General features: G+C 36.0%; 14 protein-coding genes and 1 non-coding gene across 19 annotated transcripts in view; 8 read left to right on the top strand and 7 right to left on the bottom strand.

The window, feature by feature from the left end:
• The window catches only part of LOC132608435 (E3 ubiquitin-protein ligase MIEL1), a 6,939-nt gene extending 6,293 nt beyond the window's left edge, over positions 1 to 646 (top strand). The window contains exon 12 of the mRNA XM_060322415.1: positions 344 to 646. Within this exon, the coding sequence (XP_060178398.1) occupies positions 344 to 469 (126 nt within the window). The 3' untranslated portion in view covers positions 470 to 646. The remainder of the gene's footprint in view (positions 1 to 343) is intronic.
• Positions 647 to 2,933: 2,287 nt separating this feature from the next.
• LOC132608419 (rRNA-processing protein FYV7) lies at positions 2,934 to 4,442 on the top strand. The gene is made up of 3 exons (XM_060322414.1): positions 2,934 to 3,162; positions 3,471 to 3,571; positions 3,899 to 4,442. The coding sequence occupies exons 1-3, from the start codon at positions 3,009 to 3,011 to the stop codon at positions 4,187 to 4,189; spliced, it is 546 nt and encodes a 181-aa protein (XP_060178397.1). The 5' UTR covers positions 2,934 to 3,008; the 3' UTR covers positions 4,190 to 4,442.
• A 2,109-nt stretch (positions 4,443 to 6,551) lies between these two features.
• Positions 6,552 to 10,737, bottom strand: LOC132608403 (protein TRANSPORT INHIBITOR RESPONSE 1-like). The gene is made up of 3 exons (XM_060322413.1): positions 10,029 to 10,737; positions 8,295 to 8,787; positions 6,552 to 7,759 (listed from the first exon to the last, which is right to left on the bottom strand). The coding sequence occupies exons 1-3, from the start codon at positions 10,481 to 10,483 to the stop codon at positions 6,971 to 6,973; spliced, it is 1,737 nt and encodes a 578-aa protein (XP_060178396.1). The 5' UTR covers positions 10,484 to 10,737; the 3' UTR covers positions 6,552 to 6,970.
• A 1,560-nt stretch (positions 10,738 to 12,297) lies between these two features.
• On the top strand, positions 12,298 to 14,377 carry LOC132608379 (protein NETWORKED 3A-like). The gene is made up of 3 exons (XM_060322408.1): positions 12,298 to 12,591; positions 13,002 to 13,123; positions 13,619 to 14,377. Exons 2-3 carry the CDS (start codon positions 13,021 to 13,023, stop codon positions 14,296 to 14,298), a joined length of 783 nt encoding a protein of 260 aa, XP_060178391.1. The 5' UTR covers positions 12,298 to 12,591; positions 13,002 to 13,020; the 3' UTR covers positions 14,299 to 14,377.
• Positions 14,378 to 14,526: 149 nt separating this feature from the next.
• On the bottom strand, positions 14,527 to 15,589 carry LOC132608389 (classical arabinogalactan protein 26-like). The gene has a single exon (XM_060322412.1). The coding sequence runs from the start codon at positions 15,122 to 15,124 to the stop codon at positions 14,741 to 14,743; it is 384 nt and encodes a 127-aa protein (XP_060178395.1). The 5' UTR covers positions 15,125 to 15,589; the 3' UTR covers positions 14,527 to 14,740.
• A 736-nt stretch (positions 15,590 to 16,325) lies between these two features.
• On the bottom strand, positions 16,326 to 30,270 carry LOC132608350 (protease Do-like 2, chloroplastic). 3 transcript variants are annotated; one of them, XM_060322386.1, is made up of 21 exons: positions 29,981 to 30,268; positions 28,494 to 28,667; positions 27,500 to 27,550; positions 26,867 to 26,940; positions 26,640 to 26,703; positions 25,403 to 25,447; positions 25,132 to 25,239; positions 24,288 to 24,365; positions 23,422 to 23,488; positions 23,199 to 23,257; positions 22,534 to 22,633; positions 22,240 to 22,319; positions 20,440 to 20,496; positions 18,807 to 18,910; positions 18,261 to 18,348; positions 18,079 to 18,164; positions 17,938 to 17,959; positions 17,762 to 17,833; positions 17,381 to 17,431; positions 17,116 to 17,176; positions 16,326 to 17,046 (listed from the first exon to the last, which is right to left on the bottom strand). In XM_060322386.1, exons 1-21 carry the CDS (start codon positions 30,173 to 30,175, stop codon positions 16,799 to 16,801), a joined length of 1,884 nt encoding a protein of 627 aa, XP_060178369.1. In that variant the 5' UTR covers positions 30,176 to 30,268; the 3' UTR covers positions 16,326 to 16,798. The 3 variants fall into 3 exon arrangements, with proteins under 3 accessions (XP_060178369.1, XP_060178373.1, XP_060178378.1); XM_060322390.1 differs by lacking the exon at positions 20,440 to 20,496 and having other exon boundaries at positions 29,981 to 30,270; XM_060322395.1 differs by lacking the exon at positions 25,132 to 25,239 and having other exon boundaries at positions 29,981 to 30,269.
• A 1,044-nt stretch (positions 30,271 to 31,314) lies between these two features.
• Positions 31,315 to 34,927, top strand: LOC132608370 (uncharacterized). The gene is made up of 2 exons (XM_060322403.1): positions 31,315 to 31,686; positions 34,455 to 34,927. Exons 1-2 carry the CDS (start codon positions 31,420 to 31,422, stop codon positions 34,713 to 34,715), a joined length of 528 nt encoding a protein of 175 aa, XP_060178386.1. The 5' UTR covers positions 31,315 to 31,419; the 3' UTR covers positions 34,716 to 34,927.
• Positions 34,928 to 48,373: 13,446 nt separating this feature from the next.
• Positions 48,374 to 54,521, top strand: LOC132608334 (bifunctional 3-dehydroquinate dehydratase/shikimate dehydrogenase, chloroplastic-like). Its single transcript, XM_060322371.1, has 10 exons — positions 48,374 to 48,755; positions 50,189 to 50,297; positions 50,405 to 50,623; positions 50,866 to 51,206; positions 51,636 to 51,699; positions 52,780 to 52,888; positions 53,370 to 53,519; positions 53,619 to 53,767; positions 53,870 to 54,032; positions 54,173 to 54,521. The coding sequence occupies exons 1-10, from the start codon at positions 48,556 to 48,558 to the stop codon at positions 54,214 to 54,216; spliced, it is 1,548 nt and encodes a 515-aa protein (XP_060178354.1). The 5' UTR covers positions 48,374 to 48,555; the 3' UTR covers positions 54,217 to 54,521.
• A 15-nt stretch (positions 54,522 to 54,536) lies between these two features.
• LOC132608340 (short-chain dehydrogenase reductase 3c-like) lies at positions 54,537 to 58,522 on the bottom strand. Of its 2 annotated transcripts, none has more exons than XM_060322376.1 (4): positions 58,370 to 58,522; positions 57,902 to 57,970; positions 56,491 to 56,750; positions 54,537 to 55,135 (listed from the first exon to the last, which is right to left on the bottom strand). In XM_060322376.1, the coding sequence occupies exons 1-4, from the start codon at positions 58,387 to 58,389 to the stop codon at positions 54,597 to 54,599; spliced, it is 888 nt and encodes a 295-aa protein (XP_060178359.1). In that variant the 5' UTR covers positions 58,390 to 58,522; the 3' UTR covers positions 54,537 to 54,596. The 2 variants fall into 2 exon arrangements, with proteins under 2 accessions (XP_060178359.1, XP_060178362.1); XM_060322379.1 differs by having other exon boundaries at positions 56,491 to 56,755; positions 58,370 to 58,452.
• A 3,238-nt stretch (positions 58,523 to 61,760) lies between these two features.
• On the top strand, positions 61,761 to 61,832 carry TRNAP-UGG (transfer RNA proline (anticodon UGG)). The gene has a single exon. It is a non-coding gene; the product is annotated as a tRNA-Pro (tRNA).
• Positions 61,833 to 72,755: 10,923 nt separating this feature from the next.
• On the top strand, positions 72,756 to 78,617 carry LOC132608316 (RNA-binding protein BRN1-like). 2 transcript variants are annotated; one of them, XM_060322357.1, is made up of 9 exons: positions 72,756 to 73,108; positions 73,183 to 73,265; positions 74,904 to 74,955; positions 75,173 to 75,298; positions 75,394 to 75,473; positions 76,502 to 76,678; positions 76,860 to 77,178; positions 77,985 to 78,128; positions 78,202 to 78,617. In XM_060322357.1, exons 1-9 carry the CDS (start codon positions 72,940 to 72,942, stop codon positions 78,327 to 78,329), a joined length of 1,278 nt encoding a protein of 425 aa, XP_060178340.1. In that variant the 5' UTR covers positions 72,756 to 72,939; the 3' UTR covers positions 78,330 to 78,617. The 2 variants fall into 2 exon arrangements, with proteins under 2 accessions (XP_060178340.1, XP_060178346.1); XM_060322363.1 differs by lacking the exons at positions 72,756 to 73,108; positions 73,183 to 73,265 and adding exons at positions 73,702 to 73,765; positions 73,909 to 74,363.
• Positions 78,618 to 86,469: 7,852 nt separating this feature from the next.
• LOC132608308 (rho GTPase-activating protein 2-like) lies at positions 86,470 to 93,674 on the bottom strand. Its single transcript, XM_060322352.1, has 5 exons — positions 93,272 to 93,674; positions 88,139 to 88,259; positions 87,688 to 88,038; positions 86,761 to 87,374; positions 86,470 to 86,679 (listed from the first exon to the last, which is right to left on the bottom strand). The coding sequence occupies exons 1-4, from the start codon at positions 93,589 to 93,591 to the stop codon at positions 86,772 to 86,774; spliced, it is 1,395 nt and encodes a 464-aa protein (XP_060178335.1). The 5' UTR covers positions 93,592 to 93,674; the 3' UTR covers positions 86,470 to 86,679; positions 86,761 to 86,771.
• Positions 93,675 to 99,312: 5,638 nt separating this feature from the next.
• On the top strand, positions 99,313 to 103,805 carry LOC132608302 (NPL4-like protein 1). Its single transcript, XM_060322346.1, has 2 exons — positions 99,313 to 100,472; positions 103,140 to 103,805. Exons 1-2 carry the CDS (start codon positions 99,489 to 99,491, stop codon positions 103,392 to 103,394), a joined length of 1,239 nt encoding a protein of 412 aa, XP_060178329.1. The 5' UTR covers positions 99,313 to 99,488; the 3' UTR covers positions 103,395 to 103,805.
• Positions 103,806 to 104,274: 469 nt separating this feature from the next.
• Positions 104,275 to 105,842, bottom strand: LOC132608296 (histone H2AX-like). The gene is made up of 2 exons (XM_060322342.1): positions 105,258 to 105,842; positions 104,275 to 104,712 (listed from the first exon to the last, which is right to left on the bottom strand). The coding sequence occupies exons 1-2, from the start codon at positions 105,453 to 105,455 to the stop codon at positions 104,497 to 104,499; spliced, it is 414 nt and encodes a 137-aa protein (XP_060178325.1). The 5' UTR covers positions 105,456 to 105,842; the 3' UTR covers positions 104,275 to 104,496.
• A 307-nt stretch (positions 105,843 to 106,149) lies between these two features.
• LOC132608289 (histone H2AX-like) lies at positions 106,150 to 106,894 on the bottom strand. Its single transcript, XM_060322335.1, has 2 exons — positions 106,605 to 106,894; positions 106,150 to 106,510 (listed from the first exon to the last, which is right to left on the bottom strand). Exons 1-2 carry the CDS (start codon positions 106,809 to 106,811, stop codon positions 106,289 to 106,291), a joined length of 429 nt encoding a protein of 142 aa, XP_060178318.1. The 5' UTR covers positions 106,812 to 106,894; the 3' UTR covers positions 106,150 to 106,288.
• Positions 106,895 to 142,276: the final 35,382 nt, after the last annotated feature.

Raw genomic sequence — 142,276 nt, 5'->3', positions numbered from 1 at the left:
TCAAATTTTCTTCACTTGCTTATACGGTAGTTGTTTCCCCCTTTTGACTGGCTTGGGGGGATGGTATTTCAATGGAATGGACTAATTAGCAGGAAGGAGGGGTTTGATGGTTTGGCCTGAATCGTTGCTGGTGGATGATGGGAGGGAGTGGAGGGATCTGAGGTACTATTAGAGAGTTAACCTTAGAAATTTGTCCTAAAAGAAATGCTGGTTTTTAACTTACAGATTGACCCCGTCTTGTAACTGTTTATCTCACATTTTCTTTTCTAAAAGGAAATGTTTTGTTGGACTTATATTCTTAAGCAGGAATTGTAGATAATGAGGTTGACCTTTTACTTTGCAGGTTCCAATTCTCTGCAATGACTGCAATCGTACTGGTAAAGCATTTTTTCACATCCTTGGCCACAAATGCAATCATTGTAATTCATATAACACCCGCATGATTGGTACTGGCGAAGATCCCCAATGACATGGCTTGTGCACATTATATGCTCAGCTTTACTTAAGAGGTGTTATTTTCACATTGGATAGGAAACTGTCTCTACCTTATTTTATTTCTTCCTTTTTGATTCATTCTTCTAGCGACCAGTGTTAACTGTATAAAGGAATCTGTTATAGTCATCGGATGAAACCTTTTCATTTTTCCTGTTGCATAGTGAAAACTTTCAGAAAGTACCAGATGCATTAGATTAAAAACCAAAAAGAATTGGTTCCACTCGTCACTTCCTAACGTCGTCTCTCAAGTGACTAAACATTATTAAAATGCAGCACGCATTGCGCCACTGCGTGTGAGACGGTAAGTTCGTTCAGTAACTCCCACAGCTGTGCATAAAAGCAGAGCCACGATCACTAATACAAAAGGGCAAGAGTCAAGCGTTTAAAGTTGGCAGAGTGCCACAGACGACGCTGGGAAAAACTTAACCCCACTTAGTAGTTAAACTTCGACTATATCGATTTACCATGATTAAGTTAGTTGATTAGGTGATGACATACATATAAATATAGCATACAGTAACATACAAGTGGTATGTTGTGTATGTCACGTGTATGTTCTACACTAGTAAAACATTGCCCATGCTTAGCTCGGGTCCAATATATATTTTCTACGTCATTTTCTTAGAGATAAATGTAGAACTCAAAAGAACGAACTGTTATTTCAGGTTATGATCCTCTACGTAATTTTAAAATAAGCAAAAAAGATTTTGGGATGATGACGTTTGTTAGCAATTTTTTGAATTATTTTTAATATGTATATAAAAAGACTAGAAAAAATGTAAAAAAATACAAAATACTTTGCTAATTTGTTTCATGGTCAACTCTGTATCATTGTTTCATTGTTCCTTTGGTGCTTGCAGATTTATTTATTAAATTGTAGATTTTCAAATGTGTGTTAATCCAATTTTAGAACAACTAAAGTATTCAGGAAAACAATATTAAAGGCAAGCGGCTTTTTGTTTTTTCACTGCAAATTGGCCTTAATTTTACTCTATCTATAACTACTTTTTGGTTAATTATTTTTATTCAATAAAAGGTTCAAACCATGTTCTAACCAGAAATAAAAATAAAAAATTTCAGTACCGTGCCAAAAACAAATACCATTAACTTGATCATGATATGCTTTAGAAAAAATCCTGCCCCTTTAGACATATATATTTCATGTATAATTGAACACATATATTTCTCCTGATGAAACTACTTTCAATGTTTGATTTTCTAATAGGGAAAATGACTTAATAATACCACTTAAGACACTATATTACAAAACATAAGGATATTTTTTCTTATTTACAAAACATAACAACTTAATTACAAATCATACAAGATTTGAAAAAATTAAAAGCCAACCTTTCCCTTCCTATTCTCTCAGCCGCCCACCATTCCCTTCCCATTTTCCCAGCTGCCCACCCTTTCTCCCTATTCTACTCAAGCTCTGCTTCAAATCTATTGTGTTGATATCCATTTCATTTACTGAGATAGGCGTACCTATGCGGACTTACTGATTCAAGCGAAATGGATATAGGTTCCATGGGTGTTTTTGGGGCCTGTTTCACGGTGGTTACGTGGATGGAGAAGTAGTGCAAAAACAGAGAAATCGAAGTCAAAGTCAACCATGAGAGATCCCTAACATTGCTGTTCGGTTAAGATTTCAAGTAGTATTAGTTACGTATCACTGTATGGTTGAATTATCACACCATGCGGGTTCAAATCGAAAAAAAAAGTAGGAAAATTAGCGGATCTCATGAAATTTGGTTTCTTTTCAAATTTCGAAGTGAGATTCAAAATTGTATTAAAGTTGTATAATAATTGTATGTTGAGTTTGTATGAAATTCTAAGCCTTGAGTGAGATATACACATTTCACACCAATTTTATACAATTTTCATACATGAAAATTGTGAGAGAAATTCTAAGCCCAAGCGATATATACATTTTTCATACACAAAATTTTGAGCGAAATTTTTAAACCTTGACCAAGATATACATATTTTTTTTCCACCCCACCCACCCCCAAGATATACATATTTCATACAGTTTTCATACATAAATATTTGAGCAAATTTTCCGAGCCTTGAGCGAAAATTTTCGTATATGTTTTATAAGAAATATATTGTTATGGGGAATTCCGAAGACTATGAACTCGTAGAACACCAACGGCTAAAATTTGTGGGAAGAGAAACTATTAAAAAAGAGAAGAAAAATATCTAAAAATAGTAATTTTATAGGATTTATTGGAGGTTGTATATAGTTTGTTAAAACTTTATTGCTATATTTTAAAAGTGGAACAGTATTGTTAGATATCATAAAATATATGAATATAGATTTTTTTTTCCGTATGTCTTGGTAAAACTGGCAAAATAGTTTGGGCTTTGGCCCACTAGGTAGTTAGTGTAGTAGTCCTTTGGGCCTGTATATTTGATTAACAGGGTGAGTTGATGAGCCCATCTTAGAGTGAAATACGAAAACGGAAAACCTCATCAAACTAGGGTTTGAGATTGGGCGTAGTAGCATTATGAAGAAATTTGCAGAGGCGAAAGATGAAGCAAAATGGTTCAAGGATAAGAGGAAGAATATGCAAAGATTAGGAGGTGGAAGAGGTGGCTTATCATTAGAAGCATTTGCAAACGCCAAAACCAAGAGCAGCACTTACAATCCTGCCATCATAAGTAAATCTATAAACCTCCTTTTTTTGCTTTGGTTTGAGACTGCCAAAACACTGGGGGTTGGCCCTGTGTTTTTCTAATCTATTGTCTGAAACAGTTCGTTATATGTTCTGTCTGTATTGTGATATGTATGCTCATCCTTTTGAAGTTTCCCTGATGTGTCCAGACGCAGATCCAAGATTTAATTTTTTTATATCTACTGGTATTTGTTTTAGCAGATTTCTACGCATAGACCATACCTAAAATACTGACTTACCACATCCGCTTCTGCATTGTCGAGATAAGTGTAATATGCTGTTATTTTTGTGCAGAGAAGCAAAGGGAGTTCTATAAGAATGCCAAATATGTGAATAAATATAAGAGGATAGTTAAGCAACAAGGAGAGCCTTCCGAGAGTGCAAGACAACAAGAGGTTTGTCATTATCCATCTCTTGTTTGTTCCTTCTGAGTTTTATGCAAGTCTAATTCCATTTGGTTAAAGCACCAAGACGACACCATATATTTGCGCTTTATGTGGACAACCTAAAGTTCCATTTCAAAATGGTGTAGAATGTAATGTAATTGTGGAATTTAATCATTTGGGTAAAGCTCAAGTTAGCTGATTTACAAGTCCAACGTGCTTTTGCTCTATGGCATCTCTGGGTCCGGGTTCTGTTAGTGCCCTCTACTTTCACTGCATTGTTGGTAATTGGAACTAGAAATGAGAGACCGCTGTTTATTCTAATTCTTGCTATGTCAGGATGAAAAAGAAATTGAAAAAGCTGATAAGGTGGATAACAATAGTAAGAAGGGCCAGAAGAATAATGCTCGAAGCTTGAAAGAACTATATGAGAGGAAACAGGAAGAGGAAGGGAAGGCAAGAACGGAGAGAGAGGCCATTATTTCAGCAAAGAATGAAGAAAGACAGAAAGCTGAATCTAGAAGGAAAGCGCTAAGAGAAAAAATGTTCAAGAAAACTAGGTCCGGCCAACCTGTCATGAAGTATAGAATCGAGCATATTTTGGAAACACTTCAAGGATCAAAAAGTTAAGTGGCCTCTCCCGCTCATTCTTCTGAAGTCACTATTCATAATCATTGTTATCAACTTATTATGAATTTCCGGTTCTGTATGTTTTAACTATATGTGACACTAGTGAACGTAAGCAGAGCTATGAAAGTATACGAGGAAAATATCAAGAACCAGCCTACAATGTAGCAAAAACCAGTAGTTTTGCAAGTGGAAGAGCTTGTATGGATGTAAAAGTTTTGTTTAAGTTTTGAAATCAAAGAGAAACGTCACGTTTTGTTGTCTTGTCCAATTAAATGTTACTCGACCTATTTTCAGCAAGCCTTCAGACATGGATAGATCTACACTTTGTTAGGTATGGATTTGATCATTAATCATGTACAGTGGAGTCATATACAGTCTTTTGGCAGACAAATAGAGCAGACACTTATTCTGTCATTTCCTACTAGGTGCGCTGTGTATATTGCAAATACATACCCGCACCCAAAAATTACATCAACTTAGGGTCAGTTTGGTCATGGATAATTTTCATTTTTTCGCGGAATTTTACTACGGAATATGTTTGAATTTTTGTGAGTGATTTGGAATGAAAAAATGTGAACATATCTTTGGAATTTTTGAAATTTCAGTGTTTTTGAAGTTGTATTCATATTCAAACACAATTCCAAACATCATTTTTCTAACTTTTTCCAAATTCTATCTCTTTCAAATTTCACATTCTTTTATGTTCAAGCGCCCACTTATTTTTACAAAAAAAAACCACAATAAAGACAGCGGCACCATATTTATTTATTTAAAGTTTTGAAATCTCATTGACATGTGAAGGAGGATTCAGAATTTAAATGATTTTTACCAGTGAACTCATCACACTTCAGATTTTGTTAAAATTTAGTAATATCAACACATGCTATAGAAGAACAAAACAACAACAAACCTGTTGGAATTTCCCATTTTCCATCCACATTTCATGTTCTGTTTGCATGGAGGGTTGATTGAAATCATCTCAAATTTATGGCTTACTAGAAAAAAAAAAAACATGGAAGCTAAAGAATTATTGGCTTACGAGAACATGATGGCACAATCTCATCAGAAGAACAAGTCAACATAAAAGGCAAAAGTCATAGATAGCTCCCTAAACTTTGCCACATTTTCCTCATGTTGCCTAAACTTAGACTTGTTCCGATTGAATACCATCAGTGTTCAAAAAGCATACCTATTGAATACTTTTTGTTGACATGGCAAAAAAAGTGTTCTCCAATCTCTTGAAGCGCGTGAAACCAGTCCAAAATATTTTTTTTCCAACTTATATACCTAAATATCTATAATATAAATAATTAAAAAAATTAACTTAAAAAAAAAAAATCTGTACGTTTCCTGCTCATCTTCTCCATCTCATTCTACCAATCTTCCTCTTTATCTTCTCCATCTCATTCTCCTCAATCTCTTTTCCATCTTTATCTCTCTATCAGCCATTCTTCCTCCTCGTCTTCCTCCGCCCATTTTTTTCTTCAACTTGTAGCCGGAAAAAATGGAGATCTAATACCGCCACCTTTGTCACACCACTGCCTTTCTCTCTCCCTCCCTCTCTTCTACCAAAAAAATTATATTCAAAATTTAAAAAATCAGATTTCAAAAAAAAAAAAAAAAAAAAACAGAATCATCTAAAAAAGAAAAGAAATAAATTGGCTTTAGATTTTTATTTTTCCAGAGGGGGTTCGTTTTGGGTTTTGTGGGGTATTTAAAGGTGGTGTTTGGACGGAAAAGCAGGGCGGTGAGGTGATTGGGTGGTTGAGGGGTCTATTTTGTGGAGGAGACGAAGGTGCGATGGGGTGGTGATATAGTGGTGTGAACGTCAGTGGTGTGACGGAGGTAGTAACGAGGTGGTTTAATGGTGGAGAAAAAATGGTGGTTTTATTTTTGTGAAAAGAGGAAGATAAAGATGGAGGTGGTGGTGGAGAAACAATGGGCAATGAGGGGTGGAGGAAAGTAATGGGTGTTTTTTTTTTGGTGGTTGGCGGTAGTCGGACGGAGGTGGTGGCATAAGTTAACAATTTTGCAGTTGGGTTGGTGGGGTGGGGTGGGGGGGGGGGGGGGAGGGGACGAAGGAGATGAAAATTTGGGGGGTGAGGTTGTATAATTTATTTTTTTAATTATTATGATGAACCTCACTTCCACGTGTCACGTTTTCATTTGACAAAATTGTCACGTCATGGAGAGTAATACTCGTAATTTTGCTGATTATTGTGAAAAAAATACCAAATGGGATTGAATTTGAACTGATTTAGGTGCCCAATAGGTACAACTCTCGATTTAGGTACCCCAGAGGAAAATACCCAGAAAAAAATGTGACAAAGTTTAGGGGGCTACCTATGACTTTTGCCCAACATAAAAGATATGGAATTAGCTGCATACAACGCACAAGTCTTCAAATCGCTAGCACGTACATGGTTAAACACGCACCCCATCCCCTAAAACAGAATACTAGCAACTCTTATTCCCAATGATACATAGCAAAATGTAGAGTGGTCGTTGGTACTTGGATTATAATCCCGAGTACCCTTGTTCCAAATTAAACGACTCCGAAAGAGTTTAAACAACTTACAAGTTAATGCTGTAAATTAGCTCAGCCAAGAGGTAAAAGTGGATGGCATGTGAGCTCTTGAACCAAACAATATTTGGCTGCCATGTCACACCTCAACCAGCACTGCTCTACATAATGACTGATTAAACAAACAGGGAGTAATAATAACATAAAGGTGAATGCTTGCCCATCACCCTTGCAGAAGCTAATGTGAATTTCCATTGCTAATGTTTGGCATCTTCATTCAATGTCCAAACAAAACCAGGCATGTCAAACCTTGGTCCAGCCACTGTTCGGTATATGTAAAGTTTATCAACAGGGCTGCTTTCTGGCCGCATGTCTGGAGGACCCATCTCATCTATAACTTCAACATTAAGCTTAGGCAGCTTCTGAGCTAGCAGCTTACAGGCTCCAAAACTTACTGAACAAGAAGACATCCAAAGGGATCTCATTGTCTCCAGCTTTGCAGCATTAGCCAAAAGAGCCTCGTCGCCAAAGGGGCAGTCTCTGATCTCTAGTTTTCTGAGGCTCTCACAACCAGAGAGCACATGGTGGAGGCCCATATCACTATCTCCAGCAAAAGCGATGGAAAGCATCTCTAACTTCTTAGCATGGGTCCCAATGTACTCAAAAACACGGTCAGTAAGGAGGCCAGAAAGAGAGAGTCGCCGCAACTCTTTGCATTGTTCCACTATTGCCCCAAAACCAGCATCAAGTGGTTCAAGAGTCAAGTAATCAGGAGCTCGCGGTTCAATAACACACAAGCGAAAACGGATCATGTTAGGTCGGTTTCTAGCAATAGTAACCAAAGCGGCATTTGTCATTTGGCGGCAGAAGTATAAAACTGTTTGGAGCTTAGGGCAGCCTTCTGAGACAGCTACAAGGCCCTGCTCTGTCAGGATAACATTTGGTTCTGGAAGAAAGGGATCAGAAGGAAACACCCTAAGTTCTTCAAGGTTCTTACAGGAAGCAGCAAGCGCCTGGAGACCAGTATCTTCAATGTAGTCTAGTACCTGCAGTCACATCCATTCAAATTTAAGTGTCTTAAACACTAATCAACGATACCAAGCTTGTAGCAAGAAGGATCGAAGAACCACTTTGGCAGGTAATACTTCTAAAGCCCAGGAAAAGAGAACAGATAAAAAAGTCTTGAACATATAAGCAATTAATTCAGATTGATAAATATGTCATATGGCCATTGCGTATAAGAAAGGGCCTGAAATCAAAGACCCAGTCAGAGATAGAGTTGAGAATGACATTAAAATGGAACAACAGTGTAGGAGTACTAGTAAGTTTTGTAAGGGTATAGTTTAGCATAAATTCAACTTTTAAAAAAGGTGAATTGCTTTAGGCAACTTTATGAGTTGCAACAATTTGGAGCCTTGAAACTTTTAAACAGAATTCACAAGACAATTAACAGATAGGATTTTGTGCGCTTCTGTAAGAATCTCTTGCCTTCAAGGCTAATATCATGCTCATAGCTTATTAGAATGTTGTGACTGAGAACACAGGGCAAGTACAAAAGTTAAAAAGCAATCTAGAACTTACCCACAATCTCTGCAAATTGTGACACTGACTTATTAGCTTGTCAAGATCAGGGCTTTGAATAGTAGCATAGCTTAAATTCAGTGAGGTGAGTCTGGAGCAAACTGGATATATAGCTGGAAGGTAAGCTGCTTCGACATCCCAAAATCCAGACAAGCCTTCAAGTCTCTTGCAGCCTGAAAAAGCTTCTTCCAAGTTTGAGAAAATATCAGACCGTACCTCAGAAGAGTAGGCACCTGTACCAAATTCAACCAATTGGGAAGCGTGGCACAGTAGGTCTGGAAGCTTCTCAAGGGGCACAGCTTGACTGAGCCGAAGTGTCTTCAAATTAGGAGAGTGAGCAATCAGACGCTCCAGATCTGAGAAGCTGATCTCAGGACCCAAACAAGAAATGTTGAGTGACACCAGTGAAGTACAACTATCAGGAAAATGACTGAGCCAATCGCTACTTAGGTCCTCCACTTCACTTTCTCCCAAGTCTAGTTCTCTCAGATTCCTGCAGCATAATGTAAGTTGCATGAGAAAATCTGTCCAAAGAATCCGAATAACAATTTCAGGGAAGGGGAATAGAATAAAATCTTAAAGTCAATAGACATAGGAGAATTAAACTTTTGGAACAAGTATATTTCCAGTAATGGAACTTAATCGATCCCCATTTCATAAATTCGCCAATTAAGCATGTTAACACTGAACCACAGTCATGTCCACTCTCCCCCCCCCCCCCCCCCCCCCCTTTTTTTTTTTTTTTGAAGTATAAGCACCACAGACAAACTTTATTACAAGCCCCCACCCCGGATATAACACAATGCCTCCCACCAAAGCACCAGATATAAACTTCGTTACAATTCCATCAAACAGGTTTTAAGAGTTAAGTAAATAGTGAAAGAAGCTAACTAAAAGAGGATATTTTCTCTAAGTCTGAACTGCATACTTAATCAACGTGACCAGAAAAGAACCCACATTATTGAGCAAGTAGTTTTTTTTTTTTTTAAGACTGGAAATGTTGAAAAAAAAACAAATGGATGGACTTGCTTTTACTTTGTATTAGTTGTTGCACACCCCGTGAAAACTACTTGCTCATTATTGAAGAATCAACTAGCTTTCAATTCTATAATAAAGCTTCCCCAAATCTGCTGGTTACTACGATACAAAAAGGAAATATGACAAGAGCAAATGAAAGACCTTTTGGTTCTCTGCTCAACTAAACCCCAGGCACGCAACGCCACAAGCATAGAACCTAACAATTCTAACGAAACAAACAAAAGATATTTAACTTCGTAGTAGAGAAAGTCAGATCCATATTACCCACAGAGCAAGCAAAATTTAACTATGACTCATTACGTAGCAAAATAATAAATTTAAGAAAAGTGTAAATAACGCAAGTCGTCTTAGACAAAATAAAAAATAATAATTCCTCTAAGTATATTCTCCCGTTTCCAGAATCTAACCAAGTAGTAACAACAACATACCCAGTATATAACCAAGTAGTAACTTTAAAAAAAAAAAAAAACTGAGCTTTGTATTTTCTTGTTTGGTAAAGGTTAATTATCAGAAAGTAGTCAGAGAAACCAAACAATAAACAATTGTAACAAACACAAATATCAAGAGCAACACGTTACGGCATTAACAGAAAAAGGTTCAGATTTGAAGTCAATACAACAACTAATACGAGCTACCAGAAACACAAAGATTAAAACTTTCTTCTCCGGGTAACAACTAAAAAAACAGTAATCTGACCTGCAGTTAGCGGCAATGGCAGCAAGTCCATCAGTAGTAAAGCCTTCACAAGACAACAAGACCAACACTTTAAAATTGTCAAAGGAAGTAGAAATCAACTCCAAAGACTCATCACTGACAACCATTCTCTTAAGTCTAATCTCTTCAAGCAAAGGATAAGACCTAGACATTGCAATAATCCAAGGTTCAACATAGGCACCCCAACCCTCAGGAACAAGATTAAAGTCTGCAAAATGTGGCTTCCCTTTCAGGGTTACAGATCTGACTTCAGGGAACCGTTTGATCATAATCTCAGGGCTGACAGAGTAGCAGTTCCCGATGAACACACTCTTCCTACACCGCCTTTCGATCTCGTACCATGATTTACACACTAAGGATACACTGTTCCGTTCCTTGTCTGAGGCTAAGAAGGAAAACAAGTGCTTCAACACTTGTTCTGGGAATGAGTGGGCCATTGCCGTACGGAAAAGGAGGTCAAAGTTGGAATTACAATGCCTGAGTAGCTTAGCTTCCAACTACACTTGTGTTATGTGTGGAGCTTCAGATCTGAATCAACAATTATGACGAAGCACTGTGGAAGAGTGGGAGACATGTGCAGACAAGTTGAGGATTTATTGTGTCATGAATATGATGTTGGAAATGAATAGTTAAGCTAACCGGGGTTAGGAGCTTCACATCTGAGTCAACATTAATCAGGGTTAAATTTAGCTGTCGGTGGTGGACATGTCCACAAGGATACAACTTTTAAATAAAAAATGGCGAAACGCATAGGCAGCCTTAAATTTGTCCTTTTTATTTTTTATTTTGACACTTTAATTAAGTGTTAGTTCCCATTAAATTCTTAAATTTAGATTTTAAGTATGTCAATCAAACACAATTCAATTTACATAACATATATGATGAGTTTTATTTTCTTTAGCCTTGCGCGTGAATGTCAATCGCGTCCTATGTGGAAAATTCAACCAATTAAAACTCTCCACACATTTTAATTATACACATCATTAAAATATGTGTATAACGACTTTTTTTCAAGAATCAAGCAATTTGGTCAACGAGGAGTTGAAGACTAGCCTTTTGAGATTGATTTTGAAGTTTTTTTAGGATTCTGGAATAACATAATAGGATCTGGTGTTGCTTATTATTTTTGGCTTCTTATTTTCCAGTTTTGGTTTCTTATATCCAGTTTTAGTTTCCAATTTTGATTGCTTATTTTCCAGTTTTAGTTTCCAATTTTGATTTCTTATTTTTCGGTTTTGTTATCTGATTGGTTTAAGTGGTGCTTCTTCACTTGTATAACACAGTAGCACACTTCTTCCTATCTGATGTGTATAATTAAAATAGGTGCGATGTTTTAATTATTTGAATTTTTCACGTACGATGCGATTGACATTCACGCGCAAAGCTAAAGAAAATGAAACTTACCATATATGTTATAAGTTAGATTGTGTTGGATAGACATACTTGAGGTTAAGTTCAGGGGTTCGATAGGAACAACACTTGGCTGAGGTGCCAAAATGGAAAAAAAAAGACAAATTTAGGGGGTTGCATATGCATTAAGCCATAAAAAAATTTACCACTCTATAAATCTTTAAACTGTGTAATTACATTCAACTACACTCAATTCTAATTATGTAGGTGGCTATCCAAACAGGCCCTACAGAAAATTAATTTAAATAATAGTCCGTTAAAACAATAGCCCTACGTATATAATATTTCATCCGTCCCAATTTATGTGACACAGTTGAAATTTCGAGAGTACATCAAATTGTCTTTGATCAAAATTTCTTTCTATGCATTTTAAATATTTTAAGCTGTTAATTATTGTAATTTATAATACTTTTTACGTAATTTTTAAATACATAAATTTCACTTCAAAAATTTAAAGCTTCTCTATCTGAATTTATAGTCAAAGTTTAGAAGTCTGAATTCTTATGTTCGGCCTTTACTTTATTATTGTAGATTTCATCAATTTTATACTAGTGAAACACGTAATCTGAAATTAAACGGAGAATGAATATCTTCTGAGTTTCTACCTTTAAGAAATATATAAAAATGTTTAGAATTTCTAACTTGCTATAAAGACCGATTAGGTTGTTGACCATTTTTTTCCCCTACTAAGCTTGTCTTATCGTATTTAATGGGACTTCGAACATCCAACTCAACCATCGCCGCCTGCTGTCAATAAGGCATGACATTGCCATTAAAGTTAGAATTCATATTGGACAAATTTTCTTTCCTTTATTTACTTTCCGGAACATATATGGAAAACACTTTCGGGCGATAATAGACCAATAGGAAATTGGATTACATTTTTGGACCGTTGCTTCATAGTATTTTCTAAATCAGTCGAACACGCTCCCTGTATCCAAGTAGAAAGCAACATATAAGGGTCCACTTTTCCTGAACTGGAGCGGGATTAAACTCCTAGTCCAATTATAAATAAAATCAGTAACACCTTAGTTCCTTTCACTACACAAAACAAAGTGCAAACAATCAAGGCTTGGACTTAGCTTCTTCCGTATTATTGAACCTTTTTCGACTGTGAAAGATTATTAATTTTAAGGTGAGTTTCATGAATCTGAAGCATTCACTTATATTTTCTGAACCTGCCTTGTTGCTGCACTTTATATCCGTCTGTGTTGAAAATAATTCAGACTGATAGGGAACCAAATAGTTTAGAATTTGATATTTGGTATTTAATTCATATCTAAACAGGATTTGTAGTCAAATTCATGTAGGAATAATTTTGTCAATTTCTAGTCAAAGTAGGTTTCGTACTATTATAAATAAAACGGTTGCTACTTATTTTCAAGCAGTAGAAAAATAGAGAGGAGAACTGAAGCACATTCAAAAATTTATGAGATTCTGAATAATTTTTTTTTTCATTAAATCTCTATGCTCATGCTACTCTATCGGGTATCATCCAGCTAAAATTTGAGCTCGTGATCTATCTTTTTGTGTGTGTATTTTTAGTCAGACTGTTTAAAAGAAAATGAGAGTGGCAAGAGATAAGCTATCGTCATACCGGTGGTGGTCTAACAGTGACAAGAATAGCACCCAAAATTGCTCGCCATGGCTTCTATCAACTATAGCTGGTGAGAAACTACTCTTCTCTATTTACAAACTATAACTCAAATGTTGATGAACTTGTTCTGTAAGGTGACCAATTTCAAATTTTATGTTTTTGTTGAATTTTCTTCGTTTCACATGTTCTGCGTGCTTCTTTGATGATTCAATGCTCGTTAAAAGGTAGTGAACTATGAAAAATTGGACCTTTTTTTTTTTATTATTGTCAACTAGGAAGAGCAAAGTACTGATTTTGATCAACTAAAGCACCATCATTGTGGTCCAATTAAATCTGTGATGAAGAACTGATTGCCTAATTATAAGGTGGACCTATTTAAAGTCCTTTTTGCCTAACCTTGTCGCTTTTAGTCTCTACTTTACCTTATCATGGAATTTGAAAATTATTCATTAGTAGTAATTTTCAAGAATGCTTATGCCTTAGTATTATGCCAAAACTTTCTTCTAGCATGCTAGTTTCTGGATTTCTGCATTCACCTATTATAAATTGTACAATATTGTTGCAGAACTAGATGAGAAGACAGAAGCAATGCTCAGGATAATTGAGGAAGATGCAGATACCTTTGCTCAAAGAGCAGAGATGTATTTCAAGAAACGACCAGAGCTAGTCAACATGGTTGAGGAAATTTATCGTGCTCATCGGTTGTTAGCTGAGGGATATGATCAAATCAAATGTGCGTCCAGGATGCACATTTTGGCACCATGGCAGTCTCCATTGCCTTTGACAAAATATTCAGAGGAGAAATTGATCATGAACTCTATGGAGAAATCCTACGATAGCTATTCAGAATCCTTTGACCCCGAGTCTGAGTCTTCTGATCTATCATCAGAGACCGAGGATCCTGATAACGACGAAGAGGAAATCCAAATCCAAGTAGAGAAGGCGAAAATGGAAGCATCAGGTTGCCTTAGCCTTAAAACTGATGAAGTACTAAAGTTGAACGAAGAAATTGAGCTACTGAAGGAAGTGAGCCGAGTCCAACAAGAGTTTATAATGCAGAAAGATGAAGAGAAAAGAGAGGCAATCAGACAACTTTGTATAGCTTTGGATTTGGTGAGGGAGGAAAACAGCAGGCTGAGGATGAGTGTTACTAAGGCCTCTCTAGAAAAGGAAAACTTCATTGAGCTCAAGACATCAAAGAAGGGTTTTTTGAAGAGGCTCTTCAGCAGATCTCCTAAATACTAAAAACAACTAAGCACTAGTAATTTAGCTAGTATACTAGAATGACATACTCAAAGATTATACTACTAATTCATTTGCTAGGGTAGTACTATACCTCAAACTTTATTCTTGATATTCTTTCTAGTATGGGGAAACGGTCACGTATGATAGTGTATGTGATCAGTTTCATTTTGAATATTCTTTTGACAGCTGAATTTATAACCCCTCAAACATAGAATGCAAAAGCTTGAATTTTTCAGACAAAGTGGAGAGTCATTGTTTTATTTCCTTCTTATATTTGATACAAGAATGGTAATACATCTCAATTAACTTAATGATGATATACTCTGATAAGCAAAAATAATATGAACAAAATCTGTAGTACATGATAGACAAAAGAGGTGTCAAATTTTATAAACCAATAAATTAAACCAGAATCCAATTTGTACCAACAATGCAGCAGCCATTACACAGCAAAGACCAGAATTGCACTAAAACATGATGCTAGAGGAATTGCAGAGTAAATTGGGAATGAGCCAGAAGGCTGAAATGGCATGAAAGGTCCAGGAGCAACCATAGCATCTGGATTTGGAGGGCTGAGACTTGAAGGTATAGTAGGCAGTGAAGAATCACTAGGAGCAAGTTCTGAGCCACCAGGTGAAGGAAATAAAGGAGTAATATCTGGAGATAGAGCAGGAAATGGAGGTGAAGATAATGGTGGATTTGGCAGTAATGCAGGTGCAGCTGAAATAGTTGAAGCTGGGATGGTAGCTGGAGAAGAAGAAAAAGTTTGGCAAATCAAGAAAATCATGAGTGGAATCAAGAATGGCTTTTTGGAAGTGGAAGCCATTAATGGATGAAATGAATGGACACCCTTTTGCCAACTCTTGGCAAAGAAATAATAAAGGTATTATCTTTGGTGGAAGGAATGACAGATTGTTTGTATTAAGATTGAAGGGTGGATTATCAAGACTAATGCATTAAGGGAATGATGTTAAGAAGACAGCTTGGAATGTATTGGAATTGGGACAAGATTGATGAATGGTAATTGTTGTGAAATCACATGAGGATGAATAGGAGCTTGTTTGTCCTTTTCTTCAGTGGCATTTTTTGTTGCCATTCATAGTCTATGGAATTTTCTGTGTCTGACAAACCATTTTTAAAATTGCGTCTGGCAACTCCACTCAACTCCACCATCTCCATCTATTTGGATGACTTTTTTCCATCCTTGATAGTTGATTAGTTAGGACTCTACACCTTATAGGGGTTTTGCTGTTCTAGAAGTGAAAACTGTTCTTCAGTCTAATATCTAATCATATCAAATGATAGGTATTTGAATCCTTTTACCTAAAGCTGTCACCTTCCCCATTTGTCTACACTTGAATTAAATGCAATGAAAAAGAGGAACACCTCATTATAATGGGCTTTATTGTGTACTGGTGTCACAGACTTATCTTCACTAAAAGAATCACTGACTTGGTTTAATTTATACCCACTGACAAGGTAAGGTGATATTTAAACAGAGAACCATTTTTTCTGCAGGTGATTGCTAACAGTAAACGTGATTTTTGCATATATACCTACTTGATTCTGTTTTGCTGGCTTATGCTCGTAGAGTTATAAACCGAATATTGTTAAATTTATCCCAACAAATTTTGGAAAGCTAGGATACTTCACTTCCAGATCTCCTTTTTTTCAACCACTAGAATGCTTGGTATATCTGTGTGTACTTTGAAGTCTATAAGTAAGCACGTTTAAGAATTTGGAATCTTATGTATGGTAGGGCCATTCTACAGTTTGCTGCCAGAACAGTCCATTGACATTTTGAGCTCAATGGATTGTGATGTGACCCACATAGGGTTAAGAAAAATGAATCAATACACCATCTAATATACTTTTCTATCTTTTATAAAATACAAACTATAGAGACATTACGTTCATAACAAAACTTGTTACTGCTGCAAATGCTCCTAACCTAACCTTTAATACGTTTCAGGCCAAAGCATACTGTTTTGTGGGGAGAGGCCGGGGAGCTTAAACTGAAAGAAAAGTAAATAGAAATGGAAACTCCTTTCAATTATGTAAATGGCTACAAAAACTTCAAATCACATCAACTCTCAAAATTTCCTAAAAATCAATAATTACATCCTACACCTGTAAATATAAAGCTTAAAAATGCTGCATACTTAATGTGCAGGGCCATGCACTTCCATTACACCTAAAGGCAATAGCCACCAGCATAACGATTTCAACTGGACCTTATCTTTTTCTTTATCCATCAATCGTATTATTTGCTACATAAATGTTATCCACTTTGCTGGCCTATCTTGTTACAGACTGAGGAGGCAGCCAAGTAAGCACTGTTGTGTAGAGTCACCATGCAGATTTTGCTTGGTTATCCGACTTCTTTCCCCCTGTCAACTTCACAAATGTGATAATAGATCTTTTGCTGCCAGAATAACAATTTTAGGCATGAAAAACTTAGAAAAAATGGCTGGCTTCAAGTGAGAATCAAGGTATGCGATCAACCCCAAAGAAGCCCTTCATAGCCAAATTCCGAATTAGAAACTGGACTATCACCAAATGTTTGTTGATTGGTTGCTTCGCCTTGTTCTATGGAATCAACATATGGTCCCTGAAGATCTGATGATCTTTCAGCTGGAATGCCGTAGTCTTTAAGAATACTAGCTGAGGCTGACTGGGCTTCCTCCCTTTCCAGAACGACCAAAATATTGTCTTCAAATTCAAATACTAAATATTTTCCCTTGCAAGCTGCACAAATAGACAATTCTGTAACTGCCCCACTTCAAGAGAAAGACAACTCAAACTATAAACACTTACAATCCACTAGATGAGCCAAATGGTGAATGTTTTTAATTCGGGTGCCATTCAACTTCAAGACCTGCCAGTAAACTAAAAATTGAGACTTCATAGAAGAAGCATGCAACAACTATGCTTCAATTCCAAGCTAGTTGGGGTCGGCATATGAATCCACTTCATTGAAAAAGCATATGTGACAAAAATTTGAAGTTTGATGTTCACACCAATTATTGTTTACCATTTAACTGGTAGAATTACAACATCAAAGTGAATATAAATAACTTGCCTGCTCATTGCTCATATCCTCATACCCGATATTTACTTCATTCGCCAAGACCTACAAGCAAAATAAACCGTTGAAAATAGATTTTTTTTTTACGTAAATTAACTCTTCCGCATCATTCAGAGGCAAAAAATGTGTAAGCAAGTGATAAGGTAGACTAGAACCCCAAGGGTGATAAATGGGCAGGCTAAAACCCAATTTAACCATTCTGCCACCTCTGTGATCACCCTTAGGTTAATGTCCCCCGTTCCTGTTCCTCCCACCATGGCCCAGGGATGGGTATGTCCTACTTTCATGTCCAGTAATGAACAAGAGAAGGGATAGATCTTTCAGTCACTATATCCGAGAATCATTTACAAAGGCCAATAGTTAATCCATACATACCTGGGAAAGTACAACAATCTGCTGCCCTTCGAACTTGGCCGAAGAGTATCGAGCCTTGGTTAATAGTTTTAGCTAAAAAAATTAAAAGCAAACAATCAAGACAAGAAAGCATTTCTAATCATTGACTTATCAAAACAAAACCAAAATAAAAGGTTCTAATCATTGACAAGACTCACCCCAATGCTATCCTCTTCTTCCCTGCCAAATAAAATATGAATGTTTTGTTATCAGAGAGAGAACTCTTATACTAATATGTACTTGAAAACTAGCAAATAGCTACTCCATATAACAATATGAGGAATTCTGGCAAATCTTACTCTATTAGTGGATCGGATAGCGGTGTAAACACCAAGCCTGCAACTATTAAGTATGAAGGCTGACCACCTTCTATGTGATAAGGAACCTTCAGATGAGAGCAAACAGATCTCTATCAATTAAACTGATATTCAAGTGATGGTGTCAACATAAAAACTGAGGTCAGGTAACATTTATTTTATACCAAATGGACACGCGGCTTCAGAACTGCTTGAACTTTCATAAATTCTCCCGCTCTTATAATGCCAAGCTCAACTGAATCACCAGTGAATCTGAAAAGAAAACAACAATTTCGTAAACTATAGAGTAGCAAGAGCATACTTATCGACATGGAAGATGGGGATTGATTGGAGTTTGACATTAAGGATTCAGTGAATTATTAGCATTAACTGATATCCATTTCACGGTCATCAAGGAAATGGATCCACCAGGAGAAAAAACAAAAAAGACTATTCAACCCTCACAGTATACAAAATGATAAGCATTCCCTGCTAGCTTTGGCAAATTTAATTGAAGCAGAAACTTATGTGGAAAAGACAAATGGGGAAGTGCTGTCTTGAAAATTGGTAATCGTTACATCAACTAACAGTCTCAAAGTTTTGCCATTCAAACGGAACATTAAGTGCATAGTGTTTGTCAAATGTAGTGTGTAATAAAGAAAAATGTTTGCCAAACATACTAGCGCCTTTAAAATGCCAAATTAACTTCTTAGCAAGTAATCGAACTTTACTTTTGACTAATGAGATAGCGAAAAGCTATACGTTCACTTGATCGAAACGGAACCGTTCCTTCACACCCAACATGAACACCATCAAAGCTAACAATCACGTCGCCCTGGAAAAATGTACCAAATGTTATTTGACTTAGTGATATTACCAAAATAACATGCATATGAAACAATGATCCAAAGAAATTTCTTTAGTAACTTAACAACATAAGGGAAGCCCGGTGCACAAAGCATCCCGCGTTAGCAGGGTTCGGGGAAGGGCCGCACCCCAATGGGTGTGATGTAGACAACCTACCCTAATGCAAGCACTAGTAGCTGCTTCCATAGCTCGAACCCGTGACCTATAGGTCACATGGAGACAACTTTACCGTTGCTCCAAGGCTCCTCTTCCAACTTAACAACATAAGAATGGAAAAAAATCAAAGAAATAGTTGTACTAATGTAGTAATAGGTCGGACTAACTAAACATGGTCATAAGATTCTGGTATAGTCCTCTTTTCCTGTTCAATAATTTAGTCATAGGACAGTTTCTCTATGTTCTGGCAACATGAATACTAGATACCGACAGAATATCCATGTCATGAACATCTATGGTGCATGTTAATCAATGTTGTAAAAATAGCAATACATGAAAAGAATGTAAAATGTATAACTTGAGTCCCTAGTCCATACTCAATCAATCAATAAAACCTAAATCCCAAACTAGTTGAACTCAGCGACATAAATCTTCCATATTCATTATGCTCTATTTTGGGGCACGTCCTTAGTGGATATTGGTTTCAAAGAAAAGTTACCGGCTACAAGGGAAGTAGGAAGTCAACATAACTATATTAAGCAAACACGCCTAAGTTGCGCGGGACTCTTCATTTTTGCTGCCGCACCCCTCTTGACACGGTGTGGGTGCGGATACGTTTCGGATTCAATCAACCAAGTTTGGATGCTTTGACGGTTTGACCAGAGTCCATGGACAATTCTGGGGGGAAATTGAGATTTTGATTTCTCAAAATGAAAGATAAACATAGTTAAGACATGGGAAATGGCATAACTTCAATATTATAGTCCTTTTGTCTCATATTCGCTGCTTCATCTTTCATACCAAACAGAGAGAAATAAGAATTCAAGGGGTTGTGTTCTGAGTTTTGACTTCTGGAAGACAGTGGCAGCGATCTGTGAGGAGGTGGAAGGCCTTGAATGGCTTTCTTTTTATCTTTTGAGGGGAAGAACCAAGAGAGCTTGAAAGAAGAAGTTGGGGTATTTATAGCTCTATTTTATAATTTTGAATTTTCTTCGCCGAATCTCCGCACCCGTATCCATACCTGGATCCGCACCCCCGAGTATTAATAGCTCTATGTTTATAATTTTGAATTCTCTCAGCCGAATCTCAGCTAATCACTGTTTGTCACTACACGGTCAAATGGTATCTTCTTCTTATGGTCCTTCCATTTGGAGGTTGCAGTTTATGGGTTACATATTTCGAGAACTTTGAACTTGATCAAAATACCATTAAGCTGAGGCTCTCTGGACTAGATTAACTGTCATTACCAGAACGGAGCAACCAACTGCTGACAATGGTGCAAGAAAATCCATGTGTAAAGTAAAATCAGAAATAGCCTACTGAAATAAAGAGTAAAAATACCTCTTTCAAGACATTACTGACGTCAGAAGTGGGCTCAACTTTCCGGACAAGTACACCCTATAAAACCAAAAACCAGCTGTATTCATACTTAAAAGAGGGCGTATAGAAGCACTATACAAGTAGTAAATTTTCCACACAAATAGGTTTGCTTTCATGTAGGACTATTTTTTTTTTCCTGGCGAGGCATAAAGTAGTACTCCCTCCGTTTCAATTTATGTGAACCCATTTGACTGGGCACGGAGTTTAAGAAAGAGAAGACTTTTAAACTTGTGGTGTTAAATGAGGCACATATGGTTTGTGTGGCTATAAATCATTTCATAAAGGTAAATTGTTTCCAATTGTAGAAAGAGGTCATTCTTTTTGGCACAGACTAATAAGGAAATAGGATCACATAAATTGAAAAAGAGGGAGTATTAAGAAAAAGCTAGAGCGATAGGTGCACTTGGTTGACTGGTGGTATAACTTACTTCCATGACATCTAATTTAGAGAACAGAACACTGATGATATTGTAAATGCTGCTTCATTCAGGATGAATTCCTCTTGAAATAAAAATCAGCTAACTATTAAAAAGTTCACCACTGGTGATTCATTATCAAGAAGAGTTAGCTTTACTCAGCTCAAATCTATGCCCCAAATAAATTCAACTTCACATGCCTAAGCCTAAGGATGCCTTCACACGCTTCTTGACTTCTGTATTTTCTTTTTTCAAAACTGCTTTGAATTGATTTCCTTGAGCTGAGGGTGTTTCGGAAACAACCTCTCTATTCACAAGGTAGGGGTAAGGTCTGCGTACACAGTACCCTCCCCAGAGCCCATTTGTGGGATTACACTGGGTTTGTTGTTGTTTCTCCTAATGTGTTCCTATGTTTTCTAACTTATAATAGGTACCCATAACTAAATAAAAGTTATTTTACTCAATGCCCACTTTTCCCTTGTATATATGACCAAAACCAAAGATTCAGTTCTGACATTTGCTGAACTCTAGTCACAGCACCCCCATCTCTTTATAGAACCACACCAGATCATCCTCTCTCTCTTTCACCCAAAGTGCCTGTAGGCTGTAGCTGCTGTACCCCTTCTCCTAGCTTTAATAGAGTGGTCAAGGGCTTCTACCGCGAGACAGAATGGAAATCTTCATATAACCCTCTGATTTGTACTTGGTTCATCACTGTTCAGTAAAATTCACTAGAAACAAAGTAATCTAGGGTCATCAGGAAAATGCAGTTTAAGAAAGAATGGAAAATGACTCCCAGTCAGCAAGATGTATAGCTTAAGCTTTTGTAAAGTCTTGCGATGAAGGAATTTCCACCCAAGCTTCTTTCTGGAGGTCAAAGACTGGGTATATACCTCAATGAATGAATTTTGTGAATTTGTTTCTTCTGGGGTTCAGTTGAGACCAAATTCAGAATTAAGTTGGCTTCAGCCTATTCAAAGTATTGCAATTTATCAGATGACAGAGCTCCAGCAAAAAAATCATAAGCTTTTTTAAGCTAATGAATTAGGATTCCAGTCTGAAAAGGATTCATGAATTAGGGGTGCAGCTGTTCAGTGTGGGATGGGATCAGCTTACAGTACATTTCTCAATAGGATAATGTGCACCCAACCCGTGTGAAGTATCTTCGAATAAGCAATACCATTATTTCTGTGATCAGCCGCCCAAATTTTTGTTGATCAATGAGTTCACCAATTACCCACACAAATAGGAAAAATAAAGGGGGTGGGGTGGGGAACTATACAGAGAAATACTATCACCCTGAAGAGCAGACAGACTTTCATTCTGTATAGGTCCATAAACGGACCTCGTTAGATGGCACTTTTAAGCAGGCACGTAGCGCCGGATTCTCCAATTTTTGCAACAACACCCCAAGGCAGGGAAACCCTGAAAATTTGATATAGTTAGAAGTAGTATATCACATACCAGAGCGAAATGAAGCTAATCTCAGAGATCAATCAGTTGTCATAATCTAATTCAAGAAAACAAATATTCTCGGTTAACAAATGCATAATTGAAAACGAAAGAGACTGTTTGCGAAGCCCTAGCCATTTAGGTGACCTGAACGAACAGATACTTTCACAAAAGGAGAAAGACTCACCACGATACTTCCCACTCCTCTCGTAGTCTTCCAAAAAATGAGACACAACTGTAGTAGGGATTACATAACCAATATTTTCAGCATCATCTGATCTGTAAACCTAAAGGAGTTGTTGTTTAAGCAATACCAATATGAAAACAACTCATATAGTAAGAAAAAACAAATATTAAGGCATGAGATTCTTGAAGAAGATCATAACTTTGTCAAACATAGTGGAGGAACAGTGTGCTAATCATCATGGTTTTTAATGCACTAGAAAACATTTTATACCCTGAGGAGTGACTGAACTCATTCCGTAAATAGATCAAGCATAATAAAAATGAAAAATACAAAAAGTAATTTGAAGAACTATTGATGCAGCACATAGTCAAAAGGATATTACCACCCCGAGTTGCCCCAAGCGATAGTGTTATGGTTTGCCTTGGGGCGAGCTCTTAAGCTGGCTTCAAAATGCCTTTTAAACAGATGAGAATAACGGCAGTGGTAATATAACTACTAGAATTATGTGACTAAATAACCATTTCAAACTTGAAATAAATAGTTGCATCCTGTTGTTACAAAAGTTCCCTAAAGGAGAGAACTCTATCTAAATTAAAGTGGCAAGCCCAAAGAAGCAAGAATCTGGTCACATGAATAACCATTATCCAAATCTGACAAGCAACTACCTGAAATGCCACTCCAATGCAGTCTCCATCATCATTGAATGCAGGACCGCCACTATTACCTAAAATCCTTTCCATTAGTAGCAGCAATTACAGTAAAGCAAGAAAAAAAATACAACTATTGATCCGTGTATGTACACGTGGATAAGTTCTAAAACAAATTCAATAGAGTAAATTTATACAGGCTGATTATAAGAAGAAGCGGTCTTATTTCAACGTCCATTACCAGGATTTATTGCTGCATCTATTTGAATGCCCAGCAACTCAGATGATCCATGAGCATATGATGTAACCTATTGATAAAGACCAATGTATAAGTTAGCACTTGTAATCAATATATCTATGAGAACAAAAATCAGGCTGTATCTATCACTAGTAGCAAAGGGAAGATTGTCTCAATTGTAATAATCAACTCTTCTCCAACCTATAGAACTGACTGTAATTTAAGGGAACAACTATATGCTTGAATACTCTTAACTATAACAACCTTAAAAGTGGGAATAATAAGGGTATAAAAGCGTAAAAAAATTACAAAACAAAGGAAAACAATAATAATAACAAAGAACAATGATCTCTATAAAAGTACCTCACATTTCTTTAAGGTGAATCTACATGCTTAATTGCAGGTCACTGATGGAAGATCACTACGCCCCTTGACTAGGTTATGCAATGGTTATTTTCATTTAGGATCATGAAACCTGACTAATAGTTGATAAACCACCTTTAAGCACAGGTTCCTGTTTTTGGCAATAGAATTTACAAAATTAGACGTTATACTTATATTACTTGTACACAGTGCATTGGCAAATGCTGTGACTATCGTGCATTATCTACACAAGTTTCTTTTCCTAACATTATCCATTTATTAATCTAAATTCTAGCATTCATTTCTTTAAGATTTAATACCATTCATCAGTAAAGAGCACAGCAGGTTATAGTGTACCCAGGAAAAGACAAATGACCCCCATTGGTTACAGAGTGACGAACTAAATTCTTAAGGTACGTAAAAACATCCACAGGTCAGTCACCGTCAGCTCAAGAATAGATTACTAGTCTACTACTACCTTAACTGAGAAGTGAAGGTAAACAAACCTCAATTCTCGACACCACCCCCTTAGTCACAGATATTGTATCTCCTCCAAGTGGATAGCCAACCACAGTTACAGCATCCTGCAAAAGAAAGAGGACCAGCTTAATAAGTAAGCTATATGTGTTGCATCAGATTCGGCAAGAGGTAAGCGTTTTCTAATATGTCAAGATTGATTATACCACGGAAAATAGAAATTACGCCAGCAACACAAAATAAGTAGTAACAAAGGTTCTTTTTTGATGAAGTAATGTATTTCATTAAAAGAGCATCAAGAAGATGTATAGTTACAGAGGTTCTGCAAAAATCAAATGACAAACAAAGAGGCAACAAGAATATGTTATAGTGATTATGAGTCCATAATTGGTTCTTCCCCAAATTTCTTCAAGGTTTTTATAATAAATATTTTCCCTGAGAAAAAATTGTACTATTCTTTCTTTTAAGGTATAATCCCGCCCAAGAAATAACTAAGCATTTTCTATCAACTGTTAAAGCTTACTATCAAATGTGAAGCTGCCTCACAAATATAGAATTCACATAATCATACATATCAGAGACAAATCTCGACTCAAGGATAGGGCATCTACAAACTTAATTTATCCAAGATCAAGTGCAATTGACTAATATAGCAAGCAGGCATCAATTAGAACTTTCTTCAGTATGAACACTTGTGCAGGGTTTTTTGGTGGCTTATTCCATTTTCTTTGACAAGTTTAGACCAACATGAAAATGAGAAAGCACATCTTCAGGGAAAACATACATAAAGTTGCCCATAGGACAGTTTTTTTTTTTTTTTTTTTTTTTTTTTTTTTTTTTTTTTTTTTTATGGAATTGACAAATGAGAAGTACCTGCAAATGAGGCAACCGTCCTAAACTAAGTGGCTCAGCTCCCTTCCAGAAGTCCTTGCTTTCCACGGATAGCAAAGCTATGTCACACTCTACCCCTCTAGCTAGAACCTACATGTCATACATGATAATGATTAAGCACCACATAATTAGGCAGGGTTGGTCTATCTTGTCAACCTACCTCACCCAACTTTCGCCCTTAAAACTACTATTTATAATACTAGAATGATTTCTAAGTGATGTAGGCATTTGAAACTTATCATGAAAAGCATACCTTAGCAACATATTTTGTGTCATCTCCCCTTTTCTTCACTTTGACCTGCCACCAAGAATATTAATTAAGCTAAAAGCCACATTTGATAGGCAGATGGAGTAGAACAATATAATTAACTCATTGGGTGATAGAAGATCACCTAAATAGCGGGGGTTCAACAATAGTGAATACCGATTAAAAAGTTAGCCACTATGCATATACTTGAGACGAGCGTGTCATAAAAGTACGGGTGGTAATATGGGGATAGAGATTATCCCAAAAACACGATGGATTGATTAGTGAATAAAATGGACTTGAATTAGTTAAAATGGACTTCCCGGGATCAATTTTTTATGGGTAGGGTTGGATCGGACCTGAGCTAGATAATCAAAATTAAGTTTCTTTGAGGGAAAAGATGCATTTTCTATCCTTTTTTTCTTATTATTTACAGAATGCCGTCCAAAGTTTGTAGCCTCCGCCTTGCCATCCACTTTTTTCTAGTAATTAGAACTAATAAAAATGAGGGTAAAGGAGCCTCACTTACCTTTCTGTTTCTAGTTTCCTATCGGAGAAGTCATAAAGCCCTGTCACAATAATTTGGAAAGAAGTGGGCACCAACCCTTAGTCTCCCTTCCAACTACGGTTTGATCGGTAAAGTGGTCAGGATGGCAAAGTGCAAAAGATTTCAATAGTTGGACGTGAAGTCCAATCCTATAAGTGTGGATGGAAAAGTTCAAATTTACCTTTTCTCTATATTTGTTCCAAGCTATTAAATCGTTTATGAAATAAAAGAAAAAGAAAAAAATCTGACCTCCTCCACCATTTTTAGAAAATACAAAATAAAGATACTTTTTTCGTAAATGTAGTAATGCATGTTTTCTCGGGCCACTGTGGAAGTCCAGCTTTGGTCGGATGGACCAAGTTTTAGATGACTAAGATACATTGTTCACGCTGGGAGAGAAAGACCAAATTTGTATACCCACACCTGAGGGTTCACAAAATAAACTGAAATTAAACTGATATACTTGTCCTGATAATCGGTTAACATGACAATGTTTTTTTTTTTGTTTAGAGATTCTTTTATTTAATTAAGAGGAGGGATAGGCAGAAACTAAGAAGACACCATTACAAATATCCCGCAAGCACATTTCCAAAACCTCGTACTTTCTTTCTTTTGACGAAGAAACGAAGAGATAGGCAGAAACAGGTATAAATAGTTGTAAGAATTTCTAAGGGATGATTACAACATCAGAGGTACCTGTGTATCATGCTCAACACAATGCGCATTCGTCAAGAGCTTCCCATCACCAATCATGAAAGCACTGTATAAATCAAACTAACGTCAGACTTGTAGGCTATACATAGATCAGCCTACCAGATATAGTAGACAATATCAGAAAATAAACACATTGCAGAACTACTCTTCATAGCAAAATTGCTGTTCTCCACAATTTTCTAAGTAGGGAGAAAGAAGAAGGAGCATGCCTTCCAGTACTTGTAAATTGTCTTTGTTTCTGCCAAGGAAGGGAATAATCTGGAGCAGTATGTGTACAGTAAACCTTGACACAAACAAAATGGAAAAGGGGAAAATTAGTAAACAGAATTAAAATTATCATGCAATCAATATAAAAGACATTCACAAGTGCACTTCCAGGTATGTTGAAAGTAATCATATTGTTGACCGACCTACTGAGGCTAAAGAAGAAACTGAGTAAGATAGACTATCTACGGAGGTGTACACCATTCTAAGTGCTGCATAAGTATATTTCAACTATATCTTTTTGATAAGGATATTTCAAATATGTCTTTTACTATCTTCCAACTGGAAGAACCAAATTAGAGAATAACTTCTGTGGGGCAAGGAACAACATACTTCATACATGCCTAGCGGCGCAACTGTTAATTTAAACTTTAGATATACACTAGGTTATTTCACAAATTTCCGTTTCTAAGCAAGCTAAGGATAAGATGAGTACTGAAGTTGATAGTTTCCAGAGATCCCCTTTTACTAAAATTTCATGATCCAAATGATCTACACCTTCACCTTGAGATTGGAAGATGAGGCACCCAAACAGATTGGCATTATTAGAACATTGCCACGTATTAACACATATTCACCTTCACAACAGCATTAAGAAAAGCTGCATCTTGGATGCTACTGGTATCTACCTGGAAAAGGAAGACAACTTAGATGCAGTGATGTAGAACAATTTAAAGCAACATCTTTTGGACCATAATAAACTTAAAGAACTTGACAGCACTAAATTAATATATTTTTGAGTTCAACCAAGTAGGAAAAAAAAATAGATAGGGGAATGGAAGGATAAAAAGTATATTTAGGAAGAAGACAGAAGTATCAGAGTTTCAGTTACATCCTGTCCAAGAGAATATCCCAATATCTTATTTTAGAGAAAAAAGAATCTCAAGAACATTGTTTCTGTCCCAAAGTGCAGCAAAATAATATTGAAAAGAAGGCCAAAAGAAAAAAGTTTAAGACGTGGAAGAGATGGAGTATTTGGCAGCAGGACATTCTCTTCAACTTGAACAAATATACACAGACACACCGGGCACATATACATGTATACAATATATGCAAGCGAAAACTTATTCAGATATATATAAAGGCACCTACTGCAAGAAAAGAGCGGATGGTGCAGGGGTATGTTTAAAGTTAGAGATCCACCTTGGCATAACACCCATTTATGCAAACTTAACATGTGCACATTATGGCATCATGTGATAAAAACTATTACGGGATTAAAAAAATGTGAAAAAGTGCAAGGCCTTCCCCCCCCCCCCCCCCCCTACACACACACAGAGAGTCGTCTGACTAACACCCATTTAACCTTGTTCTGTATATTTCACAAGAACAACAAAGAAGCCAATCACCTAGACAAGATGGAGGCATCCAAAGGTGTGGCCGAGTGGTCAATGAAAGAACCATGAGGTTTCAAAGGAAAAAAAAAACAGAAGGTGATTACTTGGGACTTCTGCTAGTGGGAAGTAACAAGTACCTGATGTAATAGTCGAGCAAGAGGTGCACACAAGCTGGCCCGAACATCATCGTCATTAAAACAGAAAAAAAGTGGAGAGAAGAAGTTGACTTTCTTACCTGCTGCTCCTTTGAGTCTATCGGAACTCCCTTCCCTTTTCTCTGCAAACCAAATGATTTAGTTGCTGTCGTCGGAGATCGTCCTGTTTTATTTGTACTGCTCCTTCCATCTGCATTTGCAAAAGGCCCTTCATTTTTTGATCTCCGTGGAAACTTCTGTTTACCAGCTTCTTTCTGAATTCATGGCTTTGCTTGTTTAATAAAAGTTTTACTCAAAAACAACAAGGAAATACCTTTTCATTAAATTGGAACAAAGTAATATGACTAGCTCCAATGAGAACACCTAGTGGAGATAACAGTGATTCAAATTGAATCAAACATCAAGAAATAATAAATTTCAAATAAGGACCAAAACAAGAAAAAGAAAAAGTAGTCTCCTTGACAAAATACTTCTTTCAATCTTTCTCATCAAGTAACAACCAGTAAACAATAAAAGTTATGCCTTCAACTTATCTTAATTCCATTTTCAGTTACATTCCTTATCGCTTTTTGATAATTCAAAGTATGCAAGAGAATGAGAGATTCTTTAATCTTTTTTTTTTTTCCTTTCTAGCAATTACCAACAGCTAAAAGACATAGCAATACAAGAAAAAATGTGCAGAATACATTTTTCGACACTGCAAAATTCATGTAACCTTATCTCCATTTATCATTTCTTATCTAGTTTCAGGAAATATAATAAAGAAAGACTCAATACTAAAGTCCCTCCCTTTTTTTTGATAGGAAATTTACCAAAGTCTCTCTCTTTCGCAACGTTTACATATATGTGTTATGTATAATACGCATATACACATATTTGTGCGTGTAATTTCCCCGCACCCACTATGAATGTTTTCTAATTAGTTAGACTACATCTTAATACAAGAGTGAAGGATAGAGAAATTCTTGACAAAGCAACCAATAAAGGAGAACTCAATTACAATATAAACCCAAAAGCAGATTGAAAGCTCAAATAATATCATAAGAGAAGACGATAGCATCAGATGTCACTCCTCTTGCACAGATATGGATCCCTTGGAAGGAGAGGAATAGGAGAGTGGTTAATGGAGCTGAAACTGACTTTGTACATATAAGGATTAGCCTTTTGTTTCTAGTTTCTTTTTGGTGCACCAATGAGGTTCTTGTATGTCCAGAAGATTGGGCGCACTTTGTAGAGAACCATATTGTTGTGTAGGCTCTCTCCTTTTTTAAGATTTTCCCACTTCAATGAAATTGGTTATACCTCATCAAAGAAAATAACTTAACAATTCAAGACCAAGCTTTTATTTAAAAGAAGGGCAAACACAATTTTTTATTTTTATTTAAAAAAAAAAAAAAACTGCAATCTTGGGCCAAGAAGGAAAGGAAGAACAAAAAACTAAGAAAATGCATAAATAGAGCAAGTAAAACAGTACAGTGTCAATCAATGAAGCAGGCATCCATTCAACTACATTCTATTCAAGCCCATTTGATTCAAATACAAATAAAAAAATTATTGTTAAATTTACCTGTGAAGGGGAATGAGAGGATGATTTCTTGAGAAGATTTTTGTCATGGTTTTGATTTTGAGAGGCGGCAGCTTTATGAATGAAGAAAGAAGATGGTCGTCTAAGGGATGTAGAAAAGAAACGGTGAGATGTAAGACAAGTGCCGCCGCTGGAGGTGAGCACAGAGAACCAGCTGTTTGCCGCTGTCACTGCCATTTTTGCCACCTAAAACTCAAGAGAGGAGATGTTGGGGCTGTTTCCCTTATCCTTGCCCCGGCTACTCTAATTTTGTGTTTTAAGTTTTAACCAGTATAGATATTTGTCAGCTCAAACAAACATGTTCAGTAGATTTATTTTATTTTATTTTAAATTTTTGTATGTTTACGTTAAATTCAAATCCATTGTTATAAGTGAGTGTATTATGTTTTTAATCCATCAAGTTAGAATATTAAATTCATCTCAAGAGTTCATTTAGATCAACATCTCATACCGAGCAATGAGCATTCTTTCGAGTAGCTGGTGCCAAACTTCTAACTACGCAAATGTATTAATAAATTATTTCACTATTCTTTTTATCTCAATTTATATAATGCACTTTCTTTTTAAGTTTATTAAGAGCTTGTTTGGATGAGTTTATTTTAAGCAGCTTATAAATTGTTTGCAGCTTATAAGTTAAAAAAAAATAAGTTGAAGTAGCCCAATTTTTATTTTTATTTTGTTATAAGCCGTTTATAAACTGCTTTAGATAAGCTAAGTCAAACGGACCCAATTATTTTTTTGAAATTATTTTAAGCACAAAATGACTTTAAGCTGACCAGTCAAACACTCAAAAAAAACTAAAAACAGCTTATAAGCAACTTATAAGTCAATCCAAACGGGCTCTAAATATGATATTTTTATATTTTAACAAAAGGACTTGTTATCACATTTGCTAATACAGTAATCTTTTCTCTTTTTTCTTTTTCTTTTTCTTTTTTTTTTTGAGATAAAAAACTGAAACACTGGAGTCTTTGTATTTTCAAAGAAAATTACACTATAATGCTATCAAAATTGACCAATCTTTTTAATTCTTAGAAAAAATGACCCAAACTTTTTTCACTCTCACTCTGCCTTTGTATATATGTATGTACATGTTGGTATAAGTCTCTGTATATGTCTGTATATTTTAAACTATTTTTTATAATATAAATTTTGAGTTATTTTTTTACGATATAAGTGATCAAGTTGTATATTTTTGCCTTATATGTTTAGGTTTACAAAGAATAAAATATAAAAAATTATGTTTTTTTGGCCTTTTCCTTTTAACGGAAATAAAAATATTATTATTTGACTTGGTTTTCCTATTTCCCAATTCCCAAACATTACTCTTTTTCAGTCTTGTTTATCCAAAAGCAAAAGCAAAAGCAAAAAGATGGGTGGCGGTTGAAACAAGTATTGTGGTACCTTGTTTGCGTCTCCAAATGGCGTGCCAATTACTCTCAATCTCAAGTTGTTGCCTGTCACAACTTTGTGTTGGTCTCCGAAGAATCAGACCAGTTACACGTCAATATACTTTCAGTTATAGTCAAACCATACACACATCCATTCACCAATGTCTTTTTTCTGGAGATAGAAGAAGAAGATTCTCACTTTTAAATGCTCAAAGCGATGGAGACTACGGCTCCGAGCAGTTAATTGAAGATCTTAGGGTTCCTCAACAATGGCTTGAGCCTTCTAAAGCCTTGGAGGTAACACCTGTCTTTTCTCAATTATTCATTTTACACATAGCAGAATTTAGAGGCAGTGGGTTCACGTACACCTATTTTTATGTACTTATATTTTATATTCATGAGCATGATCGTTATCCACTGTTTATATGCTGCTTCGTCTCTGCTATGCTAGCCTTTTTGGACATCCCATTTTGCTCAAAGTCGAGATTTTTACTTGTAGATATTGGTTACAATTATCTTTTAAATACCCTTTCTTGGCTAATGGCTAAACGAGGCGGATCAAAGATTTGAACTTTATTGGTTCGAGTTAAGGATTCTACCAAAGCCAACTGACTGCTGGGTTCAAAATCTTTTCTTTGTACTTATTTAGTGAACTTTTTTAACATATATACAGGGTCAGTCTGCCCCTGTAGCGACTTATGGCACGGTTAATTGCTGTTGAATTCTTGTTGATCAAGTTGTAGTTTCTGGTTCCTCTGAGAGTGTATCAGAAAATACTTAGTTTAATTGGTAGGAAGAATTTGATGGTTACTGACTTGTCGTTTGTCTGAACCTTATAATTGCAGTTACAAGCTAAGAGAGTGTTCATTGTGAATTACCCATTAAGAGTCAATTATATATCCTACGAGTGTTGAAAGATCTTAACTTTCAAGTGTGGTGGTGCTGATCAAGCAGCCGGCACTGCCAGTCTGATTTTAAGAACATTAGTTTGAAATTAAGATTCTTTTGAATTGATAACAAATTTTGAAATAACAAAAAGATATAGAAGTATAAAAGAATTCTTAATTATTTGAGGTTGTTTCTGATCCTGACATTGCTGCGATCAATGGTCGTTACCTTTTGTAGTCATTCTGTTAAGGGGGTCTGGCTATTAACAATCATATATGGTGCTTAGTTTTCTTGGTAGTCCTCTACGTCGTCGCTCAAACCCCGAATTGCTTGGTATGTTAGAGATCAAAAAGTTAGAGGCTGAGTGATATCCAAGTAACTGTAGTCTTATACTACTAACTAAGGCATTATGAGATTAGAGGATTATGACCTAAGTCATCTTCGATAAATTATCTGTGTAGTCTACTCTGCTGTGACTATGCCCGGTATTTTCTGAAAACTCAATTGTTTATGGCTTCTTGACCGTGTTTAGTAAGTTTTTTTCGGGAACAAGTTTTATATTCTAATTACAATCACTAAAATTGTTTCGTAAAAGTTAATCAATTTAGTGAGATCTCTTCAAGACATTTAGTGAGAGGCAAAGTGCATGAAATGGTAGCTCAGTTACATTCAGCAATACTTGGGCAAGCTCGTTATCATTTTTGTTTTACATCTGATGTAGGATAGTCATTGCTGAGAAGGACAACATGATCTGCAAGTCAACTGTAAAGGTCTTGCACTCTGTCATGAAACAATTAGTGATTGTTTTGATGCTCTCGATTAGCTTTATCCATTACCCGTGGGTGAATTCTCATACTAGATCCTTTGTACATACAAGCTTTGCCATTTAGTTTGAACATATTTCAATTGTAATACTCCCTCCATCCCAATTTATGTGGCACCGTTTGACTAAGCACAAAGTTAAAGAAAGAAAGGAAGACTTTTGAAATTTGTGGTCTTAAACATACCTTAGACATTTGTTTGGCTTTAAATCATTTCATTTAGGGTAAAAGGGAAAGTTTAAAGTTAAGTTGTTTCTAATTATAGAAAGGTGACATTCTTTTTGGAACAGACTAAAAAGGAAAGTGTGTCACATAAATTAGGATGAAGGGAATAGCAATCTAATATGTGGCGTCATTATCGGGTTTAAACTCCTATGTGCTCTGTAGGTAAGGCAATTGTGGGAACCTGTCTCTTCTAACTCACTGCACATTGACTATTTCAAGTGGAGATTTTGCAGTACAACTGTTTGAATAGATGAGAGCCAAGATGAGATTTTGAACAAGATTTGCATAAAATTCCTCTCAAGTTTGATATGTTCTCAGTGAAGGCAGATATTGATACAGTTTGCTTCCTTAACTCAATTAGTAGGACCCTTAGAGTTCACTCCTTCCCCACACTACGAGTGAAAGGAAAAAAGTAAAGACTAACATTAAAGCAGGGCATGTTATCTGTAATTTTTCTGTAATTTTTGTCTTTGATATATATCTTAGCTGATTTTCCCCGAGGACCATTTGCTAAAGGGGTAGGGATTTTCCTTCGCTTCACATGTTTTAAGGTTTCCTTAAATTGAGCTCCATTTTATTCCCTTTGAAAAAATGATTTGACAAGTTTTATTTAGTGTGGAAAATCTGTTTTTTGAATACCTTAAGATGCCATTTTAGTTAGCTTTAGCGCTGAACCTAATGCCATTTTAGTAGCTTTAGCGCTGAACCTAAGTTGTGGATGTTGTCTAATGCTGTATAGCTTGACGTGTAATCCATCTCAGTATGGCTTGCTATTGTCATGGCATTGCATACATCTCGCAAAACCTTGATACATTTGGTTGGGGTGTGATCCTTTCTATTCCCATTGAAGAAAACGGGATAGAATCGTATCTTTCCTATGGTACAAATTTTGCATTGTATTCAGGAGCCTTTCTTCTGCATCTGCACGTGTCGAAGTTCATAATTCTAGATATGAGGTCAACTTTTTTACATCCTTCTTTTGCTTACTATTTTCTGCAATCAGTTAGAAATAATGCAGATGTTTCTGATATGCATAAATTGCACAAAATGTACAATTAGCATATTGTCTCACCCCACCCTCTCTTTTCACTACTGGAATACATGGCTCAAGAACTTGTAGCATTTACACAGGAATCTGAATGGTTGAGAAGTGCTCTTAACAAGTGGTTGGATGATGAATATTGTCCAGAGGAAACAAATATTGAGATTAGCAAAGTTGCTGCAAGTTCATTCTACAGATCATTGTTGGAGAATAAAACTGACATAGGTGAGATACTGTTAAAGATGGCTGGAGATTTGGAATCCATATCCTATCAAGAAAGCTTTCATGGAGCATTCTCATCAGCAAATGCAGCAGTGAGTCTCATAATCCAACGGCTTGAACAAAACTAATAGTTTGGCCTCTTTAAAAAGTTTGGAACTCTAGTCTTCCAACCGAACACGCCTTTTTTTTTTTCTTTGACTGTTTTTAGAATTATCCTTTCTTTAATAGTAGTGCATTAAGATTAAGAGAAACATACTTACACCAATAAGGTTACAAAGGCCATTTATTGGGGAAAAAAAAAGGTTAAAAAGGCCTATGGCTTAATAACTTCAGTTTGTCAGCTTTTCTAGTGGTATCTGGAGTTGCTAGAGAAATATATATTTGCCAGACCCAATGGTCTAAGTATGAAACAATGGTCTGTGTTTAGATGTGTTAGAGCCTGTTTGAATGGGCTTAAAAAAAGCAGCTTATAAGCTGCTTTAGATAAGCTAAGTCAAATAGGCTCAATTATTTTTTTGGGCTTATTTTAAGCACAAAATGGCTTTAAGCCGGCCAGCCAAATACTCAAAAAAGTTGAAAATAACTTCTAAGCCAATCCAAACGGGCTCTTAATCTCAAAAACAAGTTCTTTTTATTTTTCTGAGTATCATCTTGAAAACAGTTTTCCAGTAGAGAGAAGTGAACAAATTGTGGTGCTGATTGAAGGATTAAACTGAGCTCATTCTAGAGAATATTTTCCTCTCATTGGAATAATAAAAGGGAAAATGGTAAAAAAAAAAAAAAAAAAAATGTTGTTTTTGCGATTTTATTAAAGTTTAAAAAATTAACAACCTCAGCAGTCAGCAGTTGTAACGATCAATCACTTCCCATTTTTAAGCATCGTTTGTTTTCATCTACTGTAAAGATGTAGTAAAAGCAATTGGTCCGGGGAACCAAGTTTCGAAAAAATATCGGCTTGGCAACAAACGATATCAATTTGATGCTTTTCATTTGATATGTTACCTTGGACTGATAATTTGCTGGTGTATATTTGAGGTAGCCATAAATTTTCTTGTCTTTATTGGCATGGACAATGGATAGGCCAATGAATGATGATAGAGAAACTTGCTTATGTGAAACATAGTTGTCCGTTTCTGTGTAATTACTACGTTGGTCTTATATGAAATGATCCCAACATGTTCAAAGAAAATTTCAGTGTCTATATTAACTTGTCATTGCAGGTAAATTGTCATGTTTTCAGGTTATTAATTTCATTTTGTATGAATCACTTATCTATAAGTAGCAACGTTATAGTAGTGCAAAAATGCATTTCTTTTCTCTTTCAAAAAATCAGGTGATTCTTGATCCAATTAAAACGTATTATTCTCTATGATTTTACTTGAGTCGTTCGATTGATCGCGCTTAGTTTTTTAAACGAGCAAGAACCAACTGCCCCGCTTCGAAGAGATGGATAGGTTGCAGGTCTACTCCTTCACTCAAATTCAACCCGGGAACATTTTCGCCTCTACTGAGGAAGAATATTTAAAACGATTGGCGATTGCCTCGAAAAGCTTGATGGGTTGAAAGCTCCATACCATATTTCCGGATTCCGTTGAGATTTGCGCCCCACACATACTAATTCGGCACAATGGGACTCTGGAATTTGTTTGTTGAACAAGTGGTGACTGGTGAACAATTTGGCCAACTGCGATTCACTCAATGTGTTGCAACTCGTTTTCCAAAACGTGACACCAGACATACAGAGATTTTTATTTATTTATTGACGTCAAATGATTGAATGGCATGCAAATAATCCCCAAGCATGAATATTGTGGCACGTGGAGTGATATGAGTGGATGCCTACATCTCTAAAAGCAATAATTGATGGAAGGGCTTAGAAGGGTGTGCCCAGAAATAATGGTCGACTGGAGAGAATGAAATGAAACATAATTAAACATACGTCTTGGAAGACCAAGCTGCCGTGTCATTGCAGTTGCATTTAACTGTACCATATCTGCAATTAATACTCTGTAACATGAACATTCACATGGTGGACTTTAACTAATTTGGAGTTGATGCATAATTAGTAATTATAATTATTGTTGTATACGTAGCAAATCAAGAACAACGAATAAATCTGCTACATTCTACCGCGACACGAACACACCACTTCTGATAAAATTGAATGCAAATCGAAAAATGCTGCATGTGCCTGCAAGCCCCTACCACTTGTCTCCATTCTCCGATATTTGATTGAATCGTACTATGAGCATGGACATTAGCCTAGAAGGTTAAATGACATGATAAATTTGGTTTTCATGGTACGCTCTCACGTGTCCCTTTAACTTGGATCTTTAAACATTGTACTACGTACCATGATCAAAAACATACTCATATAACATGTTATTCTTCTGATGACTTCTGGGAGCAACTATTCGAATGAGGGATCATATATTGATGTCACCAGGACTTGCCGTCTAGTTAATTGTGTTAAGCACGTGATTGTCTTTTGCTAAAAAGTGGTAATTCATAACTGAATCTTTTTTGACATGTCAAGTATCAACGTAGTAGAAAATATACTTTTTTCCCCTGCACAGAATCTATTTACATGGAGCGTTTCAATTCAATTGAGTCGGAAGAACAAATCTTCAAGGAATGTGTGGCTTTTAATAATCTTCCCACCTAGAAGCAAGCCTCTTCTTTTTTCCAACGAAAAGACATGATAAATAGAAAAGGGGTAAAAAGACCAAGATAATGATTAGAGGCGGGGTTATGATTTTGAATTTATGAGTTTTAAATTGTATTAAAAGCAGCTTACTAGGTCGGGATAAATTGATTATACTTGAGTGAATTTTTAAAATTCAAATACAGAATCTAGAAAGCTTTTGATTTTTTTGCCGAATCCACATATAGAACTATAGCTCCGCCCAGATGATGACACAACGTTAACACATAGACATCAGTTCTACCTAACATGAAGTGGTTGGCTTACGTGTATTTAACTAGAAGAATATTACTAAGCCATGGTGTAGGGAGCTAAAGGGTAGGTGGCGGCAGCCTCCTCCTACCTAACTCCTTACTTTTTGAAATTCTTGCCTTGTAAAATATACTTTATATCATGCTGTCGTACTTGCTCCTCAAAGTTTCAGAAAATAATTTTACTCCCTCACGAGTATGGCTTTAAATACTAGTTGCAGAAAAATGCGACCCACTTTTGATCGAAGAATTTAATGAAAACACTTTTTTCTTGGGAAAGGATAGAGGCGGATATATAGCGATTTTTGCTGATTTAATTGAATCTGGTACTTTCAATTTGAAATATATGTATATATTACGTATCAAAAAGTTATACAATTTAAAAATATAATAAGATAACACTTATTCAGAACTAACATACTCTAGTACGATCTTAAAGAAGATTATTCTACATGCTTGGAGAGGAGCTATGTATCTTTGTAATATTTTGGGATTGATAGGAAAAGTGTACGTACGTAGGAGTCTAATAACCACAAACTGTTATTCAAGTAGGCTCCAAAATCATCATTCATTCAATCTGACCAAACTAATATTATCGTATTATGAAAGTTGCCAAAGAATATTCAAAAAATATTACTGCTAAGCACGTGGAATGAATGAATCAATCTGCAGAAATTAATATTTCTGGATAGTTAGTTCTGTAGATATAGTAATTTAGCTAGGCTTAGCCACCAACCCCGCTTGTTTGGAAAACTTACTTTAACTGGTGCTATCATCATCGTTTTTTCTTTTTTTTTTTTTTTTTTTTGAAAGAAACTATTCAAGAGCCAACATTGCTGGAGAGTGGATGGTCCAAATTATTGATTGCAGTGTCCCATTTACTGGAAAGATTCTAATGCTAGATTAAGATTCCTTTAATTTAAAAGTTTCCGGTAATTATGATATGACAATAAAACTATGGCCTCTTCAATTTGTCTCCTTCGATAATGTGATTCTTCGTCTTCGAATCATAGATTGTTCATAGTTAGATACCGTTCTTTTATATTCTTGCTGTCTCTTTCCTTTTTGCTTTACACATGCCATAAACTTGGGATATCTTTTCAAAAGAAAAGGCAAGTGGCACAGCTCAGTTGGTCAATTTATAATCTTAGCCTTTTTGTTGATATTTTCTAACGTGAGAGCTAGTTAGCACATTTTTAGCCACGCACCAAAAATCACCATCATTTTATTTGGCCTATTCAAACGCGAATAAAGGAGAAATTTGCGATAGATTGATGACCGCGGCTAAAATAATCTTAACTATGATGGCTCGTCTATATATTGAATGTCAGAATAAAATAGAATACATGTATTCAAAGTGAGTTTAACTGAATCAAACTAGTTTAAAATTGAGGAATAATTAAATTCTTATCAATAATCTCCTTTCAATCCTCCTCTACCCCATTATTAGTTAGTTTGTCCCTTCAGTAAGCTATCCCAGTCGTGTTTTAAAAAAGGAATGTTAATCTGAGAATTTAAAAAATAACAACAACAACAAGTTCAGTATAATCCCACTATGTGGGGTCTGGGGAGGGTAGAGTGTACGCAGACTTAACCCCCACCTTGAAAGGTAGAGCGACTGTTTCCGAAACCTTCGGCTAGAATTTAAAAAATAAGAAAATAAAAAAGTGAGAGGCATGAAAGGCTAGACTACTTTTCGTGTATATATTGAAACTTGAACATCTTAGCGAATTTTCCGATTTTATCACTAACAGTAAAATCTAACAACTTTTTAAACAATTATTTGAGTAAGACCGTGTAAAAATTGAACTCATAATTTTTTTTTTTTCTGATCATCTCATAGCAAGTGTGAAAGATGTTATTGCCTTCTTCATCACATTATTGCTTGATGTGACATGATTTGGGTAAATAGGTAGTGCCAGTAGTTAACCATCACCCATATGAACAACTGGCCACGTTGTAACTTTATAGAGTCCGGAACCAAAATGTCCCAAAAAAAATATTTTGAATCAAAATACCTTAATAACAAAAAAGGTTATAAAAGTACCCAAAATACCCCAACAAAAAAAAGGGTTACAAAAGTACCTTTAGCGCAATATTTTATTACGCTAAAGAAATTTTTCTCTCACCTATAGCGCAGTAAAATACTGTGCTATAGGACCCAACATAAATCTCGTCGGGTTCCACTACTGATCCCTCCAGTGGCAAAAAAAAAAAAATTGACAAACGCCATTGGAGGCGATACCAAGGTGGTCCCCACATCCAAAAACGTCGTTTTCTATTAAATTTCGTCGAGAAAGTTTAGATTCTCGGTATATTCAAGTCAAAGAGCAAGATTTAAGTTCGAATTTTGGGAAAAAGCGGCATACAACTCGATTAAAATAACTCTACAAAAAATCTTCGATTAATGTTTTCTACTATGAACTTTTGTTATTATTTTGTTATATACATTATATTCTAAGCATGTTTAACATTTAATCCTTGCTATTTTTCAAAAAAAAAATTGGTTCTTGTTCGGACTGGGCAGTGGCTTTTGCCACTGTTCCGATTTTATTTTATTTTTGTTTAATTCATTATATGTTTAATGTTTATGAATTGTTAATTTGTTAAATATTTATGAATTGTTAATTTGTTATATGTTTATGAGTTGTTAATTTGTAAATTGTTTATGAATTGTTAATGAATTATTATTTTGTTAATTGATTATTTTTTAAATATTGATTATGAATTAATTAGTTGTTAAATATTGTTTATGAATTGAAAGAAGTTGATTGGTAATGAATTATTATTTTGTTAACACTTTGTTTGGATGATTGTTATGTATTGTTTCATAATGTACCGTATTGTGTTGTATTGCATAGGCCCAAATCAGTGGTTACATAAAATAGGACCTTTCGTCGTTACATAACGATGGATTTAACGATACGATACAATAAAATTAAAGTAACAATCAAAGCAAACATTGTATTTAAATTAACAACATAATATAATACAATACAATAGGTAACAACCATCAAAACAAGTTGTAAATGATTATAAATTGTTAATCTATATTATTTTAAAAGCATGAATATATATGTTAAATAAAAAAAGATTATCTAAAAAAGAATAGTTAAAGTTCTTCTTTTCATAAATACATAAGTTAACGAAAAAAATGTAAAGTTTGTAGGAAAATATGTGGTCGACGAATATACTCTTTTAGTCTAATTTTATCGTAGTTGTGTTGGCTATTTGGTCAACTAAAAATATATCACATATTCAAAATAGAGTTCTAAACAAATATTACTGCTAAATTTCAATTCCCAAACTAATTAATTTAAAAGTCTTTACCATCACATAATTCAAAAGTAATTAACCTAAAAGTCTTTGCCATCACATATGTGTCCTTACTATCACATATTAAATTTACCATGTTAATTATTCACAAGATATAATACTACATAATTCACATATTCCCTACAAATTATTAATTAGTAAATATAATTTATCTTTCATTTCAAGAATAATGATTAATTTAGTTTGTACAGACCGGACTCTTTCATGGATCTGAATGTTCCCCTTGGGCCCGATGATCACCCAGGGCCCGCTGTTCACCCGGGGCCCGCTGATAGATCAGTATTGTCTTTGCAAGGCAATCATAGGTCAGAGTTATTATGGGTCGGTACTATAGGGATATATACTAGGCTCCGTCCCCGTAGGCTGCAGAGATCGTGGACTCTTTTACGCGAGCACCCCCCACACCCTCGCGTCTTGGAGATATTGTTTCGGGGCGGCATCTACCGTTGCGTGTCCGTTGGTCGGGTACAGCATGATTGGGCGCTCATCACGACCATGGCTGAGCAGTGGAGGCCAGAGACACATACCTTCCATCTTCGCACTGGTGAGGCCACGATTACACTTCAGGATGTGGAGGTCCTCTTTGGATTGCGGGTAGATGGACAGCCACTATACACTCGGTACGAGTCTCCTCTATCGGACATGGGCGACAGATTTGGCTAGGCTCACCCGCTCCATACCTGATGCCACGGCCCAAATATCGGGATAGAGTCAGGTTCAGCTTAGTGCACTTTGCACTTATTTGGAGGGTCTGGATCCGGTTGTGGACGGCACCCCGCAGGACAATGTTGATCGTCATGCCTGTTTATACCTGCTTATTATATTCGAGGGCATCTTGTTCCCGAACTCATCGGGTGCCTTTGTCAATTTATGTTATTTGGTTTTCTTGGAGCATCTGGACCGCTTGGGAGACTATAGCTGGGGCGGTGCTGTTTTGGCGTATCTTTACAGATGTTTGTGCCGAGCGTCCATTGGTGTTGTTAGAGATGTGTGTGGATTTTTTGCTCTTTTTCGGGTAATATTTTAAGTGTGCGTTCCTTTAATGTCGACAAACCTCTTGAAACGACGACTTAAAAATCGTATTTTCTAATATCGCTTACAGTTATGGGCGCGGGAGAGGATGCTGCCTTTTTCAGCTTGTACCTAGGCATCACCTCGAGATTGACATGCCTTATGCGAGGAGGTGGATGTTATATCCCGTATTTTTGAACCTCGGAGTATCTGCTGGGGTGGGGCCCACACACCGAGATTTTTTTTTTGGAACATCTGAAAAGTCATATGAATCACATATGTAAAGTTAAACACAACTCATGAAGTACCTTTGGACCAAATCAAAGTGGAAACCCTCCAAACGAATATTTTTAAGAAAACGTTTTCGGGTGACCTGACTTTGGGGGGCAAAAAATGTATTGTAAGTTTGGAATTTCGAAAATACCTTGAAATAGAAGTTGTAGATAATTGAATTAGCTTTCCATCCATAGGTCGTGGGTTCCCAGGTGACGTCGGTACAAGGAGATATGAACGTTTTAAGGTCGAAAGGTCAGTGGGCTAGGCCCAACTCGGGACCAACCGAGTTGGCCCAAAAAAAAAATGAAAAAAAAATTCAGGCCCAAGTGAGGAGCCATTCGGCCATGGTCCATAAAAAGGATCCAAGCCCATGGAATTAAGTCATGTGGTCAATGAATAAAAGACCACTTAATCATCCAAATTCCATAGAACTTTCAAGAGAAAGAATAGGAGGAAAAAACAAGAGAAAAACAAGAACAAAAAGAGGGCATTTCGGGTTTGGCCATAGAAAAATCACCCCTCAAAATCTTGCCTCTAAAATTATTTTCTTGTTGAATTCCTACTAAATTAAGTGTCCTCTACAACTTGGTGTAATTGTTTTGGAAGAAGGAGCACTTATTTCTTCAAGTTGATAACTTGTTCAAGTGAAGAAGTTTGTAGAAAAAGGTAAGAATCAATTCCTTTTTCTTATGTTATGAAGGTTTGTTTATGTTGTGGTATGTGGAAATGAGTAGAAATTATGGAAATAAGGAAGTTTGCAAAGTGGGTATGTATATATATATGTAGCCATGGGTGTATATATGTTGTATACATATATGAGTTGAATTTTATGTTGCATTCTAGTTGTGGTTATGATGGAAATTATATTGGGAATGAAAGTTGAATGAATTTTGGTTGAAGTTGGAATGTAGGTGATTATGTCACTTTAGAATAATTTTGTGATATTATGGAAATGAAGTTGTTAAGATGTGAATTATGATTATGGTTGATGAATTTGGAAGTTGGAAACTTGTTATGAAGTTATATGCCAAAGATTTGATGTTTTGCATAAGTTATGATTTTGGCGGAAGATTGTATATCATGTATATCGAGTGTATATCTTAAGGAAAACGATATGAAATGTTTCTAGAACTATATGGTGATGATCATGATGGTTGTTGAATATGAAATTATTGATCTTAGTTGAAAGTTGGGTTGAATTGAAGATTATGCCAACTTGTGAGAAAAATGACTAGTTGAAGGATATTTGTGTTTTTAATGTTCATTGTTGATATTGTTGTTGTCGTTTGGGTTGTTGTTGATGATTTATAGCCGAGTTGAATTCTCGGGGTGTCATATGTATAGGGGAAGTGCTGCCGAAATTTCGGTAGCCAAATATGCTTAAAGTTGAAATAATGGCATTAATAATTCACAATTGGTAAACTTGACCAATTGCAGTTTTTCGACGAAACGGGAAGTGAGTTTGGAAAGGCTTAAGGAGCGCGAAAGGTATGTAAAGCAACCCCAATTCTTCCCTTGGCATGCCCCTAGTGTGTTAGGGTCGGATCCGGGCCTCGAAGGACCTCTTGGCCCTCGGAATCCGCAAGACAAAATTTCAGTTTTTCCTTCAGTAGAATTGAACCATTTTGATACGCTTTTTCTGAAATTATGCAATTTTGCTCTAAATTATTCAGAAAGTCATAGAATGTTTGTATAACCTTTTTAGGTGATACTATATGCTTAGAGGGCACAATTTGAGCCCGCCGCCTTGTTTGTCCCAAGGCGGGCCCGCTATTTACGGTTTTGCCCCTAATGTGTTAAAGCTTCCTTTTTAAGCGATTTTTGAAAGAAATGTTTTAATTACCCTACTAATCGCTTAACGAATATTATTTTAAATATTCTGTTAAATATTATAAATTATTTTGACACTCGGAATGACTTCGGGAAAGTTATACTTCTGTAATTTATTATGATATCCGAAATACATTTATTATGATTCCGTCCGACCCCATTGGATTTGTTTGTCTTTGATACGCTTCATCGAGTCTTTGAAAACATTTATTATATTTTTAAATTGAATTAGTCTCTCACTACTCCATTCGTGGATGTCCCAATGTTTCCCACACTGAGCCCGGGCCAGGATATGTTGTCAAGCGTAATTCTCTGCATTGTTCGCCGCGCCCCGATGTGAGGGGGCAGGTATACGCGTACATGGGTCTGTGGAGTATGATGTGCCATGTCCGCCTATTCTGATATGATCTGTTATGGCCATTCTGATATGACATTTTATGATACGGGGCCACGCCCCTTTTTCTGATTCCTCTGTATAGTGGCACCAGCGTCGGGAGGGTGGCCACATTCTGTCTGCCGAGTCCCGTGTCAGGGACCGGATATGATATGATATGACATATGTTTCTGTACGCATTCTGTCTGTTTTGGAAATATGCATTTGACACTCTGGATTCTGTACTCATTTTCTGTAACCATTATGATTTGACTTCTGTGATTCCGCTTTACATATTCAGTACATATTTCGTACTGACCCCCTTTCTTCGGGGGCTGCGTTTTCATGCCGCGCAGGTACTGACGACAGGTTCGCTGATCCACACGTTTAGGATCCTATTTCTGCTATTTGGGGCGCTCTCTTCTACAGAGCCCATCTTTTGGTACAGTCTGTCACTGCTATCTGGATATGTACTTTGTTCAGGGTATGACGGGGCCCTGTCCCGTCTTATGATTATGATATGTTCTGTAGAGGTTTGTGGATACATCTGTGTGGGTTCTGTACATATGTTTGGGATATTCTGTTCTGTGATGGCCTTATCGGCCTATGTGTGCCAAGTCTGTTTTTCTGCTAAATTCTATAGCGACCACTAATATTATTATTATTCTGTTAATATGCTAATTTGGGGTATCGGGTACGTATAGGTGCCCAGCTCGGGCACTGGTCGCGGCCCACGGGGTTGGGTCGTGACAAAAGTGGACAGCAGGTTTTGACCGGGATGTGGATACGCACCACAGTATTCTTCCATTCCGGGACCAGCTTGATCATATGACGGACGATGCGGTAAAACTATTTAACTTTACATTATTAATTTAATTAAACGTTTTTTCTACTTGGTGATCACTGATTTGTATTTATATGTTATGCAGCTATTTATATGAACGTCATACGCTGCTATATTAGATGGTTTGCCGGCCTTTTGCAGGGTAGGTCAGGGGGTTTGGAGGTCGCGGTGTCCATTGATATACCTGGACATCGTAAAGGACCACATGCCCGAGTGTGTCTTACGATAGTTTGGGCATACACAGAATATACCCCCCTGACGTCTGTCATGAGCTCCGACACTACCAGCGGGACGATCGGGATGCCGTTGATGATGATTTTCTGGCTTTCATGGATGTCCAGCTTCACCGTTGGGAGAACAGGTTGGGCACTTTAGCGATGGTCGGCCATTTGACTCCCATTGAGGATTACATACGCTGGTATCATCAGATCACACGCCGATTGATCGGTAACCCAGTTTTGCGCCCCCTAGGGATGTAGGATACTCAGCACTCGCGGGGCAGTACGAGGCATTGGTAAGTTTATCGTATTTAGATTTATTTAATTGCATTAATTGTTACGTTTTAAAAAATAACTTTTTTTTTACTGTTGAACACAAATGCAGCTGGTGGCCGTACATCGTTTACGCATCTTGGGGTTAGAGCATATGCCTTAACCTGGGCTTGCGGGGCTTGCGTCGGAGATGGTACGGATATCCGAGGATGGTATCCGGCAGGCAGGAAAGATTAGGCGCATAGAGGAGCCTGTTCCGGAGGCTGAGTATCAGGCAGCGCCAGGAGGAGGACCGGGTGCTCCTAGAGGAGGAGGCTGTGCTGGCAGAGGACGCTGTGCTGCCGGAGGACGTCGTGCTGCTACTAGAGGACCTGGTGGTGGAGGACACCATCTGGTAGATAAGGCCGATCCCATTCCAGAGGGCGTTCCTGGTTTAGTCCATCCGCAGCCGTTCCAGGCCAGTGGCAGCTCACTTGGGGACTCACCTACGTTTACGCCGACGCTCTTACTTGCTGAGATACCTGGGTCTTCATCACAGCCGAGCCAGAATGCATACATGGAGGAGCGTGGTAACGTTGATTGGGCGGCGTTACGCGCTTCATTAGCCGAGGAACGGCCAGTGAGGAATTTAGAGGGAGCCAGGATTCTTGACTTCGATGAGTTTTGATCCCGATTAGTATTTAAAATACTTATTTGTTCATTTAAATTATTTATTTTAAATATATATGTTACTCATTATTTAGTAATATTTTATATTTTAGGATTCGGCGCTAGCGGGTCCACCAGAGCCACCCACTCAGGCATTTTCTCATGGGTCTGCCGAGCCAGCGGTGTCTTCCCATGTGATTGTCGAGCCATAGGTAAGCTTTTTATTAAAATTTGTTTTATTCAATATAAGGTCAATATTTAATATACATATTTGATTATTTAAAGTACTTATTTTAAATATGTATGTTACTCATTATTTCATTTTTTTCATATTTTAGGATTCGGCGCCAGTGGGTCCACAAGAGCAACCCATTCAGGACCATTCTCATCAGCCTGCCGAGGCAGAGGTGTCTTCTCATGAGACTATCGAGGCGCATGTAAGATTTTTACTTAAAATTAATTTTATTCAATATAACGTAAATATTTATTTAATTTTTATAACCTTTACTTGGACTTCGAACAACATCTCGTCCAGGAGACTACCTCATATTCACCACCAGACCCATCTTAGGAGCCTACAGACCTATCTTAGGAGCCAACTTAGGCGCCCGTTGACACACAAGTTTGATTATTCAACAAACGTTAATGTATTCAATATAAATAAGAAATGGTAATAATATTTATATACTTTTCAGGTTCATCCTTCGACGCCTGCGGTGGCGACTCCCGACGAGGAAGAGTCCGAGTTTCCAGACCCAGGTCATGATGAGGTTCTGCCCGTGCTAGCGGGACTAGATCCCAAGAATAAGCGCATTCTAGTCAAGGGCGCACGGGCCAGGGGAAGAGGAGATGATCATGACTTGGAACGCCCGGTTATTAAGAGGAAAAAGGGCGATGGAGACGATGGCGAGGGCTGTGGGGATGGTATGAGCCTTAGGTCTAGGGATAGTCTCCGGCATACTACATGTGGGACCCATCCTCGATAGTGTATATACATTAGTATTGTACAGTTTATCGTAAATATTATATATTTTTTGGATATTTATAAATATTATCTTAGTCTTTATTATTGTTTATAGTTTCACAAAAAAACGTGACACATTTGAAATAAAGTTAAGCATTAATTTAAAAATAAGACGAAACCCTAAAAGATAAATAACGTAAAGCTAATGACTACAAGTCTTCAAACAAAAAAGGAGTTCGAGCACTTTTCAACCACCAAAACGACAATCCAAAGTTTTGTGTATTCTTGATGTATTGAGCCTATCTTATTAATTGTACAAATATAAGTAGGGTTCTATATAAAATATTGAAGTTCCGGAGTCTCAAAGCATGATTAATATACGGCTAAACTACGTAAAAAGGAGTGAAAATGTAATAAGCGGATGTTTTTGGAAAATGGTGGTGTCCGATAGCGCAGTATTTTACTGCGCTATAGGTGAGAGAAAAATTCTTTTAGCGCAATAAAATACTACGCTAAAGCACTTAATGGGACCGTTACGGTTAAGTGCTTTAGCGCAGTATTTTACTGCGCTAAAGGTATTTTGTAACTTTTTTTTTGTTGGGGTCTTTTGATTCAAAATATATTTTTTGGAGTCATTTTGGTTCCGGACTCAACTTTATATGGAAAAGGTTGTAAGTTACATGAATAAGGACAACGACTATTCTCAAAATGTGTATTATATAAAATTAAAAGATTATACTCTGTAATATATTTTACTCTGAAAAGCTAAATAATCTCTAAGAAAGTATATGATGTTTAAGTGCTTGGGACTAAAATATATTCCCTAAGTTTTCATATAGTTTTTTTCCCTATTATTCCAAGTAACACGTAATTTAGGCATATTTCATCCCTTTTTAACTTTTTTCACTCCTCGTGATTTGACATTTTGTGGACAGCTGCATCTGATGGTAGAGGCAGAAAATGAACTTACTATCTCAAGTTACATGAACAATAGTGTAAATTTTTTAAATAACTTGATATGACTCTATATAGGTCCGTTCTATTTATATAAGCGAGCGTTTTGCAGAGTTTGTGCAGCCAAGTATCACAAATTACAAAATTTGATAACCGACCGCACATCTCTGCCCTTTATTTAACACCTCTCTCCTTTCATCCACAAATATTAACCAAAAAACAGGGATCCTTAAAACTTAGAAACAGAGCATTGTAACTAATAGTGCTATAAACATAGCTCAGTGCCATGGGTTTCAAGCACGACCTGTTGGTGTACACAACATTAGAATGTGAAAGCTCTGAGGAAATGGCAGCTTCTATGCACAAAGCTAAACAAGAAGGAGCAGATCTCGTCGAGCTTTGCATTGACTCCTTGACTTTCTCTCACATTTTTGAAGTTGAACTCCTCCTCAAACAAAGAACTTTACCCTCCATCGTTTCTTTCAGGTACTAAAATTTACTCTTTTTTTCAAGTAGAGACATACAGAATTTAGGATTTAGTGAAGTTCAGGTTAAATGCGATTTGTTCCAAACTGTTTGCATATGTGTGTGCGCGTAATTCGACCACGAGTTTTACACAGTAGATCCACCTCTGCTTTCAACTCTTATGCTTTTCTTAAATATTCAAACACTAGCTACTTGATAGTTCAAGCTGCCAAATAATGGAGCTGGTTTCTTCCAAATGATGGCCATGTTTTTCCAGCTTAACTTCACTTTGTGATGGAGGGTATTTTCTACTTTTACTTCTTCTGTTGTGCCGTAAGTGTAAAGAAAGAATGTGATCAAGATTGTTCCAGAAATGGTGGGGGTGCGTTTTGGCTATTTTCAATTAGCTAAGAGGACATGATATGTGTGATTTTGTGAGGAGGAGAGTGTTAGTTGAATCTCCAACACACTTTCTTTTTGTTTGCTTCTCCCTGGATTTTCTTCTTTCTCCCCAACAAAATAGTGTGTTATCAGTTTGTATTTTTTAATTCTACACTGCACGTGAAGATGCAAAAGGAGCGTGAGGTGGGTAGGTGAAGCATATGTGATGACCAACCAATACGGTAATTCTTGTCTGATGTCTTAATGCCTAGAGAACTTGATTTTCTCCTTTTACTGAGATGAGAGTCTATCACACTTCACATCACAAGAATTTTAAGGCATGACTCGTTATTATACAAAATATCTGCAATTAATAAAGGCAAAGCAATTCAAGATACGTGCTACATTAAATGACCTAAGTGAAAGTAGTTTCAAGATACTGTTTCAATTCATATGGCGTAGTTTGAATTTGTACTAAGTTTAAATTTTTTATTTTAAATATGATATTACTATCATTAAAGATAAAACGAGAAGATTCAACTTAATTATTTTCAAAATTAAAAAAGATTCCATTTCTATTAGACAAACTAATAAGAAAAACCTTTGAGCCTGTTATATATATATTTTTATTAAAATGTTTTTTGAGCAGCTACCGTTTACTTTGCATAATTGAATGGTTACCGCAGCCCTGCACAGGGCAGGGCTGCTGAGTGAGTTACCATTTAAAACGTTGCAGCTTTGATTGTGACCATAGGGGTCCAATATGACATCCGAGGCCCGCCCGCGTCTATTCATTCATTCTCATGAATTTTGGAATTATTATTCATTTTAACTCTTTCCGTCGGTAACAGTTTGGGTTAGTTAATTTTTATTCCTTTTGCACTGACAAAGTCATCAACTTTTCCTCAATATTAGAAAATTCACCAAATTACTTTTTGAAATAAAAAAAAAAAGCAGCCAGCTTTGTCTAATTATGTCAACTGTAGTGAACAATGCGCAAAAGCCAAATGGCCTAAAGCTTGAACCTTTGCGAAAAATGTTACTGATTGGGAATTTGGGGTTTGTTATCTCAGGCCAAATTCGCCGAGAAATTCTTGCAAAGAAAACTGGAAGAAAACATGTTTGCAAGTTCTCAAATTAGCTGTTGAATTGGACGTTGAGTTTGTCGAAGTCGATCGCGAGGTCAGTCCATCTGGTTTTCTCAAAATACTCTGTAATTGATGTGGAAGCTAAATTTGTCATCATAATACAGGTTTGCTCTTTTATACTATATGTTTGCAAATTTCTAGGTTGTTAGCGATGAAGTCGTGGCTGAACTGATGAGCAAGAGATCAAATTGCAAGATAATTGCTTCCAGTCAAGTGAGTGGTGGAAATCCAACTAAAGAGAGACTTTGTAATTTGATCATAAACCTGCAGTCTACAGGGGCAGATATCATCAAACTTGTGATTGATGTAGCTTATATTACAGATGTTGCACCAGTTTTCCATATGCTTACACATTGTCAGGTACAACTCTTTATCTTGCTTAAACACTTAGTGTTTCCTTGCACCCGTGTACATATTATTCACCAATGGTATACAGAAATAAATCCATGATTTAACTTTCATGGAATCAGCACTTTTGCAATTATGGGGTCAGAGAAAATCTTTTTTTATAATTTTAGCTTCCTTGTGAGTTGTGACAATTTGTTGAAGTTCTAACGTGGGCACTTTTAAGCTATTTGCCTAATTGCAAGGTCTCTGTGCAGGTGCCTCTAATTGCTAGGGCAGCAGGGGATAGAGGTCTTATAAGCCAACTATTGGGTCCAAAATATGGTGCTTTCTTTGTTTGTGGATCTTTGGGAGGCAAATCCACCCCTGGCTTGCCACCGTTGACCAGCATTAAAGAGGTTTATAAACTGGAATATGTGAATCCAGATACTAGAGTTTTTGGCGTGATATCAAATCCTGTTGGCCATAGCAAAGGCCCTCTTCTGCACAACCCTGCCTTTAGGCATACAGGATACAATGGAATATATGTGCCACTACTAGTTGATAATGTCAAGGAGTTTTTCCGGGTTTTCTCATGCAATGACTATGCTGGTTTCAGGTATGCTCCTTCCGTACAAGGAAAAGTTGTTTGGTTAAGGTTCCTTTAATTTTTGTACCACATACTGATGAATGAGTGCCAGATTCTATTAGGCATGTCTAAAGATTCCTGCTGATCAAGAAATAAACATATGCCTCATTCAGATAATTTCAACGCATGAAGATTAAGTTATGCTTTATTTAGTACAAGATCTGTAGGAATATTAACAAACTTTACTGCTTAATATTAGGTATCAATATATTTGTTACATATGTTTCTTCTAGTTTAACTAATAAATGCCATTAATCTTTACTTATTTGAAAATTTCACTTGCATAAAACATTTGGGACCAGAAGTTATGTAACCCTACTAAGTTTTGTTTTTCTAAAATTGTCTAAATGTAGAAAAGTATCTAATGTATAGTCTTCTTCCTTTTGATGGAACGTGTAGTGTTGGTCTCCCACATAAGGAAGCAGCAGTACGGTGCTGTGATGAAGTTGATCCACTTGCTAAGGTCTGATTAGTTTCAAAGAATGACCATGTCATGTTTGCTTCAATTCTTCTTTCTAATGAGTGCTTAAGTGTCAATCTATGCTCTTTCAAAATAATTTCTATATTTTTCTTATTCTGCGTTTTCGCTTTCTCCTTTAAAATATCAAGCTGTTCAATTCCCCCGCCCCAAAAAAAAAAAAAAAAAACGCCAACCAGCTCAACATGGTTTATAAAGAAGCCTACTGTACATGGTATGGTAAACCAAGTAAATCTTGGGATTTCCAGTGTGTTGTGTAACTTGCCTTGTATTTTGGGGGGTTGAAGAACCAGAAAATGCACAATCTTTTTGGAATGTCCTTGCTGAAGCTAGCTCAGCTTCAGTTATTATATAATGGATACTTCTAAGCACAACTTGTTTATGTATGTTTATAGAGGCGTGCATATATGATATACTCATAGGAAACAAAAGCCTACCTTCTTTATGTGCTTGAATCACCCTATCATATTACACACAATACTATCTGTTTTATTTTCCATAATGGGCTAATGAATAACTTTCTCGGACAGTTTTATCATGTTTTTTGTAGTAGTTTGCCATGGCTTTTTATACTGTTTTGAATAGTTTGTCCTTGTGCCGAGGGTCTACCGGAAACAACCTCTCTACCTCCCTAGATAGGGGGGTAAGTCTGCGTACACTCTACTCTCCCCAGAATCCACTTTGTGGGATTTCATGGAGTATGTTGTTGTTGTTGGGCTCATTAATAACTTAAGCCATAGTCCACTACGGTTCAATGCTGAAGGAAGCCTAAGTAGAGCTATTAATGTGTAGCAGCCCCCACCAGAAAAAGAAAAAGATTGGGTTTCTCATGTATTCTCAACATGAATATTCTTTCTTATGTCATTGCAGTTCACACGACCTAGAATGCTATTATCCTTGCTTGGAAGAACATTTTGTCATATAGATTAGTTCTGTATTTTGAAAGTTTTTCTATGCAATAGCTTTTTGTTTAGCCATTCCAGAATATTTTGTGGCTAAATTATATTACAGTGTTTGTTGTCTTATTAGTAAAACTTTCTAACTGTATCATGCTCCGGAAATCAGTCTATAGGAGCTGTAAACACAATTATAAGGAGACCTTCTGACGGCAAGCTCATTGGTTACAACACAGATTGCGAGGCTTGTGTGACGGCAATTGAAGATGCACTTAGAGGTACGGATTATTCTTCGTTTGGAAGTTAAAAGGTTTGTAATACTGTTACTAGAAAAGGTACAAGTGAAAGCCTTAACAATATAGTTTAGTGGTCTATTCTGTAGTCACTTTTCAAGGCGAAAAAATCCAAAATCCAGATGATCTTCACATCTTCTTATCTTTTCCTTGAGACAATGCTGATTGTTAGGTGGGCCTGGTCCCTCCTCTCAATCTTCCTATCCCACCTGATAAAGCAGAATGTAGTGTGGTCTGCAGGAGAAGGTGGAGAGTGGAGTTAGTCTTGCTTAGGCACTGGCTTCAATTGGATTACATATTTGATAGTGACAATACTACAGTTACTGTTTTCAATATTTTAGCCCTTTCCCCCTCCTTGGTCTGTCTGTACCCCTCCCGTAAGAAAAGGTAGAAACTTCTTGGGAAACCATTTCAAGCACTTCTGAATCCAATTACATAAAGAGTTTCAAATTTTGTGTGTAAACAGAGAGACAAAAGACCAATGGCCATGCATCAAATGTTTCTCCAATTGCTGGAAAATTGTTTGTATTAGTTGGAGCAGGTGGTGCAGGGCGAGCTATTGCCTTTGGTGCCAAAAGCAGAGGGGCAAGGGTTATAATATTCAACCGCAAATACGGTAATACCTCCTATCTCCCTATGGATTATGGATATGTCATCTTTTGCTCTGTATTCATTTATGTCTCCTTTCACTTATTGCAATTTTTTCTTTCAAAAGAGAGAGCAAAATCGCTGGCTGCAGCAGTATCTGGTGAAGCCCTGCCATATGAACGTCTAAACGATTTCTGCCCTGAGAAGGGAATGATTCTTGCAAATGCTTCTGCTGTGGGAATGCAGCCAAAGACTGATCAAACTCCTATATCCAAGGTTGTCTTTCTTGCGGAGTCTTCAACAAAAGAAACATGTTCTCTGTTTGAATGAGAAAATACAAACATTCTGAACTTTTCCACAACTCTGCTGTTGTTTCAGGAGGCGTTGAGATCATACGAGCTAGTATTCGATGCAGTTTACACGCCTAGAAATACACGGTTATTGCAGGAGGCTACAGAGGTTGGAGCTACAGTGGTGAGTGGGGTTGAGATGTTTGTCAGGCAGGCACTTGGGCAGTTCAAATTGTTCACCAATGGATTAGGTAGCTATTCTCTCCTCCCTATACTTTATTTACAGTATATTCAAAGAACCTTCGGTCTGCTTGCCCCTATGTCTTGAAGCAACATGCTATTACGAAGCATAGGTTTCATTCGTTAACTCTTTCAACTTCTGTTTTTGCAGCACCAGTAGACTTTATGCGGAGGATTGTATATGAACAATTTTGATTCTTTTAGAAGAAAGGTACAGTTTTTTTTTTCCTGAAATCAGGCAGTACTAGGCCCAGGATCATGTTTGCCAGCTCAATAGAAGATGTTTCTGAAATTCTCAGCTTCCAAATGCAAATTGATTAACATGAGAAAGAAGGATACATCAAATGCCATGAGATTGGTTTTCTTTTTCTTCCTCAAATCAGATTGTATGTTCGATTACATATTGTAAATAATTTTTTATTGTAATAATAGGAAGTTAATGTCTGGAAAGTTGCGTTTATCCTGGAAAGGTGGTTTATACATACAGTTCCCTTTGTGCACCCTAATGTTATGCATTTGAAAAGTGATTCTAGAAAGAATCAAGTTGCATATTAAATATAAATTTGTACGGAACGTTATTGTACTAGATGGGATAAGTTTAAACTTTTAAACGAGGTGAAACCACCATCTACCACGAGATTTTGGCCACTAATAAACTTGGCATCTTCACTAGCCAAGAAAAGAGCAGCATTGGCTACATCAATGGGCTCACAATATGCTCCTTTGAGCTCACTAGCACCGTGTAAAATTTTAGTAAGATCCTCAGGTTCCAGCCCTGGGAAGTAGCCTTTCATCTCGTCCAACGAAAAGGCTGTTGGAATGGCAAATGGAGATATGCAATTGATTCTTATTCCATTCTTGCACAGCTCCCCTGTAATGGACCTCACAATTCCTATTACGCATGATTTGGTCGTTGAATAAGTAGGCTGTGCTAGCCCTCCCATCACACCGGTCACGCTGCCCGTGCACAAAATGCAACCACTTCCCCGTGGGATCATCACCCGAGCGGCGTGCTTGATCCCCGCCACTACGCCTCGGATATTGATGGCCATGACTTGGTCGAATCGGGCAAGGTCAAGGTCCACTACGCTCAGCGGAGTTCGGCATGCTATCCCTGCATAATCATTCACGAATTCAGATTTAAGGTAGCAAGTGTACTTCTTAATAACGCATGTATAAAATTTCAAAAGAAATTATTCTAATTTATAGGTGTAGGCAATATAAATAATGTCTATACTATCAGTGTGACTTTACTCGTCATAGCAAATTATTTACCATATTTTCAAGTTAAATTAGAAATCTATTTATTGCAGTATGATAATAGCGTAAACAATGAGTTGATTTCTCAGAAGGTCACTCAACCATCCTCATTGTAACACAAAAGTCACTTAACTTTGGTTTATAACTGAAAAGTCGCTCAACTTTTATCTTTGTAACACAAAAGTCACTCAATTTTGTTTTGTAACTGAAAAGTCGCTTAACTTTTATCTTTGTAACACAAAAATCATTCAACTCATTATAGTCAACTTTTACTAACGTGTCATTATTTTTAAAGGCAAATCTTATTTAATATAAACTCACCCATTTTTACCATTTAGTGACTCACCCTACTAACCTGATCCCCCATCTAATGAATTTAGTGTAGGACTTGATGAAGATGTCTGAGAACTGATCAGTAGTGTAAATTTTGTGGAGCAAAGGATTAATATAGTAATTTTGAACAAAATCACTACTTCCTGGCTCCTGCATTAACTAAGTGAATTGAAAGGTTGATTATCGATGTGGCATTTACTTTCCCTGCAATCACTTCCAACTTCTTAGGGTATTCTTTGTAAAATTCAAGCTGCTTGCTCAAGGAATTGTATTCTGAGTACCTCCTAGATGAAAAGAAAAACAAAGGTACAACTAGATTCGGTTGATTTACGTAATATTTTGTGAATAGTATGTATAAATTTCCTTGAAGAACTGTTGCTACTTGCAAATAGCTTAGCAGTAGCGTCATAGTAATCAAATGAAGGCAAAATTTTAAGGCCTGAATAGGGAGGAGAATCTAGCCACGTTACCAGTAAAAAACTACTAGTAAAATTTCAGTCCTTAGTGTTTTGTTATAACAATTTGGATAGCAGGTCCGTTTAGTGGGGCGGATCACCGAATGGTAAAAATTGGTGAGTATATATTAAACAAGGATTTAACTTTTAAAAAAATGTCACGTCAGCAAAAGTTGACTAAAATGAGTTGGGTGATTTTTGTGTTATAAGTGACTTTTTAGTTACAAAATAAAGTTAATTGAATTTTTGTGTTGCAATGACGATAGTTGAGTGACTTTTAAGTTACAAAACAAAGTTAAGTAACTTTTGCGTTACAATGAGGATAGTTGAGTGACCTTATGAGAAATCAAACTCCGTAAACAATTCATTCTTGGAACGGTAAAACTCTTTAACTTTACGTGCATATTAGATTATTCTTTACCTGCATTGTTGTACATTATGTCGAGTTGTCCATGTTTGGAAACGGCAAAATCCACAACGTCGGAAATGTCAGATTCTTTTGTGACGTCGCATGGCACAAACGTGGCGTTTAGTCCGAGCTCACTTGCCGTTTCTTGGCCGAGCCGCCTTTGTATATCAGCTATTATCACCTTGGCACCATGGCTGATGAATTTAGCGGCGGTTTCTTTTCCTATGCCACTTGCAGCACCTGTGATCATTGCTACCTTCCCTTCTAGTTTCCTGGACTTACGTAATTAAGATAAAAATATATATTAATTAATTATAACTCAATTATAAGAGTTCATATCAAGACGTAATCATGTATTAATCATTGAGTTGATATAAACATTAGTGCTGGTAAGTTTCTGTCAGAGTGTCAGTCATTTATCCTTTCTTCGCTTAGACATATATGTATACATGATGAAAACATCTGTCATCTCCCTAAAAATTGACTTCCGGAATGTATACTTTTACGTATTTACTTACAATTTACATACACTAGCGCAAGCTAAACCTTTAGCAAGAAAAGCAAAAAGGGACCACACTAGAAACGTCTATTGAGGAATCAATATCATCCACGTTCATAGTGATCATACTATGTACATTCCCCATGAAGGACTAGTGGCCGGGAGTTACAATTTGAACCACATCATGAATTCAAAAATTTAATAGCCTCTAGGCTACTGTTGTCTAATTGGATCTTGGTCAGTTTTCTTGAGCATATGTGCGAGAGTTTATATTTAGTACAAAAATATTTACACTATCAGATCATTATAAAGTAATTAATTATAAGTAAATTTCTTGGTTACCGTTAATTGATACTTCGAAGAAATAGTAACTACGCTATTATCACTGGTTAAATTTCATAAATAAATCTTTACACTATTAGTATATACGGAGTAACTTAAAATCCTATATGAAAATATATTTTTTAAAAAATCATACAGTATTTATGAGGGATAACGGAATCATGTCAAGTTTTATCTACTAGAATATGGTTTCAAGTGTCTCCTCGCCTTTAATTTATAGCATCATAGTTGAAGAGAATCTATATGGTAAAGTCACAATAAGGTTTGCAGTCACACGTGCACCACGGTAAAGTAATAAAGTTAAATTTGTCTTTTCATCCCATATAGCAGAAAATAGAGATGCAAAACCTAGCTAGTCGTTTGTTTTCTGTATGATATCTATCTGAAGCTTGCTAATTAACTAAATTAAAACAAAACACTCGCATGCAGTCCTCTCCGTTGAATAAAAAGTCTATTACGTATGGATTTCTGCTTCACCTTAACTTAACTCATTGTTTACTTTACGCCCAACATTAACTTAATTAAGTCATTGTTTAATTACATCCTACGTGCTTACTATTAGAGAGAGAGCAATTAACACACCTTTCTGAGTGGGTAGAAAACTTGTTATTGGAGGTTTGACGAAGCAATGATCCAGAAATGAAGATGATCCTGCAGTGGAGTTAAAAATATAGTAGAGTAACAAAATGTAAAAGTTATTCACAAGAAAAAGAACATAAATTGGAAATAAAAACAGAAATTAGTACGTCATCAATTCATGAATATATCTACAGCTTATAGCTAGCTGTCTTTGATATACTACAAAACTTGACCACTTGATCAAATATAATGGCCCCATTTTGTAGAAAACAGAAGAAATTAAGAAAATATAATAATAATAAACTGATGATGAATAGGTTAATTAAATTATTCGAACGGCAGATCTATATCTATCGTTAGTAAATTCTATTTTGCAAGCTTAGTTGAATGAAGATGTTATTCCTATTAATTTCCAATCTATTTTGCTGCAATAAATGAAAAAGAAGTACACGAGAGAATCGTGAGGCTTACCTTGATCTTATCCTCAGCATCTTCTCTCTCTCTCTCTTCTCCTTCGTCTTCAGAGAGATGAGAGAAGTAGTAATAAGACTGAATTATAATTAGTTCAAGAAGTCAACAATACACAGAGGGTACTCATCGCTTAAAATACGGCAGAATCAATGCCTTTGTAATTACTATGATGGGTCTCTCTCTAATACTAGGCACACAGGGCAATACTGTCATTTGGCTTGAGTTATTTTTAAGATGAATTGATAGTATAAATTTTAGAAGATGAGCTCATAATTTGCAAGAAGAATTTACTGCCAACTACGTGGTGTCCAAATACGATTAAAAAAATGGACATTACTAAATCAATTCCAAAAAATAGCTCGTGGGGGCTAGGATTGCTCAAGTCCATATAAAGATGCAAATAATTTTCATCCTTCAACCAATGCGGGACACCTAACACATACACCCTCCTCTCATGCCTAGGTATGCCATCTGGATGAACAATATAACACGAGGGTCAATATTGGAAGAATATTAAGTAAATAAAAATATGCCCCTGATAGGTAAACATTTTAATTAGATGAGATAGTCACGCATTTCAACTTGGTATCGATGCAACAAAGATCGATCCTAAGTTCGATTTTCACGTACTTGACACATGAAAGTAATTGTTCGTGCCTACCCGCACATGTAAATAAAAATGTGTTCCGCTAATAATTTATTAAATTTTCAAATAAAATGATCACACACTTCACCAAATATTAAAATTTACTATAGAAGTGGACTCCCTATAACCGTCCCTCGAGAAATTAAATTCACTCCAAAATATTGAAACTCTCTGTTAAGTCGAACAAAGCAGTATGAGAGCATAGATGTGGACCGCTGTAAGAAGATATGGTCTTAATTTCCAATTAGGTTAATCCATTTATTACATGACATTAAAAGAGAGGTCCAATAGCATTTTAGATTTATATACCAGTTAATTAAAAGTTACCTACATTGTCATCATTGCAGCTAAAGGAATCTTGAAATCTTCAATGTGTGGACAAACTCACTTGACGTAGTGTCTTAAACCATATATGTGCATCTTTTTCCTCCATTAGGAGCTGCGCAAGTTGTTTTTGGTGAAAACGACGTGCCAACTGTGCTCCTTTGCTTTCTAGCTATACATTTTTTTTTTCTGAGTTTTGAAAACTAATATAAGTGCGTACGTATTATCTCTAAGTCCGCGTTTGGCATAGAAATCAAAAACTTTTTCACCTTTTTTTGGAATTTTAGAGTTGGAGTTGTGTTTGGCCATAATTTTTGTAAATAGATTTTTTTGTTGAAATGTACTTGTTTTGGTTGTGAAAAACAAGTTTTTCTTGTTTTTCAAATTCCATTTAGAATTTTCATGGCCAAACACTAATTTTTGAAAAAAGTGAAAAAAAAAATATAAAAAAGTGAATAATTCAAATCATTAATTTACCAGAAATTTACTAAAACTAGTAATTTGCTACAACCAGTAATTTAATAAAATCAGTTTCTATTTTATAAAATCATAAAACGTTAAAGACAGAAATTAGATGAAACGAAAATTTTTTGAGCCCACAAGTTTCTTGTGTGTTCTTAAGAAACCTAATCCCCTCACAGTTGTCAAAGTTAATGGATTAATTTCTCCCAAGATAGAGCGGAAAACTATTCTGCAATAGCGGCAATGCAAATTGCAGAATTTCGGCGAACTCAAAGAGCGACAACGAAATCACACTAGATACTTACGTTTTTGCTTTGGAAAAATATGCAGAATGCATAAGAGAGAGAGGAGTATCAAACGCAATTTTCAGTCGTCGAAAACTGAAGCAAAACCTCGAAATTTATAGTCATATGTTTTGTTCTGAACAGGTGCAGAAGTGCATGTTCGTTAAAGTGTTGTGTGTGTTCAGTGGTTATTACCGTTGGGAATAAAAATAACAATTCCGCGAATTTTATTTAATTAAAATTACACTAAAAATTATTAAGGGAAAATAAATAATAGAATTTTAGAAATAAATTTGGTCCAAAAAGATTATCAATCAATCAGATCATTTGATCAAATCCAAAGCTGAGCGGCGACGACGACGCAGGGGAAGCCCCTCTTCTCAACTCTTTAAGAGCTAGAAGAGGTGATTCTATATATAAGCACACAAGAAGTGCTTGCCCCCATCAATGAGGGATAAAGTGCCTTTGCAAAATGAAATTTATTTGAATTTAATTTTCCTCCATTTTATTCCCGTCATTTTCCAATTCACACAGTACGTACTTATTCCCATCATTTTATTCTCACCTTTAAAGCCCAACAGTACTTACTTAAGCTCCATTACAACCAAACGATAAAATTGAAGTTTCAGCCAGTCATGTACAGTGACGGATTCAGGATTTTTATTCAGGGTGTTCGGAAAAAAAAAAAACCTAAATATGCACTGTAATTTTTTGCCGAGGGTGTTCAAAAATTAATATATGCACATAAACACAGAAAATTTACCCTATATATACACTGTAATTTTTTGCCGAGGGTGTTCAGGTGAACACCCTAGCCCCCAAGTAGATCCGCCCCTGGTCATGTAAGGATAGAGAGAAATATAATGCCGAAAACTATTTGACCAAACAAATCAAGTATTTCCATCAAATATATTTGTCAACTTGGTTGAGGCATCTTGATGTGATAATTCGATTTTCGATAGGAACCTCAGATCATGACCACTTAGCTTGCACTACTCAAAGGTGTGAATCATCCGAATAAAGAATCTAACATACATTTTGATGTCAACCATATGAATCGAACTTGTTCATAGTTTAATGTTCTCAAAACGGGGTACCATAAATTAGAATACCCTTTCATCAAAAAAGATAACGCATTCAAGCTCCTCCATTCCCGTTGTTTAAGGCCAGCTACTTACCCTGGTAGCTAGAGAATTGATTTGATGCTAGCTAGTAGTAATATTCTTGTTCTTTAATCGACCAAGATACATAGGCGGATCTCGGATTTTAATATTATATAGGTTTGGATTTGAAATTTTACTACATGTCATCTAGATTTATTGGATTTGAATTCTCTATGTATACTACTCTATATGATTACTTATTTAGTGATTTTTTCAGCACACACATACAAGTAGTATATTTTAAAGCATGAATTGAAATGATGCCATGACATGTGATATCTATAGTTATTTCTACTACACCCTCAAAATAATTACATTAGGTCAACAAGTTTTAGGGCAAACAGAAGTAATATATTTCTTGTCAAAATATCCAGTGCTTCAGTTGTATCAAGTATCAATTGAAAGCATAGCTGTTTACTCAATAGGAGTAAGTAATTATGATTTATGAAATTCCTTGTTAATGGATTTGAAGTATTGAATGTCAGAAAATTTACATACACTAAAGCCAATGAGGGCGTTTGGTCTAGTGGTATGATTCTCGCTTTGGGTGCGAGAGGTCCCGAGTTCGATTCTCGGAACGCCCCACAACTTCTTTTGATATATTTTCCATACACTTGTAATGTTTTTTCCTGGTTCCGTATATTTAAATCTCATTTAGCTGTTATAAACAAAAATATACAAACAATTAACTTTTTGTACTTTTTATGTTATAAACGAAAACAATATACTTATAAATTTTAAAATCTCAATTGATTTTCATATCTCATAAACTAAAAATTGAAAAGACAAATAACTTCCTACTAAATCCATAACTAGTTGTACTGCACAAATAAAGAATTAAAATCTATGGAACATGTGCATTTTAAATTAATTGAGAATTTAAATATTTCAAGTTTGACGTAAGAACTCTACAATTGTATGTTGTTTCGTAAATTCTAGTCTCTTAGTGATAATATAACGCTTGAACTGACGAAGAATTTTGTTCAAACTTTGAACAAAAGGAAATTCAATAGCTTTCCTTTGAAGGTTGTTTAAGTGCTTAACAGTTGACTCTTCTATCTCCAAGTAGAAGTAGGTTGAGGCTCTTCATCGACACTTTTGTTGTCACATAATATATTTCTTACAAAATATTAGTACACGCTATTTGAGTATGACTGTTATAGAGAGATAATTTTACAAAGAGTGTACCGCTATAATGGATGTCATTGCTGTTATAGGCAGAATGTTGTTATAGAAAAGTAAAATATAACATGAAAAATCGATTTCGGAGAAAATTAGGCCGTTATAGTGAAATGCTGTTATAACGAATGACAATTATAGAGATGTTTGACTGTAGTAGTCTTTCTTGCTTTTTAATTTGAAAGTAATGGAATAAAGGCATACACAACTAGGGGTGTCGGTGTCAATGGTACGGTTCCGGCGGTTATTTTATAAAATTTATACTGGATCAATTTTTCTGTTATTTCATTTTGTAGAACCAAAATTAGATTTTTCGAAATCGTCCCATCATGTCGGTATCAGTATGGTTCGGTTAAGTTTCGATTTTTTTAAAAAAAACATCATGTTATAGTCACTAGTAAAAGTTAAGACACAATATTATACATACTTCTATAGGACTTTGACAAAAACTCTCTAGATATTTCTACTGATTAAAAGGTGATGAATCAAGAAAACATAAAAGATGACAAGAATGGAGATTGATCCCACTATTTTACGGTAGTGTAAAATAATGTTAAGCAAAAACAAAAAAATAAAAATCCAGATTGCACGAGGCGGAAAAATCAATCAAGATGAGACTCAAGAACTGAGACTACTAAGATTAAGTATCCAATAAGAGGATTTAAAATCATACGAGAGGAAAGATATCTAATACTTTGTAGCTTTCTATCCAAGAATGTTGGAATACCTCGTAGTTTACTAGTTACTACTCGAGATGCTAGAACTAATTTAATTTCAATAGGAATAATATAATAGGTTTCAGAGTTGGAACTTTAGAGGTGTGTTCGGTATGGAGGAAAATGTTTTCCAAGGAAAAAGTTTTCCCGGAAAATGTGTTCTTGAAAAAAAAGTGAATTTCTACTTATTTTCTCATGTTCCTTTGGGTAGCAGAAAATAAGTAAATTTCTTACTTATTTTCTCATGTTCATTTGGTTGGTAGAAAATACCCACCCAAATCCCACAACTCCACCCCAACCCCAACCCTACCACCCCATAGCACACCAACCCCCCCTCCTCCACACCCCACCCCCACTCCTAATTTTTTTTTTATGAAGTTTTTAATTTTTTTTCTGAATTTTCTGAACCACCACATCCCCACCCCCCCCCCCCTCGCGTGGACCCATACCACAACCACCCACCCCCCAATTTTTTTTTTATTTGAAGTTTTTAATTTTTCTGGATTTTCTAAACCACCACATCCCCCTCCCCGCATGTGGACCCATACCACACCAACCCCCAATTTTTTTTGAAGTTTTAAATTTTCTTTTCTAGATTTTCTAAACCACCACATCCCTCCCCCCTTCCTCGCGTGGACACCCCTCACCCAAAAATATAATTCTTAAAAAAAGTTTTAAAAGTTACTTTTTTTGGATTTTTACACCACCCACCCCCTCCAATAACCACGCAAACTTTCAATATTTATAATTTTTAATAAAGGTAAAATTAAATAGAAAGTAAAAAATTCAGGGGGGGGGGATAGAGGGTGAGTGCGGGGGTGGGTGTAGAGAATCAAAACAGAAAAAATAAAATAAAAAAGGGGGTATGGGTGGGGTGCGGGGTGGAAGGGGGGGTGGGATGTGGTGGTGTAGAAACACAAAATAATTTTTCTTTAAAAAAAAATGGAGGGGTGGGGTGGTGGGGGGTGGGGTGGGGGTAGGGTGCGGTATGGGCGGAGTGGTGCATGGGTTGTGGGAGTGGTTGGGGGTGGGGTGGTACATGGTTGCGGAAGTGGTTGGGGTTTGGTAGTTGGGGGTGGGGGTGGGAGTGGGTGGTGCGTGGTGCAAAAAACAAAAAAAAAAATTTAAAACTTTTTTTTCAAAACAAAATTAATTTTTTCTAGGGTATTGGGGGGGAGGGGGTGCAGTGGCGTTGGGGTGGGTGGGGTGGTGGGGTGGTGGGAGTGGTTGGGGTTTGGTAATAGGGGTGGGGTGGACGTGGGGGGTGGGCGGTGAAAAAATCCAAAAAAAAAAAATCAGAACTTTTCTTTCAAAACAATTTTTTTTGGGGGTGGGGTGGGTGGGGGTGGGGTGGTGAGAGTGGGTTGGGTTGTTGGTGGAATGCATTGTGGACTTGTTTTTCCTATTTTTATTAGGGAAGTTATTTTCCTATTTTTAAGGAACTTGTTTTCCTAAAGAAAATGTTTTCCAAATTTTTTGACGAAACGAACATAAGAAAATTGAAAAACATTTTCCGGAAAATGTTTTCCTTCATACCGAACACACCCTAGGTGTTAATTATGTTGTCAGCTTGAAGTAATTTTCATCATCCCAAACCCAAGGCGAAAATTTTAAGTTTTTATTATATTTAAATTTAATATATAAAATATATTTTACATATATAAACTTATTCGGTTCGGTATTTTTTCGATTTATGTTTCTAAAATTAAAAACCTACCTAATTATTTGGTACGGTGATAAATTTATATAAAAACTATCGGTTTTATTAAAAGAAACCTAAAATTCAATTCGGTACGGTACGGTACGGTACAATTCGGTCGGTTAAGTCGATTTTTTGAAAACTATTGACACCTCTATACACAACGGAAACAAATAGATAGGATCGAATTTGCATGTAATATAGATAACACATAATTAAAATTTTAATCAAACATAAAATCGATGTTAATCTCTTGAAGCGTGAATGCGACCATGAATCTAGCCTTCAATCATGAGCAAAAGTCGTCCCTCCAGTTCCACGGTCTTCTGATGTGTAACCCCAATAATATCAAGATTTGTGAAATTCACGCGGGCAAATTTCTATGAAAAAAGTGTAGAAACTTTTATTAACAATTGCCTCATTATGGAATAACACTTCTTATATAACTACAGATATTAAGGTTTAAACCCTTTTTCCCTAACCTGCTAGGTCTTTCTTTTCCACCAAGAAATCGGATTCCATTTAATTCTTTTCTTGAAAATTATTTTAAGGAAAAATAACTCGGCTATGATCTAGTGATGATAGAAATTGTTTTCTACGTCTTTTAAGACTATATACTAGTGAAATAATAAATTTATGGGGAAAAGACATAAATTATCCCTTAAACTATACCCCAAAAGTCATTTTCACACTTAACTATCCTGGCGACCTATTACACACCTAATATATTTAAAAGTGATATTTTTTATGTAACACCCCGTACCTTTAACTTGAACTTTGATCATGATCCTAGACTTAGAAAATCAGATAAAGAATGTAAGAGTTAGAATTTCTCTGTTCAGTTGTAAGATGGTGGTTTACGCCCATGAACAGTGACCGTATTTCAGTTTACGCTCATGAACAGTGATCGTAAACTGAAACCAAGAATTTTTGAACATTCTAGAATTTGGCATTTTGATGTCACATGGTTAAATACGGACTGTATTTCGATTTACGGCCCGTATTTCAAAACGTATTTGGAATTTGAGAGAACTTCCTTGATGAAAGTTGTAGAGCTTTGAAATACCTTTCCAACGGTATATTATGGGGGTCAAACGGACATCTGTGCAAAGAGTTATGGTCATTTTACTGAAGAGACGCAGTGCAGTCCGTATTGCAAAATACGGCCAGCACTGTGCTGGACGTAAATTGCAATTTCACAGGACAGTATATATTCGTCCATACCAGTTCAAGTCATTATTTTTCATTCCTTCAAGCCCTAGAACGACTTCCTACCCTCTTCCATGATCAAGAACACCAAGGTAAGCCTACCCTAATTATTCCAACTCAATTCTAATACCTATCCTTGTAATCTAAACAAGAAATTATCATTCTAAAATTAGGGTTTTCAAGAAAACCCATCTCAAGGTTCAAGAATTCAAGATTTTGGAAATCTTCTTCAAAGCTCAAGTCTTTAATCCAAGTTTTGGAGCAATTAAGGCATGTAGAACTTCCATCCACATGTGGGAATCTCTACGTTCTTCCTCATGCTCCGTTTCTTGATATCCATAAAGTTCAAACCCTAGAGCATTAAACCCAACATATTGGTAGCCCGTATTTATGTATTTATGTACATGAATTTTGTATCTATATTCGTTATTGTATTCCTAATCTTCCATTACGGTTATTAGGAACCCTAGCTTAATCCATGAATCATGAATTCTTCCTCATGTGTTCTCATTATGTTTATATGAAACTTTATGATTTTATGTAGCAAGTTACAAGCATGTTTTCAAGTCAATTATGTATATATATATATATATATATATATATATATATATATATAATTATGAACTATTGTTATTACTCATGAATCAAGAACATGTTTGCAAGACTATGACAAGTTATCTCATGAAACCATATTACAAGATATTTCATGAAACCAAGTTACAAGTTATTTCGTGAAATCATGATTACAAGTTATTTCACGAAAATCATGGGCTTCTTAGCCAACTATATTATGTTCATGTTTTGGGAATTGCTTAGTTAACTGAGAAGGCTCAGATAGCCTGAAACTACGTAACCACCGTAGGATAAGGGTTGTCAGCAAAGAGGCAACACCTTCATTATGCATTTTGGATCCTTACATGCTTATTATTACTTAAATCTCATATCCCTGGCAAGGTTGTGAGTGTTCTGCTGGTAGGACGCAAATACCATACCATGTTGTCGGTTATACTATAGCCCCACGTTACAAGTAGTTTTACATACAAGTATTTCTATTGATTACTGTTTTAAGACTTCACTCACGTTTCATGTTCATGTTCAAGTTACATTCAGTTTCAGTTCATATCCTATATCTATGTTGTGCCATGTTCTTCATTTCAGCAGGTTTTACATACTAGTACTATTCACCATGTACTAACGTCCCTTTTGCCCGGGGCCTGCACTTCACGGTGCAGATACCAGTTTTCAGGAGCATACATCTGCGCAGTAGGATCACTTCAGATATCAGCTTATTGGTGAGCCCCACTTCTCTCGGGGTTCAACATGGAGTCTGCATTAGTATTCAGTTTATGGTAGTCCAGGGCCATGTCCTGGTAGTTAGTATTCAAACATGTTTTAGAGGTTTCATAGACATATATTAGTTCACAGAGTCAGTTATGCTTTTATGTTTGCAAACTATTGTGTTTCCATGATATTTCATGCTATGAGATAATTTCAAGACTTTATTCCGCAAATTACATTTTCATGATTTATTTAAATTGCATCATATAGATTATATTGTTTTGATGCCATGTTGACAAGCAAGCCATGAGGTTCGCTCGGACACATGCAAGCAAGGCCCGAGTGCCGTGTTACGCCCAGGACATGGTTCGGGGCTTGACATTTTACCCCTCCAGAGCTGATGTGGCATAAATAAAATTTATATTTAAATAATAAGAGAGTGAGGTCAATTTTTTTTTTTTTTTTAAATTATTATAATTTTTTTTTTTTGCAACTTCTTCTTTTTTATTACCATCCCCCCAACCCCTCCCCCCTTCTCCTCCACATTCCCGCCACCCCCAACCCCACCCAACCCCTTCTCCTCCACCTTCCCACCAACCCCCAAAGGGCAGTTCATGCAATTTCTTCATTGTTGCCAACTGAAGGGTCGTGCGTGCAATTTCTTCACCACCATTTGAAGGGTAGTCCATGCAATTTGAATGGGCAGTTCGTGACTGGAAAATTTCCCATTTGATGCAAATTTCTTCAATATTTCCCATTTTATTTTATAGATAGATTAGATGCAAATTTGGTGACCGGAAATGAAGAAGATCGTAAAAAATGGAAGCTCACCGGAAAATATTGAAGCTCATTATTATTTTATAGGTAGATTAGATGCAAATTTGGTGACCGAAAAATGAAGAAGATCAGAAAAAATGAAAGCTCACTGAAAAATATTGAAGTTCACCAGAAAATATTAAAGCTCATTGGAAACAATGGTGGTTATGCAATAAGAAAGGGAGTAGGGATGAAGAAGAAAGGGAGGGTGGGGGAGCAGGGGGAAGGAAAAAAATATAAAATTAAAAATTAGAGAATTTTTTGACGTGGCACTGACGTAGACTGATGTGGCATTGATGTGGGAAAAGAGTGTGTACACTCTCCCATAGTGCAACTGGTCATATTGTATCAGGGAGTAAAAAATATCATTTTTTCATATATTAGGTGTGTAATGAGTCGCCAAGATAGTTTAAGTATGAAAATGACTTTTGGGGTATAGTTTAGGGGTAAATTTATGTCTTTTGCCTAAATTTATGTGTTGACTTAGGTCTTCCCCCATATCAGATAGATTTATTATGGGTTGTCACTAGGTATAATCAGTAGTTAGTAATAACTTGTATTAACTCTCCATCTGAATTACATGTTGAATTAATGGAACTAGAGATAATGATAACGATATTCATTTGGCTTAAATTAATAGTATACTCTTCATCTGAGTTAACTCTGATACCAATTGATGGAATACTAGCATACATACAGCGGAAGCAAACAACCAAGATCAAACTTACATGTAATCTAGACTTCATAAATCATAAACGAGATACTAACCTTTTGAAGCTTTTACATAAATCATCCACAACAGCACTACACGTCAGTTCCGCAGTCTTCTACGATGTATCCTAAATATTCTATGAACGAGAATATCCGAGTGGCGAGTATTGTGGATAGAAAAATGCATCTGACTTTGGGCAAAAAAGCATGTATACATAGTCACATTTTTTGGTGTCAAAATCCTACAAAACATATGAGCTTTTCCTTGCCCCCAAGAATATTTATTTTCCCAGTTCTAGAATATTCAAGCATGGTAGGGATTACAAATTTAATAACAAGACTTCATATTGTGGTATTAATTCGGAATATTTGAATTAATTCTACTATAATAAATTATGAATTATTCCACTAAAATTTCATAATTGCACTCATCAGTTCAATTTTGAATTCTTTCATTAAAACATATTTAACTCATGTTGAGACTACATATACCAATCAATTAATTAAATTACTGACAATTTAATTCATTAACTAATTAAACCCTTCATACTTTCGCTTAATTTATTTCATGTGACGGATACAAAATCCACCTGCAGGGTTTTCACATGAAAACTTATAAACATCCATAAAGGGGTATCATCAATCTCAAAGTCGAGACACGAATTCTATCAACTAATTATTATTTCACAAATGTTATTTGCTACTATCCAACTTATCAGGAATACAGTGACTCATATTGAGTCGTACAATTTGATAAATCAAAATAATGAATAAATTACATTGATCATAATAATCATATCATGATTAAGAGTATAAGGGGTCGTTTGGTGTGAAAGATAAGCAAAAGTAGTCCCTGGATAAAATTTTAGTACCTCCTTATCCCATGTTTGGTTGGAATAAAAATCCGAGATAACTAATCCCCGGATTAGTTATCCCGGGATTGTAGCCTTATTTTATCCCACCTTGAGGGTGAAATAACTAATTCCGGGATAACTTATCCCAGGATTAATTATCCCCGAATAAGTCATTTCCCAACCAAACGAGCCCTAAGTATTTAACGAGTTAGAGGGGATGTTTTATATGTTCAGATAAAAAACACTTATCTCTTAGTCTATTCAATACATACAAAATGTACTAGCACAAGAAGTTGGAATAAGACCACTCCCATAATCAAGATAAATTATATTTTAATCTTGTGCTACAATCATCAAGATATTTTGTCCAGTTTTATCTTTGATTGTGAACATACCTTTATAACTTATAAGAACCGACAATTTAATCTTTCGCGCATGAGCTAGAACTCCATACACTAAATTGTCTACTATATAAGTAAATGACACACATATGAACAAATAATTTATTTAAAATAAGACTTTATTGAATTGAATTAATAGATAAACAATTATTCCATAAAAAATAAAACATAATATTATAATTAAACCGCATGGATAATAGTATATCCTTATAGAAAGTGCAAGTTCAAATAGTAGCATCTGGACCGTTACTTCTTCTGTTTCTTCAAAGTTTAGGTAATGGATAAATTGGATCATTTGGCATAGTTATTACAAGGATATATCAGATCGCAATTATGAATGAAGGACACACAGTTTCGAGATGGATTATAGGGGTTTAGGGCGGGTGCTCTTCTAGTGGACGAGAAATGGTGATTATGAAAATCGTAAAGGTAAAGGTGTGAGAGAAATGATTTGAATGAGTGATTTTGTGATGGTGATTCGAAAATCAGGTATATGTGCACTTCCGCGTATTGAGAGAAATGATTTGAATGAGTGATTTTGTGATGGTGGTTTGAAAATCAGGTACATGTGCACTTCCGTGTATTGAAAAGCTTCTAATTATTACTATATATAAGGGACAATTAAAAGGTATTTGTAGTCCTCACAAAAAAATTCAATCTAATGTTAAACTTTTTAATCAATTACTTCTAGGTCCCAAATTTATTTTTAAGGTCAAATTATGTTTTAATTTTATTATCTACTTTTCATTACTTTACTTTTTTGTAGTCTTCACGTGAATTTGTTTTTGACTCTTTTTACCCTTAATTAAAATTTTATGGCTTTGTGAATCTACACACATTTTGGTAAATTTTGAAAACTTTGGAGACTTTTTTCATGCCCCTAAAAATGATGATTATGAAAAAAGTTATAGAGGCCCCTCAAAGCAACTCATACATTTTTGAATATTTTATGTAGAAATATTATTAAACTTGTTTCAAATTATGTTTTTCCTTAAGAATTTATTATAGACACATAAAGAGTTATCATGTCATTCAATTCTATCTTAATATAGGCTTAATTATTGAACTAAAATATTATTCTTATAATACTATTTATTATTTATTAATGTTATTTACCATTTATCATTTGCTATTTTTATTTTTATTCATCCATTTAGTAATTTCTTTTTAATTTTCTCCTACAATCTTATGTCATACATGCTGGCGAACATAAGCAATTTATAAGGATTTCACTTAAGTTTGGATTAAGTTTTAAATTAAGAAAATAAATATAAATTACTTATATCATTATTAAATACTTCCAAAATGTAAATTACAGTCCCTCCGTCTCAATCGACAAAATGAATTCCGAAGTACAGTAGTTAATTAATAAATTTTATGTGCGCACACTATTAAAATAAAATTTATTTACTATATTAAAAGAGTAACTATAAAATATTATTTTTATATATTCTGAAAATGTTTAAAAAAATAATGTAGTTAAAGAAAATACAATTTGATTTTCAAACAGTAATAATACTAGACAATTGCAAAAAATATATTTTTTACTTTTTTCTTAAATATTAAAATATTTTGTAAAATATCGGATAATCAATATTTTATATAGTTTAGGATAAAATAGTTACAGTTAACATGAAAATATTATTACAATGTAGATTTCATAAAATGGTTTATGAAATTAAGAAAAGGTAAAAAAATGTTATTTTTTAAGAGCACCTTTTGGAAGCTAAAAGAAAGCTTAAAGTCAGAACAATTAATTCTATTGACTTTTCAGTATTTTTTTTTAATTTAATTTGAAAGAATCTACAAAAAATTCTTGTAATATCAAGACTTTTAATTATTTATATTTATTTGTAAGTTAACTTTATTGATTTCATCGTGCAATAATATTTGCGCATCAAGTATGATTGACATACATTGAATATTGTAATATCTTTGGTAAAAAATAAGTTAGCCAATATGGATTCAATTCAAAGAAACAAATGAAATTAATTTAACATCTGAAACTCAATTTGGATCATCAGAGACTTTAATCTCAAAATATGTAAGTAAAATAGAAATTAGAAGAGCTTTCAAATGTTTGATTTTTTTTTTGAAATCTAATATATAAACTAAGAAAAATACTTTCCTTTATTTTCAGGTACATTTTTGTACTTTAATATTTTAGAAGTCTTTCAAAGTATCAGATTGATGTTACGAAAACAAAGTAATAAAAGCAGAAAATTTTAAAAGATATCTACAAACTAAAATTTTAATGTCAGTTTGGGCCCGAGCTCATACGACACTAGTAGTTATCAATAAGGCCAAATATAATCTATTTTTATAACAACAAACATATATCTGACCCCGATCATAATGAAATTGCACATTTAGATCATTTTGCAATTTTGATTAGCAAATTTGGACTTTTTCCTCGTTATCATATCATGCGTTCACCCACACGCTAAAAAAGAAGCAGGAAAAATCGCGTACTAACCTTAGTTTAGTCAACGCAGGCACATCTACTTTTGCATATCCTTCTTTGATAAGCTCAAATGGAAAGACACGTGAGACTCGGTACAAGACATTTATAGTAGTAAAGGGGCAATTACGTCAATGTACCATGCAAGCTGTTCCAGATCCACACTACATTAATGTCTTTTATTGGTTACAATTGTCACGACCCCTCAACTGTCACACACACATCAAACTACTAAAAAGGGAGTGAAAGTCCATTTTTGCCATCTAAAAAGTCTGCAATTTCCTGAAAACAAAACTCAACACCGAGGACGAAAATAGGCAGACACGAAGACAGAGAGCGCGTGTGATTTCAGTTGTTTGTGGCAGTAATGGCTGAGGAGGAGAGAGCGCGTGAGCACAGCGAAGAGAGCGTGAAGCTGTTTGTAGGTCAAGTACCGAAGCAAATGACGGAAGAACAACTTATGGAGATGTTCAAAGAGTTTGCAGTTATTGAGGAAGTCAACATCATTAAAGACAAGACTACCCGCGCTTCTCGAGGTTAAATTACATGTTTCTGGATCGCAAATTGTTGCGTTGACTGTTCCTTAAAGGATTTGTGCATGTTTTTTCAGGATGTTGTTTTGTGATTTGCCCGTCGAGAGAAGAAGCGGACAAGGCTGTAACTGCTTGTCACAATAAACACACACTTCCTGGGGTCAGTCTTTTTGTATAATGTTGTCAATGTGGACATGCATTATACTTTATTTTATTAATTAAATAAGATAAGTGAAACATTATAATGCAGTGGAATCTGTGTCATTTGTTCAAGTTTTACTAGCAAAGTCTTTTATTTTCTAAAATTTAGTTGCTGGTTTTAGTCTTTCTTGTTAAAATAATCCTCATCTGAGCCATAATAAAGTTCCATGTTGATTTTACCTGAAGTTACTTAATTGACGATCTTCAAGAGAAATGTTTTGGCATTGTCTCATGTTGTAACACCAGAAATATATTAGTATCAGTTTTCAGCATGACAGAGCAGTAAGAACTGAATTGTCAACTAAAAGTTGTGAGTTTAGGAATATAGCCAAAATACTGTACCATGATTTGATGTTTTTCTAACGAACTGTACTATCTTGGTGTAATAATGGAGAATGTGGATGACCTCCTGAACTGGGGACAGCTGAAGCTTTTTTGAGATAAAGGCTGTTCCAGCTGGTGAGTGGTCTTTACCAAGACCTGAATTCTTGATTCAAGCTGCATGTCCCGTCCTCTAATGTTTTTGTATTGTAGTAAATAGAAAATAACAGCAGTGTTCATTGAAGTCTTAACTGACTAGCCAACTTTGTGTGTTTGTACAGACTACAAGTAGAGTGTGCAATGAGAAGAGGTCTTCTATAGGAGAGCCTATAGGTGACTGGGGAAAGAAGAAGTAGCAATAGTAATAGTATCTAGTTTCCCTATGCTGTTACAGGATATGTACAGTATAAGCACAGCCTTGTCCGTGGTACGCTGCACACTTACTGACAGTATATTGCAGCTACAAGAATGTTAAGGAAAATGACGCAGCTGTTTAGAAGAGAATAGCAGCTTGTGAGAAAGTTGGAAAAGAAGAAGGATGCACTATACTATGGATAATAGCTTCACATGCTTTATGGGGGAGAGGGGGGAAGGGCCCACATATGCTCGGGAAAAAGAAAATAAATCTGAGTCGCTCAACATTGCAAACTAGGAGTGGTCAATATTCGGTTCCATGCTTTTCACCACTCCGTGCTAGTCTCTTGTGTTCAGAAGAAACGGAATAAGTATGATGAAGGTCCTTTCACTTACCTATTTATAAAAAAATGTATGATGAAGGTCCTTTCCAGAGTAATTTGGTTTCTTAGTAGATGTCATGGTTGGTTGAATCAATTAGCAGTTGATCTTGGTCAGAGTATCTAATGACCCTTAAAACATACAAGTGGAAAAAGCAGCTAATCTAGAGGTGTTGCTATTATGGATTGGACCAAAATATAGTCATAGTTGATAAATTTGTACAGATTGTTCCACAGTGGTCTGATGAACTGTACTTATGCTTTAGTTTTGCACATTTATTTCCAGACATCGCGTCCAGAGTTTCACATAATGTATTAAAGTGATAGGGTATTGGTGTTGATACACTAGAGCATTTAACGCATCTAAGTCATCATTTTGCTTTCTAACTCTTTATCACAAATAAATAAAGATGGATGCAAGGGAACATCTAACCTGAATACTAAGCTTATTAAGTTTATTTGTGATCTGCTGTTCTTTTATATTGGCATGACATGCTTGTCTTATGATAATAAAGGCGTCCTCTTCTCTGTGTCCAATTCAGGCTTCTAGTCCGTTGCAAGTGAAGTATGCTGATGGCGAGTTGGAAAGGCTAGGTGTACTATAACTTAAATTCTCATCTTATGATATTTGTTCTTACATGGTTATTTGATTCACATGATTCAAGTTTCCCCTTGTTTACTTTTCCTTATTTTCTCCACCTTTTTAACTTTTAAACGAGGGTAACGTTTTGTTTATGTCATGCTGTGCATGGTTGGTAACGTTTTCTCTCATTCTCTTTCTTTTTCTTCTTTCTCTTAACATGAAATACAGAGCACAAGCTTTTTGTGGGTATGTTGCCAAAGAATGTTTCTGACCCCGAAGTCTCCTCCTTATTCTCCCAATATGGGACCATTACAGATTTGCAAATTCTCAGAGGTTCTCAGCAAACTGGTAGAGGTACAGCCGCCACTGTCTAATAATCCTTCACGTAAACTTTCCGTGAGGGAAAAATTAATTAATTCATCACCAAAAAATGTCTTTGTTTCTGGTAGGATATGCTTTCCTGAAGTATGAGAAAAAAGAACAAGCAATTGCAGCAGTAGAGGCCCTTAATGGAAAGCATACCATGGAGGTCTGTTTCTATCTTCATGTTAGCCTGTTAGGTCACTCCTGTGAAACCTTTGAAATTTGATTTTTGTGGGTATTTGAGATTTGCGTTGTGTGTGATCTTTCTTTAACAATTGATCTGGTTATTTTCCTTTCTCCGGAGCTGTAATAATGCTCAATTATTCAGAATTTTTTCCTTTTGGTAAGTTCAAATATTTTGAATATTGAGTTACCTTCGTTTGTTGAGTTAGTTATGTAATCATTACTCCTTTGTAGGAGTAACTCTATACTCTTCATCATGGGATTGCCAATTTTGGCTGTAAGTTGGGGTCAATTAGTGGAGGTGGCTTCTGGTCTATTTATTTGAATGGCTTATATTGTATGTTGGATATCTGCTGGATGTTAGTGTACTTAAAATTTTTACCAAGCGGTTTGATTAATCTCTGGAGATACTGTAGTGTAATTCTTCAGGTTGAGATAGTAATTTCTAGGAAGCAAAATCAAACATTTGTGCTATGAGATATGTATTTGATCGCTTCAGAGCTCATTTGTTCTACAGGAACTTATGAATCCTAAGCAATTGATCGGGAGGTGGATTTTCACTTATACCTACCTAATTAATTTAGAAACTAGAAGCCAACATGGGGAAATTTAGTGCTCAGACTGATGGGTATGTTAAAATTTTAAAACATCCAATTAAATTATTGTTGTTTCGAAATCTAACCCTGTGCGAAGTTTGTATCATTACGATACCTGAGTAGGTGCTGGTTATTGCTTTCCTATTTTCTTTCTATGTAAATTGTCATTTTCCAGATATTTGATTCTGGCAGTAGTGATGATCTGAATGATTAGGCATCTTTTCCTAGTAGTTTTTCTGGGAAAAGGGAACCCTACAGCTGTGTAAGGTTATTTGCTATTCTTTTCACAATGAAGGTTTAAGCACATTGACTAAATCCTTTTATTAATTTTAAATTGTCATGTCAAGTTTTACTCTTCAAAACTTCTGTTTACTGGTCGTTTAGATTATTATTTTCTATTATACTGTCCATCCAGGGTTCAACTGTCCCTTTGGTGGTCAAGTGGGCAGATACAGAAAGGGAAAGGCAAGCTAGGAGGGCTCAGAAAGCTTTCTCTCAGGCATCTAATGCTTCCAACTCTGGACAGCATCCGTCTTTATATGGATCTCTATCCATGGGTTATATGCCACCATATAATGGCTATGGTTATCAGGTTGGTTGAATTGTATTCAGCAGTATCTGTGATCAAGTCAAACTCTTGGTTTCCTTGCTTTATCTCTGGTATTGAATTGGCATGCTTCTTTCGTGATTCTTTTCGTTTTCATTACATTTATGTCATTCCTGCTTCAGTGATCAATTTAAGGGGTAGTTCAAGTTAACATGCTATTTTGCAGACTCCTGGGACATATGGGCTCATGCAGTACCGTCAACCATCAGTACAGAATCAACCTTCATTTCAGAATACGGTTCCATCCATAGACCAACGAGGTACTCTACGTGGAGTTGCACCTGGTCTAACACCTGGAATTATCCCAAGAAATTATGCCATGTCACCTGGAAGCTATCTGGCATCTGCTTACAGGGCTGTACAAGGGCTTCAATATCCCATGCGCTATGCTGGAGGCATTCCTGGTTATCTACCTCCTTATACCGCAAACAGGCACTCTGCAGCATCTTCAGATGTCAGTTCAAATACAGGGGGTCAAGTTGAAGGTTGTCAAAATTTTATTTTAAATTGCTTTAGTAATACTTGTTGACTTGAAGGATCGGTTCCCAGTGCATTTATCTGAACAAGGCTACTTTTTCTTTATTGGTTTATTCTTTTCCCGAGCTTGTGTTTCATATCATTAATGATGACCAGACATCTGAGATGGTGATTTTGCACCTATTCATTTTTACAGGAAGCAACTAATAGAAGAAACAGAAGAAGAAAATCAGAATCATAATATGACTGAGATCTTGTCGCCTGAGAGATGTAGAAAGTAGTTATTCAGACTTACTGATGATATTTAGTTTGGCTTAGTTTTAGATGGGACTCCTGGAGCCAATTAAATTAATGCATTTGTCGTGCGAACTATGAAATTCGTCAATTATATGCCCTTATAAAACAATTATCAAAGAGCGTAGAGAGTTTCGGCCAGTATTGTTATCTTTGGATTATTTAATTAGCTATTTCCTTTCCTTCTTTTTGCCTAGCTTGACTGTCTTCCAACTTCTTGATTGAGATTTCATAGACAAGTTCCAAACTTACTATCATACAAGAAAAGGATAAGATCTGGACTATATAGACACAAATTCAGTGTAAGCAGCACACATATTTAGGTTATTTGCCTGGTTGGACCACTTTATGCAGTGGAATGGTGGAAGTGTCATTTGATCTACCCCCCGCCCCTCTTTTTCTGTTTTTTGATTAGCATGTTAGCTTGAATTGCTTGCACTTAACTTTTCCCAGTGAATAGTTAATTTTCTTATATGAAATTAAGTTGCTTGCTTATGAAAGAGAAATCTCATTGTTACAGGTCCACCTGGTGCTAATTTATTTATTTACCACATTCCTCAAGAATTTGGTGATCAAGAGCTTGCAAACACATTTCAACAATTTGGTACGGTCTTGAGTGCCAAAGTTTTTGTGGACAAAGTTACTGGTGTTAGTAAATGTTTTGGTATGAACCCTTGGACTTTCTAATAATTCAGTCAGAATCAGTATTCCATTTATGATTGAGCTTCTTTCTGCAGGATTTGTAAGTTATGACTCTCCAGATGCTGCACAATCCGCAATCAAAATGATGAATGGTTTCCAACTAGATGGGAAAAAGTTGAAGGTTCAGCTTAAAAGAGAAAATAAACAGAACAAACCTTATTGATATATGTGGGGGGGAAGTGGATTCTGTGCATCAGCGGTCCCACGTAATCCACTGGGGAGTTGCTACATTTGAACAGCCACTGGGAGCTGATTGTAAAATTTTAGCAGTGACATAGCGACTAAATGCTAATTGTAGTTCCCCTATGGATTGAAGGCCCAGAAACTTGTAATTCTTGTTCCACTTTAATCTGTAACTTGTGCAGCATGGATAAACATTCAGACATTTGTAAATTCATTGATTCTTCTAATTGTTATGATTGTCATTAAGTTAGTAATTTGTTGTTATGTATTCCTAAATATTGTCAAATGTAATGTTTTCGCCCTTCCCCTTTCCTCTGTTTCAAAATGCAATTTTTTAAAAAGATATACCCCTGCGCATAGAGGCGCAGAGCATCCTGGAAGCATTCTTTTCCCTTCTGCACCTCTATGCTGACTACTTACAAGTTTGTTCCTTTTTAATAGCCTACGAAATGACATATGAGGTCAGACGACGTTGGGGGCATTTTCCGTTCATGACTTAACTACACCTGTGGAGGGGGGGTTTCTGGCTCTGAGATCAACTTTGATGTTTTTAGTCTTTGGTTGCAATATTGATGCTTATTTGCCAAGAGATTATGATTCTCATTGTTTTCTCTCGTTTTCTAGTTTCAGGATGTTGAATCAGGTCCCTATCGCCTTGGAAGGATAGTGAGAATGTATATTTCCTGTCTAGTTGGTGAGGTGCCGTTTTCCGTGGAGATTTGGAGAAAACATTTGACATATTCTGTAGAGATCTGCATTTCATTCATTAGCATGCTTACTCATCAAATAGTTGGACTTCTTGATGTATTTTGAAATTTTTCCATGGTGATATCATATTGCTAGCTTCAATTGTTATTACCTTTTCTTTTTATATGTAAGTACTACTAGTTATTCCAAAGCAATTAATTCAATAATTGGTGGAGGTTCTCATTCCTGTATGGATGGTTAGGTCTGATGTAGAATTCAATTATCCAAAGTTTATGTTATGTTTCTGCGGTTTCTGCCATTTATTGTTGAACCAGCAATTGTTGCCCCAGTATTTCAATCGTTCGGTTGCCTCTATCACCTCTACTTTATCAGAACCCCTCTTATTCGGTGTTGCATTCTAGTTCAAGTACGATGAAAGTTGTACTAGGGAGTTGTCTAGTTATGCATTGTATTCATCAGGACAGCCTCAAAATTTTGTCCTGACTGTGTTCCGTTAGTCTTACTTGTATTTGCACTAATTGGTTGCACAAATCATAAAATATTACACTATAAAGGAAAGGAGAATCATGGTTGCAGATGTATCATTACTGAAGAAAATTCCATGCACAAATACCTGTCATAAGCATCATATGAACACAAAGCTTCTGGTGGATCTGCAAGAGAGGATTATATACCTACTAAAGAAACACCTTTTGTGTCAGCTTGGTAGTAAGAAAACATGTTTCCTGTGCATTAGGTCCAGTTTCTAGTTATGATAATATGGTATTTTGAAGTTCTTTCTGATTGTTGTGCCTAATTTTTCCTTTGTTTTTCTCGTGGTCTTTGCCGGAGTGTGTCATAGAACATGGCGAGAACTTGATCTAAAGCTTATTGTTTGCATCAACTAGAGGATGTAGAGTGTTAGTACTTGTTATTTTACGGATTAAGTTGAAGTTATTGGGTCAATAATGGTAGTTTAAGATTAAAATTACGGATTAAGTTGAAGTTATTGGGTCAATAATTGTACCTAAAGGGTGTAGCCTAGCGGTCAATAAAGTGGGTGAAAATTTTAGAGATTAGTGTTCAAATCTCAGCAGAGATAGAAAGGTTAGATAAAGTTATTTGGTACCTGTATTGGTGGAAGGTAGCAAGGTACTAGTAGAATAGTGAAGGTGCGTCCACGTTATTTTGAACACCACCATTATAAGAAAAGTGAGATGAGACAAAATGCATTGAGGCGAGCTTTGCTGAGGTATGAAGTGTCCCTTACGCCACGGGCTTGGGGGTTAGCGTGCAAAAATAATCATATTAATTAGGAGTTAAAGGTTAATCCTTAACAAGACGCTTAATCAACTTGTTGAAAAGATCAATATATGAGCATTTTACTGTATTTACATGGGTCTTCGCAACTATGTGGGGAATTATTCTGTTAATCATTTCATTTATTTAGACTATTCAGAGTTGTAGAAGAGTAGGCACGTAAGCCAAAAGACATTCTCTTTTTTCCCCTAAAATGGAGAAATTAAAAAGCTAGGCTAGTATTAGGTAAATGACTTAATTTGAATTTTAAAGGTACGAATCTAGTCAAATTCACTATTGATCCTAATTTGGTACAGACCATTTTCGAGGTCATCAAGATAGTAACATCTTTTTAGACTAATAGGATAGTACTCCAGTATTCAAGGTTTGACACGTTCTTTCAGGTTAGGCAACGCGTGGGACAGCGTAGATATTTTTTCTAGAAGAAATGGTGCTCCTAATGCTTAATGGGATGTAATGTTGATAGCTACAAAGTCTACATTCTATGACTTTTTCATTTGGCTGGTGTAAAACGAGTATAAATGATTCAACATACATTTAAAAAGTAACAAGAAATTGGACGTATTAACACCAAATCTTTACACATCCGGATTAGTTCGAAGTTTCGTACCTAGTCCATGTAACATGTATATGAAAATGGATTGCCTTCTAGAAGGTTGGCACCAACACGTCTTTATTATTGCTATCGTCTCGTTTTTTGCTATTTTAACATGACGTGCTGTTGCTTACCAGCCTGCGTCTTCTTAATTCCCAGTCTCTTAATAGTGTCTGTTTCTTTTCTTCTTTTTCTTCCCTGTGTGTGTTCCGCCTCCTATTTTTCATTATAGAAAGAACTTCTCTACGTTTTAAGTTATCCTGTGCTAGTGTCGCAGTGGAAATTAATGGACGAGGAATACATTAGGAACATTATTCTCGTTGATGTGTCTTCCTTTATGTTCTTAGAGGCTACTGGCGATTCAGAGCTTGATTCTAACAGTTATAGTACTGGTCCCGTGGATTCTCATCATCATATTCGTCTTGTCGATGATGATGCAGAGTCATGCAGTTCCGAATGTGGTTCCTTGTCCCATCAAAATGTTAGGATTAATGGTGAGGATTTGCCAATGGATTTGGATGTTGATGATGGTAGTGGTGATGATGATGGTAATGCTGATAATGATGATGCAACTTCTTTAAGTTGCTGCCTTCACGTTGATAATGAAAATACGAGAGTTTATAACAGTGAGGAAGATGACAAGGATGTAGTTGAACAACGTTGGAATATTGGATATGGCGGAGTCCGCTGTAAGAAATCCAAAGCTAGTAATTGTGTGGATTTGGTTACGGAGAAGCTGAAGAACCAGAAAGACGACGATAGGCTCTTTTGGGAAAGTTGTTTGGCTTCTTAAAATCTCGAAGGTATAATAGTCATGGTATTGTTAATACATAGGATCATACCAAATCGGGTATATAACCAATACATACGTCGAAAAAGTGTACCAAACAAGAGATTAATAATACACAGATAATGCATGTATTATTTTCTCTAATACCTCCTACCAATCGACTGGTGTTTTTCTGTTTGTGGTATTAGCTAGGTACACCAATGCATGCATTATGCCTTTCATTGGTTGTTTTTGCCACATCGTCCTGTGTAAAGTTCACGCATCTTGATCTTTTATGGATTAGTACCAAAGGGTTAAATAGGCACATTTTAGACATACATTAGTCGTTCAATAAGAAACATCCTCAGTTGAGATGTTTAAATGTAAAAATGTGGCAACTTTATAGGGATGCTCATGTATTTCGCCTGAACAAAAATTTGAGTGTACGGAGAACTTATTTCCATTTCTTGAACTCCCTTACTCTGGGTGGCAATTAGTGAACCACTCCTCTTAATTTAAGTTACTTGATTTCAATAAAGCACTCATTGTCACATCAGCAGTCCTAAGAAATAAATTAAAAGAAATTAAATAAAGCACAATCTGGTACAACAACAACAACAACCCAGTGAAATCCCACAACGTGGGGTCTGAGGAGGGTAGAGTGTACGCAGACCTTACTCCTACAAAAGGTAGGACGTCTGTTTTCGAAAGACCATTGGCTCAATAGAAAGCATAAAAAGAGGTCAGATAAGGCCAAGAAATTCAAAGCGATATGGAAATGAAAATAACGAAAGCGACTAAGCCATGATGAAGCAGTTTGCAAAGGGCAGTAGCTATCACAGATAAAATAAGATAATCAAAGTATAGGGAATAACAAATAGTAGTAGAAATCAAAGCACAAGAACTTATATCGCGATAATGCGACTACTAATATGAAAGGATAAACGATACTATCTACTAGCCTTCTACCCTAATATGAGTCCTCCATACCCTCCTATCTAAGGTCATGTCCTCGGTAAGCTGTAATTGCGCCATGTCCTGTCTAATCACCTCTCCCCAATACTTCTTCGGCCTACCCCTATCTCTTCTGAAATCATCCATGGCCAACCTCGCACACCTCCGCACTGGGGCATCTGTGTCTCTCCTCTTCACATGCCCAAACTATCTCAGTCTTGCTTCCCGCATCTTGTCTTCCACCGAGGCCACTCCCGCCTTGTCCCGGATAGCCTCATTCCTAATCCTGTCACTCCTAGTGTGCCCACACATCCATCTCAACATTCTCATCTCGGCAACTTTCATCTTTTGAACGTGAAAGATCTTAACTGGCCAACACTCCGCCCCATACAACATAGTCGGTCTAACCACCACTTTGTAGAACTTACCCTTAAGTTGCGGTGTTACTTTCTTATCACATAGCACTCCGGAAGCGAGCCTCCATTTCATCCACCCTGTCCCAATACGATTTATGACATTATCGTCAATCTCCCCGCTGCCTTATTTAATAGACCCAAGATACTTGAATCTACATTTCTTCTGGATGACCTGGGTACCAAGCCTCACTTCCACGCTAGCCTCCTGAGGTGCTTCACTGAACTTGCACTCCAAGTACTCTATCTTGGTCTTACTCAGCTTGAACCCTTTAGACTCCAGAGTCTGTCTCCAACCCTCCAGCTTAGCGTTAACTCCGCTACGAGTCTCGTCGATCAGGACTATGTTATCCGCGAAAAGCATATACCATGGCACCTCACCTTGAATTTGCCGCGTCAATCCATCCATCACCAAGGCAAATAAAAACGGACTAAGAGTTGATCCTTGATGCAACTCCATCACAACTGGGAAGTGCACTGAGTCTCCTCATACTGTCCTTACTCTGGTCTTGGCTCCCTCATACATGTCCTTGATTACCCTAATGTAAGCCACAGGTAGACCTTTAGCCTCCAAGCATCTCTATAGGGTCTCCCTTGGAACTTTGTCGTAAGCCTTTTCTAGGTCGATGAATACCATGTGTAAGTCCTTCTTCCTCTCCCTATACTGCTCCACCAGTCTCCTTACAAGATCGATGGCTTTTGTAGTTGAGCGTCCCGGCATGAATCCAAACTAGTCTTCTGAAATAGATACGCCTCTTCTCACCCTCATCTCCACCACCCTTTCCCACACTTTCATAGTATGACTTAGCAGCTTGATACCTCTAGCTATAGTTATTGCAACTTTGGATATCGCCCTTGTTCTTGTATAGAGGGATCATATTACACTCGACCTCCATTTTTCGGGCATTATTGTCGTCTTAAAGATGACATTAAACAACCTAGTCAGCCACTCCAAACCTGCCGAGCCCGCAATCTTCCAAAATTCCCCAAGAATCTCGTCAGGTCCGATCGCTCTTCCCTTACGCATCCTATGAACAACCCCTTTAACCTCCTAAACCTTAATACTCCTGCAATACCCAAAATCGCGACGCCTCCCTGTATTTTCTAAATCTCTCAACACAATGTCCCTGTCCCCTTCTTCATTCAAGAGTTTGTGGAAGTATGACTGCCATCTCCGTCTAATGAGAGCCTCCTCTACCAATACTTTGCCATGCTCGTCTTTGATGCACTTCACTTGATCCACATCACATGCCCTCCTCTCCCTCGCCTTGGCTAGCCTGAACAATTTCTTATCCCCGCTTTTTTCCTCTAGTTCAGCATAAAGGCGTTCAAAAGCTGTCATTTTTGCCATCGAAACTGCCAACTTCGCCTCCTTTCTCGCCATCTTATAAAGTTTCCTATTCGTCTACTTCTCCACCTCATCCTTGCTTTCTATCAACTTCGCATACGCCACTTTCTTTGTTTCCACCTTCCTTTACACTTCTCCATTCCATCACCAATCTCCTCGATGCCCACCACAACTACCTGTCGAGACCCCCAACACTTCCTTAGCTACTACCCTAATGCAACTAGTCGTTCTATCTCACATACTGGTCGCATCCCCACTACTATCCCAGGCCCCCACAACCTTCAATTTCTCGCCCATCTCCAAAGCACTAGTCATGGTCAAACTCCCCCATCTGATCCTATTCAATTATGAATTATTTCATTTCAATCCTTTTAAAATATAAACGTTAGTTTCTTCTTTTGGTTCCATCACTTTCAAAACAAATTGAAGAGATGCTATAACTCATCTCTCCAAAGTCAAAAGAGAATGAAGTAAAAACAAAGGGAAAGAGATTCCCAAGAAAATACTTCTGAAAACGAATCTGAAAAATGGTAAATGCCTTTTTATAGTTTTCTATTCTGCTTTATTATGTTTAAATTCCCTTTTCATTTCTTGATCCCTAAATCCATCACCAAGAGCTTATGTCGGGTTGTAAGGTTGTCACTTGGGATGACCTTACAGCCTTTGAACAGACCTTTATCATCCTTCCTAAAGAGTAAAAAGTCTATTTGAGTCTTAGCCACAAAACTACAGAAGGTTACCAAGTGCTCCTCCTTCTTTGGAAAACTCAAATTGGCTATCGCCAACCCAAAAGCTCTTGCGAAATCCAAAAGTGAGACTCTTCCTCCATCATCATAACCCCCCGAAATAGTCCCGATGTGCCCATTGAAATCACCTCCCACGAATAGGTTCTCAGTAGGCGGTATGCCTCCCACTAACTCGTCCAAATCCTCTCAAAAGCGCCTCTTCTCCTCTTCGCCTAAGCCCGCTTGCAGCGCATATGCACTAGTAATGTTCAAAGTGAGCCCTTCAACGACCACCTTAATCGACATCATCCTATCAGTGACCCTCTTAACCTCTATCACCTGATCCCTTAATTCACTATCTACTAAAATGCCTACCCCATTCCTATACTTCGACTTACCAGAGAACCAAAGTTTATACCCGTCTACCTCCTTAGCTTTAGGACCTACCCATTTGGTCTCTTGGACACAAACTATAATTCTTAAGAATCTAAACTAGCTCTATGGACTTCCCCGTTAACGTCCTAATGTTCCAAAAACCTACTCTCAGCCTAGACGTTCCTCTAACCCACTTACCCCTCCTAACCCTCGCCCCCGTCCTCGAACGAGAACATGACCCTAGTCTACCATCAATAACCAAAGCCACGAAAGCGAGTATGAACTAATAAATTATTGGAAGGACTACAGTCAGCAGAATATAACTACAGGTGTATGGACAAAGAATGGATACGAGCAACCGGAGGTACCAACTCCAGTTGAACCGAACCTGTTTCATTGTCGTGGTACTGTTCATTGCAAGAATAATGTTCACAAAGACCTGAAAGGGAGGAGAGGAGAGAAGAGAAGAGAAGAGAGGGAAAAGGAAAAAAAGGAGAGAGAAAGAGGAGAGCGGACTGACCGAAAAAAGTCGCTGGGGTAGGAGCAGCTGTTTTCTGGCCGCCGGTCGGAGCGCCAGTAGCAGATAAAAAAGGGAAAAAAGGAGAAGGAGAAGAAGAGAGAAGAAAAGTAGATCTGGCCAGAAAAGTGGCCGACATTACCTGGTCTTGTGGTGGTCGGAAAAGTGGCCGGCGTTACCTATCTCGTAGATTGTAAACCAGCCCAAATCTCCGACAGATGACCTACCTGATAATCTTATGGAAAAGGGAATATTTATCAGATAGCTATATTTTGCAGGAAGCAAAATGTATTAGAAGCTACTGTACAGTAAAATCTGTGATAGTTAATCAAGCACAATCTGGTAGAGAGAGAAATTTCCCTACTATTCTTTGTCAAACATAATAGTCCAATTAGTAACTGAAATCAAGGTCCATGCTTTTCTAATACAAACAAATCCGCCTTTCTTTTTCAATCTTGATCAACAAACCTTTTTCTTACACCATTGATTGATGGTTGTCAATGTTGGAGATCCTTTTTGCTAGCAAAACAAAGGAATCAATCAAGCACAAGTTCAGCCCATGCTGAACAGTGATTCACAAGTCAATCACAAGCAAACCATTTTGTGTCTATCCCAAGGCCTACAACACTTTACATAAAAAACCATCAGATCACTAACAAAAGACAAATTCAGGACTCCTAAAAATGCAAGATTCAATCAAACACATACATAGAAATAACCTACTGCACAGGAACAGCAGATTCTAACATTTTTAAGTCTACTATATTGACATCCTCCATGCTTCCGCATGCTCCAGTTGATCTCTTCGACTCCACTTTATACCCCAGGGTAACTGAAGTGTCTCTTGAATCTTCACCATCACTAGTGCTCAAGCCAGACGTCTCGATTTTACTGTCAGAAAATAAAACAGAAGAATCTCCGTTATCCGTAGATGTAGCCGTGGAAATAACATGTTCTCTGCACAAAATTCCTTCTAGCTGTTTCCGGAAGTCATTTTTGGCATGCTCATTCTCGTCCAACTGTCGCAAGAAGCTTTCTTCTATCTCACTCAATGACTCGACTTCATCTCTCTCTTCACTGCTGTAGCTGCAGCGATGTTCATCATCGTCTGATGCTGGTCCTGCTGATTCACAGCTAGTGTCCATCTCTTGTTGGGAGTCAAATTCCTCATCAGTTTGTCTACCAGAAGAACGAGATGACATGGGTGAATATTCTCCATCTTCTTCTGCTTCTCCACGCTCCCGTAGTGTTTTCACTATCAGGGTCTTCAGCAAGTTCATCACTTGAACAGCGTGCATGAGAGCTGTCAATGGATCAGACATCTGATCCCAAAAAAACAAAATGAGAAATTGACATAAATAGCCGCCCATCAAAATAATAGCCAGCAAATGTATAATTTTTGTATATTACTAATGTATACAACAACATACCCAGTGTAATCCCGCTAATGTATAATATACATGAAATATACATTTTTGATACATAATAGTGTATATTTGGCTAATGAACGTTGTCATATTTGTCTGACGGGGCAAATGTGTAACTTGTCCCAAAAAATGGAATGCTTCAACTCCTTAGAAAAATGAGAAATGTTATATTTTATATGACCAACTGCTTTAGTATATATTCATTTACCTGAGTCATGTTTGGGGCGAAAACCATTGCAATATTTCTGGCGTTCATTTTGTTGGATTCCTCTTGTTCAACAACATCAGCCATAAGATCAATTGCCCAGTTGAGTAATGCAGTCTCAGTTGGTTTAAGCTGTTTGACGAGCTCAACGAATTCCTCCTCCGTGTTGCATTGCAAAACCTGTTCTGGTGAAAGCCCATCAAGCACGCCTGATGGTAATTCTCGGAACCAGGCTTTGATAAGACCGGCCAAACAATGAACATCAATATCTTCAGGCACAATGCCTCTGTTTAGCTGGTCCCTTACATGCTCCTCCTGGCTATTCTCTGGGTTAATTCGAAAAATTCCTTCAGCCTAAAAGGTTCATCCAAAAATACCTGGTTAGAAAATTATCAACATAACGTAATACAGTAGAAAGTTCTAGCAATCAGAAATGAGACAAAATTTGTCATACCTTAAGACCATCTTGTGAGTATAAATGTTCTTGCATTAACAAGAGAATAGTTGGGACACTATTGCCCCTTGTATCGTAAGAACACTGCATCGACTCTGCAGATACACCAAACACGCTGACGCTGCAAAATAAATGGGTATAAGTTCAGCAGATAAGACTAAATAGAAATAGAAATCAATTTTGCTGTGGATTTCTATTTGACAACTATTGTTTTCTGAAGAATAATCTCATCAGAATAAAAATGTTACAGTTAGAAAAGCATACAACTGCCTAATAAAGTGTTACATCTCGGAAAAATTTTCGTTGATGCACAGTGGATAGAATAACGAAGGGCACGAAGTATACAATGTTTCAATAAGTAAGAAATAGCATTTGATGATCCCAATTGAGATTTCAAAGACATTGAGGTGAGAGAAGAGAGTTGCCACGAAAAGCAAGGTATACGTTATGTGTCGGATAAGATTTACGAGTATCGAATTAATGATGACTTAATGATGTCTTGGAGAAGAATTATAATGTCCCTTAGATTGCTAATGAGGTGTTAAACAAGAGTTAAGAAGGTTCCATAAGGATTGGAGATCAAACGAGTCGACGAGAAAGAGTTCGAAAAAACTGGGCATTATACGGCCCAACATACTGGCCGTATGTTCTGCCCAGAATGGGACTTCCACTGGACCAAATCTACGGCCAGACATACGGCCAGTATAAAAGATACGGACCGTATGTTGGTCCGTAGAACTGAGTCGGGACAGCTTTAAAATTTATATAAGGACTTAAACCTCATTCCATTTATTTCATTTTTCACCCAACACTTCAAGAACTCTCTAGAAAGTTCTCCACACTTCTCCCACTAGAATCCAAGAGAAATTTATGATCAACTTGATCAAACCAAGAAAACCAAGTGTAAGAAACTCATTGGAGTTCATCTAAGTCAAGAAACTCCATTGGAAGTGAACCAGGGTTTTGGCTCAAGTGAAGTATTTCCACTCAAAGCTCATTCCTACACTATCTAAGGTAAGTTTTATGATCATTCCATTTTGTTTAAGATATTGAGAGGTTGAAAGACTTAGATTATGAAAGGAGATAGAAAATGGGTTACAAAGATGAGAATAATGAGATTTTGAGTAGTAGCTTAGGATGAGTCATGATTCTTGATATGTTGTGATTATGATTATGTTATAAATGATATTAAGGACATGGGATAAGCATTAAATGTGAGTAAATGTAATAGTGAACTATGACCATGATTATGGAGGAATTGAAGTGAAATTGTGAAATGTGGATAATGTAGAGTAAACGAAGATTGTTGGTTATGATATTGTGAATGTTATTATAGATGTTTGGGAGTTGATATATGATGTGAGGAAAGTCGTATAAATAAAGGAAATACTGCCCAATTCTCTCTAGCTTTAGTTGAGCATGTTCATGTGATCGATTAGCTAATGTTAATACGAACTCTCTTGAAGGTAGAGACGTGAGCATTGAAGGGGAACGATCAAGCGATAGAATAGCTAAACGAAAAGGTATGTAAGGCTAGCCCTTTCCTTCTAAGGCATGACTCCGATGGCATAAATCTTCCCATTTTTCCATAACTTTCTTACATTCCGGAAAATTATGAGTCTATGTTCATAAAGGGCTTCATATGAGATAAAGGTAAAAGATATGTTACGAGCACGACGACAATAATAGTGATGATGATAATGATGACGACGATAATAGTGATAATGATAATGATGACGATGTTAATAGTGATAATGATAATGATGACGACGATAATAGTGATAACGATAATGACGACGACGATAATAGTGATGATGATAATGATGACGACGATAATAGCGATAATGATAATGATGACGATGTTAATAGTGATAATGATAATGATGACGACGATAATAGTGATAACGATAATGATGACAACGATAATGGTGATGATGATAATGATGACGACGATAATAGTGATAACGATAATGATGACGATAAAGATGATGGTGATTCAATAATAGAAATCGGGAGTTTATAGACTTTGTGTCACCTCGATAGTGTCGAAATGTTTCTCTCGGATACATATGTATGTTATAAAAGTATGAATGCTATGTTGTGACACCAAGCCTATATGGCCGGGTATGATATCTATTACGCGCACACCACTGCAGTTGGGTGCGTATAACACTGAGCCTTGGTAGGGCCAGGTACGTATAACACCAAGCTTTATTATGGCGGGATACGTAAGACACCGAACTTAGATGGTCGGGTATGATACTACTATGTATTCAAATGTATAGAAAGAGGATAAGTAAGTATAACGAGCATCGCTAGAGGTACACCTAGCTCTCTCTCATTTCATAACTCGTCCATACTATGTTATTTCATATGCTTTCATTATGCTATTGATTATGCTTTACATACTCAGTACATTATCCGTACTGACGTCCCTTTGCCTGGGGGCGCTATGTTTCATGTCACACAGCCCCATATTGCTTGGCAGGAAAGTTGTCCAGGAGTTTGACTATAGGATGTTCCAGGCTGTCAGCTGGATTGGTAGACTCCATTCGGTTCGGAGTGATACCGCGTCGGAGTATGTTACTCATGAGCTGAGTCACGCACATTATGGGTATGTTGGGGTCCTGTCCCAACTTAGGTTTTGATATCATATCTTATGTTAGAGACTTTTGCAGACAGAGTCATGTATACAGTACATTAGCCTTGTGAGCAGCTATGCAAGCCGATGTAGCATTATGCATTTCTTTACGGATTCATACTATTACAACTTTTTACTTGAGTTAAGAAAGATGAAAAGAATGTTTTGAAAGGCCTTCATTTTGCACATCATTTCACGATTAAGAGTCCAGTAAGACTATGAGTATAATGAGAACTACCGGGTTCGCTCGGCTCTAAGTGAGGGTCGGGTGCCCATCATGCTCTATCAGAATTAGGGTGTGACATAAAGTATAATCACCCACATGAGGAAACCCACACACAAACAGGAACTGCACAATACCAGAGAATTACTGACTTAAAAGAGATTTAATATATGTGGATTGTGGAATTAGTATCAATTGAGAGAGTTTAAGATAGTTGAACAGGCTTTTAACTTCCAACTTTGTAAATAGGTTTCCGTTCTCTATTATTTTCTTAAGTAGTTTGCTAAAGAAACACAGGTGAAGATCCACCTGCCTCTCTTCATTCTTGTTTTGTCTTCACTATGCACAGCATTTTAATATCTTAATTTTGATGACCAGTTTCCTCAAATTTTTATTTTTAAGCTGCTACTCTGGTTCCTGAACCTGGACTAATTTTGCTTTCGGTAGCTAGTGACTTCATGGTAATCAGTAAGATAAAGTAGGTGTAAGCAAACTTTAGCTTGATTAACTCATTAGTACATCATCAGGCATTACTTATTAGTACTCCACATTGTAATGACATAGACCAAATACCTAATGCAGTGCAGGTCAATGATCCCACCAATGCCTAGTTTGTTTGCCATTAAACTGGAGCCCAGGCATAATTTTGACTTTAAACACAAAACTCAATTTTTATCCAATGTTCTATTTGAGTTGTGAGATTGTGGATGAAAACTTCACTCTTGACATCCTAAAGTCTGCAGTTTCTGTAGAAAAAGCACTTCTAATTTATTAGCATTAAAGAGTTGCCTTGGCTGTACAAATCATTTATTAGTCACTTTAAGGTCCCAACCAACTAATGGTATCATTAAATAGAAAACCAAGAATCAATTAAGGATACTGATATGATCATTAAATAGGAAACCAATAATCAATAAACCTTCATTTTGGTTGGTCAAAAATGAGATAAGACTTGGACCTCATCAAAAGGAAGGGGGACCTCAAATAGGCTCATAACTAAGTGTCATAGCAGAAAGTGACCTAGTTCCAGTCCTCCTGGAAATGGGAAAGATTTTGAAAGTAGATACATGCATTAATGGAAGTATTGACTTGTGAGAGGGATTAGCTTTGTCATCTATTTAATACAAAGTAAAACTTGCAGCTACTGCAAAATTAAAGGCTTCATTATTTCTCAGCCTTTGTATCGTATTGTTAAATTCATCGTTGCGCAACAATGAAAACTACCATTTTACGACCGATTTGGTGTGATCGCCTTATTTAATTTTTCTCATTTTGTCTTTACTTATTGTGTAATAATCATATTTTATCTTTTATCATACTTTTTCCTTCTAACAGAAATGGAAAAGGCGAAAAAGAAGAAGAAAAAGCAAACTCCACAGGTCTCCACAACTGCTCCAAAACGAAACATTTTTCTACTGCCATCTCCTGCTCTTTCACAACCCTCAACAGTCCGATGGGTTATTTAGTTTAGTGGGTCGGGGTCGAGTTAAAAGAGGAAACGGTTAAAATGAGTAATTTTATGTGAAATCAGCTAATTAAGGTCGATTTTGGGGAAATCGTCAAGTCATATTAGGGGTATATTTGTTAATTTTATTAACGCCGGTGAAAATAGCCAGATAAATAAGGATAAAGCTGATCAATAAATGAAGGTAGAGCTTTTTTCAAATTTAGAATCTAACTTCAAGTTGAATTTGGAAATTTATAACCAGATACTGATTTTGGAATAAAATGAAAAATTATTTCTGAAAACGAAAAGTAAATAATTCTTGTGGGTGAACGGGTCCTTAGTAATTTCTCAGCATTTACAGGAACCACTCAAAAACTCCATAGACTGAACAATGCATTGAGAGTGTATGTAGTTTGATTATTACTCTATTTTTCAGATTAGCATATTAAACTTGCGCAGAAGACTTACATGTTTTTGTTATATGGTGCTAAAAACGTATACATTGTGAGCTCACAAAACTTAAAACTCATAAAAATCATATATTTACTACTCGAGACTCGCAGCAAACTCTCTCCTTGAAAGAGCACGGACTTGGTCAAGTAGAAAATAAAGACACTTTTTTAACACGAAAAAGTTGATATATCTATTTTCAGTCCCAAAAGTCTCAGCTTTATACTAAGCATTAGTAATCAGATCTAAACATCAAATAAGACAAGAAAAGAAACAAGGAGCTACACTTTTCTGAGAAATCAAGGTCGACCCAGAACAAGAATATGAAAAATATAACAGAAAAAAACGAAAAAGCTGAGATTTAGAACAAACCTGGCACTAGGTACTCTACATGGGATTTCAACTTCAAACTCAACAGGAAGACCCAGAAACCCATGAAACCGATCGAAAGTGACATGGGTTAGATGTTGTACATTAGTGGGCCACCCTATTTCCATTTGTTGAACAGCTGAAATTACCTCTTCTTCTTCATCTACCCGACAAGACACCATTGATTTCCTTAAAGCTGCTAATATGAAATCCACCAAAGACAACTGCTGTTCATTTTGTATTTCTTGAGCAGTTGCCTTTGATGAGCTGTTCTTCCCATTTCCACACCCACCTCCTCTTGTCACCATTACCAACCCCGTCATTTCACTTTCTCTCTCTATATATGAATGGCTTTGGAGTGAGATTTGAAGAGATAGAGTTGTTGCATTTGAAGACAAGTTTTTGAAGTTGCAAGTTTTATTATGGGGTTCAAACGGCCACTCGTTTCAAATTTCTTTTTGTCGGATCCACGTGGAATGACAAGAAAGCCCTTCCATTACTAAGGAATTTCAATAATGGCACATCTTTTGTACACTTTCTGCTTTTCAGGAAGGTTGTTCGCCAATCAGTGAAAGATTTGTAACAATAAATAAGCTTGTTTTTAGCAATTTAATTAAGCTATGATCTTTAGATTTTGATGATCTTAAGTAATTATCCTATACATTTGTATTAAATTGCATTCGGTTACTACTACTATTGGCTTATCTATGATTAATGATATTTTATGAGTGTCAAATTTCATTATTGACATAATCTAGTTATTATTAATCGTAGATGTATGTATACTTATATCACACCTAAAAGCAAAAAAGTATTTGTTGAGGAGATAACAATTAAATGATCAAAGATGCATAATTTTGCATCAAAATCTTTAGCATGTGAGATTTGATTCTTAGTCCCCCATAATTTTAACTTACCTCGTCGATGGATATGCCACGCACTTATACATTCTAATCAATTTTTTATCTTAACAAATGTTGGGTCTCGTGCCTAACTCAATCATCATATTAAATAGATAGCTATAGGTAACATTTTCAGGATGATATCTGCTTTTTTATTGGTAGTAAAACTATAGCACAATAATGATATTTGTAATATGATGATTCTTCATAAATTGACGAATTTTACGTTGATTGTCAGATCATCATAATCTTTTTTCTTTATTCGGGCTTGAAACAGGTAATATAAATAAGTTCATTGGTAAAATTATAGTGCGGTAAGACATTATTTATGGGGACAACAAATCTTGAACTAGAATTGAAGAGGTTGATTTAGTCTATCAATAGAATAATTGTGGGATAATGAGAATAAAACCAGTAAAAAAGACGAGCAAGAGATTCTAATAGAATACCTCCAGACCGTTGGTGGATTCCCATAATGATTCGAGATCTTTGTCCCTTTCCTTTTTCCCCTTAAAACATGTATGCAATTTAATAATAAAAAATCTCTAAAGCATAGTTATGATGTGTAGCACTATTAAACCACAACAGTAGATATACATGAGTACATTGGCCAATTTACAGTTTCGTTGTTGTGCATAATGTCTTTAATCGTGCAGTAAGCTAACAACCAGCTGACATGATTGTATTTCTAAAAGTAGAGTAAAAAAGGGAGAAAGGAGTAACAACGGCTAGAGGTTTTATCTTGTATTTCGGGCTGGGCTGGGCTGCAGCCACTACCAATGAACAAGGAGAGGACAAGAGAGTAGAATCCAAAGTCTTGGAAATGGACCAAGGGGCCCATAAACGGTCCCCACAGTTTTGGGAGTCATGGACATGATTGATTTGATTTAATCTCTTCCACATACTTAGTAGGCGTTTGGTCATGAGTTTTGAAACTATGATTTTAAATCAGCGTTTGGACATGTATTTTATACATGATTTGAAATTATGGCTTCAAACTTTAAATCATTCAAAAAAATATGGTTTTAATTTTTTTAAATATAAAATTTAACGCATAAGTTTATATTTTGTAAAAAAAAACTCATAAGTTGATAGGTATTTTTAATAATTAACTTCATCAATCATTTGTCAATCTCATTAAATTCCACCAAATTTTATTTATGTCTACCAACCTTTTAATTTTCTAAAAATAGACCCGTAGTTTAATTTTATTTATTGAACTAAAATTTGATCAATTGATGTTGTATTTTTAGAAAGATCTTCTAGTATTAATTTTGAGCCGATTGTTATGAATTAGCGTATTAATTTTGTTATGAACTATGACTTGCTCATTTGATAAGATTGTATAAGAATTGAGAATGTTTTGATAGTTTTCACAACTTGTGGAGTTTTTATGTCTATAAGAGAAAATACTCTTTAAGCTATCCAAATTGCATATCCAAATATGATTTCAAATCATGTTCAAATTGGGCCTTATGGTCAACTTGAGTTGGTACAGGAGTATTCAAATTCAAAATCTTATGCAACTTTCCAATGGACCATAAAGTATTTGATCGTTACTACACTTTTATGTTCTTTTTGGTTTTGGATGCCTCCTTTGCCTTTCCTGTCCCTGATTGTCTCATCAAAACTTTCCTCCTCCTCCTCCCACTAAAAATGCAAAGAAAAAGAACCAACAACAAAGCTAAAATAGGTCCACAAAAAAATTATCTTTCTATGCCTTTTATTTGTCTTCTTGGATTTCCAAGTAAATGTTATGGATTTTAGTCTATTTTTCTGTTTAAACACTAGAATCATGCCTTGACAAGTTCTGAATTAATTTTGGGTCGTATTCATATAGTTATATAACTAAATGGCCCCTTAAAACTGACATGATTTATTAATTAGACATTTTAACTTATCTAGTGATCAGTGAGATACCTCGTTCAATAGAAATGTGTCTCTTAAACATATGAACCCTATAGCATGTGATGCAAAAGATGTTTTTGAGTGCGTGATTGTGCTGACTTGCATAAATTCTTCTCAAGGAATTTTCTGAAGTTGTTGCCTTGTTCATCTTCGTGGGTCTTCCTGGATGAGTCAGCTTGGGTTGAGAACTAGAAGAAGAGGATGCAAAAAAGAACCGGTGCAAATTTTGCTTTTAAAAAGTGTCTCTTATTAAGTTTTGAGTCTTTATATTCATTTCTTTGATTTTGTGGGAGAAAATTGTAGGGAAATCAAACGCTATTAGTGCTTTGATACTTCATTTTCACATGCTTGACATTGCTGACATATGTGTTTAAAAGACATATTTCTACCTGGTCACTAATAAAATTGAAGTGACTTATTGACAAATCATGTCAATTTCAAGGGGTTGTCTAAACATTTAGCCTAATCATTTCTTTGTTGCCTAATCAGTTTCAGTTCCTATTCTCCTTTATGTTGTCAAATCCGCTAGGTGAGGAATTTTGTTGTATACATTTTACAAGGTGGTACAGAACCCAATGTTGGGCCACTTTTAGTCTAAGTTTTGTCAATTTGCATTAATTGTTTTGTTATCTTTTATATTCTGTGTACAAAAGTTGAATGATGGTTATAAAACAAACGAAACATTTAGGGCGCTTTTGGTACGAAGGAAAGTATTTTTTTCAAGGAAAATATATTTATTTTTTTTGAAAAATAAGTGGTGTTAATATTTATTTTCTTGTGTTTGATAATTAAATAGAAAATATTGTTCCCAAAAAATTGTAAATAATCTAATCAAACACTATAAGGGCAGGGGATGGATGGTAGGAGCGTGGGTAGTGGAAATGGGGGTGAGATGTAATGAATGGTGGGGAGAAGACAATAATTATGGAATGTTACTGGTGAAATTTGTTTTTCCTCCCTTCACTAAGGAATTCATTTTACTCACTTTTAAGAAATTAATTTTCTTAAAGAAAATATTTTTTAAAATTTTGGACTAACCAAACATAAAAATTGGAGAAATTGTCTTCCTCCGTACCAAACACACCCATAGTCCCTTTTGGTTTTCCTAGTTTGGTCCACCAACCGAAACATCGCGCCATGATGGCACCATTCAATGGCATGACAATATATTACACGGGTTATCGAAGGTGTGAATAGTATGGCTGGGACAGTTATTTTATAAAATTTACACCATATCAATTTTTCGGTTATTTCATTTTGTAGAACCAAAATTAGACTTTCGAAACCGTCTCATCGTCTCGGTTTTTCTTCGGTATGAGTACGGTTCGGTTAATTTTCGATTTTTTTTTTTTAAAAGAACATCATGCTATATTCACTAGTAAAAGTAATAGACACGATATCATGCATATTTCTATAGGACTTTACAAAAAATCTCTAGACATTTTTACTATTTAAAAGGTGATGAATCAAGAAAATATGGAAGACGACAAGAATAAAGATTGATCACGTTATTTTATGGTAGTGTAAAAAAATATTAAGCAAAAACAAAAAGTATAAATTAGATCGTACGAGGGGACAAAACTCAATCAAGATGAGACTCAAGAACTGAGTCTACTAAAATTAAGTATCCAAAATATGAGAAATTTTAAATCATACGGGAGGAAATATATCTATTACTTTGTAGCTTCCTATCCTAGATCGTTGGAATGCCTTCTAGTCAGAGGCGAATCTAGGATTTCTAGAGTATGGGTTCACCACTAAAAAAAGAAGAAGGAAAAATATATTAAGTGGGTATTGATCTCTAGACCTCTAAGTAAATAACTCAACATTCAACCAAGTGCACCATTTAGCCTTCTTATAGCATGTGTTCCTGCAGTTAATATTATATATATTTTTTAAAAATATATACATAAAATACCTAGTTTTTACGGAGAGACCATGTATTAACGTGACCCAAAATTAGTGCATAAAATCGCCCCTGCTTGTAGTTTACAAGCTAGTTACTACTCGAGATGGTAAAACTAATTTAATTTCAATAGGAGTAGTATAATAGATTTCAGAGTTGAAACTTTAAGTGTTAATTATGTTGTCGGCTTGTAATTGTTTTCATCTCCCGAACCTAAGGCGAAAATTTTATATATAGAATATATTTTACAGATATAAACTTATTCGGTACGATTCGGTATTTTTTCTGTTTATTTTTATAAAATTAAAAACCGATCATAAATTTATATAAAATCCGTCGATTTTATTAAAATAAATCTACAAATCGATTCGGTACAGTACGGTTCGATCAGTTAAGTCGGTTTTTAAAAACCATTCACACTCCCGTTATCCTATGTAGGGAACCTTTTTGCATTATCAGATTAACATTTGAGACCATTCATTTGCAATATATCACTTTATTTATTTTCAATTGGATGGAATTTTTTTTTGTTCTAATTAATTCTAGTTGTGATTATAGCAGCAAATAGACGTATGCAATGATTTTTTGTTCTATGAGTTTCTTTAACACCACTTGATCCTTTTATGCAATTATAGAAATTAATGGAGACATCCTAAGTTTCATATTTATTTTTATAATGTTGGCTTTAAGATTAATTTTTATGAAGAAAGATAATCATTGACAAATTATATTATCGACCTCAATTTATTTAAAAGTGAAGCATAATAATAGCAGTAGTTGTATTGCATCGTCCAACATTCAACACAAAAGTGAAAAGGGTCATTTGCCCGACTATCCTTCAAAGGCACTGCTCTTTAATTTTTGCTCCTCAAATTGGTGGTCTTTAATTTTTATCTTTCACTTAAACTCCGAGGTTCTTGGTTTGAACCTCAGCTCAGTTAAAAAAAAAAAAATCGCAAGGCAGCATTTCATAGCAAAGTTAGGCCTATTCAGGCAAAAGTTAGGCCTTAGGCAGAGTTTTGAATGCAAAACTTTGTCTTGCGATTTTTTTTTTTTTAATTGAGCTGGGGTTCAAACTTAGAACCTCGGAGTATTAAGCGAAGGACAAAAATTAAAAACCACCAATTTGAGGAGCAAAAATTAAAGACGAGTGGCTTTGAAGGACAATCCGCACAAAAAAATGAAGTGAAAACATGTCCAATTGTGAGTCCAGCCCAAAGCAAGTCCAAACCCAAATCTAATCAGGACCGATCTGCAAAGTCCAGCCCAATCCAAAATAGAATAGGAGAGCAGTGTTCCTTTATTATATGCTTTACGTAATTCACGATTGGACCAGTAAATTCCTACTTCTTGGTCGGTTCAAGTTCCAGATTCTGTAAACCTCTCTTGCAGAGCACTTCAATGGTGTTCATCTACATATACACCTCATCAATTCCCTTAAACTCAGCATAGTAATCTCTCAGATTTCTCTATATTCTTGCTGTACAAAGATTAAGTCGCCAAGATGATGATCAGAATCAGAAGCAGAGATGGATTAGAACGAGTCAGAATCGACAATCCCCACGCCACAATTTCCCAACTCAAATCCCAAATCGAATCCCAGCTTCGTGTTCCACTTCAATCCCAAACCCTATCTACAAATCAAAACCTCTTACTCGCCAAAACCCCTGATGATTGGTCTCGTTTCACCGATATGGCTAACCCTAATTCCCCGATTTCAACCCTAAACCTCACCCACGGTTCCATGGTCTATCTCGCTTACGAAGGTGAACGAACCGTTCCCGGTCCAGCTGTCAACCCGGCCGGTTCATTCGGCAAAAAGATGACCATGGATGACCTAATAGCCAAACAAATGCGAGTTACAAGACAAGAAAACCCTCACTGTGAGCTCGTTTCATTCGATCGCGATGCTGCGAACGCGTTTCAGCATTATGTTAATGAGACATTAGCCTTTGCTGTGAAACGGGCCGGGTTTATGTATGGTACGGTTTCACCCGAGGGCAAAGTCGAAGTGGATTTTATTTACGAGCCGCCACAGCAAGGGACTGAGGAAAGCTTGTTGCTTTTTCGCGATCCTGAAGAGGAGAAATGTGTGGATGCAATAGCTATTGGATTAGGGATGAGGAAAGTTGGGTTTATATTTACACAGACAATTAGTCAGGATAAGAAGGATTACACAATGTCGACCGTGGAAGTTCTACAGGCGGCTGAGTTACAGGCGGAGGGCGATTTGAAGGAGTGGGTGACGGCTATAGTTAAGCTTGAAGTGAATGAGGATGGCGCTGCGGATGTACATTTTGAGGCTTTTCAGATGAGTGATATGTGTATTAGATTGTTTAAGGAAGGGTGGTTTGAGACAGAGGTTAATAAGGATGAGGTTGATCCAAAGCTTTCTAAGATGAAGAAAGACGTGGTGTTAGGAGTAAAGGACACCAAAGAAGTTGATAACGACTTTTTCTTGGTTGTTGTCAAGATTGCTGATCACCAGGTGCGTTGGGTTTTTTTGCTTATTTTTTCTTTGTGTTGTGTGCTGCTTATTGTGTTCATTAGTTGCTCGAACTTGATTATGAATTACGCTTGTTTGTTTTCCTTAAATTGCATAAAGTGAGTAACTTTATATCATACTATGAGGAGAAAAATGAAGGCAGTGACAAACAGAACTGAACAGAAGAGAATACTACACTACTGATAAGAATTAGCAGTAGAAACGTCTAATTATGAGGTAAAGGTGTCTTTTTTAATCGGTCTTTCGTTGGAACTACTGAGGATAGTGAAACCTTACTATGCTTTGAAACACATGCTTAATTTAAGTAACTGTATGCTTTAGTTGATTTTTATAGCAGATAGGTTGTTGGTTAAAGCCCCTAAGTAGATATCTGTTGTCATATGCCTTCACCCAACATTTAGAGTCTGTTAGGCTACCTACTAACTTATGGTTTCTTGTGTGGTTTGATAACATCTTAAAAAGTCGGAAGATCTCTGTGATATCAGAAGGGTCGTGAAGCTCGATTGACCTAATCACTCTCCTCATCTTTTAGATCATCTAATCATCCTTTTTTGTGGTTCACTTCCTAAAGCTGCTATGTTTTAAAGATTTTTGGGCAATGTAGTCTGCTTTTCTTTCTTTTTTCTTTCAGTAGGTGATGTAGCATGTTTCATTATATCCGGTTGCGGACCTAGGATATATATCAAGGGGTGTCAAAATAGATATGTTGCTACACAGGTTCGAACACACAACCTTAGGCAACTTTTGCAACCCCTTAACCACTGCGCTAAACCATCAACTCCGCCCCTGATTATATCTTTTGTCTCTTTTTTGCTCTTTCAGCTTGTCATCTTTCTTTTAGCTGTAGTTGTGACACCTGATGAGAGAACTCTGCGTTGTTTTCTTTTTTCCACTTTTTAGGCGTCACATGAAGCATGGTTTGCAGACATGAACACATCTATCTATGCTCATTTTTATAAGGTCAAGAGAACATCGCTAGGGATAGTTTCAAGTGTGGAATTAGGGAAAACTTAGCCTGAGGTCATTGGACTGTCCAATGTTTACGCTTGAGCATGATTGACCTGGAAATATTTAGGCTACAACTTTGACTACATTATAAAATTACCAAACTTGAGAATCAGTCCATCTACACTTCTGTAAAAGTATTACTGTTAGAATCAACTCGTATGTTTCCATTAAGGAGAAAATACTTTTACTTGATTTAAAAAAAAAAAAAAATGTTTGCATTAAGGAGTTCTTCTTCGACTTCATTAGAAAATTTCCACGGAACAATAGCATCGAATCTTTCCATTAAGGAGTTATTCCACATTCTTCTTCATTCAGTTTTTCTTCAATAATTGTAACCCCTCTCGCTTGATGTTGATCATGTGATAAATATGATACAGCAGTGTGTTAGCTGTTGTTGCTATTGATTGTGGTCCTGACAGGTTGGATATATTTTCAAGTGAGAAGTACTTAGTAAAATTACTTTATTTCATCAAAAAGAAGTTGTCTTTCTCAGGAAAAGAAAGAACATATTAATGAAATCTCTGAAGCTTTAAGATTTCAATCATAAAGGCAATGCTCTCAAATCTAGTTTTCTCAATCCTTTGAATTTGATCTATATGTAGGGACCTAAAGTATTTGATTAAGCAAAGTGCACGGCAAACGTTGTTTTCCGAATGCCTGCCTAGGACACCATGGCAAGTGGCTTGACAATAAGGCTTTGGATAGAGAATACACTATATTATAGTATACTTGCTGTGAAGTGTGGTAGTACATTCTCAACATGAAACTTGCAAATTTAGTGTATTTCAAACTGTAATTCAAGATGATCCAAAATCTCCTCCTCTGTTTGTTCAGATGACCTCTTATTAATTGCATTTGAATCATTCGGTTTGGTGGGGTTTGAATGCTTTTTGTTGCGTGATCTTCAGTTGTGATTAGGCTATAGTGAGGAAAATAGTCATGTTGCTTTATCTTCTGATATAGTTGGTGATCTATGATAAAATTTAATAGCTTGTGAAAGCAACAATGTGCACTTAACTTGAGTCAAATATTTAAGAATCATGTGATAGCTGTCTCTGACTAACATCAAATCAAATACTTTCTGATTAGGTAGGATGAAGCAATGGTACTAGGTGGTGTTCCTTTCATTTCTGTTTTCTCTCTTGAAGCCAAAAAATCAAAAGAATCCCTAGGATGTGACATTCATTTTTGATGATTATCAGTTGAATCTCTAAGCCTGCATTTAGTATAGGGCAGCTTTACCACTTTACCAGTTTTTAAAATATAGGATTTGGGGGAAGTTCTCAGTTCTGATGTATATTAAAGTAAAACTAGAGCCTACTATTGGCTATAAATTCTGCCAGTGGCTATAATCAACGAAAATTGAGTCTCCATAGGTGAAAGGGATGCAAAAAGTGATGTCCTTGACAGTACAATGTTGATACCTGTTATTTTATCATTTTTCTTTACCTTTCTTTTTTGATATATATTTTGCACATGCATACTGTCATTGCCAATTGTTGGATGGATGTTTAAGTGGATCCTTTGACCCCCTCTTGACTTTGTCTTAATGTCCTTTTCTTTCATACTAGTGATATATATTTATTTGAAGCGCTTGTTCTTATTTGCTCTCATCTCATGTGAATTTTTATGAATGTGCAGGGTCCACTTTCTACAGCATTTCCCATTGAAAACAGGAATGTTCCAGTGAGCATGAAAGCATTGAAGGATCATTTCAACCGAACAAAGAGTCTTTCTTTTGTGAAGCGAATCTCCGATTTCCATCTGCTACTGCTGGTGGCCAAGTTTCTGGATATTAATGCAGATGTTCCTGCTTTGGCGGGATGCGTGCATACACAGTCAGCTGTCCCAGAAGGTTACCAGCTCCTTATAGAATCCATGGCTAGTGCCTCTTGAGCAGCAGTATCGCAGTTTAATTAGAAGAACAGTCATCAGGTACTGCAACAACAAAGCATCCAGTGACATTCTCTGAGTCCTTATGCTTTCACTCTAGTGTGTGGCAGACATGTTTGCAGTGCAGAAATCCTATTGTTATATTGACCACCAATGTGTTTGGTTACTTTGGTTAAATTATAGTACTTGCTTTAATACAGCTGGTTGGAGTTAAATTCATGGGTTAGGGTTGTTTACCTTGTGACTCTCTTCTCATAGAGCAGTCTTCCTTGAGCATCGAGCCCATTATGTTTATTGCATGTTTTAGTGTCTGCTGGTATAATTCCTCGTTCTTTTATTTCATCTTTTTATCATAAAGGTTCTAAAACTCTGGTTGCGGAAACCATTTATAATTCCATTTAAGGTTATTTATAAGTTGCAGTCTTTTGAAGCTCGCAGTTTGCTCAAGACTGGTCTCTCCTCTACATTATCATTGGCAAAAGATCATTATCCTTCCAAGAAAACATTTGAAATTTAGACTAAGTACTCAACTTGAATGGTAAGTGCACAGATGATTATTCTTTTTTAACACAAACGATCAATGCCTCGAGGATCATTCCCAATCCTCTTTTCTTTTATTAATAATCCATATATTTGTTCTCTTGTATAAAGACATGGAAGTGATAACTAGATGCATCCTGCGATAAATTTCTTTTTCACAAGCTTGATGCTTATTTTTCATTCTTCCCCAAATCCGGTAGGCGAATTATCCTATCTTTCACACGTATGTTGAGGCACAAACATAAATTGGTGTAGTCTGTGAAACACGCTGAAATAGAACGACGGCAGCTAATATTGTGCTTGTCATTATTGGAAAATTCAGAAAGAGATGCCATTTGGTCAGTTAGCCATTCAAAAGAGTGTTGTATTCATGAGTACAAGTGGGTCTTAACATGATAAAAACTTTTTCCAATTGGGAAGAGTACAATTTTGTATACTAGTATCTACTTCTAATTATAATAGGTAACTTGAAAAGAAAGTACATAACCTATTCAGATCAGTCAAAAAAGCTGTCTGTAAATAATTCTGAAACCGTCACTACATAAGTTAAATCTGAAAACAATGACTAAAAGGCTTGTGAAGCAGAGTCATCTCTGCCTTTGCCACTCTTCTTGGGTAACAAAGTCTGGTGAATGTTGGGCAAAACACCACCATCTGCAATGGTCACATCACCTAGAAGCTTGCTCAACTCCTCGTCATTCCTCACTGCAAGTTGGATGTGTCTTGGTACTATCCTATTCTTCTTATTGTCTCTTGCTGCATTCCCTGCAAGCTCCAAAACCTGCACATTACAATCATATAAAAGAAAAGGATTAAGTTTCCATTATCAATGTAATAACATGATCGTTACCCGAGTATCTTTTTCATTTCATTGTTTCCAGGGATTTTGTCTTAATGGGTTATGGAGTTTATGTTTATCATAGAAGAACTATTTTTCTTATAAATCAGATGACTGGATTGTGTAAATAACTTTAGTTCATAGAACTTTGAAGTCGGAGAGAAAAAGATACAACATACCCAGTGAAATCCATCTCGGGAGGGTAAAGTGTACGCAGACCTTACCTCTACCTCAGAAGTCAAAGAGAAAAAGAATGCTTGCGTGCAATGATTAAACACGTTTCGGTTCTCACAGTTTAGGTACAGAACAACAGAATAATTTGTATTTTTGAACAACCTATCAATCAATCCCACTTCCAGTTTGAAATAATTGGATTTGACGAAATGAATCTCATATATCTATTCGTATCCTTTTTAGATGTGAAATATGCGATGTAGAATATATTGTTTTGAGTGAACATTGATCCATATGGATGGGAGATTAGTTACCTCAGCGGCTAAATATTCGAGAACAGCGGCGAGATAGACAGGGGCACCAGCGCCAACACGTTCTGCATATTTGCCCGCTTTCAGAAAACGAGCAATTCTGCCAACGGGGAATTGGAGGCCTGCCTTCTGAGATCTGGATGTCGATTTGGAGGACTTTGGTTTGCCTCTTCCTCCCTTTGTTGAGCCTGCGGAACTCATTGGGTTTGTTTACTGCTTATGGAAATGAGAATTTTGAATTGTATCAAACTGTCAAGCAAGTTTATGAGAACGTGAAAACATGGATCACCACGAGGATTTGCCTTATATACGCTTTCTGAATGGCGGGTTTGTCATAATTTGCTTCTTCTCCTTGGTTGATAGAGGATGATATGGATTTTTAGTGAGGCAGAAGAAAAGAACCCCGTGGCCGAAAAAAGAATGGGAAAAAGAGAGCAAAACACGATGTGTTTGTTAGAAAAATAAGGTGCATTCGACTCGATAAATTAATTGCTGCTACTTGTATTTCAGACGACATTTTTGGATGGTGTAGCCCAAACTGTACTATCCATAGGATAGTCTAGCTAACAATTAGCCTTAGAAATTAACAAATATAAGTGAAAATATGCATATCATTTGTTAAACACCAATGCAATAAGTTTTATCATAGAAAAGCGTATAACTAATTCTGGTCCTCATTTTTCAGTTTACAACCCAGTATTCAACTAAATAAAAAGCAACCCATAAATTCTTAGTTCATTTTATACACAGTGCAGAATTGATGTTCAATTAAACAAAACGTGCTGATCCAATATTGTACATCAACATGAGATCTTTCTTTGGATCAAGTAGCGGATTTTTATTTTTTATTTTTACTCTCCGATCAAATTAAATGTAAATGTGCAGCAAACCAAAATGAAACAAACGATCTTCTCATTCACATATACGGCAATAAACAGAACAAAATGTTATCCCAGAACCAGATACAATTACCAATTCACAAAAACCTACTACAACCTCCTAAGCCGTCGTCTAATTAAATTGAACAGCTAAATCTAGAACTCCTGTGACTGGGATCCAGGTTCTGTTTTCCCCTTTGCATTCTTCTTAGGAAGCAAATTTGAATGAATGTTGGGAAGAACTCCACCATTAGCAATCGTCACCGACCCCAACAACTTGCTAAGTTCTTCATCATTCCTCACAGCAAGTTGTATATGCCTCGGAATAATCCTGTTCTTCTTGTTATCTCTCGCAGCATTCCCAGCAAGCTCTAGCACCTATAAATTTCCACAATCAAAATCACATCAGCCAAACCAAAATAGATAGTAATAATTAACCGAAAAGCAAAATAGAGAAGAAAAAAAAAAGTACCTCAGCAGCAAGATATTCGAGAACTGCAGAGAGATATATAGGTGAACCAGATCCAAGACGTTGAGCATATCGACCCTTTTTCAGATACCTAGCAATACGACCAACAGGGAATTGAAGACCTGCTTTTTGAGATCTGGACACTGATTTTTTTGAACCTTTGGCCTTTCCTCTACCCCCAACTGATTTTGTTTCTGTTGTAGAACTCATGTTGATGAAAGGTTTTTGAAATTTTGATTGGAAGTAAACAAAGACTGATTTCCCGCTATGCTGATCAAGTATAATTTGGTGTACGGTGTTTATATAGAGAGGGGGTGAGTAGAATTACTAGTCCATTTCGGCTTCACGCGGATCGCCAACGTGGACATCTATGACTCTGATTTTAAGGCCACGTGTTGTTATTTCATTGGCTATTTAATTTCACTTGGATCGCCAATCAACTTTGCAGAAATTGGCTCCATTTTAGTTTTGCCGTTTAATTTTTTGTTTTTTCCTTTGATTGCCGCCGAATTATCATTGCTTTAGAATTTGAATTTTGAGCATACATTTTATGACACTAGAAGTAGATTATACGACCAAAAAAATAGAGATTTATTAATATATGTGTACATATATAAACTTCGAGTCGAAAGTAAATAATGAATTAAAAAATACCAGCGAAGGTCACATATGTCATGTTTCTATTCACAAGTTGGCCATGAATAGAAACTACGAATTTTTGTTACTTTTAATGTAGTAGAGCTTGGTTATAGTATGCAACAAAAAGGCATTATGTGTTTTCATTTTTACTAAAAAATATGTGTTTCAGCCTAAAAGTATTTACAAAATCAATACGTGAAGGTTTTATGATAAATTTTACAACAATAAAAATAAAAAAGTCAGTTCAAGTCGTGACAACCACATTGCTACTTTATATAAGCACGGATGAAAACATTTTGTCGTCCTCACATTCATGTCTGTCCTATTGAGCTCTTACACGTGGCACCTGCTGCCCTCATTCCTTTTCCTCAGACAATTTTCACTTTGGCCTTTGTAATGGTGCATTGTTTGACACTAAAGCAATAATTTGTGGATTTCTTCCTATTCCTTACTCCCTCCGATTAATAATAAGTGGTCGCTTTAACTTTTTTGTTTTGGTTCAAAATAAGTGCTTACTTACAGAATTAAGAAGAAATTAATTATTACAAATTTGCCTCTATTTAGATAAGTGAATTTATAATCAAGAAATTATATTAGTCAGGTCTTTAATTAAGAATAGTTTAGTCAAAATATCTAAAAAAATACAAAGAGTTAGTATTTTCTTAAGGAGTGTGCTAACGCTCTTATTGTGAACCGGAGGAAGTATTAAATTACTCTTTTTTTTTTACTTGCCCCTTATATTAAAAAAGTAATAAAAAAAATTCATTTATTTATTTTATCAAATTAAGATAGATTTATTGATTTTTGGTATATTATATACCACTAATTTCTCGATGTGTCTTTATTTTATACATTTTTTTATGAAAAGCAAAACCTACTCTTTTATGGGTTAAAATAAAATAAAAAATTATTGGTCCAAAGTACTCTGATGTAATTGCTTATGTTGTCCTAACTTAATTATCTAAACTACATAAAAGATTTTGTGAATAATTTTGTTGATCGCCTTTGAGATTACTAATTCTAAAAGTAAAAGTAATTAATTGTTATCATATAGCGTTGAAAACGAAGGTAGTATTATCAGTCAAGATGGATTATTATTATTATTATTTGAAAATTTATTGTTTGGTTAACCAAGAATGAATTTAAAGCATATATATATATATATATATATATGAAGAATTAAATTAATTAATATCCAGGTTCATTTTAACAAATTTATTTTCACTTAATTTCGTTTAAAACTAAGCTTAGGTTTTCCAATTTATGATCCTCACTGAGTCGTAATTATTTTACATAGTTTAAATCATAAAGTAATATTGAATTTTGTATTCCTTTGTATTTGCTAATTCTCCTTCTAAACTTTATTCCTCACAAATATTTTTTCTTTAAAGAATATTCAATTATGTGACCAAGAAACTTTAATAATTACAAAGATTTATCAACAAGATATAACTAATGTACCATTATATTTCTTTAATTAAAATTATTATCTTTTTATCATGGAACTAGTTGAAGAGCCTGTTTGGATGGGCTTATGCATATAAGCTGAAAACAGCTTATAAGCCCAAAAAAAAAAAATTGGGGTAGTCTAACTTATTGTTTTTGGCTTATAAGTTGTTTTCAGCTTATAAGCTGCTTTAGATAAGCTAAGTCAAATAGGCCCAATTATTTTTTTGAACTTATTTTAAGCACAAAATGATTTTAAGCTGGCCAGTCAAACACTCAAAAAAACTGAAAACAGCTTATAAGCAACTTATAAGCCAATCCACACGGGCTCGAAGTCTAGAAGGTCGTCTGAGAACGTAAATTGAGGTCTAGGAGATCGAATTTCCTATTGTTCCTTGGTAGCTCAATGCTAGGCGGTCTTTTATTTTCACCTATACAACTTATTTTACATTTCACGACCTTTTAAGTACTAGTACTTCCTCCGTCCCATAATAAGTGTCTCCTTAGTAAAAAACATGCATATTAAGAAATCAATTATGCAACGTAAAATTTATGAAATTACACTATATAATAAAAATAAATTATTTTTTCCTCTTGGTTAGAGCATGTATGACTAGTAATCCTTTTGACATTGGAAATCCAACAATACCAAGTTATTATGTGGGTTTTTTCAATCATCATTTAAATGTTACTTTAACTTGCCAGTTTTTGCCTAAGAGTGGAGTTGAAAAAACTAGTCAATTTATGTCTTGGTTTCTTAAGGTGACACTTATTATGAGACAATTTTTTTTTGCCAAGGCGACACTTGTTATGGGACGGAGAGAGTATTTTTTTTTTTTTTTGGTAACTTTACCTTTCATCTCAGAAATAACCTTACCAATGCAAGCCTATACCAACACATGCAGTTGGGCCGCATAGTTATGTGCTAGTCAAGTATGGTCTCCTATTGCTTGGTGGATTCAATGACTTGAGTTCAGCACAGGATATCCCAGTGTGAAAGCACGGGTGGCAAGTTTTTTGCACTGCTCTTTAATATTTGACCACCATTTAAAATACAATTAAAAAATTACTACTTTTTAAAAACAAAATTAGGAAAAGAATTACCTAGCTAAAATATAAAAAAATTGCAGCATAGGATGATGGAGTTTGAAATTTTTATAAGTGAAACTCCAGCAATCAAATTTATTTTGAATTTCAAACTCCAGGAAAGATTCATCGCGTCCCGAACCTTTATCTGTTCACTTTTATGGAATTTGAACCTTTAATATTTCATTTTTTTTATATAAGTATAGTCCATGAAATTACTCTATTATATTCTTAGGTATCATCCGTGAAATTCGCTGATTATAGTTCTCTATATTTCGGACTAAACTATTTCTAAAGAAATAAGAAGAAATAAATTAAAGGTCATTCTTTTGTCTTTGTTTTCTTCAAAGGGCCATTTTGTTCTCATCGTCCAGTCTACTTAGTATCCAAACGAGCCTCTTTTGATACAACGAATAGCTTGTGGCACTTCGAGGTATTTATGTGAATCCTTGGAACAGAATTATGCGGAAAAAAATTATTGACTTATCAAATTATCTATCAAGCCATTAAAGAGATTCAACAAAGGACATAGACAAACTTGCAATCTAATTTACGTCATGTACAAGCATAAATTGGTTTTAGGAATTACATAGAGTGATCGCATAAACATTCTCAAACTTGCGCACACGTGAGAACTGGATCAACATTGATGAAAAAAGAAAAACTTCCAATACGACCAATCACCCCTGAAAATCTTCGTTAGTTCAAAATGGTGCAATGTATTAACTCAGTAATTTTCAAATTTGTGCATGTGGAACTCCACAAATTAATTCTTAAGTTTGAAATGGTGCAAGTGAAACTCTAAGAAATTTTCTGAATAGTTCAAATTGAACGCCATGAAAGCTCAGTAACGTTGTCCTAGAGTCTAGAATGAGACATGAATTCAAGCTCCATTAAAAAAAATTGATGTTTGAACTGCAGGAGACTTTGTTGGAATTTATTTAGAAGTGATTAAATTTGAAAGCATCATTTTTGAAAGACAAAATATATTATGAAAAAGGCGTTACTCATTCTTTAAAGGATGCATCTATTCATTGTGAAAAGGTGTCATCCAATCTTAAGGGTACATCCATTCATGAAGAGGTGTGATCACTTTCTATAAATACTATTCCATTGCTGCAGAAAATAATTAAATAGGAAATTCGGATCTTTAAGTACTTCGTCCTTTCCTTCTCTTTGAGAGCCTTTTTTCTTCTTATTCCGAAGTCCTACGAAAGCAGTTGAGAGATTAAAAGGGTTCTCCAAACTTCTATTTGAGTGCGCATTAGAAGATTCATGAATGGTCCATTGTATCTTGCGAGTAAAACGTCACTTTGCTATTTGCACCGGGATAGTGACGAAATTCTACTCTGAAGACAGCGTCATCCATAACGTGCCTTGAACCGGGTTTTCCAATTTCAACTCTGTCTTATCTTTATTATTATTACTATGTTTTATTTGTCTCTTATTTCTTCTTCTTAATGTGCTCATCTCTAATATTTTTCCTAACAATTTTAGAGTAGATTTTACCGTGTAGTTAAAAAGAGATGATTCTTAAGAAGATTATTGAATTGTCTGAAAAAAGTGATTCACCTCCCTTATCACTTTTGGCATAACTTGTCCAGAAAAAAGAAACATCAAATTATTTTTTATGGAGAAGATCAGCCCCTGGACTGATGAGGGACATAGTTTAAAGATCATAATTAATCAAAATAGGTTACTGAAATTTCGTTTTTTGCATTTAAATGATGTTTCTTGAAAAAAGTTTTTCCAAGGTTGACAATGAGGAATATCTTTGAAGAGCTTTTGGTACTGGATTGACAGAAAATAAGAAGGAAGTATATATCACTGAACATACTGACTTTCCTGGTATTGAAACAAGATGCTTGAGGGGGTCATATATGTTGGGAATAAAATAGACCCGCAAAAATAATATTCACGCTATTAGTAATAAACGCGAAACACTAAGTTATGGTTAAATCAGCAAGAATAAAATGCAGCAATAATGACACCAAGATTTTACGTGGAAACCCTTCTGAATAAGGGAAAAACCACGGCCAAGAGGAGCAGCTGATATCACTATAGTAAGGAATTTTACACTGTGTAGTCACGAGTATAAATACTCCAAAGACCACTACACACTCAAAAAGAAAAACACTCTTTTGATTTTTCCCACCTCACTACAATATCACTCACACTCTATTTTTCTTCACAGACTATTTTCTTACAGTCTATGGAATACCTCACTTTGCTCTCACTCAGATGTATTGTCTGAGATTTTTGGTGTGTATAGCAAATGATCTTGGTGTATTACAAATGAACCATAAGCTGCCTATTTATAGGAATGAATTTCTTATGATGAGGTAAGCGCTTACGTCACGACTATGATGAAGTAAGCGCTTACATCACAAAAATGTGAACAAAAGAATTGGCTTGTTGGCCAATTCCACAATTGCTACAAATGTGATTTTGTCAAAGGAAGAAAAATCTTCCTTCCTTAAAATATGGGATAGGGGACTGGACCCCACAAATCTCCCCCTCCAGTCCCATTCACCTGAAGGAGGGTACACTGGCTTCTAATTTGAGTGCATGCCGACAAGTTCTTTGCACAATTCGAACTTGTCTCTCGGTACCGCCTTGGTCAGCATATCTGCAGGATTTTCATTCGTGTGAATCTTCTTGACTTGGAACAATTCGCTTTCCAATTGCTCACGAATCCAATGATATCTGACATCGATGTGTTTTGTTCTCGCATGGTACATGGAGTTCTTGCTCAAGTCTATTGCACTCTGACTGTCACAATAAACAACATACTCCATTTGCTGCAATCCAAGTTCTTGAACGAATCTCTTGAGCCATATCATCTCTTTGCCAGCTTCAGTAGCCGCAATATACTCCGCTTCCGTTGTAGATAGTGCGACACACTTCTGCAACTTTGACTGCCATGATATAGCTCCCCCTGAAAAAGTAAACAAATATCCAGTAGTGGATTTTCTGTTATCAAGGTCACCTGCCATATCAGAATCTGTATAGCCCTTCAAAATTGGATTCGATCCTCCAAAACACAAGCATTCATCTGATCTTCCTCTTAGATACGTGAGTATCCACTTCACAGCTTCCCAATGCTCTTTCCCTGGATTTTCGAGAAATCTTCTAACAACACCGACTGCATGAGCAATATCTGGTCGAGTGCATACCATTGCATACATTAAACTTCCGACGGCAGAGGAATAAGGAATCTTGGCCATTCTCTGTTTTTCCTCTGTTGTTGTAGGACACATCTTTTTGCTCAATTTCAGATGACCAGGAAGAGGTGTGCTAACCCACTTAGCACTCTTCATATTGAAGCGCTCTAGTACACGTTCTATGTACTTTTTCTGCGACAAATAAAGCTTCTTTTCATCTCTCGAACGAGTAATTCTCATGCCCAAAATCTGCTTAGCATGACCCAAGTCTTTCATTGCAAAAGACTTACTCAACTGTTTCTTCAACTCGTCAATCCTGGAAGCATTTTTGCCTACAATCAACATATCATCCACATATAGCAGAAGGATGATAAAGTCACCGTCAGAAAATCTTTGTACAAACACACAGTGATTTGAAGAAGTCTTCTTGTAGCCTTGCTCCCCCATAACAGACTCAAACTTTTTGTACCACTGTCTGGGAGCTTGCTTCAATCCATAGAGACTCTTCTTGAGTTTGCATACAAGATTTTCTTTACCTTTTGCCTTGAAGCCTTCAGGTTGTTCCATATAAATCTCCTCTTCTAAGTCACCGTGAAGAAAATCAGTCTTCACATCCATCTGCTCAATCTCCAAATCAAGACTAGCAGTCAAACCAAGAACTGTCCGAATGGAGGACATTTTCACGACAGGAGAAAATATTTCGTCAAAGTCAATACCTTTCCTTTGACCAAATCCCTTAACAACCAATCTAGCTTTGTATCTGGGCTTCAAGCTGTGTTCTTCGGCTTTAACTTTGAACACCCACTTGTTCTTCAAAGCTCTCATGCCCTTAGGCAAGTTCACCAACTCATAAGTATGGTTCTCACGCAGAGATTTCATCTCATCTTGCATGGCTTCAATCCATTGATCCTTGTGCTCATCTTCCATGGCCTTCTCATAACATTCAGGTTCTCCCCCATCAGTGAGTAATACATACTCATTAGGTGAATAACGGGAAGAAGGAACATGCTGTCTAGTAGATCTTCTAAGTGGAATATCTGACTCATCCACGACTTCATGAGTAGGAGCATCTACTTCATCAATAGCAGCATCGTTATCATCATCAACATGCTGATCTGGAACATGATTCTGGGCATCACCATCGTCATCGAGCCCACCAACTTCATCAGCATTTGTATGAGGAACTTGATCAAGATTAACTAAACCTTCAGAACTTGAAGATTTTATCTTTTCCGCTTTGTTAATATCTTCAATGGTTTGATCCTCCATGAAGATAACATCACGGCTTCTCACAACCTTCTTCTCAATTGGATCATATAGCCTGTAACCAAACTCATCAAGGCCATAACCAATGAAGATGCACTGCCTTGTCTTGGCAGTTAATTTCGACCTTTCATCTTTAGGCACATGTACAAAAGCTTTACAACCAAACACTTTCAAGTGGTCATAGGAAACATCCTTTCCATACCAAACTCTGTTTGGAATATCACTTTGAAAAGCAACCGCAGGGGATAGATTAATAACATGTGCAGCGGTCAATAAAGCCTCACCCCAAAAGGAATTCGGCAACTTTGCTTCAGAAAGCAAACATCTGACTCTTTCCATTAAGGTCCTGTTCATCCTCTCTGCTAAACCATTAAGCTGAGGAGTCTTAGGAGGAGTCTTCTGGTGTCTGATACCCTGTTGCTTGCAGTATTCGTCAAACGGTCCACAATATTCACCACCGTTATCAGTACGAATACACTTCAGCTTCTTTCCAGTTTCTCTTTCAACTGAGGCCTGAAACTGCTTAAAGACACCCAACACTTGGTCTTTAGTCTTTAAGACGTAGACCCAAAGTTTACTTGAGCAATCATCAATAAAGGTAGCAAAATAAAGTGCACCACCCAAAGTCCTTGTCTTCATTGGACCACATAAATCTGAATGCACCAACTCAAGCAACTCTGTGTTTCTTGAAGGAGAATGAGACTTGAAAGAAACTCTATTTTGTTTTCCAGCCAAGCAGTGCTCACACTTTTCTAATTTAGCACTTTCGAAATTTGATAATAATTTATTTTTGGCCAGAACATTTAGTCCTTTCTCGCTAATGTGGCTAAGCCTCTTATGTCATAACGTTGAAGAGCTATTGCTCTCAACTGCATTCACCATATCAACACAGGTAGAGGCCGTAGTCCAGTATAGACCACGACGCTTTTCGCCACAAGTCACAATCATGGAACCTTTAATGAGCTTTCACTTTCCAGCACCATTGGTACTGACATATCCCTCATCATCCAAAACACCAACAGAGATCAAGTGCAAACGAACATCAGGTGCATGCTTTACATTGTTTAAAATTAGTTTAGTTCCAGTACTAGTTTTCAAACAAATCGTTCCAACACCAGCCACCCTAGATATAGTCTCATTACCCATACTCAAAGTTCCAAAGTCACCCGGAGTATAGGATGAGAAAAATTCCTTCCTTGATGTCACATGAGATGCGGCACCACTGTCCACAACCCAGCTTGACTCATCACAAGCAATGTTTATCAGATCCGCATCAAGGACAGTAACAAGATCTTCTGTAGTGACAGCGGCAACACGATTGCCATCTTCTTTCTTTTCCTCCTTATCTCTATTTTCCTTTTTCAAAATCCGGCAGAGCTTCTTTGTGTGCCCTTTTTTCCCGCAATGATAGCAATCAATATCTTTAAGTCTGCTTCTGGATTTGCTTCTATGATGTTCTCTATTTTGAGAACCACGATTCTTGCCTCTCCCCCTAGTGTCAGTCACCAAGACATCTGATGAGGAGGAACCTTGAGATTTTCTTCTCATCTCTTCATTTAAAAGACTGCTCTTGGCAAGATCCATAGAGATCACACCATCCGGAGCAGAATTTGATAATGAAGTTCTAATAATTTCCCAAGAATCTGGTAGGGAACCAAGTAGAAACAAGCCTTGAATTTCTTCATCAAAATTAATGACCATAGCAGATAACTGGTTCATGATCCCCTGAAAAATATTCAGATGATCTGTCGTTGCGGAACCATCTTGGTATTTTAAACTCAGCATTTGCTTTATCAGAAACATCTTGTTGTTACCAGTTTTTCGAGCATACAAACTTTCAAGATGCTCCCATAGGGTCCGAGCATGTGTCTCTCCAAAAATATGGTTCAACACATTATCGTCAACCCACTGTCTAATAAAGACGCAATCCTGCCGATGCAACAAATTCCACTCTTCATCTGATTTATTATCAGGCTTTTTATTTCCAAAGACAGGTTGATGAAAATTCTTGACATAGAGCAAATCTTTCATTTTGCCCTTCCAAATGGCATAATTTACGCCACTCAAAGTAACCATTCTACTAGTGTTGGCTTCCATTGTTTATCACAAATACAAATACTATTTTATTCGAAGACCAAAGTAATTCTTTTCTGATGTGGAAGTTCAGACTGTGCTGCAACCACAGAGCATACTCAGACAGAATTTTGGCTCTGATACCACTTGTTGGGAATAAAATAGACGGGCAAAAATAATATTCACGCTATTAGTAATAAACGCGAAACACTAAGTTATGGTTAAATCAGCAAGAATAAAATGCAGCAATAATGACACCAAGATTTTACGTGGAAACCCTTCTGAATAAGGGAAAAACTACGGCCAAGAGGAGCAGCTGATATCACTATAGTAAGGAATTTTACACTGTGTAGTCACGAGTATAAATACTCCAAAGACCACTACACACTCAAAAAGAAAAACACTCTTTTTGATTTTTCCCACCTCACTACAATATCACTCACACTCTATTTTTCTTCACATACTATTTTCTTACAGTCTATGGAATACCTCACTTTGCTCTCACTCAGATGTATTGTCTGAGATTTTTGGTGTGTATAGCAAATGATCTTGGTGTATTACAAATGAACCATAAGCTGCCTATTTATAGGAATGAATTTTCTATGATGAGGTAAGCGCTTACGTCACGACTATGATGAGGTAAGCGCTTACATCACAAAAATGTGAACAAAAGAATTGGCTTGTTGGCCAATTCCACAATTGCTACAAATGTGATTTTGTCAAAGGAAGAAAAATCTTCATTCCTTAAAATATGGGATAGGGGACTGGACCCCACAATATACTGGAGTAGTTGGAAAGCATAGGGGATTAAACGTTCTTTCGATGATTTTCTTTTGATTACCCATGCTTCTCTTTTGTTTATATCGTTATTCCCATAAAAGTTGCACCCCAACTCATTGTGCCAGAATTATTTTTCTTCATTTGTGAATTTGATCCTGTAGGCAAAGCTAAGTGCCCGTTGAAAATTTTCACTCCTGGAGCCCGTTTGACTTGGCTGAATTTAACTTTTCAGTCTTGAAGCCTGTTTAATTAAAAGATTATTCTAAATTCTTCAAAAGGTGCAGCAAGATCATCACGGGAAGTTTATATAAGGCAACAGGTCTTTCGACTTTAATGCGGCAAATGTGGCCAGCAACAAATCAAGAGTAAAACTACTCCATAATGCTTTCTTAACTCTACTAATTATTTATTTATAAATTTCTACCCTTGTGTTTCTCATGAAATTTCTTTTCATAATGTTAGGGTAGATAGGGTAGATGATTCACTTATATGATGATCATAAAATGCTTGTATATTTTATGATGCAAGCCCATTTGCCTCAAGGCCATTCACAAGGAGCCAAGCCCGGGAACTACAACACTTACAAGATCTATTTATGAAGCGGGAGGCTCTTGAGTATAATTTTGATGAGCATCTTGGATCCCAAGTCCATTTGTTGATGAAGATTGCTTCGGTAGAAGAAGAGGAAATGGAAAGTCATCACAATGGCTAAATGATGAAGAGCTGGCTATTCTTGCAAAAGAGATTTCAAGATTTTGAAGAAAGAAGAATAGTCAAACAAGGCCCTTGTCTCATTAAGGGTGTGTTGACACCCAATTTTATCCCTCCTTTATTTTTAATTTACTCAGGGCTTCTAAATTTACTGACAAGCTAAATACTTTATTTTCACTACTATTTTCACAATTCGATCAACTTTCGTCGTCGTTCGGCAAAAGAACAGTAACTACATCAAAGACATTTTATTTTTTCATTTTCGGGTCTGGACTCGTTAAATTAATTACAAGACAACACTTTGCAAAATATTTATTTTACATATTTATTGTCTTTACATAATATATATTATACCAATTATTAAATTTGAAGCCCAAAAAAAAATAATTAAATAGCGGAGGAGGGAACAACAATTTTCAGCCAAATTAATGGATTAAAATACAAATACAATGTTATTCCCTACCCAAATAAACAACCCACATTTTAATACCCAACCCACATTATATCAGCCCACATTTAAATTAATCAACCAAGCCCAAATATTCCCCTACCCAAAATAATTCAGCCCATACCCATTACCCGACTGGCCCAACTCCTTATCTTCTCCTTTACCCTAATCTTTCCCCTTCTCTTTCTTTTCCCTTTCTCTCCTTTTCTCCTTCTCCACCGCACCCCGCTACCCCACTCTCCACTCACCGCCGCATCCACTCACGCTCCTCCCACTCACCACTGTCCCCCACTTCGCTCTGTTCCCCACTCCTTCTCTCATACACTCCTCTCTTTCCTTTCTTAAACCCGAATCGAAACCCTATAAAGAGGAGGTTCTTGAGGCGTTTCAGGGGGGATTCAGTTTTTTGAGGGGAGCCAAAAATGAACTTAACTTTAGAAGAGAGACGAAAAAAAAGATCTGGAATCTACAAAATTCCTTACAAAAACACAAGTTTTTTATCGCCCCAAATTTCCCAGAAAAAAGCAGTCTCCGTCAATTTTTAGAACATTTCGTGAAAATCAGTCGAAAGAGGGGCTGAACACTGATTTGGGGATGATTGGGTATATATGAATATTTTGTTGCGAAAACTTTTTTTTTAATCTGGTCTTGAACCCTTCAGATCGGAAAACCCTCAAAAAACCCCCCTACAAAACCATAATCTTACACCCTGAAGGAGGATACGGATTGGTGATACATGAGCATTTTCTATCAAAATCTTGAGTTTCCTTCCCTTTTTTTTTTTTTTTTTTTTTCTGATCTTGAACCTTTTAAGTCAGAAAATACCTTTTTTTTTTTTGTTGAATTCTTGACGATTCGATTAACTTTCGTCGTTGCTCGATAAGAACTTTAACTACGACAGAGGTGTTTTAATTTTTGACTCGAGTTTCGAATCTGTCAATACGAGAGTAGATTCGAGACCTCGACGCCCCAATTCGCTGCACCAACAGAAGGTAAACAATCCTTCTTCAACTATTTTAATTTCAGTATTTTTAGTCATTTAGTAAGCTTTTATGAGTTCACACATGTTTATGGTTTCAGTCAGTTGAATCTCAATTTAGTGACTTGTAGTATTATGCATGTTCAGGGTTAGTTAGGTTGGTTTTTTTTTTGGTTTTAATGACGTTTGTGTGTTCATAACTTATCTGGTTGAAACGCAGTTAATGTTAACTTTGTTCGTTTACTGCTTTCATCGCTGGTTGTGGTAAGTTGTTTAGTTGAAACATGGCAAGTGTTAATGTTGTTGTTTTCGGCTTATTCGAATAATTATCAGGAATTGTTTAGTTAAATATGATAAAGTGTTAATTTTGTTAGTTTGCTGGTTACACAGTTGTCGTTGTCTGGTTACTACATACACTTATGATGATTTGGGAATCCCACAATATTAACCTAGCTAGGACTAGTTCACAGACTGTTTTAAAAGTTGAACTTATGTTGTGTGATGCCTCCATAAAATTGAATGTGGTACTATGGCTTCCTCCTCACTAAGAGATCACTGTTCAAGTTGTTGCAGATTAGACTGTTTTTTTTATCAGTTAAATCATTAGTGTACTCTGTAGTCATTTTTGTGGGATGTCCTTCAAAGTTTTTATAGCAGTAAGAATTTTGTCGCTTATATCTTGAACTCTTCAGTGTTTAGCTTTTGAAAGCCTTTTAAGCTTAAGCCATAAATTCTTCATTTTTTGTCTATTCAGTTGCCTGACTATCCATCTTCTACCAGTGATATAAAGCTAGCATGATCTGGCCATATGTTTAAAAACTTGAAAAGAAACTTTAGTGGTATAATTGTCCTTCCAAATTTGGCAGTAACATAGGTGTGTATGGTGGGGGGTAATTCCCTTTTGGCCATTATCCTTGTTGCAGACCAATAAACAAGCTTCATCTTATCCTGCATTTGAGATTGATATTTGTTTTCATGCTCCATGGTTCTGTTGTTTTTCCATATATGACAAGTTGGTTTGTAAACTGTTCAATATTTAAAATGATTAATTTAATAGTTGTAGACTTTGGCTTTGCATAGCTGAAATGGTTTCAATTTTAAAACTCATCTTTAGCAATCATATCACGTTTTTTTCACAAATGGATAAGGTAATATCCCTTTTTTTTTCTTTACTATTTTTAATAAAAGAATGAATAAGTTTGACACTATTAATATTCCCAACTTTACCAGAAGTATTTGGTTAGGGAAAGGTTGCTTGAATGTGTTTAAACACTCTTAAATCTGCCTCGATTCTTCTTTGTGTGCTGAAGCTCTAACAAAGAGAACTTACCTGGTTTATTCTAGGCATCAGCTATATTTTGCTAAAATAGGATTGCTCCCCTTTATTTCTGGATTAATTTCCCATAAGCCTAGAATTGGTATGTAATTACTAGTAATATGATAGTTAACAATCAGATCTTATTTAGCCCCCCTTCTAATAGTCTTCCATGCCTAAAGGTTCTAGTAATCTTTTCGATCCTATGCGACACTGGAATAAGTATGGTAGCAACCCCTTTGTTTTGTCCAAATTTGCTTTAAGTTGAAGTTTTAGCCTATTTATGAACTACTGGTTGTTGGGATGTTTCGCTGCTGCTTTCCTTGGCCCAGATTGGTTTTCTTCATTATTGATACAACCGTTTGAATGTTTTCGTAGTGTCTTCGGAATTTATTTCTTTTCATAGGAAATATTTCGAGTTTATCATATGATAATTCCATGCTAATCTTTTTTTTTTTTTTTTACATGTACACTTCGGAGCAAATGGAGTCTTAATTCGGGACTCCAGCAAATTGGAAGTTTCAAGATGAGACTCAACATACCTATCGTATGTCATTTTCTGTGGAATCCACCGCATAGTGAGAAGCAAACAAAACGCTTGGGAGTCACCTAGGGCATCCTTCCCTCTTCATCATTCATTATATTTTTTATTTACGATGATTAGCCCATCTGTGTGATTTGATTTTATCTCGAGCTTGGGATTCATGTTAGATTAGTAACTGAGTTCATTTATTAGGGATCTTTATTCTACCTGGCTAATAGGTTTAATTAATTATTTTTTAGTATTTTAAGGCATTTTAGTCATTTCAATATAAAGCTCGTCTCCTATTACTACAATGTCTATAATGAGCTTAGGTTCAGACTTTAAGAAGGGATTAGGTGAACATTTTACTTGTGATATATTCCCCCAAAAAAAAAAGATTTTTCAAAAGGTCCGTCCATAACCAGACATTTCAATATTTTATAGAGGTTAGCTAACTATCAAGTTTAACTCCCTTTTTTTTTAAAGTCAGTTTTATCAGGTTAGATGATTCATTTTGCCTTAAACTTATGAAATTGTTCCATCGACTGCTAAAACTTTAGTCATAGGGTTTATTTATTTCATTGAACGTTTTACTATTAAAACTTAATTTGAGTACTTCTTTATGAAAGCTACCCTTTAAACATTTTGGCATGAAGTAGTTTAATGATAATTTCATACCATTATTTTCCCCTTAAGTCTTATTTTAGATAGCATCCTTATACATTTATTTATAACTTTAGTAATATTACAAAATATTTTCTTAAATATTATAAAATATTACATTTACATTTTTTAGCCTAATTAAATTTGAGTCCGGTCGGTTACCATTATTAATGGAATTTAGAGGATGCCTAATACCTTCCCTCTAGGTTAGTTGAACCCGTACCTAGAATCTTAAGTTTCGCAGATTTTAAACAGAGTCAACTTTAAATATAACTTTAATAAACTTTAGGTGTCCTAATTCACCGTAAATAATTAGGTGGCGACTCCTTGAAACAAACAAAAACAGGAATCTCCAATATGTCGTACTTCCAATTTAACTCCGGTTAAAATGGGGTGTGACAGCTTGGCGACTCCGCTGGGGAACTTTATCTAGGTTCTAACCATAACGGACTTAGTTTTAAATAGGCTTTGTGTGCTTATTTGAAATCACTTTATTTATTTGTTAACTATTTTTTACATGTTATTAATTGTTTGTTTGATATAAACTGTTTGTTTGATATAAACTGTTTATGTGTTACTGCTTTGATAAACTGTCATTCCGTTCATATTTCCTCCACTTCTGGAAAACTCACACATATTCACACACTTAAAACGGTTTCGCGGTTCGCGCCCGTTCACTACTAAATTACCCCTTTAGTTGGATTGATCTTGTGGATTTAGTCGATCAGCGGTGCAATCGACGGCCACGGACTTTCCACTCCCAAGTTGTCCACTTGGGGGAACCTTGTGTCATAAGAAGCCAACTCTCAGTCAGCCTAAGATAGAGCTAAACCAACACACTTTATTAAGAGCATACATTTCATGACCTAGGAGGTTTAATACCCTTGGTGTATTAAACCCATTAGTTGACTTTACCCAAACGTCCAAGCGGGTTCACGACCCCGAGTGACACCAATCATACTTTATGTGCATGTTTGAAGGATAATTGTGCCTAAATATTGACTATTTGCTTTAACTAATTAAACTTTAGGAGGGAGGGAATAACTAACATTTCTATGACAGGTATGGACTTCACATTAGAGTACGTCCGTGATCAACAAATGACGAAGACCAATGGCATCACCAAATAGAGCTAGATGTCATATTTACTTTACTTGGATTAGGAAACATTTTATATTGTACTCATTTGACATGTAATAAATATTACATTATTTTTTGTACTTTATTTTGGGGAAATAGAATTTGTTTAATTAATCAAAAGCAATGGGATGACGTATTATGGCACACATCACCTTTCAAATAAACGATAGGCCTACCTCTGGCACAAAGAGGTCATATGCATACTAGGACGCGTTATTGTTTGATATACCCATTTACATGACAACTTGTTTGACTTTATTTGATGAATTATTTGTTACATGACTTACTTGACTCTATGTGATCATGACTTTACCTAGATATGTTGTGAGACTGACATCATTTGCACTATTGCGTTTCTTTTATTTTTTATTCCCAAAAAGTTGATCCATGTTGACGCCGAGACACCGACCATCCGGGATGCCGAACCAGGAGAGACATTGAACAATTGGATTCCTACTCCAGGAGTCTTGGTAGTTTGAACATGTAGAAAACTTTAGAAATAGCACGATTTTAAAATTGAGGCTTAAATCGTGCCTCAAAACTTTTGTTTGTTTTGCTTCATCTTTTGGAAGCTTAAATTGCAAAAAACAATGAATGCATTTCTGATTTTCCTTAATCATCCATTATTGTTATTTTCTACTTTATTTATCAAAACTGTCAACTCTATGATTGTGACATAAAATGAACGAATAGACAACATACATCCTGAGAGAGAGTAACAACAAAACTAGGGGACAAGACAAGATTCCACTCGAGAAATTGAAATAGCCGATAGGTGATAACATAAGCCTGAAAGCTAGCAGTCAAGAAGAAATCAAGGACGACATTAGTTTAGACAACCTAGTTTGCAACCTTTCCTTTAACAATCAGTACGAACTAAGCTGACCTGATTCCCATGAGGGATACGTAGGCAGCCCACATAGGGTTCGGTTGCATTTAGAACGAAAAGTCCAAAATATCTTATGCGTACGAACTACGCTGACCTGATTCCCATGGGGGATACGTAGGCAGCCCACATAGGGTTCGGTTGCTTTACAACAAAAAATCCAAAAATTTCTTATGTACCCTACGAACTACGTTCTGACCTGATTCCCGTGGGGGGATACGCAGGCAGCCCACACAGGGTTCGGTTGCATTATAACATAAAATCAGAAATCCTTATACAAGGAGAACTACATATGGCCTGATTTCCTCGGCGAGATTCGTAGACTATTAACATACAGATCCGTCACACCTAGATAAAATCCAACAAACCTTTTACCATTTATATAACAGAACTACGCCGACCTGATTCCCTTGGTGGGATACGTAGGCAATCCACATCGGGTTCGGTCCCTTTATTAGAAAACTTCAGACCATTTTTTATATACCCTTACGAACTACGTTCTGACCTGATTCCTTTGGAGGGATACGTGGGCAACCTATACAAGGTTCGGTCACACCACAACATAAATTTAACATACCCTTCTGAACCCAAAACTGGGGCATATTTTGAAAATATATAGACAAAAGAACGGTTGGACATCGACAAGATTGAGGCTACCAGATAGGAAGTATTATAGACCAATTACTTTAGAAGTGTCACAATCTGAAGTTGGCAGAAATATTTTACAACTTACATACATATATTTACACATATATATTTCCTTATATAAATATACTTACATATATATATATTTCCTTATATATGCACTTACATATACACTTTTTAAATGAAACACTTTCTTTCAATCATTTTCACTACTGTTCATCTACCGAGGTTTGAACGGAGGTCACAAGATCCAAACAAATAAGACGAATGGAGCAGCCAACAACGTCAAGCTTCGAGTCAACACGAATCAACTTCCCCCTCCCAAACTAAGAATTTTTCTTTGAGTGCAGGAACTTAAAATCGCGAGATCAACAGTCAAGTCTATCAATCAGGGCCATTGTGGCCTCGCCTCAAAAGCCATACGGCTTTACTTCCAACCTTATCTTTTAATTTATTTTTATCAAAATAATTTTATAACTTTATACACCTGTTTTTTTAGGTTGACGAGATTGAAGGCGAATTAAATCAGGATTACGTGTCCTAAATTTGGCCTGTCACGATACCATCAACATCATGAGCCAGACGGCTATTCCACCACTTTACTCCATACTTTATCAATTATTTTATCATATACTTTACCAGCTTTAACCACTTTACTCTGAACTTTGCAGGAATCATTGTTAAGTTTCCAAAGACAGCTGAAGGCATCTCCCAAGACCGCTGGAGGCATCAATATCACACCCCGAGGATAACTATACATTTTAGGCTCGTCCGCCTTTAATAGGACATCATTTTTTCAAAAGCATCGCATTGCATATGCACTACTGATTTCAAATGCCCGACAAAGGGACAACATCATTGTTCACAAACGCACAGCATTTAGGCTCGTCCGCCTTTAATAGGACACTCTAGGATTGTCCGCCTTTAATAGGACACTTTAGGCTCGTCCGCCTTTAATAGGATATCATTTCTTTAAATGCCTCACACGGCATATGCATCATGTCCTCAAAAACAACCGGAGACATGCTTGGGTTCGTCCACCCTAAAATAGGACACTTTAGGCTTGTCCGCCTTTAATAGGACATTTTAGGCTCGTCCGCCTTTAATTGGATATCATTTCTTTAAAACGCCTCACACGCCATATGCATCATGTCCTCGAAAACAACCGGAGACATGCTTGGGTTCGTGCGCCCTAAAATAGGATACCTGGGTTCGTCCACCCTAAAATAGGACATATCGGGTTCTTCCACCCTAAAATAGGATACTTGGGTTCGTCCACCCTAAAATAGGACATATCGGGTTCTCCCACCTTAAAATAGGATATGTGGGTTCGTCCACCCTAAAATAGGATACTTGGGTCCGTCCACCCTAAAATAGGACATATTGGGTCATTCTACCCTAAAATAAGAATTCACATATTTATCTTGAATTTTACAGGATTGGCGTCGAGTCCCCGAAGACAACCGGAGACATAGCATCGAGTCCCCGAAAACAACCGGAGACGTAGCATCAAGTCCCCGAAGACAACCGGAGACATAGCATCAAGTCCCCGAAAACAACCGGAGACGTAGCATCAAGTCCCCGAAGACAACCGGAGACGTAGCATCAAGTCCCCGAAGACAACCGGAGACATAGCATCAAGTCCCCGAAAACAACCGGAGACGTAGCATCAAGTCCCCGAAAACAACTGGAGACGTAGCATCAAGACCCCGAAGACAACCGGAGACATAGCATCAAGTCCCGAAAACAACCGGAGACATCACATGGCTACACAGCCTCACCCGCATAAGCCAAACGACTACCTCATTTATCATCAAATCCCCGAAGACAACCGGGGACATATCATTGAGTCCCGAAGACAACCGGAGACATCAAATGGCTACACAGCCTCACCTGCATAAGCCAAACGGCTACACACTTATTTTACTCCGTACTTCATTTCTTTATTTCATCATCTACTTTGCCTACTTTAACAGCTTTACCTTAAATTCCGCAGATATCATTTATCATCGAGTCCCGGAAGACAGCCCGAGGCCTTATCACTATCATCTTCAACTGCAACTAGAGATATTATTGCATCCTCGGTGTTGACACCCAATTTTGTCCCGCCTCTCCTCCGAAATACCTATTTTACGCTTCTAATATTTTTGGAAAATTAAAAAATATATATTTAGATTTTTTACTATAATTATTAGCCTTTTATCAATACCGTTGTTTCACTATTCTATTACTGCATTAGTTATGATTATTACTATTATTTTTATTATTGTTATTATTTATTATTGTTATTATTATTATTATTATTATTTATTACTATTATTATAATTTATTACAATTATTATAATTCGTAATTTTTATCATTTTCGACATTTTTACCAGCTTACGCACACGCATCGCATTTATCTTTGCATAATTAAATAATAGTATTTATTTTACTGTAGTTTTTCGAAATATTATTACGCGGCTATTACAACGCCATTTTTTATCTGAGCATTAATGATTGCATATTTCATATTGAGCAATATTTTAACACAATTTATTTAAACATGTATTTTATTTAAATTTAGAAGCGAAACTATTTCGTGCACTCAGTCCGTATTTTTGATTTATCGGATCCCAAATCAAAGCCCAATCAACTCATAAATATTTCCTGACCAGCCCATATTTTGATCTCAATTTTTAAATCAGTCCGTGTTTTAATTCGCTAGCCCATTCTTTTAATACCCGGTCCAAAAATTGACCCAGTCCATAAATGGACCGGATCTGACCCATACCCGTTCACAATAAGGGTTTCCCCTTCATTTTTTCCTCTTCACCTCCCTTTACCCTAATCCCTTTTCTCCTCTATGCCGCCGCTCCCCTCCTTCGTCTCTCCCTTTCCTTTTCCTCCTCCCTTCTCCCTCTTCCTCGCACCCCGCTCCTCTCCACTTACCCCTGTCCCCACCACCGCCGTTTCCTTTTCATCGTCACCCCGCCACCACCGCCTCCTACCCCACTCCCATTTTCCTCTGTTCCCCACTCGTCTTTGTCCCCCGCTCCTTTCCTCTTTACGCTCCTCTCTCTCTTCGTCACAAGAAAACCCTAAATCAATCCCGGTTAAAACGGGGTGTGACAGCTTGGCGACTCCTCAAATAACAAAAGAACAGGAATCACCAATACGTCACACTCCCTAAATCAATCCCGGTTAAAACGGGGTGTGACACTCGGCATACGCATCACACATTCATTCAAGTCCCTGAAGACAACCAGAGACAACATTGGCCACACGGCTTCATCTTCATTCCCACACTCATATTTACTATCATTTTATGCTCTTTATAATTTTACACTTTCAACTTTATTACCAATTTTGACATGAATTTCAGTTTTGTCAGAAAGTACAACCTGCAGAGACGCAACATAACGTGGAACTTTATCTTACGCAGTGAACTGGGGAAAATTTGCTGAAGAGGAATATCAAACTCACAAGCAAAGGTCACGAATCTACTCTTGAACTCAATTCCGCCTATGTCCACAAACACGTGATACGTAGGTTAAAATTCTCTTTCACATCCTGCGCTAAAACTCTACTAAATCTACTCTTTTCACAATCTCATATTCCTTTCTACATCCCTAGTGTCTCCATAACTCAACACTGGGGCATTTTTTTGAAGAATTTACATCGTGTCTAGTAGAGTCCTACTTATGGGTGTGTTGCGCGCCACATTTATAATTAGGAGGCTATAAGCATATGTTCCATTCTCATCACCTGTCTACAACCCCCGAAAGAGTATGAATCCACAAAACTTTCGAACTACACATGGCCTGATTCTCGTGCAGCCCGAGATATGTAGGAGATTCGGCCATAATTTTCCATAATTCCTTCTACCATCATAATATTTTCCACCAATTCTCTAAAAATCGTATTTCCCTACAAATTCGTATTTTTGTTGGTCGAAACAAAATTGGCTACTACGTCAACTTCTTCGCTCGAAAACTCTTACATCGTCTCCGATCGAAGAGGGGCATCTGTTGACACCCAATTTTATACCTCCTTTATTTTTAATTTACTCAGGGCTTCTAAATTTACTGATAAGCTAAATACTTTATTTTCACTACTATTTTCACAATTCGATCAACTTTCGTCGTCGTTCGGCAAAAGAACAGTAATTACATCAAAGACATTTTATTTTTTCATTTTCGGGTCTGGACTCGTTAAATTAATTACAAGACAACACTTTGCAAAATATTTATTTTACATATTTATTGTCTTTACATAATATATATTATACCAATTATTAAATTGGAAGCCCAAAAAAAAATAATTAAATAGCGGAGGAGGGAACAACAATTTTCAGCCAAATTAATGGATTAAAATACAAATACAATGTTATTCCCTACCCAAATAAACAACCCACATTTTAATACCCAACCCACATTATATCAGCCCACATTTAAATTAATCAACCAAGCCCAAATATTCCCCTACCCAAAATAATTCAGCCCATACCCATTACCCGACTGGCCCAACTCCTTATCTTCTCCTTTACCCTAATCTTTCCCCTTCTCTTTCTTTTCCCTTTCTCTCCTTTTCTCCTTCTCCGCCGCACCCCGCTACCCCACTCTCCACTTACCGCCGCATCCACTCACGCTCCTCCCACTCACCACTGTCCCCCACTTCGCTCTGTTCCCCACTCCTTCTCTCATACACTCCTCTCTTTCCTTTCTTAAACCCGAATCGAAACCCAATAAAGAGGAGGTTCTTGAGGCGTTTCAGGGGGGATTCAGTTTTTGAGGGGAGCCAAAAATGAACTTAACTTTAGAAGAGAGACGAAAAAAAAGATCTGGAATCTACAAAATTCCTTACAAAAACACAAGTTTTTTATCGCCCCAAATTTCCCAGAAAAAAGCAGTCTCCGTCAATTTTTAGAACATTTCGTGAAAATCAGTCGAAAGAGGGGCTGAACACTGATTTGGGGATGATTGGGTATATATGAATATTTTGTTGCGAAAACTTTTTTTTTAATCTGGTCTTGAACCCTTCAGATCGGAAAACCCTCAAAAAACCCCCCTACAAAACCATAATCTTACACCCTGAAGGAGGATACGGATTGGTGATACATGAGCATTTTCTATCAAAATCTTGAGTTTCCTTCCCTTTTTTTTTTTCTTTTTTTTTCTGATCTTGAACCTTTTAAGTCAGAAAATACCTTTTTTTTTTGTTGAATTCTTGACGATTCGATTAACTTTCGTCGTTGCTCGATAAGAACTTTAACTACGACAGAGGTGTTTTAATTTTTGACTCGAGTTTCGAATCTGTCAATACGAGAGTAGATTCGAGACCTCGACGCCCCAATTCGCTGCACCAACAGAAGGTAAACAATCCTTCTTCAACTATTTTAATTTCAGTATTTTTAGTCATTTAGTAAGCTTTTATGAGTTCACACATGTTTATGGTTTCAGTCAGTTGAATCTCAATTTAGTGACTTGTAGTATTATGCATGTTCAGGGTTAGTTAGGTTGGTTTTTTTTTTGGTTTTAATGACGTTTGTGTGTTCATAACTTATCTGGTTGAAACGCAGTTAATGTTAACTTTGTTCGTTTACTGCTTTCATCGCTGGTTGTGGTAAGTTGTTTAGTTGAAACATGGCAAGTGTTAATGTTGTTGTTTTCGGCTTATTCGAATAATTATCAGGAATTGTTTAGTTAAATATGATAAAGTGTTAATTTTGTTAGTTTGCTGGTTACACAGTTGTCGTTGTCTGGTTACTACATACACTTATGATGATTTGGGAATCCCACAATATTAACCTAGCTAGGACTAGTTCACAGACTGTTTTAAAAGTTGAACTTATGTTGTGTGATGCCTCCATAAAATTGAATGTGGTACTATGGCTTCCTCCTCACTAAGAGATCACTGTTCAAGTTGTTGCAGATTAGACTGTTTTTTTTATCAGTTAAATCATTAGTGTACTCTGTAGTCATTTTTGTGGGATGTCCTTCAAAGTTTTTATAGCAGTAAGAATTTTGTCGCTTATATCTTGAACTCTTCAGTGTTTAGCTTTTGAAAGCCTTTTAAGCTTAAGCCATAAATTCTTCATTTTTTGTCTATTCAGTTGCCTGACTATCCATCTTCTACCAGTGATATAAAGTTAGCATGATCTGGCCATATGTTTAAAAACTTGAAAAGAAACTTTAGTGGTATAATTGTCCTTCCAAATTTGGCAGTAACATAGGTGTGTATGGTGGGGGGTAATTCCCTTTTGGCCATTATCCTTGTTGCAGACCAATAAACAAGCTTCATCTTATCCTGCATTTGAGATTGATATTTGTTTTCATGCTCCATGGTTCTGTTGTTTTTCCATATATGACAAGTTGGTTTGTAAACTGTTCAATATTTAAAATGATTAATTTAATAGTTGTAGACTTTGGCTTTGCATAGCTGAAATGGTTTCAATTTTAAAACTCATCTTTAGCAATCATATCACGTTTTTTTCACAAATGGATAAGGTAATATCCCTTTTTTTTTCTTTACTATTTTTAATAAAAGAATGAATAAGTTTGACACTATTAATATTCCCAACTTTACCAGAAGTATTTGGTTAGGGAAAGGTTGCTTGAATGTGTTTAAACACTCTTAAATCTGCCTCGATTCTTCTTTGTGTGCTGAAGCTCTAACAAAGAGAACTTACCTGGTTTATTCTAGGCATCAGCTATATTTTGCTAAAATAGGATTGCTCCCCTTTATTTCTGGATTAATTTCCCATAAGCCTAGAATTGGTATGTAATTACTAGTAATATGATAGTTAACAATCAGATCTTATTTAGCCCCCCTTCTAATAGTCTTCCATGCCTAAAGGTTCTAGTAATCTTTTCGATCCTATGCGACACTGGAATAAGTATGGTAGCAACCCCTTTGTTTTGTCCAAATTTGCTTTAAGTTGAAGTTTTAGCCTATTTATGAACTACTGGTTGTTGGGATGTTTCGCTGCTGCTTTCCTTGGCCCAGATTGGTTTTCTTCATTATTGATACAACCGTTTGAATGTTTTCGTAGTGTCTTCGGAATTTATTTCTTTTCATAGGAAATATTTCGAGTTTATCATATGATAATTCCATGCTAATCTTTTTTTTTTTTTTTTACATGTACACTTCGGAGCAAATGGAGTCTTAATTCGGGACTCCAGCAAATTGGAAGTTTCAAGATGAGACTCAACATACCTATCGTATGTCATTTTCTGTGGAATCCACCGCATAGTGAGAAGCAAACAAAACGCTTGGGAGTCACCTAGGGCATCCTTCCCTCTTCATCATTCATTATATTTTTTATTTACGATGATTAGCCCATCTGTGTGATTTGATTTTATCTCGAGCTTGGGATTCATGTTAGATTAGTAACTGAGTTCATTTATTAGGGATCTTTATTCTACCTGGCTAATAGGTTTAATTAATTATTTTTTAGTATTTTAAGGCATTTTAGTCATTTCAATATAAAGCTCGTCTCCTATTACTACAATGTCTATAATGAGCTTAGGTTCAGACTTTAAGAAGGGATTAGGTGAACATTTTACTTGTGATATATTCCCCAAAAAAAAAAAGATTTTTCAAAAGGTCCGTCCATAACCAGACATTTCAATATTTTATAGAGGTTAGCTAACTATCAAGTTTAACTCCCTTTTTTTTTAAAGTCAGTTTTATCAGGTTAGATGATTCATTTTGCCTTAAACTTATGAAATTGTTCCATCGACTGCTAAAACTTTAGTCATAGGGTTTATTTATTTCATTGAACGTTTTACTATTAAAACTTAATTTGAGTACTTCTTTATGAAAGCTACCCTTTAAACATTTTGGCATGAAGTAGTTTAATGATAATTTCATACCATTATTTTCCCCTTAAGTCTTATTTTAGATAGCATCCTTATACATTTATTTATAACTTTAGTAATATTACAAAATATTTTCTTAAATATTATAAAATATTACATTTACATTTTTTAGCCTAATTAAATTTGAGTCCGGTCGGTTACCATTATTAATGGAATTTAGAGGATGCCTAATACCTTCCCTCTAGGTTAGTTGAACCCGTACCTAGAATCTTAAGTTTCGCAGATTTTAAACAGAGTCAACTTTAAATATAACTTTAATAAACTTTAGGTGTCCTAATTCACCGTAAATAATTAGGTGGCGACTCCTTGAAACAAACAAAAACAGGAATCTCCAATATGTCGTACTTCCAATTTAACTCCGGTTAAAATGGGGTGTGACAGGGTGTTTATGTCATTTTACTATCTGTTATTTCTAGCATAGTATAAATAGTTATATTCTTCTTCATGAAAGACTTAGATTATTTTGATGAGATATTGAGACTTGTAAAAACTTTAGTATTGAGTGTTTTGAGAGCTTGTGTAAGCTTCTTGGTTATTTGACTTGTTGAGAAGGTGGTTAATTGGAAATCAATCCCTTTTGGTCTCTTTAAGAGTTTGGTGTTTTTGAGTAATCTAATTGAAGGTTTTAAACTTTTATGGCTATGGCTGTCTTTTAGTCTTATTCAATTGTGTCAATCTATTCTATCCTTAGTTTATTGTCTTTCCTTTTTATGTTTATATCATTTTAGGAATAACATTTTTCATATGTGTTCACTGTGATTCGTATTCTTGCGTAAAGGTTATATGTGAAGTTTATTTTTCAAGTTATGAGATGATATAAAGTATTTTATTTATAAGGATCACGTCAATACTTGAAAATTGTTTTTATCATTTTAAGATCATGAGAATAAAGTAATATAAAGTTAGTTACTTATAGTAAAAAAAAAAAACATATTTTTTTAATTGAAAATTGTTGTGACATTTGAGTTCATAAAAAAAAATGATGATATTTTCGTGTAGACAGGATTTGGGGATTTATTAGAGGTTTATAACCTTACTAAATTTAAAGTCTTTATTGTGACTTGTGAAGAACATATATTGTGTCTTTGAACACTCTAAGCAAATACGCATTTATGGATGCAGCACGAAGTCACAAATACTGATGACTATTTATGGAATTCCCTCAAAAACTAACCTTCGTCGTAAATTCCTTTAAAAAATTAACTGAATGGTTGTCACATTAATCTACAGCGATAATTTCTTATTGTGCAAAAGTTAATTAATGCCTATCAATATCATAATCCTTGAATGTTTGATAAGAGGATTAACAAATTGAAAGACCTTGCATAAAGCAAGTTGTAGTTCTCAAAAGGAATGGGACTAAAGACCTCAATTTGTAATTACTGGCGGTGGCAACCCAACCTTACTGATTGGAAATCCTAAGACGAAGGTTCAATGTGGTAACAACAAGCTGTCCAATAATTGGATAAGCGCCATAACTTATACTTTATCTTAGTCCCTTCATGAGTGATTAATTATCATGGTACTTGATGTAATAGTTAGGAAGAGTACATACTCTGAATGAATTCATAGCAAATGATGCTAGATTTGCTTTTGTTACACATATCCTTGAAGAATTCACCTATTCGAGTGTGGTTGTGAGTCTGCAACCTATGAAATTGGGCTTTTCTCTAGAGCACTCGCGAACCAAGATACGAGCGCAAGGCCGTTAACGCGCGATCCCGTTTATGAACTCGATCAAAATCTTGTATAATGTGTATGTTGAATTGAAGATAGGGCTGCAAGGTCATAGTTCAAGACTTTAGTTCACTATGGTCCTTCCGGTTAGATTTCATCATATTAAGTGAGGTTCAAGTCCACAAGACACCTTCACTGACATCATTATAAAAGACTGCTTTTGTATTCCTTTAAATTCTTGAATCATGTTAGGGATTGCTGGAATTTATTTAGAAGTGATTAAATTTGAAAGCACCATTTTTGAAAGACAAAATATATTATGAAAAAGGCGTTACTCATTCTTTAAAGGATGCACCTATTCATTGTGAAAATGTGTCATCCAATCTTAAGGGGTACATCCATTCACGGAGAGGTGTGATCACTTTCTATAAATACTATCCCATTGTTGCAGAAAATAATTAAATAGGAAATTCAGATCTTTAAGTACTTTATCCTTTCCTTCTCTTTGAGAGTTTTTTTTCTTCTTATTCCGAAGTCCTACGAAAGCAGTTGAAAGATTAAAAGGGTTATTCGGAACTTCTATTTGAGTGGAGATTAGAAGATTCCTGAGTGGTTCATTGTATTTTGAGAGTAGAACGTCACTTTGTTATTTGCACCGGGGTAGCAACGAAATTCTACCCTGAAGACAACGCCATCCATAGCATGCCTTAAACCGAGTTTTTCAATTTCAACTCTATCTTATCTTTATTGTTATTACTATGTTTTATTCGTCTCTTATTTCTTCTTCTTAATGTGATCATCTCTAATAGTTTTCCAATAGTTTTTCCATGTTCTAGTTAGGAGCATTTATCCAAACAGGATTTTCCGCGTTAAAACGTGGTTACACGTTGAATGGTTTTAAAGCAATAGCTATATGTTAAATAACGGTCCGAAAAGTAATATTTCTCATTTCTTCCAAGCCCAGTACATGACAGTCCTACTAACAGACTTAATTTATCATATTCTTCCTCCTTTATCCAAATTTGGGATATGTTATGCAAATGCAAAGCGTAAAAGGCAGAGTTAGCAATAATTCGTACAGGATTTTTGTGGAATTGATGGATGATAGAGAAGTACAATCAATCAACTCTGGCAAACTGCATGGTGAAGAGTTTAGAAGAAAGAAGAATATGTGTATGTTCATGTTTGTGTTTGTGTCGTGAAGTATATTGTTTGGATGTGCTTTTAGCAGACGCGTGCTCTGTTTACCAAAGGCTAACCCCATTAACATTTTGGACATATATGCACTGTCCTTATATTTCTCTTTTGGCTTTTCCAAAAGCTACAAATACCTTGTCTCTTTCTGATAAAAATTTATTAGTATCCGATGTTTATACTATACTAATAAATTAATAACATGTATTTGTTAATAGAATATTAATTAATCATGATTAATTATACATATTTAATCGACAAGCTTGTACTTCTAAAGAATGAGATGAATATAATATTTTATGTTTATGGGTTCTTAGAAAAATCTCAAATTACTATACGCTAATAATTATGTTCACAATCAACTATTATAAAAATTTAGTAGTATAACTACAGAGTCAGTGCAAAAGCTATTGGCCATAATTAATTTTTTATTCAATCTGTCTATTTAAATAGGCAAGAGACGAGAGCTACAGCCTACGGGATACACAGATAGATGCACACTTATTATTCGCCTACAGAATAACAGTAACAATAATAACCGAATACAAACAAGTTAATTTGTAGATTTTATAAGAACGAGGTTGGATTCGTTCTTTTAACCAAAATAACTACTTGTGTATTAAATATCAATACAATGTAGTAACTAGTAACAAGATGATTTATAACGGCTTGTGTTCTTGCTTTAAGGCAATATTAAAATTCCAACACATTAAGCGTCGTGAATAGCGGAGAACAGTTTTGACTTCCATCCAAAATTTGTCTTGTTATGTTAAAAATTCCTGTCTCGACTCCTTACTAAATTCTGGTAAGAGAGTTGCTAAATAGCCACACCAATTTGACCACACTTATATAAAAATTATCATAACCTCTATTGTACAATTTTAAATTAACATAAACTTTGAGAAGAAAAGATAGAAATGACATTAAGTAAGATTAAATTATTAATTTATCCTAAATAATCATATGAATTTATCCCATTTGGGTCATTATGGCCAAAATAGTGTGGCCAAAAGACTTTATTGTTCTGGTAACATTGAATTGATTATAATCTTTTACAAGTGTTTATTTGGTTGTACAAAGTATTACTCGAGCCACCAAATTAGATCTAGTAAATATAATTCTTCTGAAAACATGGATTTGCAATGAATCTGATTGTAATTAATAACAAAGGTTGATTACAGTGCTTATTGAGCTATATAGTTACTAACGAAATAATAACTTGCTTCTAAATTCAGTAATTAGTTTAGGTTGGGAATATTAGTTTGTTTTTAGCACTATGATTCGTTTGAGTCGCCTACAATTGTTTGTTCATAAAAATGTCAAATCAGAATAGGACCTATTACTAACTTAATCGCCCAAAATCACAAAAAACCTCATAAAACCAAAAAGCAAAAGGTTAAACCGAAAAAGAGAAATGTTAGACTTTTCTTTTACATTGATATTAGATTGATTAATTATTTTTTGTTTTCAATAAAACAAATTAACTAGACAAGTAGTTGATATAGAAATGACCATAAAGTCATAGTTTACTTAAATAAACTCAATTAACTATTAGGAAGACTTAGCTTAATTTATTTAGATCATGAGAGCCAATTATTTATGACCAACAAAGATTATGTCGGAGTAAAAAGTACTCATTCATCTTTAACTAGGTGTATCAGGTCATCGTATGAACTCGCATAGTCGCATTGCTCTCGATGAGGGATTTGTTGATGCGAATCAAATTTGATCGAATTCTTATGCGAATTAGGGACGTGAAAAATAAAAAAAATAAAAATATTGATGGAAACGACAAAATGACAAAAACAGTTGAAAGTGAAGGATGGAAAAACGAGGGGAAGAAAAGACTAATTTGGAGTGATTGCGCATTCGCTTGTTGTGTCAGCTGGTGTGGAAAGAAACCACTCTAATTTAATTACGCCTACTTTATTATTATTGGCATGTTAGACTGTTAGTAGTCTACTGGAGAAAAAAACAAAAGAAACAAGAATTTGTTTTCCACTTGGTGGCAATAACCAAAACGGTACGACAAGCCAAACGTTGTTTTAGTTGCTGACCTAACGCACAAAACGCCAATTTTCCAACTGTGGGTCTCATTCTTCAATTCAAAGCTTTATAAAATTACTAGACCGCATATGCACGTGAGCAATACTTTAAATTATAATGTATTTATATATATATGTAATTAAATTTAGGTAGTAATAATATATATATATTTTATATGGTTAATAAATATACATAAATTTGCAATATATATATATTATGTTCAAAATACGATTAATATAATATTATAGTTTGTGTTTCGTATCTAAAACTTTATTATATTAGTGCTCGCTACGAATACAAAATTAACAAAAATTTATTAATACTTTTTAAAAGAGAAGACTTGTTTAAAAGGAAACTATTTTCCTCTCTTTGAGATATAACAATAATATTTAAGCATCAGTTGATACTTTAAATTTTAATTTGATTAATTTAAAGGTGTAAAATATTCTATTGTTAATGTATGTAGATTGGACCTAAACAATACTTATTATTTTTTTTATCAAATTTTGATTTGGATAATTCTAATTCCAATTATTAAATTAATTTTACATGTTTAAAACGAAACAAAGTAGAAATTTGATTTTCTATTTAAATGAAGAACTACTATTTTTTAATTTTTGGTAAATATTCTTGATTTAGCTCATTTTACTTGTCATGTTGTTTTTTGCATGATTTTTTAAGGAAACGTCAATTAAAATTATAATTTGATTAATTTACCTTATTAATTATTTGATCTCCATTTAATATTATTTTTTCTTTTATGACATTAATCTCTTTTCACATTTATTAGAGTAAGAATGAAAATGAAAAAGAAAAAGTAATTAAATTAATGAAAATGAAAAAGTAATTAAATTCTATCTTATTTTAAAATATCAATATCTTAAGTATATTTATTTAGTAAAGGCCAAATGCATAGGCAGCCCCTCAAAGTTGTCAAGAAAATTTCATTTTGGCATCTCAACTATGACTTGTTCCGATTAGACACTGCAACATCTATTAAAGTGTGTATATTAAACACATATTTCATACTTTTAAACTAATCTTGGTGCGTGGATACTACTCTCTTCTGAAACTAAAAACAAAACCAATAAAATTTTTACATGTCAGCAAAAATATAAATAATTGTACACGTAAGGATAAAAAAAGAAGGCAAAAGTCATAGAGCCCCCTAAACTTTGTCACATTTTTCTCTGGGCTATCTAAATCGAGGGTTGTACCTAGACCAGTCTAAATTCAATCCTATTGGGTACCTTTTTCACAATAATCAGTAAAATTAGGAGAGTGTATTACACTTTCCGTGACATGGCAACTTTATCAAATGAAAACATGACACGTGGCGGTGGGATCCATCATAATTAAAACATAAATTATACAACCACCCCCAATTTTCATCCCCTTCGCCCCCCCCCCCCCCCCCCCCCAACTGCAACCAGCCTTGCCCCCCTCAACTGCAACCAGCCCGCCGCTCCCCCACCACTGGCCGCCGCACCACCACCCCCAACCGCTGTCCCCCCACCCCACCAATAATATTTTTCTTTTTTCTTCTCTTATTTAGGTCTATCAATGTCTTTATAAGACCCATCAACCTTTAATGAAAGGTGAGATGAAAAAAAAGAGTCGTAGTAATGGTAAATCTCCATTTTTTCCGGTGAACAAGATGGTAATGTTACTTTTCAGATCTAAAAAGGACAAAAAAAAATGGTGGTAAGAAATAACATCCAATTCACAAATTAATTTTATATAAATAATTAAAAATGTTCAACACCCACCTTATTTGTGATCTTCAATAGACGCTTGAATTTTCCCGCTTTTCCAAATGACTGCCTCTTTTTTTAGTGTATCAGCCTACTGCTCATTTGTGTTGTTTAAATCTGCTGAACTTTTTGCTTGCTGATAAATTCTCTGATGAATTGATCAGCATAGCAGACTGGTTTCTTGATCTGCTCGAATTGCAAATCAGTGAAAATATATTTACAGTCATTGATGTCAGGCTGTGTGTGTAAGAGATTGGTAGGAAGCTGGAAACTTTTAACATATCTTTGTGGGGTTGAATATGATTATTGAGATCTGCAAGCAAAGAGGAAACCATGGGGAGGAAGATGGTTACTCTAAAGTATTGTAGTAATTAATAGAATTGGCTAACTAGGGAACTGAATTTTTGTACAGAACTCGTTTATGAGAACAATTATGAAGGAGAAGATGAAAATTTCTTTTCTTATTGGTTTTGTAATCAAGAATGGTAGCAGATCCAGTTTTGGGCTTTGTTATATGGTGTGGCGTTACTGCTTTGAAAGAGGATTTCCCTAATTGGCTAATGATAAGAGTCACACGGCGTCCAGAAAGCAATGAAGAAGAAGAGAGAAAAAAAAATGGATGAAGAAGAAGAGAAGAGAAAAAAAAAGGGAGGGGTTGTGACAGACGGGAAAAAATGGGAGGGGTGGGGTAGGTGGGGGTTGGGCAGGTGAGTTAATTTTTTATTAATTTATTTATTAAATTTTATTTAAAAGAGATAAAATTTTAACAAAAAAAAAAATTAAGAATGAAAGGGCCATCCACGCGCTCAAGAAAAAGTGAAATCAATTGCTGTGCCACGTATGCGCTACATAGGTAAAAGGTACCCATTAGAATTAATTTAGGTGCTATCTATGACTTTTGCGAAAAAAGAAGCTAATACCTAAAGTAATAAAATTAGTTTTCTTATAATTTCCCAACCCCCTTCCCCTTTTTCTCCATGCTGCCCCACCCCCAAGTTCGTCGTCCAATCTTCTTCATTAAAAAATATTTCTCTTTTCTATCCCCTCCTCTCATCTCTTTCTATCAAGAAAAACAAAGTAAGACACCTACATAAAATAGTAGATGGTGTTTCGCGGTGAGAAGAACTAATTTTCGGCGAGCATACTGATTTTTGTGTGTCTTTACTTTTGCATGGTACTCGACTGTAACAATGCTTTGATGATGAAAACTGGAAAGGGTGGTCCTGGTGTTAATTTTTAAGTGAAGAAGTTGTGAAGGGCTTTCAAACGTGAGTTGTGGATAAAAAATGATGGTTAGCTCTGTTTTCAAATTTGAAAGTTGGGCAACAATGGTGGAACTAAAGAGGATTAAAGGAGGAGGAAGATCGGTGTGTAGAGAGAAAAGATGTTGGGTATTTTTTTTTTGCATTCACGCGCTCAAAATGAGTGAAACTCACGTTTTCTGCCATTTCATCTTTTGTGTCCAATAGACACACTTTAACAAATGTTGGAGTGTCTAATAGGAACAAATCATAGTTGAGGTGTCAAAATGAAATTTTCTGACAACTTTAGGGGGCTGCCTATGCATTTGGCCTTTAGTAAACATAACAAATAAATGACATGGTGAAATAGCAAATACAATAGTTAAATATCTAGATCAGTGGCGGAGCCAGGATTTTCAACCAGGGGGTTCAAAAATTCTAAAAGGTAAATACACGAAGAAGTCAGGGGGTTCAACATCTACTATATATACATAACAAAATAATTTTAACTTTGAAAATACACTGTAATTTTTCGCCGAGGGGGTTAGGATGAACCCCCTGGTGCCAATGTAGCTCCGCCCCTGATCTAGATTAGATCTCAGGCTAATATAAGAAAAGAAAGGAAATTGTATGGTTTGGCTACTTAACCTTTTAAAGAAATAATTTCATTTGCTTCCACTAATGGGTTGATACACATGTGGCAATGGATCCACCATTATTGACTTAATAGATACTTTGGGAATTACATGAATATTGTTCGATTTTTTAATATGGAGTGCACGTTTTTTTTTTTAACTATTGGAACACGCTCCTCATACCCTACTTGTGGAATTACAGTAGATATATTGTTGTTGAAAACAAAACGGAACTTTTGAAGTTAAATTATTGTAAACAACAACAATAACATACCCAGTGTTATCCCACAAGTGGGGTTGGGAGAGGGAGGTGTGTACATATTCTTACCCTGCCTCGTGAAGGTAGAGCGGTTGTTGGTCACAAAAACTTGGCTCAAGTAAAACAAATCAATTGACAACAACAACTATCAGTGTGATTCCACAAGTGGGTCTAGAAAGAGTAGGATGTACGCAAACCCTACCCTATATTTGTGAGAAGAGAGGATGTTTCTAGTTCACCATCGTCTAAAAATAAAAAGTATTCAGCGCATATTGTAAGAAAAGAGACAACAAAGTAGCAAAATACAAAACAAATGTAACAACAGATAGTAATACATATCGAATAATAAGAAACTATGGGATAACTGAAAACAACTACGCACTTAAAGGAAAAGAAGAGATGAGGAGACTAGCCTCCTCCCTCTCTCACATAGAGTGCAACAACACCCAACTACCTACTAACATTCTACCTAATCATCGATCTCAATATCTTCCTACTCAACGTCGTGTCTAATCGAGAAAGCACCGTGCAAAGGTGCTCATTGAGCTGATTCCCAGTGACAAAAATTATCTCAAATTAAAGCTGATCAGAAAGGGAGTTCTCTCATGGACTGAGTGAATTTACTCTTTCTATATTCTGTTTGTATGCTCCTCCGGATCCCCTTCGCGGCCTTAGATTCATTGGTGATTCTGCAGCAAATCTACGGTATAGATGCCTTGCCGCAGAAAGAAATCCTGAGTTTGAAGTTGTGCTATGTCCTGTTTAATCACCTCCCCTAGTTTTTATTCGGCCTACCTCTTCTCCTCCTATAGCTAACCTCTCACACCTCCGTACTTACGCATCCTCACACCTCCTCTTCACAAGCACAAACCATCTTAATCCCAATTCCCTCATCTTTTCCTCCACTAATGTCACTCCCACCGGATGGCATCATATAAAATGAAACTTAAAATGAGTAATTATGAGCAACTTAATTAGATATTGTGTATAAGATATTACTCTAAATCATCATGCCTAAAATTTATATTGTTGTAAAAACCCTATTGAAGTTGAAAAAGTAGTGTGTGACATTTGCTTAGCCACCTCCACTAAGCGACAAGAGATGCGTCCAGACAAATGTCCCCAATAGTTCCATATTAGGCAAGTGGTGTGGTGTGATTTTTGTACTGTATTTAATTCTATTGTCATTCTTTTACTTTTCCATTATTTGTCGCCTTCTTAACGTGATTTTTAGCCACCTAC

The sequence above is a fragment of the Lycium barbarum genome, chromosome 1, assembly GCF_019175385.1.
Source record: "Lycium barbarum isolate Lr01 chromosome 1, ASM1917538v2, whole genome shotgun sequence".
Taxonomy (NCBI): domain Eukaryota; kingdom Viridiplantae; phylum Streptophyta; class Magnoliopsida; order Solanales; family Solanaceae; genus Lycium; species Lycium barbarum.
Note: the sequence above shows the minus strand (reverse complement) of the source record. Positions and strands in the feature narration are given on the sequence as shown.

Bases quoted from the DNA above. Each gene is read 5' to 3' on its own strand.
- LOC132608389 (XM_060322412.1), bottom strand. From the start codon at position 15,124: ATGGCTTCCACTTCCAAAAAGCCATTCTTGATTCCACTCATGATTTTC.
- LOC132608370 (XM_060322403.1), top strand. From the start codon at position 31,420: ATGGCGTGCCAATTACTCTCAATCTCAAGTTGTTGCCTGTCACAACTT. The intron at 31,687-34,454 runs GTAACACCTGTC...GCATTTACACAG, and splicing joins AGCCTTCTAAAGCCTTGGAG to GAATCTGAATGGTTGAGAAG.
- LOC132608419 (XM_060322414.1), top strand. From the start codon at position 3,009: ATGAAGAAATTTGCAGAGGCGAAAGATGAAGCAAAATGGTTCAAGGAT. The intron at 3,163-3,470 runs GTAAATCTATAA...ATTTTTGTGCAG, and splicing joins TTACAATCCTGCCATCATAA to AGAAGCAAAGGGAGTTCTAT. The intron at 3,572-3,898 runs GTTTGTCATTAT...TTGCTATGTCAG, and splicing joins AGAGTGCAAGACAACAAGAG to GATGAAAAAGAAATTGAAAA.
- LOC132608350 (XM_060322386.1), bottom strand. From the start codon at position 30,175: ATGGCAGTGACAGCGGCAAACAGCTGGTTCTCTGTGCTCACCTCCAGC. The intron at 25,240-25,402 runs GTATGCTTTTCA...TATGACATGTAG, and splicing joins ACACAAAATATGTTGCTAAG to GTTCTAGCTAGAGGGGTAGA. The intron at 23,489-24,287 runs GTTTGTTTACCT...CTTTATCAATAG, and splicing joins GGGTGGTGTCGAGAATTGAG to GTTACATCATATGCTCATGG.
- LOC132608403 (XM_060322413.1), bottom strand. From the start codon at position 10,483: ATGGCCCACTCATTCCCAGAACAAGTGTTGAAGCACTTGTTTTCCTTC. The intron at 8,788-10,028 runs GTCAGATTACTG...ATTATGCTGCAG, and splicing joins GCCATTGCCGCTAACTGCAG to GAATCTGAGAGAACTAGACT. The intron at 7,760-8,294 runs GTAAGTTCTAGA...ATGTGACTGCAG, and splicing joins ACAATTTGCAGAGATTGTGG to GTACTAGACTACATTGAAGA.
- LOC132608340 (XM_060322376.1), bottom strand. From the start codon at position 58,389: ATGCTGAGGATAAGATCAAG. The intron at 57,971-58,369 runs GTAAGCCTCACG...ACTCCACTGCAG, and splicing joins ATGCTGAGGATAAGATCAAG to GATCATCTTCATTTCTGGAT. The intron at 55,136-56,490 runs GTAAAGAATAAT...ATGATTATGCAG, and splicing joins CATAATGTACAACAATGCAG to GGATAGCATGCCGAACTCCG.
- LOC132608302 (XM_060322346.1), top strand. From the start codon at position 99,489: ATGATGATCAGAATCAGAAGCAGAGATGGATTAGAACGAGTCAGAATC. The intron at 100,473-103,139 runs GTGCGTTGGGTT...ATGAATGTGCAG, and splicing joins TCAAGATTGCTGATCACCAG to GGTCCACTTTCTACAGCATT.
- LOC132608379 (XM_060322408.1), top strand. From the start codon at position 13,021: ATGAGAGTGGCAAGAGATAAGCTATCGTCATACCGGTGGTGGTCTAAC. The intron at 13,124-13,618 runs GTGAGAAACTAC...ATATTGTTGCAG, and splicing joins GCTTCTATCAACTATAGCTG to AACTAGATGAGAAGACAGAA.
- LOC132608308 (XM_060322352.1), bottom strand. From the start codon at position 93,591: ATGACGGGGTTGGTAATGGTGACAAGAGGAGGTGGGTGTGGAAATGGG. The intron at 88,260-93,271 runs GTTTGTTCTAAA...TTTATTTTGCAG, and splicing joins TGTAGAGTACCTAGTGCCAG to CGTCAGCGTGTTTGGTGTAT. The intron at 87,375-87,687 runs GTAAATGAATAT...TTTTGGGATCAG, and splicing joins TCGCCCCAAACATGACTCAG to ATGTCTGATCCATTGACAGC.
- LOC132608316 (XM_060322357.1), top strand. From the start codon at position 72,940: ATGGCTGAGGAGGAGAGAGCGCGTGAGCACAGCGAAGAGAGCGTGAAG. The intron at 75,474-76,501 runs GTCTGTTTCTAT...CTGTCCATCCAG, and splicing joins ATGGAAAGCATACCATGGAG to GGTTCAACTGTCCCTTTGGT. The intron at 77,179-77,984 runs GTTGTCAAAATT...TCATTGTTACAG, and splicing joins TACAGGGGGTCAAGTTGAAG to GTCCACCTGGTGCTAATTTA.
- LOC132608334 (XM_060322371.1), top strand. From the start codon at position 48,556: ATGGGTTTCAAGCACGACCTGTTGGTGTACACAACATTAGAATGTGAA. The intron at 51,700-52,779 runs GTCTGATTAGTT...TCCGGAAATCAG, and splicing joins AAGTTGATCCACTTGCTAAG to TCTATAGGAGCTGTAAACAC. The intron at 54,033-54,172 runs GTAGCTATTCTC...CTGTTTTTGCAG, and splicing joins ATTGTTCACCAATGGATTAG to CACCAGTAGACTTTATGCGG.
- LOC132608289 (XM_060322335.1), bottom strand. From the start codon at position 106,811: ATGAGTTCTACAACAGAAACAAAATCAGTTGGGGGTAGAGGAAAGGCC. The intron at 106,511-106,604 runs GTACTTTTTTTT...GGAAATTTATAG, and splicing joins TCGAATATCTTGCTGCTGAG to GTGCTAGAGCTTGCTGGGAA.
- LOC132608296 (XM_060322342.1), bottom strand. From the start codon at position 105,455: ATGAGTTCCGCAGGCTCAACAAAGGGAGGAAGAGGCAAACCAAAGTCC. The intron at 104,713-105,257 runs GTAACTAATCTC...TGTAATGTGCAG, and splicing joins TCGAATATTTAGCCGCTGAG to GTTTTGGAGCTTGCAGGGAA.